This window comes from Microtus oregoni, unplaced genomic scaffold (genome assembly GCF_018167655.1).
Source record: "Microtus oregoni isolate MIOR12 unplaced genomic scaffold, Mior012 000003F_ref0000135, whole genome shotgun sequence".
Lineage (NCBI taxonomy): Eukaryota > Metazoa > Chordata > Mammalia > Rodentia > Cricetidae > Microtus > Microtus oregoni.
This window is the reverse complement of record NW_024543062.1, coordinates 48,635,917-48,780,095: the sequence shown is the minus strand read 5'-3', so window position 1 is coordinate 48,780,095 and position 144,179 is coordinate 48,635,917. Positions and strand designations below refer to the sequence as shown.

Genomic DNA, 144,179 nt, shown 5'->3' with positions numbered 1-144,179 from the left:
TGCCACTTTCTTCCCAGTGATTCCAGGTTGTGCTGAATTGACAAGCTACATCATCATAGAGACCGACCTCTGGGTGTGCCCAAGAGGGTTTCCAGACTAGGTCAGCTGAGGAGGGAGTGCCCACTCCGGGAGTAGATTCTGTTCCATGGATTGATGTGTTTGCTCGAAATAAAAGGAGGAAGTGTGCTGAGAGCTTTCTCCTGCTTCCTGACTGGATTTGGTGTGACATGCCGCTTCCAGCTCTTACCGCCGGGGTTCTTAATCAGGGTTTCTATTGCTGTGAAGGGACACCATGACCACAGCAACTCTTACAAAGGAAAACATTTAGCTGGGGTGGCTCACTTACAGTTCAGAGGTTCAGACCATTCCCATCATGGTGCAACATGGTGGTAAATAGACAGACATGGTGCTGAAAGTAGCCAAGTCTCCTACATCTTGACTTGCAAGCAACAGGAAGTGGTCTGAGACACTGGGAAGCTTAAGCATATTTGAGAGCTTGAAGCTCCCCTCCACAGTGACACACTTCCTCCAACACTTCCACTCTGTTTGGGGGTCATTTTCTTTCATACCACCACACAGGGTTTTCTCTCCATGATGGAATGTATCCTTGTACAGTGACCCAAAATAAACCTTTAATCCTTTAAGTTGCTTCTGCCAGGTATTTTGGTAAGGAAACTAATTCAGCAGTCTTCAGGGTGAATTTCCCATTGCCACCCTGCCACCAGGAACAACATCAGCACTAGGACCCAACACAATGTCTCCCAGACTCCCTAGCTCATAAGCAGCCATGGACACGTCTGAAAATTTGTGATCTTATTCCAGGGGCTGGCTGGGGATCATTCTGGAAAGCCCTAGGAGAATCTTCCAGTTGAGTCAGTGTTTGGGCAGGTGCTATCTGGGGAGAAGACAAAGGGAGAGGTCTTCTCAACCATGGGGAAACTATGTCCACACTATAAAGCAGGGCTAGGGGAGACGTCTCTGAGGGAGCCCAGGGGGGAAAGAGTCACCAGCTGTTTGTTGGCAGCCATTCTCCTGTCTCAGACTTGTGTCCTGTCCAGACCTTCACCTGGACACTTCCGTATTACCTCATCTCCCAGTCTGAGAGAAGACCCAGCTTGCCTACATCCAAGGACTCTTGATTGCCTGGGTCCTCTGTTCCTCTTCTAAAGGATGCTTAGAGTTAGCACCATGGCCATTTCTTCACATCCTAGGACTCCTCAGACCCTTAAACCTGTGACTTTATGATAAAGTAATGCTGGCACATCCAATCTTTTGCCATTGCAAAATGATATTGTCAGCTACAAGTTCATACTCAAGAACCAAGCAATTGCATTAAAGATGAAAAGGAAGGAACAATATAGCTGTGAGCACTGTGAGCTCCCTTTTTGTAGGTGAACACAGCTTTCAGGCCTCATCAACAAAGTGGCTCTGGGCAGTGGATGCTGTCAGCATAGACAGCCACATTAAAGTGCAGAGAATAAGTCACAATGGGTGCTCAGTCACAAATGAGACATCTATAGGACACTCTACCCCCAAGTCTCAGGGCCATTGCTGAAGAAGGTTAACAGCCAGAGTTTGGGGAGGACCAGGGTAAAACAGTTTCTTCTGGATGTAGCAGGGCCATTGCATTCTTGCCACAGCGATGGCTGCCTGTGAAACCCTTAGATGAGCCAAACTAGTTTGTTATAGGAGGCCGCTTGTTTGTTCCCAACTGCTCAACCCCAAAATAATCACACAGAAACTGTATTAATTACATCATTGTTTGGCCAATTAGCTTATGCATATTTCTAGCTCACTCTTATCTCTTAATTATCCCATTTCTATTATTTTATATCTTACCATGGCCTACCAGCAAGTTTCCAGCTGGTGGCTTGCACCTTTCTCCTCTGGCAACTCCATGGCATCTCTCTTGACTCTCTCTACCTTTCTTTTCTGGCCTGTCTACACTCTGTTAAGCCATTGGCCAAAAGCAGTTTCTTTATTCATTAACCAATAAAAGCAACTCATATACAGAAGGATTTCCCACACCACTAGTCAACATTCCAACATGGATGGAGAGGGGCTCAAGAGTCCCAGACTTTAGCTGAGGAGCTATTGGCAGTCAATGGCATCTGGAGGAGAGAGCAGTTTGCATTAAGGGTGTGAGCCCTGGAATGTTGGCCATACTCTAGTGGATGACCCCATACCTGTGACTATACGTGAAGCACAAATTGACCTGGGTGAAAATTCTACCAAGGAACTTCTACAAGTCATAAACACCTTCAGTAATGTGGCAGGCTACAAGATTAACTCAAAAAAATCAGTAGCCCTCCTGTACACAGATGATAAATGGACTGAGAAAGAAATCAGAGAATCAACACCCTTCACAATAGCCACAAATAGCATAAAATATCTTGGAGTAACTCTAACCAAACAAGTGGAAGACTAGTATGACAAGAACTTTAAATCTTTGAAGAAAGAAATTGAAGAGGGCACCAGAAAGTGGAAAGATCTCCCATGCTCTTGGGTAGGCAGAATTAACATAGTAAAAATGGCAATCTTACCAAAATCCATCTATAGATTCAATGCAATGCCCATTGAAATCTCAGCAAAATTCTTTACAGACCTCGAAAGAACAATACTCAACTTCATATGGAAAAACAAAAACAAAAAAATGGGATAGCCAAAACAGAATTTCTGAAGTCACAATCCCTGATTTCAAACTATACTACAGAGCTACAGTATTGAAAACAGCCTGGTATTGGCAAAAAAAGCAGACAGGAGGAACAATGGAATAGAATTGAAGACCCAAACATTAATTCACACACCTATGAACACCTGAATTTTGACAAAGAAACAAAAAATATAAAATAGAAAAAAGAAAGCATATTCAACAAATTGTGCTGGCATAACTGTATATCAACATGTAGAAGAATAAAAATAGATCCATATCTATCCCCATGCACAAAACTCAAGTCCAAATGGATCAAAGACTTCAACATAAAACCAAACACACTGAACCTTATAGAAGAGAAAGTGGGAAGTACACTTGAACGCATTGGCACAGGAGACCACTTCCTAAATACAACTCCAGTAGCACAGACACTGAGAGAAATAATTAATAAATGGAACCTCCTGAAAATGAAAAGCTTCTGTAAAGCAAAGGACATGATCAACAAGACAAAAACGACAGCCTACAGAATGGGAAAAGATATTCACTAACCCATATCAGACAGAGGTCTGATCTCCAAAATATACAAAGAACTCAAGAAATTGGTCATCAAAAGAACAAATAATCCAATAAAAAATGGAGTACAGACCTAAACAGAGAACTCTCAACAGAAGAATCTAAAATGTCTGAAAGACACTTAAGGAAATGCTCAACATCCTTAGCCATCAGAGAAATGCAAATCGAAACAACTCTGAGATTCCATCTTGTCCCAAAAGAAAAAATGTTTGAGCAGGTACTTCAAGCCAGGTGGAGCCACCTGCTCACTGGCAGGCATGAGGCAAGGGACCTGAGCGCTCTGAGGCTTGCTGCTTAGCTTAGCCTAAACGGGTGCACAGCTGTTTCCTGATGGCAACCAGATCTTGAGCTCAGAGATAGTAGGGCTGCTCTCTGGTTCCTGTTGTCCACAAGTAGCAGAGGGGTGGAGCTAGAGCTCGGAGGGGTGGAGCTAGAGCTCAGAGGGGCGGAGCTAGAGCTTGGGAGCTCCCCCTCTGGTGAACCCAGTCGGGCTGCACCTGGCTGTCCTGGTGCCCTCTGCTGGCCTCGTCCTGAAGGGAGGTTCCAGGTGGATGATTCAGGAATGGGGTGGGGGGCAGGGGATTCCCAAGCTCCCTCCTCCCAAGGACAGAAGCCTAAGGGAGTCAACTAGAGTGGAAAATAGGGGTGAGAATCCATAAGCACCCATGGCTTCCATTGCTGTTGAGCAGGGGTTCTGCACTCTCTCTACCAGGCCTGGTTTTTATAAAAGCATTCTGGAGCTAGGGTGGGGGTGGGGAGTATGAGATAGGGTGCCCTTCCCCCACTTTAGTTTCAACCAACCAACTGGGTCCCTGGTGTGAGGAAGCCCTGGCCGGGCTTGCTTTAGGGAAGACTAGGCTCAGAGGGAAGTGATTTGAAAATCAAATGGGCCCGCTGGAACATTCCATTCCTGAGCTGAGCAGTTTCCAGGACTTAAATGGGTTGTGAGAGCGTAATGGCCTTGGGGGACAGGTTATCTCGGGGGCCCTTGGCAGAACATCTACCTAACATTCCCCAGTATCCTAAGAAGAAATGATGGGGCCAGCAAGATGGTTCAGAGGATAAAGGCATTTGTTGCCATGCCTGAGGACCTCAGTTCAATTCCTTCCAAGGACCTACGTGGCAGAAGGAGAGAATTAATTCCTTACCTCCACATACACAACAAGGCAAGATTGATGTCACACCATTCCACACCACACACACACACACGCACACACACACTCATTCATACATATCTACATACACCATTCATCCACAAATACCATCCGTCCACGCACACACCACATTCATACACATAGTCAACCCCCCCCCCACACACACACACACATCATAGGAAGAAAAGCAGCATTTATGGAGGGCTGATAGCTTTTGCAAAGACAAAAAAAGTGTGTGTGTCGGGGTGGGTGTCAGCGCTTAAGGGTCGTAGAGCTCAGAGAACAAGCTTGGGTGTCGGTCCTCACCTCCCATCTTGTTTGAGACAGGATCTCTTGTCGTTCTCTGTACCCTGGCATTAAGCCTCTCTGCCAATGCAGCCAATCAAACCAAGCCAAATAAAGAATTAATAAGTCTATGTTTAATCTGAACAAAGCATTTCTGGAAGGCCCAGGGTAAGAAGAGAAACCCACGAGAGAGAACCAGTATGGGGCGCCAAGTTCAGTGAGTGACCCTGTCTCAAAAAATAAGGTGAGGAGTGATGAAGACGACACTGACACTGACTTTTGTCCTCCACATGTTCATCAGGGGCACATGAACCCCCCCCCACAAACACACAGCCCACACACATACACACAGGCACACATGCATACATTATACAGAGAGAGAGTCTATGTCCCAAGGTCCCAGCTGACTGGAAGAAGTGCAGACAGCTCACTGTGAAGGTTTCCCCCATTTCTCACTCTTCTGCCACCTGCCCACCTGCCCTTCCCCACCCCCCAGCTCAGCCTGCCGTTCTAGCCCTGCTGTCTTCCCCGTTCAGCACACACAGACACCCTTCTCTCTCCGCCTGTCTCTATTGTTCAAAATCCACCATTTTTGCTCCATCCCATGCCCCCACCTCATCCCCAACAGACATGATTGAATAAGGCCTCCTGCTCAAATTCTGAGTTAATACAGACATGATTGAATAAGACCTCCTGCTCGAACTCTGAGTTAATACGAACTCCCCACAAACCCCCTTTGCCACCTTGCAAGCACTGTGTTTTGGGGAAGTGTTCACTGTCCCCAGAAGGGATACCTCATCAGTAGGTACCCAGGAATGCATGCCATGCACGGATCAGGCGCCAGGAATGTGCTTTAGAGGCACACAGCTAGCAGTGGACATCTGTTTCCAAGAGTGTGGCTGGCACACTGAAGCCAGCTTGGTTGGGAACTTCTTAGTCCCACCTAATAACCAGCTGTGATGTCATATGTGTCTTTGTTTTCTCTGGTTAGTTTACTTTTTAAAAAACTACATAGCAGAGGCTGGCATAAACTCGAAAGCTTCCTAGTAACTGGATGACAAGCAGGAGCCACCAGCTCTTGAGTGACCATTTCACACCCTGAAAGTGCCATCTGCTATTCAAGATCACAGCAGCCCAGCAGGATTTAAGAAGAGGCCCTAGTGGAGGGTGTGCTTGCCTTCTATCTCAGGACAACACAGAAGAAGTTTTAAGTTTCTAACAGACATATGGCTCAGGCTTCTTTCTCCATGTGTGTGTATACGTGTACATGCGCACACGTGTCTGCATGTGTGTGGAAAACAGAGGTTGGTGTCAAATATCTTCTCAATACTTTACCTTGCTGTTGCTGGCTTTTCTAACATTAGAATTTTAAAATTTATATCTGTGTGTGTGCATGTGCATGCTGGCACCTGCTTGCACATACACACACGCATGTGTGCGTGCGCATTTGTGCATACATGCATGCCATGCTATTTGTGTACTCAGAAGACAATGTTCAGGAGTTGGTTTTCTCCTTCCAACATGTATTCTGGAGTGGAAGTCAGGTTCTCAGCCTTGCTGATGGCAAGTGCCCTCCTCAGCCGAGTCACCTCACTTCTCAATGGCCACCATCTGTTGTTTGAGACAGGGTCTCTCCCTAAATCTGGAGCTCACTTCTCAGTGGCCCACCATCTGCTGTTTGAGACAGTGTCTCTCCCTGAATCTAGATCTTGCCAATTTGTTTAGACTGGGATCAGAGAGCCCCAACCATCTGTGTCCCCCAGGGCTAAGGATTACATGTCACTCTGCTGCATGTGACTTTTACATGGGTGTTGGGCACCTGAACTCAAGTCCTCATGCTTGCACACCAAACCCTTTTCCTACTGAACCATCCCCCAAACCCCAGGTTTCTTTCTCCTGTGCTCTCACCTGATGGGTCACAGGGTCACAGCGCTGGGCTCTTGAAAACTCATTCCCAGACCCCAGATGACCAGAGGGGAAAAATTAAGGATGATCTCCAAATAGAAGTGCTTCATACAGCTTCATGAGCACTGGACTGTACCACACTAACCACTGAACCATCCCTCCAGCCCTTTGGTGAGTATCCCTTAGGCAATTGTGCTAACATTCGTCTTTGATGCCTCAACTATCCACCCTGTCCCCAAACTTGTGAGGCAAGCACTTTGTCGACTGAGCCGCCTCCTCAGCCTTCTTTTCTTTTCTTTTCTTTTCTTTTCTTTTGTTTTCTTTTCTTTTCTTTTGACAGGTTCTTTTGTAGCCCAGGCTAGCCTCAAACTCACTATTCAGCCAAGATAACCTTGGACCCTGGTCTTCTTGCCTCCATCTCTGGAGAGCTTGAACAACAGTGTGCACAATCTCTTCTTGTTAGGGAAGATTTCTACTTTCTTTGCCTGGTGAAAGACTTAGTAAGTTGTCCATAGTACCTAATGCCGCCTGGAAAAGGTGTCCTGAAAAGACTCTTTCCCCGTGACTAGGGCAACTGGTCAGCCAACACTTGGAGTTCTTCTGTTTTCTTCAATGGAAAGGAACTTTGATCTGGTTTTTCTTTGATTCTGACCTTACTTTCCCTAAAAGTAATGGCAGCGCCAGCTCATAGCATTGATGTCATCCTGCTGTGTCCATCACTCAACGCATTCAGGTGTGGGCTCATGTTCAAACCTGATCCTGACTCGAGTCATGGGCCATTAATAATGTCTTACTGCAAAACTAAGGAACCACTAAATATTATACTATTTATAAGTAATCTGTTGCCCAAGGCATTGAGCGACTTAATGAAACCTTGAATTAATGTGTAACTTAAGAAATGGATCATTCTACAAATATAAGCTACCAGAAGCATAATTTAAGCTGTTCTATTTGCTCCACTACTTGGGTGGGGGTGAGAGCAGTAAATGAATACTGAACACAAATACTAATAAAGTGCAATGGGGCTGTGTGGCGGACTTCTCGACCGGCGAGAAAGAATGACCACCACACCAGGATTCCACTCAGATCACGCTTTTACTGGAGTGCCCTTGATTGATGGGGAGCATGGAACAAGAGGGCGGAAGACGAGGGACAGGGAGCGAAGGGGCAGGGAGCGAAGGGGAGAGGCAGCAGGAAGCGAAGGGACCGGGGTGCACTTAGGCAGCCGCTTAAATAGGGAATTGGCACACGGGTCGCCCTGTGATTGGCTGCCACCAACAGCTGACACCAGACCGCATCGGGATAGGCTCAAGGATCCTCATCCACCGCGCATGCGGGAAGCGGGGACGCGCAGCTCACAAAGCCATAGCCAAATATGGAGTTATTTATTTCCAACAAGACAGGATGTCGGCGTCATCTTGTAATGACGATCCTGTACGGCTCACTACAGGGCTGGGGATGCGGCTCAGCTGGAGGAGTGCTTGCCTTGTATGCATGAGGCCCTGGGTTCCTTCCTCAGTGCTGCTCAAAGTGGGCACGCTGGTGCACACTTACAATGCCAGCACTTGGGAGGTTGAGATAGGAGGATCAGGAGCTCAAGGTCATCAAACATATCAAGTTTGAGGTCAGCCTGGACTACATGAGGCCCAGTCTCAAAAAAGAAAAACAAACATGTAACTGGCCCAACGCCTTGCAATGAAATTTAAATATGGCATATGTAGCTCTTATAACCCCTGGTGTAGCATTTCTAAGGCAGAGTGAGGCAAGAGGAGGTAATGGCACTGGTTGTCATTTATGGTGTCTAAATGCAAGTTCGGAGCCTGCTCACTTGGCCTGCCATAGACTTCTTAAAGAGTTCAATGGCAGCAGGGAAATGGGGGATGATGTTGTGCCATATCCAGGGCATCAGGAGAAAGGGCTGGGCAGTGAATGGGAGAAGTGTTACAGTTTAGGTTCAAGGTCTGTGCACTCCGGGTGGATGTGTTCTGAAGGATGCCAGATCTATCAATACTGCCTTGAAGGCTGAGGAGATGTTTCAGTGTAGAAAGAGCTCACCACACGTGTGAGGACTGACTTCAGTTGCAGGAACCACACAGGGTTGCATGTGGTACCACGCTTCTGTAATTCTGACACTCTTACAGCAAGATGAGAGGCAGCGTCAGAAGAAACCCCAGAACCTCTCAGGCAGGTTGCTTGGTTCAAAGTCAGTGGAAGATTAAGACTGACCCCAACAGACAATGCCCTCTGAACGCCATGTGACCTCTGCGCATGCACACACACACAGGAGAGATAGACAATCAGACATTATCTTTAAAAACTGTCTTGAGGGGATGGAGCTACAGCTCATTGGAAAAACGCTTGCCTTACAAGCATGAGGACTCGAGTCTGATACTCAGAACTGATGGGGGAGGGTCTTCTGTCTATGTGTTACTTTCATTGGTTAATAAAGAAACTGCCTTGGCCCTTTGATAGGACAGCAGATTAGATAGGCGGAGTAGACAGAACAGAATGCTGGGAGAAAAAAGCAGATTCAGGCAGACACCATGGAGCCAGCCACCAGGTCAGACATGCTGAATCTTTCCCAATAAGTCACCACCTCATGGTGCTATACAGATTAATAGAAATGAGTTAATCAAGATATGAGAGTTAGCCAAGAAGAAGCTAGAGCTAATGGGCCAGGCAGTGTTTAAATGAGTACATTTCTGTGTTATTATTTCCGGGGTAAAGCTAGCCATGCAGGAGCTGGGTGGGATGAAAAGCAGGCCTGCCCGCAGCTCCTTCTACAATTGGCGCCCATCACTACACAGAACCCATGACAAACAAAGCTGCCTACTGGCAAGCAGGAGATAAAACAAAGAAAAAGAAGAGGGATAGCTCCTGAGGAAACATGCCTTAGGCTGCCCTCTGGACATGCATGTGTATGTGCCTACACAAACAGGAACACACACACATGGCCTTAGTCTGTGATTCAGGGATACTCTCCAAGACTTACCCACCTCCAGTGATGGAACCATGACCCTGATCTTGCGAATGCCCCGAGAGAAACTCACCCCCTCCCAATCCCTCCCACGTATTCACTCCCACAGCCTGGGAGAAATCTGATGGAAGTTTCTTTCTGGGAACTTCAAACACCTCTTGGTCACTCTTGGCCATCCATGGCCACATACACAACTGCAAGTGAGTTCTGTCTGTCTGTGATATGTGGGTTGAGATATGGAAAGCAGCAGCAGACAGCGGGAGTGTCAGGGGAATGCTTGGTTGACAGGAGGCAGGAGACTGGCCAGGAAAGGGTATGTGAGGGAAGGTGTAGGGCGGTGGTGTGGAGGGGATGTGACAACAGCTTAGAGTTGAGCTGGGAGCCCAGGCTGGCTCCAGACACCGGACTCTGGTCTCAGTGCCACGCTCTTCCACAGACCCGGGGCTTGGCTCCCGACATTCAGCATAGATGTCAAGATCAAGACCCTGGAGGAAACTGGCACCATAGCGATTATGCCGCTGGCTCGGGGCTTTGGCTAAGAGTCTGATGTTCATAATTCCTGCCATGTGGTTACTTCCCTCCTCCTTGGCCAACCACTTTTCCTGCTTCTAGAACCATCGTTGCCTTGCATGAGGCTAACCTGAGCTACCCAGTTCTCCAAAGGGAGGCCTAGTAGGAGGGATGAAAGCAGCAGATGTTTATTTGTTTAACATTTCAACTATTGCCGGTGTGTGCGTTTGAATTTGGGCACACACGTGACAGTCAGAGTAAAGCCTTAGGGAGTCAGGAGTCTATTTTCCACGGGTTCCAGGGATCGAACATGGGTCGTCAGGCTTGGCGACGGGTGCTCTTACCTGCTGAACCATCTTACCAATCCCCACCTGATTAATTTTTATGTGTTCATATATGTGCATATGTGATTGTGTAGATGTACATGTGTGTACAGATATGTACATATACACACGTGTGTGTGTGTGTGCATGTGGTGGTCAGAGGAAAACCGTTGGTGTCTTTCCACAGCTGTCATCCATGTTTTGTTTGAGACAGAGTTTCCCATTAGACTGGAACTCTCAGAAAAGCCTAGGCTAGTTGCTGAGCACACCAGTCTGCTCCCATCACCGAAACAATAAGAGCACAGTACTGCACCTGGCTCTTAGTATTTATTTTACATATATTTACTTAGTGTGGGGAAGACACATGCCCCAGCACATGTCAGAGGAGAGCTCTCTCCTTCCACTAAGTGCATCCTGGGGCCTGAACTCAGGACCTAGGGCTTGTGAAGCACTTTACAGACTAAAGCACCCCAGTCCAAGGTCCCTGATCAACAAAGAGTGCCATTCTGTATGACCTACAGCCTCAGATGACCGAGGCCCTCTAGAATCTCAGATCTGGAGGGAAGGGGCAAACCTAGGTAAAAGTGATGGCACCCGCCAGGGTGGGGGTGCCCACTCTGCCCTCTCCAGGAGAAGGTGTGGCCCACACTTTCCTAGCTCCAGCTGCCTTGCTGGTTCCTCTGAGTTCCTTGGGAACTGTCCAGCTATCTCTCTGCTGAACTTCAGGCTCCAGCCCATCTGAACTGGCATGTTGGCAGAGGTCCTGCAGCCAGATGGTCAGTTGTGCTGGAGGGAGGGCACCAGGCTGCAGCCCTGGAAGAGAGCTTCTGTGTCACTGATGGGTTGAGCTGTAAGCATTTACATACATGAAATTTCTGCTTTGTTAGTTCAAAATGAGCCCCAGGGCTTGAAGCGTGCATGTCAGGGTGGGAATGTCTCTTTCATAAAATGAGATTCCAAATTCTCTGCTAAAGTAAAATAAAAGGGTCTGAGCACTGTTCAAACCCCCTGTTTGGCTAGAAATACCCCCAGGTAGCTTGTTTGCCTAGCTTGCATGAGCCCCTGTGTTTATTCCCCAAGGTCTACAGTCCCAACACTCTGGTGGTAAGGGTCAGGAGGATCAGAAGCTCAAGGTCATCCTTGGCTGGATAGCAAGCTTGAGGGCAGCCTAGCCTAGTGAGTTCAGTCCCCAAAAACAAAGAGAGAGAGCCTTTTGCTTAGGAGAGAACCTGGGGACTCTGCAAGGGACAGGGACCAAGGTCACAGTGCGAGTCAGGAGCACGGCCGAGGGCTGGGTGTCATCTCTAGTGTGACCTGTTCCTATAGTCAGTAATTAGGACCTGTTTAGGATAGTAGACAGCCGTCAGTGGCTTTGTCTTTCTGTGTTCATACAGCATCAGAATAATGTGACCATGTGCCTACTAACATGGCATCCCTGTTCTAAGAGCTCCCCATACAAGTGAATCTGAGTTATTCCCCAGAACCTATGTCAAAGCTGGCTGTGGAAGGTCATGTGTGTAACCTCAGCACTGTGGAGACAGAGACAGTAAGTCCTTGGGGCTCAGTGACCAGCTAGTTTGGCTGAACTGGCAAGTTCCAAGTCAGTGAGAGGATCTGGACACTTGAGGTTGCCTTCTGGCCTCTGTGTGAATATACATGCATGTGCACATACACCCCCACACATATTCACCTGCACACGCAGTTACACACACATCTTAGGGGTTCCCTGAAAAAAATGTGGCCACCGATGTTGTCCTGTTTGCTCACGGAGATGTCACCCTGAGCCCTGGACAGAAAGCTGGGGTCAGAGAAGGATGGGGCCGCAACTTCCTTTTTACTTCATGTCTGTTGTCTTGTTTCAATTTTCTAATCCACATACATGGATTCTCTTTGAAAGTGATATCAATTCTACCAAGAAGTGACGGGAAAAGGCAAGCATATGAGAAGAAGGTTGTGAGGATAAACAGAGTCAACGTGGAGACGGTTGAGTTAGTACAGTGCTTGCTATACAGGCTTAAGGACCTGAGTTAGAGCCCTAGAATCCATGCCAAATAGCCAGGCGTAGCACACACTAGCCCCAGTGGTGGACAAAGAAGACTGATGGATCTCTAGGACTTACTGGTAAACCAGCTCCTGCCTACTTGGTGACTTCTAGGTGGGTGAGAGACCCTATCTCAAAAAAAAAAAAAAAGATGAACTGTACTCTGAGAAATGACAGCCACAGTTAACTGCTGGCCTCAACATGTATGTGTGCATGCATGCACTGACACACACGTGCACACAAACATGCAAAGACACACACATGCACATGCGTGTACACATGCATGCGTGTGCACATGTGCACACACACACACATCATAAAATCCTACCAAAGAATGAATCGACAAAGAAAATTAATTCAGTGAAAGATTTGGTTTAGATAGGGGCAAAGAAACCAGAGTACAGTTGAGTCAGTACACCTGGCCAACACCGCAGACAGATGTTCAGCCACAAAGAACACACAAGGGAAGGAGATCACGCACCAGCGTCTTGAGTAGACCAGAAGGAAATACACCTCGGCTGGGGAGCATCGACCAGGATCGTGATGTGCAGAGAATGGTCACTGGTTGAGTCTTTCAAGATTGCAATATGTTGATGTTTACCCGACACACAATTCAACTGCCCCTTGACCTGATGCTTGCATGCCAAGCTAACTTCTGGGTGGAAATATTTCCTCATGCATGGGCAAAGATGCATGCTCACCTCTGCATTGCAGCGCTGTCCCTTTGAGTGGAAAATTAGAAACAGCTCAGATATCCATCAGTGGGGACTGATAGCTGCTAATAGGAATTCTGCACAAACAAAGTCACTAAAAGACAGACTGGTGTTAGCAATCAGAGTGTTTGTCCCACTGTGATGGAAGAAAACCAGATGCACAAAGAGGCTGTGTGGCATCCACGCAGGGCCCGCTGGCCAGGAGCAGGGCATTATGTGCACCTGCCACAAGCCAGATGTCTTCTCCTTCTTCATCACCCAAATGGAGTTAGTTCATGTAGCTACTGAGGTGCTGCAGCGAGTTATGGGGAGGGGACAGAGAGAGAATGGGAAGATTTGCCTCAGGTTGTGCTCAGTTAGAGTTTTCCATCTGTATGGGGTTGGGCAGGTGCGTACCTGAAGTAGGAGGCTCCACAGACCCAGCTACAAAATGAGGTGGGTGAAGACAGGAACCAGAATGGCGGTCGTCAGACAGTCTGCACATAGAGGGCAGGGCATACAGCATGCTCCCGGCATACACCCTGGCACACAGCATGCTCCCGGCATACACCCTGGCACACAGCATGCTTCTGGCATACACACTGGGCACAGCATGCTTCCAGCATACACCCTGGGCACAGCATGCTTCCGGAATACACCCTATGCACAGCATGCTCCCAGCATACACCCTGGGGCACACAGCATGCTCCCAGCATACACCCTATGCACAGCATGCTTCCAGCATACACCCTGGGCACAGCATGCTCCCAGCATACACCCTGGGGCACAGCATGCTCCCAGCATACACCCTGGGCACAGCATGCTCCCAGCATACACCCTGGACACAGCATGCTCCCAGCATACACCATGGGCACAGCATGCTCCCAGCATACACCCTGGACACAGCATGCTCCCAGCATACACCATGGGCACAGCATGCTCCCAGCATACACCATGGGCACAGCATGCTCCCGGAATACACCCTGGGGCACACAGCATGCTCCCGGCATACACCCTGGGGCACACAGCATACACCTTGGGCACAGCATGCTCCCAGCATACACCATGGGCACAGCATGCTTCCAGCATACACCCTGGACACAGCATGCTCCCGGCATACACCCCGGACACAGCATGCTCCCAGCATACACCCCGGACAGAGCATGCTCCCGGAATACACCCTGGGGCACACAGCATACACCCTGGGCATAAAGCATGCTCCCAGCATACACCCTGGGCACAGCATGCTCCCAGCATACACCCTGGGGCACACAGCATGTTCCCAGAATACACCATGGGCACAGCATGCTCCCAGCATACACCCTGGGGCACACAGCATGCTCCCAGCATACACCCTGGGCGCAGCGTGCTCCCAGCATACACCATGGGCACAGCATGCTCCCGGAATAAACCCTGGGGCACACAGCATGCTCCCGGCATACACCCTGGGGCACACAGCATACACCCTGGGCACAGCATGCTTCCGGCATACACCCCAGACACAGTATGCTCCCAGCATACACCCTGGACACAGCATGCTCCTGGAATACACCCTGGGGCACACAGCATACACCCTGGGCACACAGCATGCTCCCAGCATACACCCTGGGCACACATGCTCCCAGTATACACCCTGGGGCACACAGCATACACCCTGGGCACAGCATGCTCCCAGCATACACCCTGGGGCACACAGCATGCTCCCAGCATACACCCTGGGGCACACAGCATGCTCCCAGCATACACCCTGGGCGCAGCGTGCTCCCAGCATACACCATGGGCACAGCATGCTCCCAGCATACACCCTGGCATGCAGCATGCTCCCAGCATACACCCTGGGGCACACAGCATGCTCCCAGCATACACCCTGGGGCACACAGCATGTTCCCAGCATACACCCTGGGCGCAGCGTGCTCCCAGCATACACCATGGGCACAGCATGCTCCCAGCATACACCCTGGCATACAGCATGCTCCCAGCATACACCCTAGAGCACACAGCATGCTCCCAGCATACATCCTGGCATACAGCATGCTCCCAGTATACACCCTGGGCACAGCATGCTCCCAGCATACACCCTGGGCACAGCATGCTCCCGGAATACACCCTGGGGCACACAGCATGCTCCCGGCATACACCCTGGGGCACACAGCATAACCCTGGGTACAGCATGCTCCCAGCATACACCATGGGCACAGCATGCTTCTGGCATACACCCTGGGCACAGCATGCTCCCGGCATACACCCCGGATACAGTATGCTCCCAGCATACACCCGGACACAGCATGCTCCTGGAATACACCCTGGGGCACACAGCATACACCCTGGGCACACAGCATGCTCCCAGCATACACCCTGGGCACCGCATGCTCCCAGCATACACCCTGGGGCACACAGCATGTTCCCAGCATACACCATGGGCACAGCATGCTCCCAGCATACACCCTGGGCACAGCATGCTCCCAGCATACACCCTGGGGCACACAGCATACACCCTGGGCACAGCATGTTCCCAGCATACACCCTGGGGCACACAGCATACACCCTGGGCACAGCATGTTCCCAGCATACACCCTGGGGCACACAGCATGCACCCTGGGCACAGCATGTTCCCAGCATACACCCTGGGGCACACAGCATGCTCCCAGAATACACCCTGGCATACAGCATGCTCTCAGCATACACCCTGGGGCACACAGCATGCTCCCAGCATACACCCTGGCATACAGTATGCTCCCAGCATACATCCTGGCATGCAGCATGCTCCCAGTATACACCCTGGGGCACACAGCATACACCCTGGGCACAGCATGCTCCCGGCATACACCCTGGGCACAGCATGCTCCCAGCATACACCCTGGGCACAGCATGCTCCCAGCATACACCCGGGGCACACAGCATGCTCCCGGCATACATCCTGGGCACAGCATGCTCCCGGCATACACCCTGGGCACAGCATGCTCCCGGCATACACCCTGGGCACAGCATGCTCCTGGCATACATCCTGGGGCACAGCATGCTATTCTGCAGCATTTTCTTCCTTTAAGCAGTTGGAGCAACGGCGACAAATGCAGGCACAAGCAGGTGTTGGTTAAAAATCCAGGATGTGCTCCAGAGGGCTGTGTGTTGAAGACTTTGTTCTTACCTCTGGAACCAGTTTGATCTCCAGGATCCATGCAGTAGAAGGAGAGAACTGGATCTAAAAGTTGTCCTCTGACCTCCACATCATGCACGCGTGCACACACACACATAGAGAATTCCAGGATGCGTGGATATGGCCGTTAGTTGAGTAGTGCTGATCTCTGGTGATGGGGCTCTTTCTTTCTGTCCTCTCTAGTTACTTGTCTGCATTTCTCCATGTTTCTAAAGTGAGAATTCATCTCTATTTTAACCTGAGGCTCAGGTGACAGAGAAGGGCCTGCATCACTTTGTTCACTTGTGGGACTGTGTAGAGAGCATCCCTAGCCGGGTCTTCTGAACTCTGCCCCTTCTCGCATCCCACAAAGTTCTGCTGAGCTGAACACTTAGGAGAGGAGCTTTTGGGAGTGCTGACTGGATGGAAGGGGTAGGTGACCTAGGACTTTGCAGGGTCTCTCTTTTGGGTTTTTGCATCTGGATGTCTGTGGGTATATGTGTGTTCACATGTATGTTACTGGGTAAGTATTTGCAGATGTGTATGTGCATGTGTGTGTGTTTATATGTGGAAGCTAGCAGTAAATGTTGGGGGGGTCTTCCTTGACCACTCCCGTCTTGTGTACGGAGGCAGACTCTTATCACTGGGAGCCAGAACACGTAGCATCAGCTAGCCTATCTAGCCAGCTTGCTCCAGGGGTTCCTTGCCTCTGCATCGTGAGTTCTGGGATTGCAGGTGGGCCACCATGCCTGCCGGGCGTTGCGTTTATTTGGGTGCTGGGTTCCTCAACGAGGGTCCTCACCCTTGCACAGCAAGCACTTTAACAACTGAGCCAGCCCCCAGACCCCCTGCTGACTGTTAGCAGAGCCCGGCCAGGCCTGCTCAGGATGGGGAGAAGGGCGATATGCCTGTCTCCTTTGCGGTCTCTGGGCACCGGTCCCAGGAAACCTCACCATCCCACATGCTGCCTGGCCCAGCCCAGATACTTTGGCCCTGGCTCAAGGGCTGGTTGCCAGATGAGGTGAGCCAGGTGTCAGGGCTGAGGGCCGCATCTGGAGGATTGTAGCAGAGAGGCACGTTGTCTCACTTCTCCAGATTGAGATCTAATTTCATCATTTGACCCTGACGTGCCAGGCACCAGAGCGGGGAGCAGGCAGGTGGTGCCAACCAGGCCCAGCTGGCCGACTCCTGTCCTTCTTGTGGTTGGGGGCAGGCTCATTCATGGACGGGCCAATGTCAGACGCACACCACTTGGCTGGACAGGCAGGGTGGGCAGGCCCATTCCTAAAGGGAAAGGAGTGGAAGCAAAGATTTCCACGCCCCTAGCAGAAGTTCCCAGGAATCCTTGCTGTCCTCTAAGCCCCTGCCTATCCCTATCAGTCTGCCACTCTGTAGGCTCACTGTGCACCGCTTGCTTCCGCCTCTGTCTGGGTCATCTTGCCATCTTGGCTCTGCCTTCATAGCCTTCTCCTCCATCCTTTCTGGAATGCCTTTGCCTCCCCTAGGCAGGCCCCTGCTGGTGTGGCAACTCGTAGGTAGTCAGTGCTCTTGGCACAGCTACACAGGCCATCACGTCTAAAGGAAACTTTTCTGTCACTTACCCATGCTACCCTTGACCATGGACTCCTGAGGCCTAAGACCGCCATGCAAGCATGTTCCTCCGGGACATTGCAGCCTTGAATCTGGAATGTCTGGGTAGGACGCAACTTGCAACAATAACATAGTACCCTGACGTGGGTCCACCTTACCTCTGGGTCTGATGGGGCCTGTGTAAATGGAATGAGTGAGTGGATGAAGGAGGAAATAGAGGAATGAAGGCAGGAGGAAGGGAAAGAGGGAGGAAAGGAAGGAGATGAGGGGGAAAGGAAGGGAGAGAGTGGGCTATGGTCTTCTGTTTCTATTCCAATCTCTTGTTCTTCAGGTCATGAACCTCCTTTGAGGCTCAGGAGATGGTAAACACAACAGAATGGGCTTAGTAGGGCTGCCAGGGAGGTTCTACCCTTGCTCTGGGAGACACAGGGACACATCCAATCCTCCAGGAACCTTAGAGACTCAGCAAATTTGCAAAAAGATGTCCTGATCAGCATGGGCTCCTCAGGTTTGATGTAAAAGAGGCTTAAAGAATATACACCAAGGGCTGGAATCTGGCATGTGGGAAAGCGCGTGTCAAACAAACGTGAGGACCTGAGTTTGAGTTCCCAGAACCCACAGAAAAGGTGGTGCAAACCTTCTGCTCCCAGCGCTCATTTGCTAACTCACTGTCCTAGTCAGGGTTTCTTATTTCTGCAGAGACACCGTGATCACGGCAGCTCTTATAAAGGAAAACATTTATCTGGATGGCTTACGGTTTCAGAGGTTTAGTCCGTTATCATCACTGTGGGACATGGCAGCATGCAGACAGACATGGTGCTGGAAAAGGAGCTGAGAGTTCTACATCTTGATCCACAGGCAACAGGAAGTGAACTGTGTCACTAGGCGTAGCTTGAGCATAGGAGACCTCAAAGCCTACCTCCACAGTGACACATTTCCTCCAATAAGGCCATAGCTATTTCAACAAAGCCACACCTCCTAGTAGTGCCACTCCCTTTGGGGGCCATTTTCTTTCAAACCACCACACCAGCCTTGCCTACCTCCCCACCACAAACACTGTCTCAAAAAGTGTGACCTAGGCCTGGTGGCTTACACCTTTAATCCCAGCACTCAGAAGCAAAACAAAACAGAACTAGAGAGATGGCTCAGTGGATAAAAGCATATACTTCTCTTATGAGAACCCAAGTTTAGTTCCCAGAACACACACTGAGTGTCTCAAACCACCTGTAACTCCAGTTCCAGGGGATCCAACATCCTCTTTTCACCTCCATGGGTACTTGCACTCAAGTACACACACACACACACACACACACACACACACACACACACACACACATTTAAAAATAAATCTTTTCTCAAGATTAAACACAAAACAAAAAAAGCCAAGGTGGATAGCACCTGAGGAGGAACCCTCTGGCCACGACAGGCATAGACACATATGCACACACATGCATACACATGCAAACCCATAATGCAATCCAAATCTGTGCAAGATGTAAGACCCACTACCGTGGTATGCTGTGTTGGGTGCTGGGGAGGAAACATGAGCTCTGTTCCCACCTTGGCTCCTCATGGTCTAGCTGGGGAACTAGGGCTGTCCATTCAGTCCCTCCCTGGAACCAGGGAGTAGGACTCTGATTCTCCAGAAGAGGGTGTGGAAAGGTGACAGAACGGAAGGTCAAGAAGCCTACAGAAAGCCAAAGGTGACCACACGGAGGTGGATCTCATGCTAAGCTACTCACGGAGGCTGAGGTGGAATGAGAAGATGGCTCTGGGCCAGGCTCCATCTCTCCACTCTGCCTAGGTGACATCTGTGACTGGCTGAGCCCCAAGGGTTTGACATGACAAGGACGACACAGCCTGCTGGAGCCTGCTAAGACACGTGCTCTCAGAGTCGTGGAAGAAACCAAGCGAAGGAGCCTACCTAGGGCCAGAGCATGACATTTGTCTGGGGCACAATAAGCGCTAGGTTAGGCTGGTTAGGTGGCTCAGTGTGTGAGGCGCTTGCTGCCCACTCTTACAACCTGAGTTCTAGCCCCAGGTCTCACAAGGTAGGAGAGAGCAGACTACAGCAGGCTGTCTTCTGACTTTCACATGTGCCTGCTGGCAAGTGCATACCACACATACACATGCATACACACACGCACTGTGCCAGGTGGTTTTATGTCAACTTGGCACGAGCTAAAGTCATCTGAGAGAAGAAAATATCTCTGTAATATGGGACTGTAGACGAGCCTGTAAATCATTTTCCTAATTGGTGGATCAAAGTGGGAGAGCCCAGTCCATTGTGGATGGGACCCTCTTGGGCTGGAGGCCCTGTGCTCTTTAAGAAAGCAGGCTGAACAAGCCAGAGATAACAAGTCAGTAAGCAGCACCCCTCCAAGGCCTCTGTGTCAGTTCCTGCCTCCAGGTTCCTGCCCTGTTTGAGCTCCTGTGCTGACTTCCCTCCCTGATGAACTGTTACCTGAAAGTGGAAACTGAAATTAACCCTTTCCTCCCCAAGTTGCTTTGGTCATGGTGTTTCATCACAGCAATAGTAACCCTGACTGGGACACACACGAATAGATAGGTTATAAGCAGATAAATAGATTATAGATAGATAAATAGATAGCTATATTATAGATGATAGATTATAGATAGATAGATAATAGATAGATGATAGATAGATTATAGATAGATAGACAGATGATAGACAGATGCAATAAGAATTTGAAACTATGTTTAAGAAAACACTAAAGGCCCTCATTTCCATCCCTGCACTGTAAAATGAGGATGAAGGGACTCACTGTGTAATCCTATTGGCACCTAGTTCTAGAAAGTTCAGAGCAATCCAGACTGAGAGAAAGCAGGTTGGTATTGGTATTGCCAGGGGTTGGGTGTAGAGAGACTGTAAGGGTCACAGGAGAGGTTTGGAGGTGAGGGACATGTTGGTTACTGTGACTGGCAAGCAGTAATGATTTCACCAGAGTGTGGGTTCTAAAAACAAAGACATGCATTTAAAAATCTGTGCAGCCCATTGTAAGCCCACTCTACCCCAGTGAAGCAGTTAAAGAAAAGGAATCCCTTGGGACTGGGAAGTGCTCAGTGGGTAGAGCATCTGCCTCAGAGAAGATGAACTGAGTTTGGTCCCCAGAACCCAAGCAAGACAATGGGCACAGTAGCGTGTGCTTCGTAATCTCAGAGCTGGGCAAGCAGAGACAGGCAGATCCCGGGACTTGCTGACTAACTAACTTACCTGAACTAACACGTCTCAGACCAGCAAAAAACCACATCTTCAAAAGCCCAAGCATACAGCTTCGGAGGTTGACCTCTGGCTTCTACAAAAATAAACACCATATGAGCACATGTACTCTCATGTGCAAACACACATTCACCTTCACACATGAAAACACACACACACATAGAAGAATAAATTCCAACTTCAAACAAACTATTCCAACCTCAATCACTTTTTCCGGAGTAGCCACAGGGTGGGGTCGTCACAGCCACACAAGGCCCTAGCCTGTGACTGGACCGAACGTGTCCACCACAGCTGGCTTCCTCATTTCCTCCCAGACCCCTAGGCTCAAGCCCACTGACCCTTGAACACTTCAGCGGAATCCACGACTGAGTCCTACATGGTACCAGGTAGGCGCCAAGTGCTTGGGGCATGCCAAGTCTCCTGTCCAAGGTCATGCAGAAGGTAGGACCTGTTTGTGGCTCCTGGCTTGGCCAGGAGGTCCAAAACCCCAGGTGGAGTGCCAGTTGGGTTTTGCTTGGCATCCTTTAGGAGAGCCCCAGCTTGTGTACTGGATCACACTGGCAAGGAGAAAGAGGCCCAGCCCCAGCTGTGATGCCCGCACCCCGGACTGTGAGCGGGCTGTGATTTTGCTGCCTGTTAAAGCAGATGTCATTGTCAGGGTTAGGTGAGTGTTTTTCTGGGCTTCTGTTTGGTTTTGATCCCTGTTTACCCAACGAGTCCTGTTCTGGGCTGTGTTAGCGGGAAATTACGCACCATAAAACAGTATGGCGTGGGTTTAAACAAGTTAGAATGGCAGCCTTTATTACAGTCAATATGTAATCAGACTCCAGTATTTATCCTGGAAATAATGGGCCAGGGTCTGGTTATGCAAAGTCATAGGTAAAGACTTGAAATGACATTGGAAAGCACTGGAGCTGTGAGCGTGGCTCAGTGGGTAGAGAGCTTTTCTGACACTCAAAAATCCCTGGTTCCATCCCTAGCACTGCGCAATCCCAGCATTTGGGAGGTGGAGGAAGGAGGATCAGAAATGCAAGGTCATCTCCAGCTACACAGCAAGGCTGAGACAAACCTACGCAAGATATCCGCCCCCCACAAAACAGTGGGAAGTGATATATATATATATATATATATATATATATATATATATATATATATATATAATAGGGAAGTGTTTAATCTGGTCAGTTGATCCGACTAACAGTGGCTGCACAGCCAGGGAAACTCTGAAGGTAGGGAATGCTGATATCTCCCACGTTATAGATTTTCCCTTCTTTCTGGACTCTAGAACCTGTTAAGTCCAGGCTGTGGTCCATGCCAGTTATTCCAACTCTGAGTGATGGAGACAGGAGGACTCCTGGGGCAGACTTGCCAACCAGTCTAGACTAACTGGCAAGTTTCAGGCCAATGAGAGACCCTGTCTCCAAAATCAAGGGGTTCCACATAGTGCTGCATGCCCTTACTTCCAGAGGAGGCAGGCTGAGCTCTCTAAGTTCCAGGCCAGCCAGGGCTACACAGTGAGACCCTGCCTTAAGAACAAAACAAAACCAAGGAGGACGGCACCCGAGGAACGTCACTCAGTTGAGGTCGTCCTCTAGCCTCCGAGTGTACCCACATGAGCTTGCACATGCATGGGTATGAATACACAATAAGCACACAGACTAAGAGAAAAGAAAAACAATAAAATACTAAACAGAAGTTAGGCAGCTGAGGAGATGGCTCAGTGGGTAAAGGTACTTGCTCTGCACACTTTGGGGTCTGAGTTCAAATCCTTAGCATACAAAGCTGACCTTGGCTATGCAAGCCTTTAACCCCAGTATTGGGAGGTGGGAACAGGCAGGTCTGAGAGCTTGGCCGCATGCCTAACTGAAGTGGCAGGCTTTCAGTTCAGTGAGAAACCTTGTCTCAAGACATCAAGGCAGAGAGCAATAGAGGACCCTAGATGCTGTGCCCTGGCCTCTGCGTGTGTCATCATAGGCATATACACACTCGTGTGCATGCAACACACACACACTCACACCCACGCACGCGCATGTATTGTTGTGGAGGTTTGAGGGAGGGAAGCACCTAGTTTACTGTGAAGTATAATGATTTCTTTACACAGCAGCTACACTGATTCTCCTTCATACCCTACTCACTAGCTGGTATTTTTCCATGTTTGACAGGTTGGGCGTAGCTCCGTGGTAGAACATTCTGCTAGTATGCACAAGGCCCTGGGTTCAATTCTCAACACAAGCAATAGCAGCAACAAAAAACCTTCTAAACTGTTTATTATTTTAAAAATAATTTTTAATTATGTGTCTATTCACATGTCTGTATGGAGCATGTGCACATGTGCACAGATGCCCTCAGAATCTGGACAAGGGCTTTGGATCCCCTAGAGCTGCAGTTGTACACGGTTGTGAGCAGCTTGATGTGGGATGAACTAAGGTCCTCCGCAAGAACAGCAAGTACTCTTAACACTAAGTCCCTTTTCTGAGATCTATCTGTACAGGAATATTCTGGTACCTCTCCAGTGCTAAGAGACAAACAATGTGGCAAGTCTGAGGAGCCGCTGCTTGTGGACAGCCTGACCCTCCCTCAGGCCCCAGCTGAACCAAGCATTGCATCTTCCCTGGCCTGCTGCAGCTACACGTTCCCCAGTACCCTGGCCAGCTTCTCCTTTCTGTCTGTACCTGGGAGATCTTCCTGAGACACAAACCTGATCACCTAATTGTGTGTGTGTGTGTGTGTGTGTGTGTGTGTGCATGCATGCTGTGTGTGCATGCATGTATATGCAAGTGTGTGTGTCTATGTGTCTGTGCACGTGCATGCTGTCTGTGTGCACATGTGTGCATGTGTGTGTGCATGCATGTGTGTGCACATATGTGTATGTGTGTGCATGCACACATGCATGCACACGTTTGTGCACATGCATACCTGTGATAGAGCAGTATGCATGGAGGTCAGCAGTCAACATTGGGGTCTTCAACTGTTCTTCACTTTATTATTTTCCCTCACATTTATGTTTGTGAAAACCAACAAACAGCCGGGCAGTGGTGGCACACACCTTTAATCCCAGCACTCACTTGGAGGCGGAGGCAGAGGAGGCAGGTGTATCTCTGTGAGTTCAAGGCCAGCCTGATCTACAAAGCGAGTTCCAAGACAGAACTATTATATAGACAAACCTCAAAAAACAAATGACAACAAACCCAAACAAACAAAAACAACAAATAAAACTTGTGCAAAAATATCCCAAATTGCTCATCACTTTGAAGCAGTCATATAGGGAGACAGTGTCACCTAGGACCTCTTCCTCCTCTGCTACAGTCACAGCGTCTTCCTCTCCCTCAACCTCGATGTTTTCCCTTTTGTAAGTTGTCACTTTAGCTCAACATTCACAAGTAGCATATCCGGAGGTCAGCTGTCTGGTAGAATACAGTATCAAATGCTTTTTCCAGCTGTCTGGTAGAATACAGTATCAAATGCTTTTTTACAGCAGTCTGGTAGAATATAGTATCAAATGCTGTTTCCAGCTGTCTAGTAGAATGCAGTATCGCAGAATGCTTTCAGGGAACAGGCTCTGTGTTCTTCAGGATCTTCCTCACAGCCTTAAGGAGTTATACTTTCATTAAGAATCTCATAGCTTCATCCTGGTGGTGTTGTCTCCTTTCTGGTCTGGATTGTACACAGACTGCAGCCACCAAAGACCAACTGCTAGTCTGAATGGTTGCAGAGAATCTGCAGGGGAAATATGAGATGGCAGTCCCCAGAGACTGGAAGAGTGGATGAGCTTTCTCCACATTGCTATTTTAAAAACATATTTATTTACTTATCCATCCATTCATTAGAATAGGCAGACAGACAGTCAGACAGACAGACAGACAGACAGTCAGACAGACAGACAGAGAGATAGATGGTGTGTTTGTATATGTGTGCATATGTGTGTGCATTCACACCATGACACACATATAGAGGTCAGAGGGCAGCCCTTCAGAATCAGGTCTCTTCTGCCACGTGCATCCTGGGAACTGAACTCAGGTCGTCAGGACCGGCAACAGGTACTCTTATCTGCTGTGCTGTCTCAGCAGCTCTTCACCTTACCTTCTGAGACAGGCTCTCTCAGTGAATCTTCAGCTTGATTGGCTGAGCCCCAGACATCCTCCTGTCTCCGCCTCCCTGGCCTTTTCTGTATGTTCTAGGACTCAACCTCAGGCCCTGAGGTTTCCACCACAAGCACTTTACTGACTAAGCTGTCTCCAAGCACCTGTGTGTGTGGGGGGGGTTGTTTGTTTTGTGTTTTGGTTAATGATGAGTAAAGCTAAAAACAAGACAAAATCAATATATAAAACCATGTGCTATAATGCTAGAAATGGGGTAAATATATGAGATTCCTAGTGGCCAGAACCAAGAGGGAGGTTGTTTGGTCTTGTAGACAAGCTGACTGGAACCTGAGGTGTTGTGGAATACTATTTGTGTTACGTTCGTTTTTGCTGTGGAACATTTGTTTAAGGATGCAAAGATGTGTTGCATTTGTTTAACTCTGTGAAGCTGTGATTCTTTGCCTGGCTAAAACACCTGATTGGCCTAATAAAGAGCTGAACAACCAATAACGAGGCAGGAGAAAGGATAGGCAGGGCTGCCAGGCAGAGAGAATAAATAGGCGGAGAAATCTGGGAAGAGAGGACTAAGGAAGGAGGGATGGAGGAGAAAGAAAAGGAGGAGGACTCAGGCTACTCAGCTACACAGCAAACCATGGAGTAAGAAGAAAGGTATATAGAATAGACAAAGAAAAAATCCCAGAGGCAAAAGGTAGATGGGATAATTTAAGAAAAGCTGGCTAGAAATAAGCTCAGCTAATGCCAGGCATTCATAAGTAATGTCTCCATGTGTATTTAGTTGGGATCTGGGTGGCAGCCCTCCACCCCTAAAGAGTCAAAGAGTAAGAAGAGTAGAAAAAACAGCCAACAGCACTGATGTCTCAAAGTGACTTCTCTTTTAGCTCCAGAAAACACTATGGGGGATGAGATCATGTCCTCACAACCTCTCCTTGAGGTGAGTTTCTGTAGATTCTTCTTTCTTTATAAATCTTCCTTCTTTCCATTCATCTTTCCTTCCTTTTTGGTGCTTTGTTTTGTTTTCGGAGACAAGCTGGCCTGAAACTGGTGAGCTCCACTATGCAGCCCAGGCTTGCCTTGAAACTGAAACCATCCTCTTCCCCCAGTCTCTTGAGGGCTGGGATAATAGGCGTGAGCCATAAACCAAGGTTTTGAAGGTCCTTTCTGAATGGCATCGTCAAAGCACTTGGTTGACAACAGGACAAAATGGAATTCCACAGATTCCCGTCTCCAGGGTGGGGTCAGGCAGGCTAGTGCTGGTTTGTCACCAATAAGGTGTGTCAATTCAGAGTGTCAGTCATGCCAGGGATAAAGGCATAGTTCCATGTCATCGCCCTCCACAGCCTGAGTGCTCTTCACCCAGTGGGTCTCCACCTGTGAGTCAGGACCCCTCTGGTGGCCAAACAACCCTTTCACAGGGATCACATATTAGTTATCTTGCATGCCAGATATTTATATTACAATTCATAACAATAACAATATTGCAGTAATGAGTAACAGAAGAAAATAATTTAACGGTTGGGAGTCACCACATGAGAAACAAACTATTAATAAAGGGTGGCAGCATTAGGAAGGTTGAGATCCACTGCCCAGAGACCCAGACTCAAGGAAAACCAGACCCTCGGCTTTGATGCAGAGAAGGATTTCAGAGTGAGTCAGTGTTAGCTACGTTTCTGCTGCTGTGACAAGACACCATGGCCAAAGGCGACTGAAGGAAGAAAGATTTTATTTGGGCTTACAGTTTCACAAGGGGAATCCATAATGGCAAAGAAGGCTTGGCAGCGGGCAGCCAGAGCAATAAGCTGAGAGATCACGTCCTCAACTGCAAACATGAAGCAGAGTGAGCTGCAAGTAGGGAGGGGCTATAAACCCCCAAAGCCTGCCCCTCCACCCCGGTGAAGTGCCTCCTCCAGCAAGGCTTTGCCTCCTATAGCTCCTAGAACTTTCCCAAACAGTGCCACCAGCTGAGGACCAAGTGATCTAGTACGGGAGCCTATGGGGCACATTTCACACTCAAAGCAGCACAGCTGGGTCAATGCCGACTGTCTCTTCCTAGAGCTAATTTGCTGGTCACACATAGGCAAAGGGCCTGGGTACAAAGTCAGCACTGCTCCCCTGACTATACGGAGGAGAATACTAAAGCATGCCTGCCGACCAGGCCTCCAGTCCAGCAAGGACCTGGGTTCTCCCATTTATAGCAGCCACTGTGTGATGGGCTTTCATGGGTATGACCAAGTAAGGTGTGGCTTTCCACCCCACTCTACCCCACCACGAACATTAGGGGTGCCCACCCCACCATACTTCCCTCCCCCACATAGCAGCCACTACCCTTTGCAACTACTTCAAGTGAAATCAAACTCAATCCAATTAAGAAAGCAGTTCCAAGGCTGCAGAGGCAGCTCAGGTGGTGGAGAGCCTGCCTAGCGTATACAAGGCCTTGGATATGACCCTAATCGGTGCATAAACCAGGAGTGGTAGCACACACAGCGCTCAGGAGGAAGAGGAGGGAGGATCAGAAATTCAAGATTATTCTCATGAGACAACACACACACACACACACACACACACAGGCACCTGCAAATGCACACAAACCCCACTCATCAGCTGCCCAGGACTGTACACTCCACCCCTGAAAGCTATCCTGGTCTTCAGGCTGGAGAGTTCTGTCTCCAGACAACAGCCCTCTCTCCATAAAGCCACTGTCTTCCATAGGGTGGTACCTGCCATTCACGGAGAGGTCTGGTGCATTTGATTGGCAGGAAAACATACTCTCAAAGAATGAGACAGGGGCCAGGGAGGCGGCTTGGCAGGCGGCTCAGCAAGGACTGGTGGCTGCCACAGAGCCTGAGAACCTAGGTTCAGTCCTCTGAATCCACATGGTGGAAGGAGAAACCTGACTCCCAAGAGTTGTCTTGACTTCTTGCTCCTCCACACATGGGAACACCAAATAACTAAATGAGCATAATAATACAAATACAGACACGTGGCTGTGTTTGGTTGAGAGGAAGTTGATCGTGAGGGGCCATGCGGAAGGGATTCTGGGGATGAAGCTGTGACACGGACCCAGCGCCAGTCGGACATTGTCTCTAGCCTCTTTCAGGACTCAGAGTGGCAGGACAGGCCGTCAGAGGGCTGGGGAAATGGCAGGGCACACAATGACTGTATTTTTGGATGGTTATTGTTTAAACACGGAAGAAGTGAAAGACACAAAGGGAGTTTGTTTTGACAACTTGACTTTCAGCTCAGGACCTGAGGTTTCCAGCTTGTCCCCTTGGGCCTTGGGTGTAGCAGAGGGAGGAACAGAACGGGAGGGGCCTGGTGGCCTTCATGCAAAGAAAAGGGTGTTGGGCCTTTCCAACGCCTGGGTGGCTAATTTTTTTTTTTTTTCCAGTTGCATAGGCCAAGGGACTGAGCGTCACTGGGCTGTCCGTCTGATTTGGTTTTGCTTTCTTCACTGTGACCAAATGAGGAAACAGCATGACTCTTCATGGCCCCATGGCCTTTGATAACAGACATCTCTACCCTTGCCATGAGCACAGGTTAAGTTAAATCCCTCGGCCACCCCACCTGCTCTGGAGCAGACACCCCCATATCATGGTAAGCCGGTGCCTCCCCAAAAGGCCTCTCATCCGCTCCCTCGCAAGCCCATTAGATAGGTTGTTTCTCACAGTTCAGCTTCCTTCCTCAGAGAGCTGCGTTTCACTCCCAGCACTGCATGAACTCGGCGTGGAAGAGTTATCTGTAGCCCTCGTGTAAGAAGCACACACATGACACTAAAAAAAGAAGTCATTTTATTAAAAAGGAAAGAAAGGGCAAGGAATCTGGGTCCTTCCAGCCACCTTAGTTCTAGTAACAGTTTCTGGGCTCCACTTTTCGTCCAGGCTGACCTTGAATGAATTTCATCCAGCTGAGGATGACTTGGAACTTCTGATCCTCCTGTGTACTGGCCCCAAGTGCTAGGATTCCAGGTGTGTATAACCACGTCCAGTTCATGTGGTACTGAAATGGATCCCACGCTAAGCAAGCACTCTATCACACTGAGCCATGCCCCCAGCCCTGGCCACCACATTTTGCAGATGGCAAAGGATCAGACTGGCGGTGACTGACCCTCCAGTTTCTCTCTTACCCCGTGTGTAAGCATACTCAAGTTTCTGTCATCTCCCAACAGTACCAGCCAGAGTTCAGCTGTGATATACAGACCACTGCCTTCATCCTTGTCTGCTACCGCATCTGTTGTCCTCCAGCTCGCTCTGGCCCAGGGTTCAGACAGGAGCTGCTGGACAGCAACTGGGCTCCACGACCTCCAGAACACCGAGAGTTTGCAGTGTTTTAGGCAGGGCAGGACTCTGAGGCAAGTCAGGGACCTAGACAGTTCATAGAGAGGCAGGCCCAGCTCACTACCTCATCTGAGGTCAGCCTCACCCACGTTCACGTTCAAGACTAGAAGCGGAGAAGAGGGTGGGGTGGAAGGGCAAGTAGGTGAAGCCCTTGTCCTGCAAGTGTAAAAACTGGAGTTCGGATACCCAGCACTGGTGGAAAAGCCGGGCAGGTGCGGGGACTCCCCTGGGGTTCCAGCACTTGGAAAGCAATACAGGCCTTCTGGAGCACACTGAGGAGCTAGAGTAGCTGTACTGTGAGCTCTGGAGTCAACTGAGAGAGCCCATCTCAGTGAAGAAGGTGAAGAAGACTCCTGATTTCAGCCTTGGGCCTCCACACGCAGGTGCGTGTACATACACACACATACACATGCACACACATACACAGGCACACACTCACATGCACCCCCAACACAAATACACATAGGCATGCACACCATATACACAGGCACATGAGAGAAAGGAAAAGGGAAGAAAGAGGGAGACAGGGTACGGTAGAGGGAGGTGTGACCGCCCACCTGGGATGTCCCCTATTGGGCCCTGGAGGATGGAACAGAGCAGAAATACCTTTTCTCCTCGCTGCGCAACTGAAGCATGAGCCCACACAGAACAACCTGTGGTGGCTGGGTGGGTGCTCAGTAGACAGGGTGGATCGTCATCAGTGGCTGTCCTTACAGACACCTGTCCCTCCCCAGTCACCCAACTATGGCACTGCTGTAAGTACCCAGTGCTGAGCACTATGCCCAGCCTCGTGCAGGGAGGGCACATGGAGACACAAAGCCACCTCTGCCCTGTGGGTTCCTAAGCAAAATACATGAATGTGTGTGAGCATGGAAGTGGATGTGGTCTTGTCTGTGTTTGCAAAAGTGTGTGTGTGTGTGTGTGTGTGTGTGTGTGTGTGTGGTATGTGGGTGAGCATGTAGGAGTTAGATCCATAGGATGTAAGGGCGTGTGCTCATTTTAAAGAGTGTCTGAAGGTATATTTGAGGTTAATGTGTGTGAAAGTGTGATGACTATCTGTGGGGTCTCTCTAGTGTGTGTGTGTGTGTGTGTGTGTGTGTGGTTTCTGTGAGTGTGTGGTATGCATATGTATGATGTGCTTGTCCATCTGTGTCTGTGTACTCCAGTCTCTGTGTGTCCCCCATGGAAAGGTGACCCAATAGCCAGAGGTACTGCCATTGTCTGGCCTGCATCCACCAGCAGGCCTGGGACAAGGTCACATACTCTGCCAAGTGAAGTTTCTCCACAGAAGTCTGGGGTGGGTGGTTTGGCTGGTCAGAGCCAGTTCTCTATCTGTCCCTAGCATCTGGGAGGAGAGCTGCTGGGGGCCTGAACTAGTGCCACGTGCTCAGCACGACAGGGCAAGGGTGCTGTGTGTGACCCGTGCGGTGGCTGCAAGGTCGGTGCAGAGACGCCTGAGAGCAAGAGCATGCCCAGCTGCTAGGATGCTTCTCCAGCATATCCAAAACCCTGGGTTCCCTCCCACCCCTGCTTAACCCAGGGGGTGGTCCATTCCCATAATCGGCACTTGGGAGGAGGGTCAGAAGTTCTGAAGGTCATGGTCAGCAGCACGGTGAGTTTCAGAGCAGCCTGGGATATGTAGACTCTATCCCCAAATCTGCACCTAACAATGCAGCACTGCACAGAACAGCATAGCCTGGGCTCCATTGGTGCAGAGCTCAGTGTGTGCCGGAGCTCACCAAAGTTCTGCTCCCATTGTGTCTCTTGATCGAATAGTGAGCCAAGGGCTAGCTCCTTGTAACTTTGCAGAAATAAGGTTGGCACGTTTATTTATTGTGCATGCGTGTGTGTGCATGCACTAGGACTTACATATGAAGTTCAAAGAACATTTGCAGAACTCAGTTCTCTCCCTCCACCATGTGGGTCTTGGGGACTAAACTCGGGTCCTTAGACTCAGTGGCAAATACCATCACCCACTGAGCCATCTTGCCAGTTCCAAAACGTGGCTGCCTCATATGTTTTGCTGGTAAGGACGTAGACTGGGACAGGCAATCAGAATTCAGTCTGAAAGTAGCTTGAAAAGTTAAACATATACAAATGATACAACCTAGCAACCACCTAGAGGAACAAAAGCTACACCCAAAAGCTAGAGAGAAGAGCTCTTGCTGCCCTGCCGGAGAACCCAGATTCCGTTCCCAGCACCCACATAGCAACTCACAACAGTCTGTAACTCCAGCTCCAGGGGATCTTACACCTTCTTCTGGCATCCTTGGGCACCAGACACTCATGTAGTCTGATACACACAGGCAAAAGATCCATACACATAAATAAAATCAATTAATTAAAACTTAAAATTAGAGGCCAGGCTGTGGTGGTGGCGCACGCCTTTAATCCCAGCACTCAGGAGGCAGAGGCAGGCGGATCTCTGTGAGTTAGAGGCCAGTCTGGTTTACAAGAGGTAGTTCCAGGACAGGAATCAAAAGCTACGGAGAAACCCTGTCTCAAAAATCAAAAAAAAAAAAAAAAAAAACTTAAAATCAGGGAATGGAGAGAAGGGTTGGTGGTTAAGAGCATGCCTCCTCTTACAGAAGACCAGAGTTCAGTTCTGTGTTGGACAGTTTATAACCATTTTATAACTCCAGCTCCAGTGGACCTAACACCTTCTTCTGGCTTCTGTGGACACCCACACATGTGTGCATATGCACACTTACACACAGAGAGAAATAAAAATTAAAAATTAGATACTAAGAAACATATCCATACAAATAGCTCTACACAATTGCTCACAATAGCTTTTGGGTGTCTATGTGTGGGCACACATTGGAGGGGCACGTATTTGTGCGTGCATGGATGTTGTCATTCCTCAGGCATCCTTCACCGGGGCTTTGAGGCAGGGCCTCTTGCTTGACTTGGAGCTTGGCTGGCTGGCCATCAAGCCCCAGAGAGCTACCCTTTCCATCTCTCCAGCTCTAGGATTATACATACGCCTGAGCCACCATACCAGGCTTTTTACATGGGCTCTGGGCTCCAAAGTCACATCCTCCTGCTTGCACAGCAAGCATTTTACCAACCAAGCCGATGCCCCAGGCCATGACAGCTTTATTTGTAGTGTCCCAAACTGGAAACAGTCAAACAACTTCCAGTGGTTAAAGAGTCAAATGTATGTCAGCACACACACTTATCACACACAATCCTTCTGACGTGTAATGGTGTGTGTGTGTGTTAATTACTTGAATTGCCCATTTCTCAGGCCATGATACCCTGTGACCCTAGAAAAGGACCCCAGCTTCACACCTGGGGGTGAGAACACAGATTCTGAGGGTAGGCGGGAGAGTGGAGGTGCACACTGGCCACCCTTTGGGACTATAATCCCCTGTTCTTGTGAAAGTTGCCAGCTACCATGTCTCCCAGGAGTGGGGAGACAGAGTGGTGAACAGCAGACAGCCCACCCAAGGACAAGATTCTTCTACCATGACAGACCCCATCCTCCTGGAACTGTAAACTAAAATAAAACCTTTCCCTTTTAAATATTTTTTGGGGTCAGGGTATTTTATCCCAGCAATAGAAAAGCAAGTAATACAGCCACCCACCTTGTTCTTTGTGACAGGGTCTCTCACTGACTAGGAATTTGAGAAGTAGCCTATGCAGGCTGGATAGTCACTGAGTCCCAGGGATCTAAGTGTCTCTGCCTTGCCAGTACTGGGATAGTCCTTCCTTCCTTCCTTCCTTCCTTCCTTCCTTCCTTCCTGTCTATATGTCTGTCTTTCTTCTTTATTTTATTCAAGTTTTTCTCTTGAAAAACTTGAGACAAGATTTCTCTGTGAAGTTCTGGATGATCTGGAACTCACTCTGTAGATCAGGCTGGCCTCAAATTCACAGAGATTCACCTGCCTCTGCCTCCTGGGTACTAGAATTAAAGGTGTGTATACTTCCTGACTGAACCTAGATTTTCTTATGTAGGTTCTATGGATCAAAGTCACGTTTTCATGGGTGCAAGACAAGCACTGTGCCGACTAAGCCATCTGTCTTCCCTCCCACACTGGACTCCCATGGTCTTAAGAGAAGTCGCCTGCCTGGGTTTAATTCCATGAAGGTGTGGTGGTGAACGCCTGCAGTCTCAACACTGGAGCAGCGAAAGCACAGAGATCAGAGGTTTAAGGTCATCACCAGCTACATAACAAGTTCAATGTCAGTCTACATCATATTTTGTCAGAAGTGCGGGGGAGGGGGGATGAAGAGGAAGAGAGGTGGAGAGAGATAAAGAAAAGATTAATTCTTTGTGCAACTACCACTGGAAACTAGAAGGGAGCCTTGCCCACTCAGTCCAGAGGGGACCAGTCTGCGAGACCAGGGTTTGTCTACTGCCCGGGGAGGTATACCAGATGTCCAAGAGCCTGGGGGAGTAGAGAGGCAGAGGCTCACAAACCTGTCTTTGTCCTGAATTCTTTTGTAATGATCATCTTCAAAGGGCTTATGTCAACCCCGAGAAGAGCCCAGAACCCTTACCAGGTGCCACACCCCCAGCACTGGCCCAGCTTCCAAACCACCAGAAGGCCTTGGCTCTCACTGTCTAAATCTTGGTTAAAGACCCATCAGTAGCCAAATACTTGCTGAGCCTCCTGCTTTTCCGTTGTGTCTTTGAAACAGAATTTTCTTCATACATCAGAAAGGTGGACAGAGATGGGGCAGAAATTCCCGTGTGAGCATATGCACTTTTTAGGACGGGACTGCTCAGTGACACAGTGCTTCCCTGGCATGTCTGATGCCCTGGGCTAAGCACTAGCACTGCCAAAATATTTTTAAAAAAGAAAACCAGGCTGTGGTGGTACGGTACACTCCTTTAATCCCGGCATTTGGGAAGCAGAGGCCAGGCTGGTCTACAGAGTGAATTCCAGGACAGTCAGGCTATACAGAGAAACTTTGTCTCAAAAATACAAACAAAAAAAAATCAACAAAAAAAGAAAGGAAGGAAGAAAAGAGAGAGAGAAAGAAATAATGGACAGAAGGAAAGATGAAAATAAAGAAAGAGAATGAAGGAGGAAAAGAAAGGAAGAAAACGGCAGTAGTCTCTGCACTGACTGGTTCCAGGGCCATGTCCCACAATCTGCTGATGCTTGGGCTCCGTATAGAAAGTGAACAATGTTGGTCTGTGGCTCAGTCAGTAAAATGCTTGCTTTGCAAGCCTGGTAACCTGTATTCAATCCACAGAATCCAAGTAAAAAGCTGGACATAGGGGTATGAGTTTAGAATCCCTGTGAGGGTCTCTGGAGCTCACTGACCAGTCAGCCTACCTAGCCTGGTGATTTCCTAGCCTGTGAGAAACCTTGTCTCAAAAATCAAGATGGATGGCTCCCTGTGGAACCTCACCGAGGCTGTCCTTCGGCCTCCACACTCATGCACACACACACACATTTTTTAAGAAAGGCTAATGCTTGCATATAGTCTATGCACGTCCTCTCATAGACTTTAAATTGTGCCCAGATTGCTCATAATCCCGAGTACAATGGAAATGCTATGGAAATAGTTGCATTGTTTAGGAAATAATGACAAGGAAAAAAGTGTGGGTTCAGTGCAAACACAACTTTGTTTTGAATGTCTTCCAGTCACAGTTGGCTGGACCTGCAGAGGCGGAGGCCATGAGTAGCTGGCCCACGTTGTGCTGTGCGGCTGTGGTGAATGGCAGGGTGTGGTGATCAGTCTCAGCACTGATCTCCATCCCACCTAGGAACCCCAGCAGCCTTTGAGGTGGCTGCATTTTTCCGTTTTACAGATGGAGGCCCAAGGCTATGAAGTCACTGCCCAGAGCCTCAGTGCTTGGCTACCCGTGTCTCTCTTCTGTGGCTGTGATAAAAGATCCCAGCAAAGGGGCAGTTTAGGGAGACAAGGTTTATTTCGGCTCATTGTTCCAGGTCACAGGGCATCACTGCGGGAAAGTCAGGGCAGGAACTTGACGTAGCCAGTCACATTCCCATCCACAGCCAAGAGATACAAAGGCACACACGCCTAAGGACCGGGCTTATTTCCTCTGCGCTTTTGCAATCCAGGACTCAAACCCAGAGAATGGCTTCACTCCGTGTGGACTGCTAAGTCTTCCCACATTAATTAATCCAACTAAGAAAGAAAGATCTCCCAGCCAGGCGGTGGTGGTGCACACCTTTAATCCCACTGCTGGGGAGGCAGAGCCAGGTGGATCTCTGTGAGTTCAAGGCCAGCCTGATCTACAAGAGCTAGTACCGGGACAGGCACCAAAGCTACAGAGAAACCCGTCTCGAAAAAAAAAAAAAAGAAAGAAAGAAAGGAAGGAAGAAAGAAAGAAAGATCTCCCAGCCAGGTGGTGGTGGCACACACCTTTAATCCCACCGCTGGGGGATCTCTGTGAGTTCAAGGCCAGCCTGGTCTACAAGAGCTAGTTCCAGGACAGGCTCCAAAGCTACTGAGAAACCCTGTCTCAAAAAAGAAGAAGGAGAAGGAGGAAGAGGAGGAGGAAGGGGAGGGGGGGAGGAGGAGGAGGAGGAGGAGGAAGAGGAAGAAGAAGAAGAAAGAAGAGCATGCTCACAGGTCCACTTGCCCTAGACAGTCCCTCACTCACTGAAATGTGTTTCTCAAGTGATTCTAGATGCTGGCAAGGTGATAACTGAAACTAACCGACTCAGGCTGGAGACTTGGCTCAGCAGGTAAAGGCACCTGCCACTAACCCTGACAACCTGAATTGGATCCTGGAAGCTATAAGATGAAGAGAGAGAACTGATTTCTGCAAGTTGTCCTCTGACCTCCACACACATGCCATGACATGCATTTGAGTGCACACAACACACACACACAGCACACACACACACACACACACACACCACACTAAAATATATCAAAAAATAACCAAAATAAAACAAAAACAAAAACCCCTTAACCAGCGTACTGGTGGGCCATCTGACTGTGGATACCCTCCCCATCTCTGCCCAGAGATCTCACTGTCCCTCTGCCTGCTCATGTCCCTCCTTCCAGGAGCATGTCCATCACTGGGCTAACTGAGTCAGGCATCCTTGCCTTTCTTGCCACTCTAGCTGGGGATCCATGTGATGTCTCTTTTCTTCCGTGGGGTGTTCCTGGTGGATCCCCAGACCAGGGCGTGCATGGAGTGCTAGACTGGTCTCAGGAGGCACCGAGAGACAGGACATAGCAGAGCAGATGGCATTATAGCAGACACTGAGAGATTTCCTCCCATCCAAGTATCCCCTGGGCTGTACCCCGATTAGCTTCTGAGAGCAAACAAGAGGGGTGCATTCAGGGTGGTATGGCATAGACCTTGGGGACTTTCTGGAAGAACCATAGCTGAGAGAATTTCTCTTTTTCTTGTTATGGATTTTGTTTAGGGAAAGGTTTAGAGACCAAGTTTTCTGGAGCCCAGGCTGGCTTCAATCTTCCTATTAGCTGAAGACAACCTTTAATCGGTGCTAGGATTGCAGACAAGAGCTTATCTAGCAAGCTTATACCACGCAGGGGATGGAACCCAGTTTCCTGATTTGCCAGGCAGGTGCTGTACCACTGCGCCACACCCCAGCCCTTGACTTCATTCCTTCAATGTAGTCTTATCTGTCACACAGTCTAGGCTGGGAGCCCCTGCTGGACAGAGATTTCCACCAGCTTCCATCTCAGCTGCATCCTGTCAGAGACTCATGACACCCGCAGGACTCAGCAAACACTTTAGAAAGAACGGAGGTGCTGGGAGGCTCACTACGAGGCTTTGTGCCTGAATGAAGGGCATCTGAGGGTGCAGAACTCGCCTCTTTTTCATGGCTATCACTGTAACTTTGGGGATAGCATCTGCTGTGACCTAGCTTCAGTGTGATTGCATAGAACACTTCATTGTTTTAGATAGGACCTCGTGCAGCCCAGGCTGGCTTCTGACTCACTTTGTAGCTGAACTTGAGCCCTCCTGACTCCACCTTCCCGGTGCTGGGATTACAGGTGAGCGCCACTGTATCCAATTTATGAGGTCTAGAGATAAAACCTGGGCTTTGCACGTGCTAGGTCTCAAATTCCTGCTCTGGGCTCACCATCCCCAAGCTCTCTGACTATTTCCATAAGGTTCTCCTCCCCTGTGTCACCTGGGCCACCAGCTCCCGCTGTGCCTGTTCTGTTTGGTGACTGCCATAGCGCTCATCTCAGGAGCATGCCTGGGACAAGTCCTGTCTCAGTCAGGTCAGACAGAGCATCCTCTGCCCATCCTGAAGACTCCTGGAGGCAATAACCAGCCAGTGTTCAGGAGCAGTCCCACCTCCCACCCTCCTCTCATGACTGCTTCAACCCCATCTGATCCCACACAGCTCAACCCCACTGTTTTCTCTCCAGATTCCTCCATCCTCCTGATTCCTGTCTACCCTCTCTTTCCCACCTGCAGGGAATCCAAGCTTGTCTTGGTGACTGGAGGGGCTGAAGGTTGGGGACCAGTTTCCCTGGATTTTTCTCTGGACCTACGGCAGGTCCGGCTTTGCAGATAGGGCGCCCAGGTCCAGCTCAACACTGGTCCCTTTCGCTACTCCCCATGTCCATCCAGGGCCAGTTCTGATCAGGCTGCTCTGCAGCCTTTTGACCTCACCCTGTCCCAGATGGGGCACTCTGGGGAGGGGAACTCTTGAAGCTAAGTCCGGGTGCCGCCTCCAGACCGCTAGGCAGGGGTTGATACATTCGCCTGTGACAGGTGGTATAGAGATGCTTGCAGGGCTAGGGGTGCAGCTCAGAGGGTAAAGTGTTTGCTTAGCAAGCATAAAGCCCTGGATTTGATACCTAGCACTGCCTAAACCAGGTGTGGGTGCCCCAGCACTGAGGTGTGGAGGCAGGAGGATCAAAGGTCATGTTCAGGGGCTGGAGAGATGGCTCAGTAGTTGAGAGTACTTGCTCTTGCAGAGGACATGGGCTCAGTTCCAAGTGCCTACATGCCCATAGCTCCAGTTCCAGGATGTACGTGGTTCACGTATATTCATGCAAGCAAAATGCTAGTGCAAATATAATAAATAAATCTAAGGAAAAAGTTAATTAAAAAAGGTCAAGATCATCCTCCATCATATATCAAGTTCAAGGCCACCCTCAAAAACATGAAACTCTATCAGGAAAGAGGGAGAGAGAGAAGAAGAGAGACAAAGAGAGAAAGAGAGACGCTTGTAGCAATCTACAGGTAGTATAGCCCCTGCCCTATTTCTGAGACTTTTATTCTTAATACCAGAGCCAGAGTTAAGACTAAAATCTAAGTTATATCCATCCCTTCTATGTGATCCTCCATGGTCTCCAGTACCCTCAGATGTGATCCTCCGTGGTCCCCAGTTCTCTCAGATGTGATCCTCCATGGTCTCCAGTACCCTCAGATGTGATCCTCCGTGGTCCCCAGTTCTCTCAGATGTGATCCTCCGTGGTCCCCAGTTCTCTCAGATGTGATCCTCCGTGGTCCCCAGTTCTCTCAGACGTGATCCTCCGTGGTCCCCAGTTCTCTCAGACGTGATCCTCCGTGGTCCCCAGTTCTCTCGGGTGTGATCCTCCGTGGTCCCCAGTTCTCTCGGGTGTGATCCTCCGTGGTCCCCAGTTCTCTCGGGTGTGATCCTCCGTGGTCCCCAGTTCTCTCGGGTGTGATCCTCCGTGGTCCCCAGTTCTCTCAGATGTGATCCTCCGTGGTCCCCAGTTCTCTCAGATGTGATCCTCCATGGTCCCCAGTTCTCTCGGGTGTGATCCTCCGTGGTCCCCAGTTCTCTCGGGTGTGATCCTCCGTGGTCCCCAGTTCTCTCAGATGTGATCCTCCGTGGTCCCCAGTTCTCTCGGGTGTGATCCTCCATGGTCCCCAGTTCTCTCGGGTGTGATCCTCCGTGGTCCCCAGTTCTCTCGGGTGTGATCCTCCATGGTCCCCCAGCACTCCCAGATTAGGATTTGGATGCTTCCCAAGCCCTATAAGCCCCAGGACTGACCCCTAGCCAACAGTTCTTGGAGGAGACAGTTCCACTCCATGAGTGTGTCCTAGTCTCTGGAAGTAGAGGTTTGGGGTGCTAAAGTTCCCTGAACTAGGGGCACTCCTTCTGGGGGGCTTTTCAGTGACAGAGCTACTGAGAGTCACTCATGTTTCTGTAAATAACCAAAAAACAAAAACCATTGGTTAGTCAAAAACCATTGGACCTCAGAATTGTTTCTTCAACCTGTAATCAGCACCATAAGCAGGGTGAAGAGATACTTTGTGTCTCCCCAGGAAGCTGAAGAAAGCTAACTTTAGGCCCAGACTATCTTAGACACAAGCCCTCATACAAACGCTTCTTAGCTGGGTTCCCTAAACTCTCTGAAGTTGGGACGCTCTTGTTCTCCTTATGGCTTCTGTAAATGGAAATGACCGAAACCAACTCATAGGATTGTTATTTGCAGCAGAGGCAAACCACCACCTGCTGTGTGTCGGCCGTTGTTATTAAGGTAAAAGCGCTCCAGCACAAACAAACAGGGTCCAATGTAAATACCTTAGATGTTATGAGGTGTGTGTGATTGAGTGTGTGCAGACTGTGGTGTTTTTCAGTGGGGCGGGCACTGAAATACATCGTGCAGACCACTGCCAAGTGCAAGTGGGCTGTCCCAGCTCCCTCAGCAAGAGCTCAGCCCCACCCTCTGCCATGGAACTTGGGGCCAGATGGCTCGGCAACAAGGTTCCATTGTTCTTACTCTTCCCACATTACATGTTTAAGACACTTAAAGTCTCCTGAGCCAAAGGAACACTGTCAGCTCTCAGGTCACCTCCAGCCTATGAGCCACGGGGACGTATGGAAAGGACTTCAAGTTAATGGTGCGTGAAGCTCCGTCCTCAGACATTCGTGACCCGGGGAGTGAGGAGAAACTGGTGTGTCCACATTAGCATCAGTTTTCCCACCTATATATTTTTAAAATTACCTTCCTGTGTATGTATACATGTGTATGTGGTGCACAGGTGGAGGTCAGAAGAAGACTCGGAGTAGTTGCTTTCCTTTCCCCCATATGGGGTCCCGGGGACCAAGCCTACGTCATTGGGGTTAGCAGAAACACTTCTAAGCCATCTCACTGGCCCTTCCATCACTTCTCCTAGGAGAGTGGAGAACTTCAGGGTATTGCCATTGGTACTGCATACTTCACCAACTTTTAACTGCTCCTAGATTTTAAATTCTGCCTCACTCAGCCTTGAGAGGACTGGCTACCTAGGGCATGTGGTGGTTAGTTTTAACTGTCAACTTGACAGGAGAGAGAATCACCAAGGAAGGAATTGTCAATGAGGGGAAAACTAGAATTGGTAAACTGATGGGCATGTCTGTGAAGGCTTGTGTAGGTTATGTCAATTGATGTGGGAAGGCCCAGTCTAACAGTGGGTAGCGCATTCCCTGCGCTTGAGTCCTAGACTATGGAAAAGCGGAGAAGGAGCAGAGCAGGAAGCATGCATGCATCCTCTCTCTGCTCTTCACTGCAGACGTGACTTGCTGCTTTAAGTTCTTGCTACCTTGATTTTCCCCAATGATGAACTGTAACCTGGAAGTGTGAGCTAGAATAAATTCTCTATCCCCTAAGAACCTTTTTCTTAGGGTGTCTTTATCACAGCAATCAGAAACAAAACCAGGATCAGTCATATCCACTACCCCAGGGACAGTAAATAGGCTTCATGTCTATGTGCCAGTTCTGGTGGATTTAAATGGTTACCTGAAGGAATTACTGAGACAAATTTTGTGACCTTCTTTAGACCTATGATCAATTAGTCAAGTCTGCAGTGAACTGAGACACGGAGGAGGACCGTGGTGCTGTTTTCTATGTCTGCATACACTGGAGTGTGAGTTGGCACCTTTTTCTATAAAAGGCAAACATAGAGCCAGCAAGATGGCTCAGGGAGTAAAGACGCTGCCCCCAAGGCTAATTACGTGATCTTAATCCCCAGGACCTACATGACGGGAAGAGAAACCCAACTCCTGAAAGTTGTCTTCTGACTTCCATAGACATGATATGGCATGTATGCCCTCCCACACACTAATCAATTGATTTAACTGAAAACTGTAAAATTAAAAAAAGCTGTCAAAAAGCAGTAAATACTTTAGGCTCTGAGTTAAATACTGTATCTATCACATTCTTTCCCATTCTCCTCTTCTTCTTCCTTCCCCCCTCCTCCCCCTCCTTTTCCCCCTTCTCTCCCCCCTCCCTTCTGTGCTTCCCTTCCTCCTCTTCCTTTCCCCTCCTCCTCCTCCTCCTTCACTCCCCCTCCCCTTCTGCCTCCTCCCTCCTCCTCTTCTTCCTTCTTGTCTTCTTGAGACAGACTCTTACCCTGTATCTCTCATGGGTCTGGAACTCACTATGTAGAGCAGGCTGTCCTCAAACTCACAGAGATGTGCCTGCTTCTGCCTGCCCAGCTCTGAACTAAGGCATGTACCACTATGCCTGGCTCATTTATTTATGTGTACATGCTTGCAGGTGATCTCAGCAGCCAGAAGAGGGCATCAGGTCTGGAGCTGGCGTTATAGGCAGTTGTAGGCCACCCAAGACAAGTGCTAGGAACTGAACTCTGTTAAATGAACCTGGATCCTCTGAAAAAGCAGCAGGGGCTCTTAACTGAACCATCTCTCCAACTCCCTTCTCTTTTTTCCTATTATAAATATTAAGGAATTAGTAACATAAAGATAAATATAACAGAACTCAATGAAATAACATACTCAACTAATACTAGTCAATAATGGACAATTTAACCTACTTCTCTAGCTGTGCATGCTGTCTGTATCCCCATCATACTTCAAGTATTCTTTGTATGGAGTGTTTGGCAGTATGTGTTATAACATGAGGGCCTGCTAATTGGGGTTTTTGTCCTTCCCAGTCCTTGTTCTGCCCAGTTCCTGCAGCCATTAGATCCCCCAAAAAATCACACAGAGAGTCTACATTAGATATAAACTAATTGGCCCGTTAGCTCTTATAACTTATATTAACCCATTATTCTTATCTATTTTAGCCACATGGCTCGGTACCTTTTTCAGCAGGGTCAGTCACATCTTCCTTCTTCAGTGTCTGGATAGGACTAGGGAGGAATAGGCTTCCTTCTTCCCAGAATTCTCCTATTCTCACTGACCCGCCTCTACTTCCTGTCTGGTTGTCCCACCTATACTTCCTGCCTGGCTACTGGCCAATCAGCATTTATTTAAAACATAATTGACAGAATATTGAATTGTCCCACACCAATGTGTGATATATGTGCCTCATGTGTGTGTGTGTGTGTGTGTGTTTTTAATGTTGTATGGGGTATGTACCTATGGCTGTGTGTGATGTATGTATGTGGGCCTATGGATGCCTGATTGCCTTGAGACAGGATCTTTCACTGAACCCAAAGCACACATTTTCCAGCTGGGCAGGCAACAGCAAGGCCAGCAATCTTCCTGTTTCTGCCCTCCCTCCATAGCGCTGGACTATCAAACCCTCAGACACTGTACAAGAGCTTCGTGGGCCATTCCAACGTGACTTAGAAAACTAGAAGGTTGACAGAAAAGGCACTGAAGGCCTGGTTCAAGAAGTTTCACAGGGGAATAGGCTGTATTAGGAACTGGGCTAGAGGCCATTCGTGTGATATCCTAGGCTCCACACAAAAACAATAAAACACTGGCTACCCTTGACTGGTGTTCTGAGAGCTTACACAAAATTGAATTTAAAGATAGTGAACTTATCAGTTTGGCAGAGGAAATTTCAAGGTGCTCATTTGGGCTGCAGCATGGCTACTGCTTATTGCTCACAGCCCCCATCCGTGTCTACAGTGAGAAGGGCAAAAGGTAGAAAAAATCTGAATGTCAGTTTGCTGAGGAAGAGAGCAAGTCTAAAGCTGCCCATGAGAGGGATGCTGAGGCAAAGTCTGTGATTAGACAGAGAAACCTCAGACTCTGCACAAGGTGAGAGGAATGTGCCTTCAGGGCCAGTGACCAGGCACAGAGGTTCGAACTTCCAAAAATGCAAAGTGATTTGTGAGGAGAGTGCTTAGGCTGAGAAGGCAGTTGAAGGCTTCCTTTGAGGAAGACAGCTGCCTAGGGAAGTGTTTCCCAGGGTCTGGCTGGAAGGCAGAGAGACCAGCGCCAGTCTGGTCCACGGGACCAAGCCTCACCAAGAGCTGGCAGCATTGCCCACATGGTAGCAATTTTGCAGGTATGAAAGAGCCAGACCGAGGGCATCAAGCTCTGTGGTTCCTGATTGGCTCTGAGGATAACTCAGCAATGTGCAGCAGGGTCAGAGTCCCTGCAAGGAGGCCCAGAGGGGCCATGCATGAAGCTATGAAGGTGAGACTTAGTTATAGAGGAGACCCTAGGGCGATGTCAGGACCATGAGATGTCCTGTGGAAGGATGCAGGTACGGAGTGTCTCTAGTCAAGAGAGAGACTATATGTGCTCTGGTGCCAGAGCTTCAGGGGTGGGACTGCCTAAGCCCTTTGGAGCCAGGTGATTCCTCTCTGAGTCCCAGATGATGGACGTGGAGCTACAGGATGTGATGTTTTCCCTTCTAGTTTAGTGTAGTATGGAGCGCGGGGCCACTTTGTTCCATCCCTCCCGGCGAGCTTAACCCCCGAAATAACCACACAGAAATTGTATTCATAAAATTACTGCTTGACCCATAAGCTCTAGCCTTTTATTGGCTAACTCTCACATCTTGATTTAACCCATTTTTAATAATCTGTACATCACCACGAGGTCGTGGCTTATGGTTATTCTAACCAGTGTCTGTCTCAGGCAGGAGAACCATGGCATCTGCCTGTCTCTGATTAATTCCTTCCAGAATTCTGTCCTGTCTTCCCCGCCTACCTGAGTTCCTCCCTATCAACTAGGCCAAGGTAGTTTCTTTGATAAACAATAAAAGCAACACAAATACAGAAGGACATTATCCTACACCATTTCCCCTTTTGGCCTATTAGCTCAGGATTCTTTTTTTTTTTTTTTTTTTTTTTTTGATTTTTAAAGACAGGGTTTCTCCGTAGCTTTTGGTTCCTGTCCTGGAACTAGCTCTTGTAGACCAGGCTGGCCTTGAACTCACAGAGATCTCCCTGTCTCTGCTTGCTGAGTGCTGGGATTAAAGGCGTGCGCCACCACCGCCCAGCTAGCTCAGGATTCTTATTAACTAACTCTGATATGCACTCCATACTACAGAATGGCACCCATGTGGACAGCTGCATCCACATAAAGCCTGACAGAGCTTGGGAAGTAATTCTGGGCAGAAAAGAATAGAGTAAAGCATGGCTTCTTGGTAGCAGCAATATCTCAGGTCTGCTCTGCTTGCTAGAGGCAAGCAAGCACTCTCATTTAAGAGAGACATCCTCACTCATCTTTAGCTGCAAAACCTTGCAGCTCTTTTAAGAGGTCCTGCCACAAAACACTTCCATAGTATTGATGAAAAGCAGACCACATGCTTTTTGGTTTTCAGCCGTAGCGGGGGGAACAAAAGCTGCGCTGTTTTTAAAATGCCAGCTTTCTGGGCCGTTATGCCAGGGCAAACTCTGACTCTTTCAGACAGGCAGTCTGACTACGGAGCATTTGAGTGTGGTTTGTGGACACACTGCTGCAGCTTGCTTGCTGGTAGGGACCTTGAAACACTGTAGAGTTGTGGCAGTAAACACGGCTCTGGCTGGTACCTCAGCCATGAGGCTGGAATTTCATAAAGCTAAGGAATGGACTGGATCCAGCCGTCAAAGCCACCCATAGGCTTTAATCCTTAGCAAATTAAAGACTCATGTGGTCAGAAAAAGAGAGATATACAGGAAAGAGAGATTCAGAGACAAAGAAAACCTCTAAATGGTTTACAGTGTGTTAAAAATATATGCAGGCTTGAAAAAAATGAAGTCCTTAAAATAAAAAAGAAAGAAAGAGAGTAGTTGGGTGTAGTGGTACACACCTTTAATCCCAACACTTGGGAGACAGAGGTGGACTGACCTCTGTGACTTCAAGGTGTGGTAGCACATACCTTTAATCCCAGCACAGGAGAGGCAGAAACAGGCAGATCTCTGTGAGTTCAAGGATAGCCTGGTCTACAGAGGGAGTTCCAGGACAAAGATACACAGAGAACCTGTCTCAAAAAGTCAAAAGTTAAAAGTAAAAATGAAAGAAATAGAGGTTAAAATAAAGCCACATAAAGATGAAAAATACACAGAGAATCTTGATACTGTATGCTATTATGCTCTCTTGGAATTGTTTGAATGCTGAGGAAGGAGCAACTGCTGCTAAAAGATATTTGCTTATAAAGGCTACAGATAGGTATTTTGAAAATACCTTGGCTTCAAAATTGAAGTAAAAAGGTATTTTACTTTGGAGAAGAGATTTTGCTCTTGTTTCTACAGAAAATGAGAGGCTGTGGATTCATTCTGAGTTAAGAAAAATCAGGTTTGCTCAAGGAAGACCACCTGAGAAATCTACAGCAGGAACAGATGTCTGAGTTCTTCATCCAGAACAGGTTCAAGACTGCTGCCTGAGATGATCAAGACTCACAGGATACTCCAGTCAGGACTTGATCATAATTCTAAATTTTCTTTAGGTCCCCATAAGATTAGCACCCCCAACCAGCCGGAAGTAGCCTGGAATTCCCCACATTCCCTAAAAATGGACTATGGATATTTTCTTTTGTTTTTTCTTGTTTTTGTTTTTGTTTTTTTAAAAAAGAGGGGGAAGTGGTATGGGAGAATTGTCTGTATTCTGTCAATCATGTTTTAAATAAGTGCTGATTGGCCAGGCAGAAAGTATAGGCGGGTCAACCAGACATGAAGTAGAGGTGGGGTGATGAGAACAGGAGAATTCTGGGAAGGAAGAAGCCCATTCCTCCCAGTCTTGCCCAGACCACGGAAGAAGCAGGATGTAACCTGCTCCTCTGAAAAAGGTACCGAGCCTTGTGGGAATAATGGGTTAATATAAGTTATAAGAGCTAATACAAAGTCTGAGCTAATTGGCCAATCAGTTATATCTAATGCAGAATCTCTGTGTGATTCTTTGGGGGCTTACCGGCTGTGGGAACTGAGCAGGACAGAAACCCCAACAAGCAGGCCCTCATGTTACAGTTTATTTCTTGCTTTGATCTGATCTTTTCCTGCTGTAACCTCATTTCTGCCTTTTAGAATGAGAGTCTTGATTTTCAGCTGAAGTTTGGACTTTTAAACAGTGTGGGCACTGTTGAAGATTATGGGGACTTTTGAAGCTAGACTGAATGCATTTTCTATCATAAGGTGGCCATGAATTTATGGGGAAACGGGATGGAAGGTTTAGCTTAAAATGATGTACCTGGGTGTCAAGTTAGGAAAGGGTGGTGTTGAGATGATTTATACTGCCAACTTGACAGAATCTAGAATCACCTAGAAGAAAACCTCTGGGTGTGCCTGTGAAGAATTGTCTAGATTCCATTGCCTGAGGTGAGAAGACCGGCCCTTGCCGTGGGCAGCACCATCCCACGGGCTGGGCTCCTAGACCAAAAAGGAGGAAGCAAGCTGAGTAACATCCCTCACCTTTCTCTGCTTCCTGACCGTGGATGTCACATGACCAGCCTCCTCCACCCCTGTCTCCCTGCCTTTCCCATCAAGTATCCTAAACAGTGATTCAAAATAAATTCTTCCTTCCTTATGGAGCCTTGATCAGGTATTTTGTTCAGCAACGAGACAGACAGCTAAGACACACCCACAGAGCCCACGTGTTAGAGGCTTAGCCCCCAGTGGTTCTTGAGAGATGGGAGCACACCTAAGAGGTAGGGCCTTGATTTACAACCTCACTCAGAGGTGGAACACTGCCCTGGAGGGGAGGTTTTTAAGTCACTGGGCTTGTGCTCTTGAAGGACATAGTAGGACACCAACCACTCCCTCCCTCTTCCTCTCTTTGACTTCTGAGACATAAGATGTATTAATTACATTTTTCATTGCTGGGATCAATTATCTGCTAAGAAGCAACTTAGCAAATAGGATTGGTTTGGGCTCAGTTTGTAGGGAAGAGGCCATCACGGTGTGTGTGTGGGGGGGAGCATGGCAGCAGGAGCGGAAGGTCGCTGGTCATATTGCATCTGCCCCAGGAAGTAGAGAGGGAACAGGAAGTAGGGCCCCACTATAAAGCTTCAAGTCCAGCCCCTAATGACCCATTCTTTCCAATGAGGCTCTATTTCCTAATGGTTTTACTGCCTTCCCAGTGTCACCAGCTGGGGATTAAAGGTTCCAGCCCATGGGCCCATAGGGTACTGTCACATTCAAAGCACCGCCTGAGGTGAGTGGTTCTACTATGCCACAAGCTTCTACAGTGATTGTTGTGCTTTCCTGTCGCTTTAAGGGACAAGCCACGCCCACCCCCATTACCTCTGACCGGCCTGCTGCTATCTAGGGCCCTTCCTTTTCTGCTTCTTTGATGTGCATGCCTGCTTTTTATTATAAGGAAGACCTGGGAATGTTATGGTTTTGGTCCCTTTAAGAGACAAGCCACACCCATTCCCCTCCCCATCCGCTGAGGCAGGCTGATCTTCAGCTTCTGGCCTCAGCTCATTCTCTCTTTTCCATCTTCCTCTCGGAGAGGCAGCTTTGCTTCTGCCTCTCTCCCCACTTCTCTGCTTCCCCCCTTCTCTGTCTCTGTCTCTCTCTCTCTCTTTCCCTCTCTCTCTGTCCCCCCTTCACCCTTCCTCCTCCATAACCCCCTGAATAAACATTCAACCTCACCCTGCATGTCGTGTCTATCCATTTTTCTGTCTTCTGCCCGCCCGCCATGTGTCTCCCTGCCTGGGACCAGCCATTGCTCAGGGACCAGCAGCCATCTCTGCCTGGGGCCCACTGCCTGCTGCCACATGGCCCGCCACCATTGCTCTGGGACCAGCAGCTGTCTCTGCCTGGGACTGGCTGCTCCCAGGGCCCGCTGCCTGCCATCACATGGCCTGCCGCCACCATTTGGGACCTACAGCATTTCTGCTGCCTACTGCCACCGGGGATCTTGGAGCATTTTTAAAAAAAGAACAACAGTGATACCCTGTCTTTTCACAAGCTCAACCGCAATGGGACTAACTAATGAATGGCGCATTATCAATAAACTTTCACAGGTTTTGTAAACCAGTGAGTTCTGAGACATGGCGATAATTGATGAAGGGCTTTGGATATTTAGTGGGTTTTTGAGCAGATGTTTTAATTATGTGCAATAGCTCACATTTATTTATTTATTTATAAGGGTCTCTCTGTGTGTGTATGTGTGTTTATGTGTGCAGGTACATGCATGTGTGGTGTTTTATATGTATTCATACATATGGAGACCAATGTCAATCCCTGGTGTCATTCCTCAAGTTCAAGCCACCTTCTCTTTTTAAATAATTATTCATTTATTTCATTATCATCTTCATCATCATTATAATTTGTATTTAAGCAAGGTTGGGAGTGCATGCATAAGTAAGAGACCCTGCCTCAATCAATGTGGATAAGGGTTGGAGGAATGGCTCAGTGGTTAAGTTCAGATCCCAACTCCCACAAAACAAACCAGCACACCATGGATGCCTGTAACTCCAATTCCAAAGGATCTCATGTTTTCTTCTGGCATCTGTGTGTGTGTGTGCATGCGCGCACACACACACACACAAACAAACAACATTTCTTTTTAAAAAAAAAAAGCAAGGTAAGTAGCGCCAGAGGAATGGCTCTGACCTCACATGCATGCAAACACATACACATCCAATCACTTTCACACATATAAACACATGTATACACAGACAAAAGAAAACAGAGAGTTTTCTATCCCAATCATGACTACCATGTCTTTGTAAATGTTGAAATATGCTCATGTGTGTTTTCTGGCAGGGCAGTGGGTTTGATCCACAGCCTCTCCCATGCCAGGCAAGTGTTTGCTGAGCCACAACCCCCAGCTTCAACTTCATTCTTTTTCTAGGTTAGTTTGGTTGTTCAGGAACCCCAGGATCCACTTAGGAGCAGCTTGACTTAACTACGAAAAGGTGTACAAGAATCTGTGACTGGAATTGTGTTGGGGTCATGGATCAGACGTTGGGGAGTGACCGCATGGGAAACAGTGGCGCTGCTCAGACCGATGTGGGAAGTGCTGTCTCCAGCTTCCCTGTCTGTGAGTCCAGGTAATACTATTGCTTCCTCTTCCTCCCTTTCCTCCTTCTCCCCTCCTTTTATTATTGTTTTGTTTTGCTTTGCTTTACTTTATAATTGTGTATGTGTGCATGCGTGTGTGAGTGTACATGTGTGTGTGTGTGTGTATCTGTGTGTGGGTATGTACATGAGTGCCGGTGCCCTTGGAAGCCAGATCTAGCGTGCGTGCGTGTACATGTGAGTGTGTATCTGTGTGCGGGTGTGTACATGAGTGCTGGTGCCCTTGGAAGCCAGATCCCATGGAGCTGAGTTACAGGCAGTTGTGAGCTGCCCCACATGGAGCTGGGAACTGAACTGAGGTCCTCTGGAGAAGGTATAAACTGTTAACAGTTTAGCCATCTCTCCAGCCCTTCTCCCTGCCCCTTCTTATTGCTATTAATGATACATTTTGCTGAAATCTAACATTATATTATTCGTTTCTATTTGTTCCCATGTGTTTGGCTCCTCTTTACTCTCTTTTATTACCACATTAGTTCAAGGGGCAGGACTGGCACAAGTGCTTGCTATGTAATCCAGCTGGCTTCTTGATCATGGTCCTCCTCCTGCTGTGTAACCCAGCTGGTCTGTAGCTCATGGTCCTCCTCCTGCTGTGTAACCCAGCTGGCCTCTAGATCATGGTCCTCCTCCTGGCTCAACCTCACAACTGCTTGGATCGCAGGGATGTGCCCCCCCAATCCATCACTGGTTTGTTGTTTTGTTTCTCTCTCTCTCTTTGTGTGTGTGTGTATTCATTTGTGCACATACAAACATCTGTATGTGTGCTTGTGTGCATGTATGTATGTGTGCATTCATGTGTGTATGTTCATTTGTGCATATACAAACATGCCCCCGTGTGTGTGTGTTTGTGTGTGTATGTGTGTGTTTAAGCCAGAGGTCAACCTTAGATGCTGTGCTTTTTGTCTTCTTGGCAAAAACTCCCTGGGGGAGGGAGAACTTCAGTTGAGGAATTGCCCCCATCGGATTGGTCCGCGAGCATGTCTGTGGGATGTTTTCTTAGCTAATTATTGAAGTGGGCAGCGCTGTTTCTGGGCAAGTGGTTCTGGGTTCTATAATAAAGCAGGCTGAGAGAGTCATGGACTGCAAGGCAGTAAGCAGCACCCCTGCATGGCCTCTGCATCAGCTCCTGCCTCCAGCTTCCTGCCCTGCATGAGCTCCTGTATGGCTCCCCTCAGGGTGCACCATGGCTTTTGCTCTTGGTGTTCATCACAGCACTGGGAAGCAAACTAAAGTCGAAGTCATCCCTCAGGACACCGTCCCCTAGTTTGGTGAGAAAAGGGGTTCACTGGCCTGGAGCTCACGGATTTGGTTAGGCAGGCAAGCCACTGAGCCCCAAGGGTCTGTCTGCCTGTCTACACCTCCAGTGCTGGGTTTAAAGGTGCATGCCACCATGTCTGCACTCCCCCCAACTCCACATGGTGCTAGAAAGTGAAGTCCCCGTCGGGAGGCGAGTACTTTTCCAGCCGAGCCATCTCCCCAGGCCCCTTTCCTTTCCTTTAGGAGCCTCTGTCCACAGCGTAGATGACTGTGCCCGGGACACTCTAATCGCACTGCTGAGTACTGCATCGAATACGCTGTGAACTGTGTGGTCTCCCAGTCTGTGGGGTGGAAGCAGGCAAGGGTTCACCTGTGTGATTTCCAGGGCCCCTCACCTCTCCCCACTCCCCCAACTTCGGTGTGACAGTTAACCTCGATTGTCACCTTGAAGACGATTCAGGGTCCTTTAGTACAGCAGGACCTTTCTTCGTCTACTTGTGCTTGACCCAGGGTCCTATGGGGACAGACACCCAATGCTCACCAAAGGTCAGCCTCAGACAGTGGATCTGAGGTTCCTGTTCCACCAGTGAAGATTCACACATGGACAGACATGGGCTCTAGCGGGCCTATGCAAAGTAGAAGGAGCTCTGTTAAGAATTACAGAAAGGTAAAAAATTGAGGCAGAGTGGGTTTCCTTTTTGAAAAGGGAACCTGACATCTGTCTGGAGGCCGGTATAAGGCCATGGCAGAAACTTGAGAAAGGCTGAGGTGACGTGTGCTGGGGTTGGTTAGTTCTCTGCGCTGGCCAACAGAGGACCTCATACTTCCTACAGTCCCCCGGCCCAACCACATGGCCCTGTGGACCCTGCCCTGTGAGCCTGGGCTACCTGGGTCTTCCTGGACCAGCAGCTCAATCTCAAGCCAGGGGTCCCAGCCTCCTAACCTTCTTCTCTACTTTGTTGTCCATGAACTCACAAGCTGGGTGTCAGGAAAGCTTGCTTCTGTTTCTGTTTCTCGGAAATACTGCCTCATTGCCATTGTGCTACAAACTGTTGCTTCAAATACCTTAATGGATTTGTTCAGGTGATTGGCTTACTTGTTCCTATTTATTAGTTTGCTCTTCCTTTCTGTTTCCTCCTCTCCCCTTCCCTCTCCTTCCCTTCCCCTTTCTGCTCCTATTCATTCACTTCCCTCTCTCTCCTTTCCTCTCTCCCTCCTTCCCTTCCTCTCTTTCTCTTTCCACTCCACCCACTCTCCCTCCCTTCCTTCCAGACTTCCAGACTCTCGTGTGTGTGTGTGTGTGTGTGTGTGTGTGTGTGTAGCCAAGAATAACCTTGAGCTTCTGATTTTCTTACACCACTTCCTGAGTGCTAGGATTGCATGTGTGCCCCCTGCCTGGAGCTGGGAATCAAAGCTAGAGCTTTAGGCCTGTTAGGTAAGTGCTCTACCAGCTATGGGGCACTCTCAGCCCCATGTTACACCATCCATCCCCAGGCAGAAGCACCAGAAACACACACAGCTCTGCCTGGCTTTTCATGTGAGTTCTGGAGGACTGAACTCAATTTCTCCTGTCTGCACAAGCACACCACTGACTGAGCCAACTCTCAAGTCTCTTAGTGACATTCTTCATGGGGGTTCACGTGCTGAGGTTGGACATTTCTAGGCTCCAGACCTGAGAGACATTGTGCTCTGGATTTCTAGCCCAGTTTTCTCCAGTCTGCAGAAGGAAGTCTGGAGCCCAGAGGTCACTTGGGCATTTCAGATCAGCCTTGTGGGTGGAGGCCGAGTGTCCCCAGGACATAGTCAGATAGGGAGGAGGAGAGCTACCACCCTTTGCCTGAGGTTCAGGTGACACCAAGCCCTGTTCCCTCCCCAGCATCCCAGCCCTGCCTGCTCATGCACCAGGAAAACCACACACTTGAGTTCCTTCCATCTGCAATGGCTCAGGTGCCTTGGTTAAGAGCCAAGTCCCTAGCATGTGCAGTTCCAGCAGGCACCAAACACCTGGGGCTGTCATTCCCTGCTGCCACTCTCCCTGTACTGAGTCCAGGCCATGAGAACCCACGTAGACACTATCTTGGGAGCAGCCCAGAGCCCTGTGACTGCTGGCTTCCAGAGGTGGCCCCTCTGGACATCGGTGTCTGTTAAACCAGCAGGGTATGGCAGTAGGGAAAGGTCTGGAATCTGTCAGAGTTCCTCCTGTGCTGAGAGATGGTCCTCAACTCTCAACCGTGTTTGCCACTCTAAAGAGGGAATAATAACACACCTACTAAAATGAGTCTGGGAAGGACTTAGAAGACGGTGGGCTACAGAGATGGTTCAGCTGGCTAAGTACTTTTGGCATAAGCTTGGGAGCTGAGTTCAAGCCTCAGGACCCATGTAAAAAGCTGAGTGCATTCCCAGTGCCGAGGCCGAGGTGGAGATGGTTAGGTCCCCGTGTCTCTCCAGCCAGTCAGTCTAGACCACTTGGTAAGTGGTAAGTTCCAGGCTAGTAGAGACCCTGTACCAAAAAGGGAGGTGGGTGGTCTCTGAGGAACAGCATCTCAGGCTGAGTTCTGATCTCCACAGGATGTGCATGATGCATGTGCACACACCTGCACAACATGTACACCCATACACAAGCAAGCATATACATACACAAAAAAGGAAGGAAGGAAGGAAGGAAGGAAAAGGGAGGGGGAGAGAGGGAGAAGGGGTAGAAGGGAGAGAGGGAGGGAGGAAGAGGGTAAAGGAGGGAGGGAAGGAGGAAGGAAGGAGGAAAGAAGGAAGGGAGGGAGGAAGGAAGGGAGGGAGGGAGGGAGGGAAAAAGGGAGGGAGCAAGGAGGGAAGGAAGAAGGAAGGAGGGAAGGAGGATGGAAGGAGGGAAGGAGGAAGGAAGGAAAAAGGAATGGAGGGAGGGAGGGAGATGAGTCTGGCGCCTACATTGTCATGTAGCTGGCTCTTAGAGGTCCCTGTGTCATCCTTGTAAGCACACCCTGAGTGTGTCTGGGAGTACTGACTGCTCTCAGCCACATTTGCTTCTAGGAGTGAGGAGACGGAGGAGACTGGTGAGTAGGAGTTAGGGCAGCTGTGCAAGTACACACAAGTGCTGAGGAGACAGACCCACAAGGAGCTGAGTGAAGGGTTTGCTGCTTCCTTCAGGTGGAGGAGATGGCTCAGAGAGCAAAGTTTGTGCAGTGCAAGCGTGGAGATCCCAGAACCCAAGGAATGTCAGGCCGAAGGCTGCACATCTGTGATCACGGGACTCCTACAGAGAGATAATGGGAGGCAGAGGCAGGAGCATCTCCAGGTGCTTTGGGCCCAAGTGGCCCAGGGTAGGCAACACCAAACAACAGAGACCTCATCTCAAACAAGGTGGAAAGAGGAAACCAATGCCTGAAGTTGTCCTCTAGCCTCTGCGTGTGCACTGTGTCATGCCATGCCTGAGCATGCACACACACACACACACACACACACAGAGAGAGAGAGATTGGGCTTTATGAAATGCCCTGGATTTCATGGGGCTAAACAAGCTCCCAGAAACATAATAGCACCCAAGAAGAAAGAAAACCTCACACTTAAATTTTCCCTCCCAGTAAAGTGAAGTCTCAGAACAAATAAAGATGAACTGAAAAAAAAAAAACTGAAGGTAAAATTTTGTAAACCTTGGAATGAAGGTATCAAACCGATCTTCATTCCTTGTACTTCCTCAGCTATGGGAAGATCTTTAAGGTCTTTCGAGGTGGGAAAGTTGGTCCCTCCATCTCCCCTAAATTTTCTAAGACAGCACCACTATTACCCCATAGCATACACTGGGCAAATATTATCAAAGGAAAGAATAGGATGGAGGATGAAGTGCGGCTGGAGGGAGCTTGCCTAGCATGCACCAAGTTCCAAATCTGATCTCCAGCCCTTCATAAGCTTCCCGTGGTGGTACACAGCTTGTAGTCCCAAGACTTGGGAGGTGGAGGCAGGAGGATCAGAAGTTCAAGGTCACCCACACCTGTGTAGTGAGTTCAAGGTAAACCTGGGCTATGTGGGAAATAATAATAACAATAATAAATAATAATAAAAGATAAAAGACAGGTGTGGTCGTGTATTCCTGTAATCCCAGACTCAGACCAGCAGAGCCAGGAGGAGACAAGTTTTAGGCCAGTGCGGGTGTATAGTGAAACTGTTATGGTTTAAGTAAAACAGCGCCATTCCCCAAGTGGCCCATGGGCCACAAGGGGCAGCGGATCCCAGTTAGGGAGTCTCGGCAGGGAGCCGCATGGCAGGTAAGAGAGCAAGACAGAGCAGCCAGTCCCACAAGGAGTCGCAGCTGCAGGTGAGAGACAGATGGATAGGCATGCCATGCAGAACAAGGTTGCATATTTATTTAGTGGGGTATGGAAAGGAAGGGGAAAGAGGAGAAGGGAGAAGAGCAGAGAGAGGCAGAGAGGAAGGAAAAGAGAGGAAAGGAGCCATGGCAGTAGCTACCTCTTTGGGAAAGAGATGGAAAAGAAGGGGCTCAAGACAGGCAGGTGGAGAGGGGAGTGGGTGGGGCTTGTCTCTTAAAGGGATAGGATACAGAAACCCTCTCTCAAAAAACAAAACAATATGTACAAAAAAACCCACAAAACAATTAAAAAGGAAAGAAAAACCAACTCAGAGGAAAAATAAACCAAATCTACCTACAGTTGTACATGCCTATAATCCCAGTTCTTAGAAGGCTGAAGCAGGAGGATCACTAAAAACTTAAGAACAGCACAGTCTACAGAGTGAGACCCCCAAAAACAGAGAAAGAGGAGGGAAAGAGGGAAACAGAGAAAGAAAAAGAAGAAGAGATGAAGGAAGGGAGAAGATAGAGAAGGGGAGAAAAGGGAAACAAGAGAGAAGAAGGAAGGAAAGAGAGAAGAAGAGAAGGGAAAACTAGAAAAAAGAGATGGGAGAAAGAAATGAAAGAAAAATAAAATGAAAGTTTGAATGAATAACAAAATAAACATACTCTTGGTTTGGCTTCCCAGGATGGGTGAACTGAAATGAGCCCCACCTCCACACCAGCACTCCCTGAGAGAGACTCCTTTTCCTGAAGGCAAGCCAGACAGCCCTGCACACCACTCCCTCCCTCTAGGCCTCTTTTCTGGGAAGTTGGCCCTGGGCTCATCCCAGCCCACGTTCCTGAGGTTTCTGAAATGCAGGTGGCTGCTCAGGCAAAGCTGCTTCTTTGTCTGCAGCTTTGAGGCAGGGGATTGATGTTTACCAGTTACCACTACCAGGTTGGGCCTGCCAGAACAGGGGGACAGAGCGAGGCCAGAGAATGTAGCCGGAGAGTCCAAGAGAAGACCAGAACCCTTAGAGCACTGCAGAGCTGTAGGTCGGCAAACGCCAGCTGTGCTGCCCGCCAGTGAGAGCCAAGGGCAGGGGCGTGCCAGGGACTGGGCCATCCCGGTACAGCTCCCAGAGGAGCAGAGGTCACTAAGAAAAGTGAAGTCACCAGTTTCTACAGCTGGGCAGCAGGGCAGGGGTGTCACCAACTTTGACACCTGAGGCACCTTTAGCTCCTCACACTCCATTTCTTATGTGTGCCTGGGGGGAAGGGGGGTGTCTCACTTGGGATTGCTATTGCTGTGATGAAACACCATGACCACAAAGCAAGTTGGGGAGGAAAGGGTTTATTTGTCTTATAGTTCCACATTGTTGTTCACCACTGAAGGAAGAAGTCAGGACAGGAACTCAAACAAGGCAGGAACCTGGAGATAGGAGCTGAGGCAGAGGCCTTGGCGGGGAGCTGCTTACTGGCTTTCTCCTGATGCCTTACTTAGCCTGCTGTTGACTAGAACCAAAAACTACCTGCCCAGCGGTGGCACCACCCATTGGGTTGGGCCCTCCTCATCAATCATTAAGAAAATGTCTTACAGGACTGCCTATAGCTCAGTCTTACTGAGGCATTCTCTCAGCTGAGACTCCCCTCTCTCCAGTGAATCTAGCTTGTTTCAAGTTGACATAAAAGTAGCCAGAACAAGAGGCCAGCCTCTTGGTGTCTGTCTCCAGCTGAACACTTCCGCCCCCCACAGTCTTTGCTCCGTGCCCTGTGTTGTAATTCTAGACTCTTCCCAAGCTCTCCTCCCCACGGGTGGTGGATATTTCCAGGAGTCATCGTCTCTGCTAGAAGTTGGTATTCTCTTTGCCTTTAGTTACTTAACTAACTCTACCTGGTCAACACTATTTAAGCTGCTGGGGCGTGTGTTTGTGTGTGTGTGTACCCCTGTGACTCTTGCACTTGGAGGGTAAAGGCAGAAGGATCAGGAGACTAAGGCCATCTTCAGCTACATGGTGAGTTTGAGACCAGCATGGGCTGTATGAGATCTGTCTCAACAGCAGCAGACAGAGCCCAGGGGATGAGGGGATGACTCAGTCGGTAAAGTGCTTGATTTGCAAGTAGACAGATCTGAGTTTGATCCCAGAACCCATGTAAAGATGCCAGACATAGTGGTGGTTGCTTGAAACCCCAGCACCAGAAAGATGGAAGCAGGTTGTCTCTGGTTCACTGTTGCCCAGTAAGCTACTGGCCTGTGAGAGACCCTGTGTCTAACGTGGACACCATTCCTAAGAAAGACACCTAACAGTTGCCCTCCAGCCTCCATGTTCATGCTTACACATGTGCCTGCTTATACATAGCACGCACACATATACACATACACACAGGCATTAGAAATGAACAAAATCCTGTTTAAATTCTTTGTAAAACTGATATCTGTATGCTGGTGGGGGGCACACACCTTTAGTCCCAGCACTTGGGACTTCGATCTCTGTCAGTTCGAAGCCAGCCTCGTCTACAGAGCTAGTTCTAGGACAACCAGGGCTACACAGAGAAACTGTCTTTTTCCTATAATAATAATAATAATAATAATAATAATAATAATAATAATAATGTTCGTAGTCCACGTCACCTGGCTGGGTCCAACTCCTTGGGCTAATGACACACGTTTTTATTGCTTTCTCAGGGTAAAGTCAGATGACCTTGACATGGCATTTAGCATGTAGGGAGTCTTCAGCCCTTTCTCAGGTCACTGGTAAAGTTATTGGATGCCAAATTTTCAAAACTCTTTTACTTTCCCTGGAGAAACAGTCAGCTGCACATGTTTGTAGACAAATAGAGTTGTGTTTGAGTCCAAGTTCTACTTCCTGCCTATAGACTGCCTCAGGCAGCTTGGCTCTCCTCTCAGGGCCTGTGTGTCCCGTAGAAATACCAACAGACTTGCTGCAAAGCTGAGGCCAGCCTGGGCTACACAGTGAGACCCTGAGCCTTCACAACTCTAAAAGCCACGGGCTAGAGGTGTTGTGCAGTGGTAGAACATGTGTCTAGTATATGCAACGCCCCGAGTTCAATCCCCAGCACCATCCAATCTTACCTGGACTCTAAATGCCAGTGGCAGTGTTTCTTTGCTTTCCAGATCTGCCTAGAATTACATAGGCGCTGCTTCTTCAGAGTGTCTTAACTCCACCATTGCTTCCGTGGGGTTGCAGGACTCATGAAATCATGACTCTTAGCTCTTCCGCTGTTGCTTTAAAAATTATTTGACTATTACACTATATATATATATATATATATATATATATATATATATATATATATATATTACATACTATATTTTAAGCATACTTACTACCTACCCATTGCCCTCTTTATCCCTCCCCATTTTGAGACAGGATCTCATGTCGCCTAGGCTGGCCTCAAATTTGATTGTAGCAGAGGATGACCTTGAACTCCTTACCCTCCTGCTCCCACCCCTCAAGTGTTGGAAAAGCAGCTCGGGCAATGGCTCCCAGTCTGTGGCATGCTGGATACCCAACTCAGGGCTTTATGCATGCGAGACAGACCTTCTTCCTACTTAGATGGAGTTTGCATCCTCTCTCCTCCTTTAGTTCTGGTCTCGCTGTGTACCCCAGGCTAGCCTTGAACTCGTGGTGATCCTCCTGCCTTCACCTCCCAAGTGCTGAGATTAGAGGCATGAACTGTCATATGTGGCTTCTGCTTACCTCCCGTTCCACGGACACCTTGATCAGGACTCATCAACTGAATGACTTACTCAGGGTCAAGTCTTCTCTTAGTTCTTAGAATCCCGCTGACAGCTTAACATTCAGCGATATCTAGTACAATGTATGTCCTTAAAACTGAATAAACATTAAGGATTTTTGGTAAGGAGATATGGCTCAGAAGTTAAGAATGTGTACTGTTCTTGTAGAGAACACAAATTTTGTTCCTAGCACTCAAATTGGCTTACAACTGCCTGTAACTCCAGATCCAGAGGTCTAACACCCTTTCCTGTATTCTTCTGGCATCTACATTCACACACACACACGCATGCATGCATGCACACACGTACACACACATATACACAAACAATTAAACTTAAACATTTTTTAAAATTAGTTTGGACTTTTTGCAGTACTGAAGATTAACCCAGGGCCTTGCATGCATCAGGCCACTGTCCTAGCACAGAGACATACCCCAGTCCATGGCTTTAGAGTGGAAAGGCCCCAGGTTTGTCCTGGAGATGAAGCACTGTCATGGATAATGTGGCCTAAGCCACAGCTGCTGAGCATTCTCAGAATGTGGCCCCTGGACTGTTACATATCCTTGAGAGGGTTAATATTGATTTTCAACTTGATGGGATCTGAAATTGCCTTGGATTCAAGCACCAGGCACATCTGTGAGGGAGTTTCTAGACTGAGATGACTGAGATGGGAAGACCCACCCCAACTGTGGTCAGCACCATCCCACGGGCTGAATAAAAGGAAGAAAGTGAGCTGAGCATCAGCACTCATATTCCCTCTTAACCCCCAGACTGTGGGCGTGATACAACCAGGGAGCGCAATGTAATGCTGTCCCGACCACCTATTACCATGCTGACCCCGACACAGCAGACTGAACCCTCAAACTGTGTCTCCCTTAAGTTGTGTTTGTTGGGAATTTCCTTAAACAGAAGCAAAGCCAAGTTCTGTTCACTTCCCTTGTGCACAGGCATCTGAAGGTGATGGCCCTACGGAGTCTTCTCTTTTCCCAGTAACTCTTCCTGGTGACTTCCTCCTTCAGGAGTATGGTGTCACAACCCTCTCTTTTCTGCATGCACTCCACAGGTGTGTATACGCAACCCCGTTTTCCTCCAGGTGCACTCCACAGGTGTGTATACGCAACCCCGTTTTCCTCCAGGTCTGAGCCATCAAGTAGAGGTAGGGCATCCCATCCTTCGGCCACAGGCTGTGCTCTCTGATAGAGACACAGCCCATGAGCACTGTCCCCTGCTACCATGTCCCACCCTTTCCAACTTACAGACAACTCAAACTCTGTGTGAGTCCAAGTTCTGACTTATGGGTGGCAAAAAAATATCTATTGCTGAATTACAAAAGAGGAATAGATACTGAGGCAGCCTCAGTTATTATTCTTCAGGCACTGGGCCCCTGGTTTTGTGAGGCAGGGTCGCCCATAGGCCGAGGACTCACCAAGAAGTGGCCAGCAAGTCCCTGGATCTGCCGTCTCCACCTCCCCTGAACTGGGATACAAGTGCGGGCTCCCATATCTGCTTTTTTTATTACCCTAGGTTCTAGGGGATGACTGACTATTTCTCCAGTCTCTCTCAGTTTCCCTTTCTGTGAAAAGAACTGAGTGATTTAGTAGATCTCACTCCTAAGAGATGACCTCATATAGTTGCCATGGGACAAAATAAGATTGCAAATGTGTGCTTACCGCGGTCCTACAGTTGCAACACAACTCATATGGAAGATATTCTAGTCTTACTTTATGAGCTGATGTCATAGACATTATTTGAAAAGAACTTACAGCTGAAAAACAGCAATCCTCCTGTGCCTGACAGTTGCCCTCCATCTCCCCCATAAGGGCACAGGGATTGATCTTGTCACACTTCCTAGAGAGATTCCAGAATACTTTGCTCTTTGCTGTTCCTTGCTCATCAGCAGAGCCGACCTGAGGAAGATGGATACAAGATGGAGATTAAGGAAGGATATAAGAAGGGACAGTGGAGATTGCTCAGTGGGTAACATTCGGATCCTCAACATGCATGTCAAAGCTGGACACAGTGGGCAGAGATATGTGGTTCCTCTGAGCTCAGTGGTCATCCAGCCTAGCCAATCCTTGAACTCCAGGTCCATTGAGAGACCCTGACTCAAAGAAATAAAGTAGAGAGTGATCAGGAAGACAACCCCTGGTGATCTCCACACGCAATGTTTGCATATGCCTGGGTACCTCCATACACGCACATACACAAACATGGATACATGCTTATACCAGCACACACGACACTTACACACACAATAAATAAATTAGGTAATTGATTAAATTGCTTTCTTGGTCACCTGTCTCTTCATGTAGGTGATGGGAAAGGATGGGAAAGGCACAAGAATCGCCAGGAAAAGGAAAAGCCATACTGTGGAAGAAGGCAGGACAACAAACATGTCAGTGAATAGAGGAGTGATACCTGGGCCAGACCTACAGGGTTATTTGTAGGCCACATCCACGGTGACCCTGGCTGAGGCAGAATGACAACTTCTGATGCCACAGGCATCTCTGGAAGTCTTTATCCTCTAACCCTCGGGAGGTTTAACTGCTTGCTGTATGACGCCTGGGGTCATTCCATGTGTGTGTGTGTGTGGTGTGTGTCAATGTGCATGTCATAGCACACATGTCAGAGGACATGCTACTGTGATGTACATGGCTAACTGCTCCCAGAGTTTCCAGGGGTGCTCCTGTCTCTGCCTCCCATCTCCCCCAAAGGTCCCTAGGACTACAGAAGGGTACTACTGAGTCTAGCTTTTCATGGGGGTCTGTAAATTCAAACTTGTACCACAAGCACTTTACTCCCTGAGCCACCACCTCTCTAGCCCCATGTAGGGTGGGGACATCTTCAATGTCAAAAACTGTCACCTACTATAAAACATTCCAGCCCAAGCAACAACCGTGTCTGCTCTGTAAACAAATGTGACTTTGACCCCCAGCGAAGAGTCAGCTGTTGCCTGATGTAGCACCTATGAGGTTCTGGATGCTGTCACCCACAAGTCTCTGCGGATTTAGGTTCTCATGCCCATTCTAGGACTATCAGGGCTGAAAGACTGAAGTTCCCATTGTGAACATGTCTGAGCCAGACTCCCAGAAGTTACCCACCTACTGCTGCTGCTGCCCTAAGCTGCAAGCCCTTCATCTGCTACAGCCACAGGGAGATGCTACAGGGGCAGTATCCAAAGACAAGGAGTGGTCATCCTCCATACTGCCGAAGTCAGCTCCAAGGTGTCTCCGCCACTTCTGTGTCTCCCCACCCCATGGTGCTGCTGCTCAGGATTTTTGGGCCCACCTACCAGGGAGATTGGCAATCCCAGGCTCTAGTGTCATCTCCTCTGCCTCATTCCTTCACGATTCTGTTCCTATTGTCATTACTTTTGTGTGTGTTTGGAAATGTCTATTTAAAAGAGACATCTGTGTGCATGCTGGTGATGTGCAGTTGTGTGTGTGTGTGTGTGTGTGTGTGTGTGTGTGTGTGTGTGTGTGAATGTTGGGGTCAGAGGTTAAGGATGGTGTCTTCCTCAGTCTCTCATTGGGTTTTGAGCCAGTATCTCTCACTGAAGCAAGAACTCACCAATTCTGCTTGACAGGCTGGACCAGCATGCTCCATGGGTCCCCTCACCTCCACTTCCCTAGTACTAGGGACACGAGGCCATACTGACGCAGTCATTCTTTTTACATGGGTGCTTAGGATCAAACTCATGTCTTGCTGCTTCCATGGCAAGCACTTTACTGACTGAGCTATCTTCCCAGACCCAAAAGTGATATTTAAAACATTTAGCTTAGGTACCACCTCCTCCAGGAAGCCTTGGCATTTTGGGATAATTCAAGTGTCATCTCTTTCCTCCAGATTTTGACAACATTCAGGGTTTGTCTACCAGAGCAGCACATAGCAGTGGCCTGGGGCCACGGGTTCAGGTCAGACACAGCCACAGTTCAGTCTCAACTCTATCTGCTGTGTGTGTGCTTGAACAAGTCCTTAACCACGCAATTTTATACAGATGGCTTGATAACAGGAAACCCTTAAAGGCTTTCAATGATAGCTTTGCAGCAATGAAATGACACGAGGCATCTAGGAAGCTGTACTGAGTGACACAGAGATGTGCTGGGCAAAGGACAGCAGCCATTTGTAAATGACATTTTAGTGTGGGTGATGTAGGAGGGTGTGGCGGTTCTTCATCTTCTTGTCAACTTGACAGGACTGTACGCCGCCATGGAGAGGCACCTCTGGGTATGCTTACGAGCATGCTTCCAGAAGAAGATTCATCTTAATGTGGGCTGGGGTCCAGTACTGAGAAAGAGGGGAAGAGAGGGGAGAGTGAGCAGTCAGCTCCCCCTTCCTGACTGCAGACGCACTGTGCAGCCTCGTGCCTCTGCGGTCTACTTCCCTGCACAGTGGGCTGCGCCCTCAAACTGTGACCCAAGGCTCCCCTTCTCTTCCTTCAGTAGCTTTGCTCAGGTATCTTGTCACAGCGATAAGAAAAAAAAAACTTCCTGCCTTTTCTCCCAGCCACCATAGGGACAGGGAAGTGGGTGATGTTGAGCGAGTCCTGATTTGGCCCCTGATGCATGACCTTCGATGCCCTCCAGGACCTCAGCGCCTCTCTACCTGTAAGACAGGAAACCCGATATATCAAACCCCAAGTGTGCCGCTGGTAACCTGCTCTCGTTACCTCTCTGTCCTTGAGGGACCAAGCCCTCCCGTTAGGTCACTCACCTCCCGCTGGAAGAACAGCAGGCAAGAGCAGGGGGTGGTTCTAGTCAGACACGAGGCGTGGGCTGTGCCTCTGAGCACCCGCTTATCCTTGTCTTTCTCACAGCACTGACTTCTTCCCCAAGGTCACACTGTCTTACAAGACCCCACCAGGAAGTTATCAGCTCTGGGCTGGAGTTAGAAGGCTTGCCTAGCTTGAGGCTCTGAGCTTGACCCCAGTACCACATAAATGGAGTATAGTGGTACACATCCGTATTCCTAAGACTTGGAAGGTGGGCACATCAGGATTTTAAAGTCATTCTCAGCTACGTAGCAGGTTCAAGGGCAGCCTGAGCTAAAGAAAAGGAATAGCAACAGCAGCAGGAGGAGGAGCAGTTAGCTCTGCTTCTCAGAGAACAGTAGCTTTGGGGATGTCTCAGGCTTCTGTCTGTGACACAGGGAGTGTGCTCTTTAGGAAGCACTGGGCAAGATCATACGATGTGTGCCCTGTCTGCTCTGACCATTGGATATTTGATCCATAATTCCTCCCTCTGTGACATGGAACTGAGCTCCTGGAGTCAATAAAATAGTAACTATGCTATCTTCTGCACCTGGCCTTGCACCCTATAGGAGCACTTTACACCAAAATGACTACCATCTGAAGTCTGCATGGGTTACCAGGACAATGGCAGCTAGTAGAGTCCCTAGAAGGTCCCATCAGGAAGCAACGCAAGGAAACCACACGTACCTAGAATCCCCCACAGCACCAGCCCTCATCTTTCCCCCTTCACAGGCTAAATGATGTATACCCTGGGTCTCAAGCCCAGATCTGGGGCCAAGATTCCGGCAAGCATTCAAGATCAACAAGACTCAGGTTTCCCGCTCGAGGGCACGCTTGAGCAACACGTTCCCTCTTTTCAGAAAGGGGGAGAAGCCACAGAACCCAGCAACACAACCCTGGTACTTCTCCAACACTCTGACCCCTCCCGTCCTCTTCCTCAGTTTCCCCCTCTGTGGCGTCTGCCAGTCCACATGGATGAGCAACAAATCCTCAGCCTGGAGAAACCTGAACCCACACTCTGAAGGGCCAGTTTCTGGCCCTGGCTGACACCAGGCCCCACAGGACCACCAATGGGAACTGCCTTTCACCTCTGGCTGCTCCAAAGGTCAAAATGCAGGCGTGACTGAGGCTTAGTATCTGTGGTCAGGCTGTTATGCCCTCCGGCTGAAGCTGCAGGTCACCCGACACAACCACCTGAGAGCTGTTGACCCGTGTGGATTCCTGACTCAGTTACAATCCCTTGTCAGGTTCCACAAGCATCTCCCCAGGGAGGTCTTTCTCTATCCATCCCCTCCCCGGCCCCCCGCCTCCCAGCACCCGCAAGCCTCAGGTCTCTGTGGGACTTCAGAGTCAGGACCACATTTCTCCTGCCTCCTACCCCTCCTTACTGGAATGCTGAGAGCTGAGCTCGCCAACCGCTGAGAGCCTTGGTATGGTACTTGCAAACTAAAGCCCACCCCAAACCAGCCCTGTGGTCAGAGTCCTTCCAAGGCCATCAGTCGGAAAAAAACGGCGTGATCTCTGGCCCACCCTATGGCCTCTCCTTGCCTGCCACCTTCCTCCTGTTCTGGTTTGAATGTGTAATGTCCCCAATAATCTTGAATGTTAGAACACTTGGTGCCCAGATGGTGGCCCTCAATGGGAAGGTTCTTGAACACTGCTGGTGAAAAGGGAGTGAGCCTTGAGATCTGATAGCCAGGCTCCACTTCCTGTTCCCTCTGGTTCCCGACTGTGAATGCAATGTGACCGGCCAGACTCTTGCTGCCATGCCCTCCCCCTGTCACGGACTGTTTCTCCTCTACTGTGAGCCAAGCACACCCTTCCTGCCTCAAACTGCTGCTTGCCAAGTATTTTGTCACAATATAATGAGAAAATGAATATTTGAGAATACATAATATATAATAATACAATATAATGTAATGGTATAGTATAATTTAATATATAATGAGAAAATGAATATTTGAGAATACATAATATATAATAATACAATATAATGTAATGGTATAGTATAATTTAATATATAATGAGAAAATGAATATTTGAGAATACATAATATATAATAATACAATATAATGTAATGGTATAGTATAATTTAATATATAATGAGAAAATGAATATTTGAGAATACATAATATATAATAATACAATATAATGTAATGGTATAGTATAATTTAATATATAATGAGAAAATGAATATTTGAAAATACATAATATATAATAATACAATATAATGTAATGGTATAGTATAATTTAATGTAATACAAACAAGAATAATGACCAATGCCCAGAGGTTGTGCCACACCATGTCACCATGAGTTCTGGTGCACTGTGCTCCTGTCCACAAAGATGCTCACATCTTCTCTGCCAAATGGTCACCTATTTCTCTTGCAAGCCTCAGACTTCACCTTTAGGGAAATGTGGGTTTTTTTCTCCCCACACAGGGACCAAATACCTGACAATTTAAGGGAATAGAACATGACTATAACCCACAAGGCCTTGCTTCCTCCCACAAGGCTCCACCTCACAAAGGTCCCACATAGCCTGCTGGAACAGCCCTACCAGCCAGGACCCAGTGTCTAAACACAGAAGTCTCTGGAAGGCATTTTGTATTTAAATTATACTAGGAACCTTCCTAGATTAAAAAAAATCCCCAGGCCAAGTGGGGTGTCTCCTGCAGGTCCCTTGGAACTCTAGGGTTTACTGTCTTATTGGGCCCGTCGTCTCCTTGTGTTCTCATCCCACCTACAGACGGGGCTCTCTGAAGATAGGCCACAGGTCTCCCTCAGTCCCTGGGGCTCAGCAAAGTCTCAGAACACTGTAGAGCTAAAACAAATGAGCTGCTTCTGGGTGGGTGGACAGCTGAGAGAATAGACTCATCAACAGAGAATACGCGAAAGTGGAGAAAGCTCCTGAATTTGCATTAGTCATTCATAGTCAATAAAAACTTTAAATAATAAGATGAAATTGAATTGCCAGGCCCCCGAGAGGAAGGGGGTTTGCCCCAGAGACACTAGCCTTTCTCATAGCCAGCATTTATTGCCAGAGCTCTCTCGGAACCCAAGGGAGGAAGAACGCCCAGCAAAGGAGAGACCATGGCATTGACTGCAAGAAGCCAGCACCACCTCCCAGGTAGACCAGCCCGGTGTATATAGTAAATTCTGAGATGCAGCAGGGATCCCCCTGACCAGTTGGCTAGTGCAACAAAAAGGCCCCTGAGCTGCTCTGTGCTGGGCACTCAGGCCCTTTAGGACTTGAAATCCTCCTTAACTCAATGCTCTCGTCCCATAAGATGTATGGACATGACCCAAGCTCCAAGCTGCACCTGCAGCCCTGACCTCTGACCTTGACTAGTTGAACCTTTGGGCATGAGTATGCATGTGTGCAGGTTCCTTGAATGCGCAGTTGCATGTACACATGTGTGTCTCTTGGGTTTGGCTGCCCAGATGCCATCTATCTTTCCCTTGAGAGAGGGTCTCTCTCTAGCCTGAGGTTCACTGAGTAGGCTGGCCAGTCATGGAGATCTGGGGGTTCTCCTGTGTCCAGCTCCCTAGCACTGTGATTACAGTATATCCACCACACCCAGTTATTTTACACGGGTCCCAGAGATAGATCTCAGTTCCCGGACCCTGTAAGGCAAACATTTCACTGATGGAGGAATCTCCCCAGCGCTGAATCCAACTATAACCTTAGTCTGCAGCTACCCCTAAGCTGTTCCAATCTGTATGAAGTCCCAGTCTGGGGTCAAATCTGAACTCAGACCCTACACTTTGCCCTTACAGGGGGTTCAAGAAATGACAGCAAGAAGCCCACATAACTGAAATCATGGATAGCAGACATTAGCAAAGGCAGAAGAATTTTAAAGAGCAGCTCCTAGGGCTGGAAAGATGATAGGTAGATAGATAGATAGATAGATAGATAGATAGATAGATAGATAGATAGATAGAGATTCAGCCTTACACACAGGAGGACCTGTCTAACACCAGAACCCTTGGATGTAGAAACAGACAGATCCCTGGGCTTACTGCCAACTGCTCTAACCTAATGGGTGAGTTTGTCCTCTGGCCTCCACATACATACACGCACAGACTTTTTTTTTTTTTTTAAGACATCTGTTGCCTATCATTAGCTTGGTGCACACTGACTCTACAGTGCCTGTGGTTCCTGCCCAGAACTGCTGAAGTGTGCTTCCCTAACCCAAGCCCCAGACACCCTTCCCCCTTTTTCTGGGTCGGTCTAGTCGCTCATGCCTTGATTCCACCAATGGGAGCCAGGAACTACATGTTAAAGAAAGTACCATCTGACAACAGCATGACAGAGTCTAGGAATGGGACTCTGCTTCAGACATCTGGAACTCTGGGGAGAATGAGCCAGCACCACCCTGATGCCCAAAGGTTTCTGGGTGCACTGCTCCCACCTGGCCCTACTCTCCAAGGCTACAGGAATGTTCTGATGCCATCCAGCAGGACTTAGGTTAGCAGGATCTGTGGGCTTCTGGTGATGTGGGATTCCCCTCTGTATGCTGTGAATACCATTGGTGAATAAAGAAACTGGCTTGGCCTGATAGGGTAGAAGAGAGCTAGGCAGGGAAAACTAAACTGAATGCTGGGAGAAAGAAAGGTGGAGTCATAGAGAAGTCATGTATCCCTGCTGGAGACAGATGCTGGGACTTTACCCGGTAAGACACTGTTATGTGGCAATACACAAATTGGTGCCCATGTGGCCAACTAAAATCCATGTAAAACCTGAGAAAGCTTAAAAAAGAATTCTAGACATAAAAGAACAGAGTTAATTATGGCTTTTGGTAGGCACAATTTTTTTTTTCTAGATGGGCTCGCGGCAAGCAGGGGTGCCACAGCTACTTTAAGAGAGATACAGTAAAAACTGTGGTTTCTTTTTTTTTTTAAGTGGCAGCTTCCTGGTTCGCCAGCACAAACAGCTCTAGGTCTTTTGGGAGGTCCAGCTAAGGAGCATTTAAATGGGATTTTGTGAGCAGAGTGCTACAACTTGCTTAATGGCAACATAGACCCACTGTGTGCCTAAAAATGGGGCAATGTACATGGCTCTTGGAAGCAGCAAACAGCTCCGCTCCTCCATGATGGACTGGGTGGGGCAAAGCAGGCAGTGCTGTATTTCCCCCAGCAATGGCACTGCTTAAGTTCATGAGAAGGGCTTAGCATTATAAGAAGTCCTTCTGGCCATATAATTACAGATATGCAATAAAGACAAAACCCGAATAAAAAGACCTCTAAGTGAGTCACAGTGTTGAATAAATGTAGTAGGCTTGGAAGAGAAAAGAAAAAGAATATAGAGAGTTAGAAAAGAAGTAAATGGTTTAAAAAAATAAAACAAAGTCTTTAAAGAGACAGAGTAGAGTCATATATTAAAGGAGTAAAGATGATAAAATAAATATTAAAAAGTTATAGAGTAAAAACAAGCCACATAAAGATGAAATATGAACAGAGAATCTGGATTATATATATTATTGTGTTTTCTTTGAATTTTTTGACTATGAAGGAGCAAAGTAAGCAACATATATACTTTAAAGGTATCTTGACTTCAGAATTTAAGTCTAAGGATATGTTGCTTTGAAAAAGAGGTTCTTCTTTCGTTTCCACAAAAGATGAGAACCTGTGAATTAATTCCAGACTAATGTGGTTGATGCACCAAGACCCACTAAGAGATCACTGTGAACACCCCAAAAACGACTTCACCAGACAAAAATCAGGAAGCAGTATGGAGAGAACTACACCCATATTCCCAAATATTGTTTTAAAATGTTTGTTTATATTTAAAGGAGGATATGCTATAGAGATTTGCATTGGTATGGATCTTGCTTTATTGCTACAAATTTAAGGTCAATATCTGCTCTTGATTAAGGTATTGTGACTGTATAGCTCATTTAAAAATGTAATGTATATTTTAAAAATATAGGTAAATAGAGACTCATCTATAATACTCAAACTTGTAGTCATGTTAGTTAGGTTTTCTAGATATATAGAAATATATTTCAGTTAGATAGATCATCTTCAAATATTTCGGAGATCTTCAAAATATGGCAATATTTAGGTAATATATCCTTCTGGAGTCTTTGATGGTGTTAAAGAATAGGTAGAAAGTAGATATAGTTTTTGTTAATTTGGTAAAAGATAAAGTAAATATAAATATTATAATTATAATTCTTTCTTGATACCTGTCTTGGTAGATATAATATTACTAAGTTAAAGTTGAAACCTTCTTTTTATTTAAACAGAAAAGTGGAGGTGATGTGGGATTCTCCTCTGTATGTGTGAATACTATAGCAATGATGAAACTGGCTTGTCCTGATAGGGTAGAACAGAGCTAGGTGGGGAAAACTAAACTGAATGCTGGGAGAAAGAAGGGCAGAGTCAGAGAGAAGTCATGTAGCCCTGCTGGAGACAGATGCTGGGACTTAACCTAGTAAGCCACTGCCATGTGGCGATACACATATTAATGGAGATGGGTTAAATTAATATATAAGAGTTAGCCAACGCCGAGCAGTGGTGGCGCATGCCTTTAATCCCAGCACTTGGGAGGCAGAGGCAGGCAGATCTCTGTGAGTTCGAGGCCAGCCTGGTCTAGAAGAGCTAGTTCCAGGATAGGAACCAAAAGCTACAGAGAAACCCTGTCTCAAAAAATCCAAAAAAAAAAAAAGAGTTAGCCAATAAGAAGCTAGAGCTAATGGGCCAAGCAGTGATTTAAGTAATAAAGTTTCTGTGTGATTATTTTGGGAGTCTGGGCAGCCAGGAAATGAACAAGGAGCCTTATTACAACATCCTGATGGCTGAGTAGGAAACTAACTCAGAAGACTTGAAGAACACTCGCTCTAGGGCTGATGTGCAGGGCAGGGGAGAGTAGAGGGAGCAGACGAGTGGCTGCTGAGTGGTATCTCCTAGGGTGGGGCAGAGAGTCCATCCCCATCACACAGGCAGCTGTGGAGTTGGAGATGATGCTGCAGAGCTGTCTCAGGCAGGAGCCAGAAGCCACATCTTTAAACCTCCACTTAGTCATCATTCAAGGTCCAAACATACAGAAGACACAAGCATTCATCTTCTGGCAGGAAGGTGGCCGAGTCTCAGCTAAGGGGATCTTAGACAGTACTTAGTCCCAGCAGCAGGGAACTAAGGTAGACGAGGCCACTCATTTCAGCATCCCCCAAAACTTTAACTACAAAAAGCAGCATGTCTAGAGGAGACAGCACCAACCTTAAAATCCAGTCTCAGCCATCCATGTCTACAGCCAAACTCTGGGCAGTTAAGGAGCCAGCTTCTTCAATCCTTGTGATGGCCAGGGCTGAGCTCATTTAACCTAATACAGCATCACTGCTGGACCAATAACAGCCCCATTTCACAGAGGAGTTAGCCAAGGGCCCCGGAGGCTCAGTCAGTTGGCCTGATGCATCAGGCTGCCTGCAGAACCTAGCCTAGGAGCACCTGCCTCTACTGAGCCCCAGCCTTCTCCTCCCTGTGCTAACCTGTGAAGATGCTGACAACCTCAAGACTCCAAGGCCGTAAAGGCTGTTTATCTTTCAGAGACAATGTAGCTGGCACCAAGGCCTATGGTGGCGGCAGTAGGCCAGGGTCATGGTTTGGTCCCAGAACATCACCTTTGAACTGCAATTGGAGCAGCTAGGGGAGACAGGCAGGGTTCAGGGGCAAGGCTGTGTCGTGCCCCCTCCCCATCTCAACTGCTTGCTCCCATTCCCCGGGCAGTGCCTGGCCTGCACTGTGGCTTCAGCTGTGACCTCCTTCCTCAGCCCACATGCACACTCTGGCTGCTGCTGCTGCTCCACCTCTCTCCTCTGGAACCTCAGGGGTGCAGGCATCTCCCAGCACTGCTGAGCTCACTTTGTCCCTCCCATCAGCTCCAACTTCGGGGCTCATCCTGAGGTTTCTTGCCTCTGTGGGGGCACGTGTCTGGTCTAAAGGCCTTGCAGATGTGGCGCTTCCCAAGGCTGTCATGCGCTAGGCATATGGTTTAGCTCAATGAAACTTTGGGCGACAGTTGTTACACCAGAGGCAGGGGTCCCTTCCATGTGGTTTGAAGCCTGGCGAGAATGTCCCAGCCAAGAAGCTGGCTCAGTCAATAAAGTGCTTATCTGGTGAGCATGTGGCCCTCTCTCTCCTCAATCCCAAGAACCCACATTAAAAAAAGAAAAGGATAAAAAGAAAAAGCTCACACGATGGTGCGCACTTAACTCCCATGCTGGGGAGGCAGAGGCAGTTCATTGAGCAGCCAAGTGAGTATCAAATCAGTAGTCTCAAAAACAAAACAAAAACGTAAAAAAGGTAGAGTGGATGGCACCTGGGGAGCAATAGCAGGGGTATCCTGTGGTCTCCACACACAAATGTAAAGGCATTCACATGCACTTGCAGCACACACACACACACACACACACACACACACACACACACACACAGAGAGAGAGAGAGAGAGAGAGAGAGAGAGAGAGAGAGAATATCCAGGTGAGCCAGCCCCAGGCCACAGCTCAAATGACTCGTTTGCATGTTAGGGGATCTGTGTCAAATAGGAAAGTAGACATCTTGCCCCCTGGGGGCCAGCCTGACAGACACAGGCTTGCCAGAGGCTGCTCCAAACAAGCCCCCTGTCATCCCACCCCGAGTTCCCACCACACTGGGACTCAAAGGGGTCCTCGTCCAAGCTCACACAGCAGCCCGCCCAGGAGGATTTAAATGCAGTCCTGAGTAACCTGGGTCCACCATTATCACTGCGAATAGGAAAGGGAGAGAACGATGTGGTTTGAACAAGACGAGCCATAGGTAGGTGATGTGACAGACGCAGGATGATGGCCCCGAGAGACTGGTGACTCACCTGGTGGTTACAAAACAGACCTGGCACCTGCCAGATGCCATCCCTGACTTGATTTTATGTTCTTTTCTGCCCTCCACTCCCTGTTCTCTGCTTGAGGACATTCTGTTCTCACTGGACCAAGTGACTCAATTCTCCAACTGGGGACCCAGGGTCCTTGTTGACTGCGATTGTCAGCTCAATTTGGAACCTGGCTTTGTGTAGGATCCTGGACACAGGGCCAAAAGATACTTGTGATCCCCACCTGGGAGTCCCTGTGGACACAGGGCCCAAGGACACCCGTGATCACCACCTGGGAGTCCCTGTGGACAAAGGGCCCAAGGACACCCGTGATCCCCACCTGGGAGTCCCTGTGGACACAGGGCCAAAGGACACTCATGATCCCCGCCTGGGAGTCCCTGCTCCCCACTCTACTTCAGTTTGATTCAGCCTCGGGCTTCACCCCAGGCCTTTGTGAGGGGCGTACGGACTCTGCAGTCTGGTCTTTTCCTCCCTCTCCTGTTGGCCACCCTGCAGCCTCATCTGCCCACCCTGCACTTCACCAGTCCAGTCTTCCTGCCAACACCTTCAGAGGCTCAAAACAATGCAAATTAATTCCTTGAACCCCAACAATTGCCCAGTGTGGGTCATGTCGCTGAGGCCATATCTTACAAATCCCTCAGTAGGGGATGTGCCTCAGTCGGCAGAGTGCTCACCTGGCATGTGCCCAGTCCTGGGGTCAATTCCTAGCCCCTCGTAAAACGGCACAGTGCTTACACCTGTAACCACACTAGAGAAAGGTGTGAGGGTCAGAGCTTCAAGGTCTTTTCTTACCCGTGTCGGGAGTTCAAGGGACTCATCTGAAAATAAACAGGACACTGGGGAGATGATTCAGTGGGTAGCATACTTGCTCTACAAGGAGGAGGGGTTCCTATCTCCAGCACCCACATATCTCCAGTGCTAAGGGGAAGAGAGTGTGGATTCAGGTGGACTCAGAGCTCCAGGCCGGCCAAACAGTGAGTTCAGTTCAGTGAGAGACTTTGTCTCAAAGTATGAGGTGAGGACCAATTAAGAAAGAAACTTGATGCTGACCTCTGACCTCCACACATGCAAGCTCGTGAGCGTACCTACGCATGCACACACAGGCGCGTGAGCGTACCTACGCATATACACACAGGTGCACGCACACGGATATAAGAAAATGGGACTTCAGAGACAGCTCAACAGTTAAGGATGTTTGATGGTGCCTGGCACCCAGAGGTAGACAGGGAAAAGAGAAAAATGACATTGAGCCACAGGCTGGGGGAGTCCCTTAGAGCCACACTTAAGGCCCACTCTCTTGAACCTTGAGACCGTGCCTTTTCTCTCGCCTGACTGAAAACAAACAGCCCCTGTGAGTTGGAACCAGACTCTGGGAGAGCCCAGGGTCCCTCTGAGGCTCGAGCCAGGCAGCCAGGGGAGGGACAGAGGTGGGGGAATCAGTGTCAGCCAGAGTCGTGGCAAGTGTACGACAGTGGAGAGGACACAGGTGTGAGACACGAGGGGAGGCCCAGCCTGGACATTCTGGTGTGTGTTGGTGGCAGAGGCCTGCATGAACACAAATGCATGTGGCTCACCCAAGGGTGCACATCCGTGGAGCCCGGAGGAGCAGGACAAGGGTCCTCCTGTATCACTCTCGAGCTTGCTCCTCTGAGACAGTGTCTCTTGCCAAACCTAGAGCCAGGTCAGAAGCTGGAAATGCCCAGCTGTCCCCTTGTCTCTGCCCTCCCGCCACCCCAGCCCTAGAGTTCCAGGCCTGTGTTCACAGTCGCACCTAGGCTTGTACATGGGCCTCTAGGGACCTGAACATGATTTTTACACAATAAACACTCGTACTGAGCCATCTCCCCAGCTTGGTCACTCCTGTCTTTAGTGAGCATCTTCTCATCTGGGCTCTGGTCCAGGTAGCTGCACATAGCAGGGTAAGAAAGAAGGCCCACATCCCATGGGCTGGCATCCTAACACCAATCCATGGGGACAACGACAGACACAGCTCTCTATGGCACTGTGAAACAGATTCAGGGGATTGACAGAGCATGAGAGAGATGGCAGCGGGATTGCTTTGTCAAGGATGGAGAGCCCTTTGTTGGTCTATGAGATTGGAAGCCATTCACACTGTGAACAGAACTTCTCAGAAAGAAAAGCCTCATGGGAAGTAGGGGCTGGAGAGATGGCTCAGAGAGTAAAGTATTTGGTGCACAAGCCTGAGGACCTGGGTTCGGATCCCAAGCACCCAGAGATGCCAGGCAGCACAGGTATATGCCCAGTGCTGGGGAGATGAAGTCGGGAGGCTCTCTGGGGCCCAGTGACTAACAGAACTGAAATAGCTCGAGGTTCAGCGAGAGACCCTTTCTCAAAAAAAAAAAAAAAAAAACTGTGGAAAGCAGAAGAGGAAGATACCATTGTCAGCCTCTGCCTGGCATCCACCTGCACACACATATGTTGACACACATGAACATACACACACGCCTCTGTGTGGCCCAGGTTAGACTGGAAACTCATGGTCCTCCTGCCTCAGAGCTGTGATTACAGTCTTAAGTCAGCACATCTGGGTTCCTGGGATTGTTTTTACTGAAGATGATGGATAGACAGACCTTTTTGGTAGGTACAGGAGCTCCTGGGATCAGATGACCAAGAAAAAGTCTCTAATCCAGGGATTCCTTATGGGGTCACGAAATCTAAGGGTGTGTCTGAACCTACGTTGGCCAGGATGAGGTCAGGAGTGAGGTGTGTAGGGTTCTGCTGAACCTGAACCTGTGAAGCAGAGAGAGGGCTACATCAAACGTGGGTGTGGATAACACGCTCATGCACACACACGCATGCACGCATGCGCGCACACACACACATGTGCGCACACACAGAAAGCAGGTGAATAAAATGTGATAAGACAATAAAAGGCTATCTCTGTGTCCACTCACGTGAGGGCACAGCTTCAGAGATCTCAGTACCCACGGGAAGGGACAATGAAGAAACTCCAACAACCTTGGCCTGGAGTGACTGCAGAGCTTGCGGCAGAGATGGTTGTGGCCCTGTAGGAGGTGCCTGGCAGCCCACTCACACCTCTACCAGGAAAGTGATTAGAGAGGTCAGAATTACCCTAGGCCCCAGGAACTACAGTCCACTGGATACAGCCCGAGGGCTGGTCCTACAGCAGGAAGGCTCGATTCATTCATTTCGTGTCCCCTCCTCTTCTGCCAGACTCCCCATTGTGCGATGGAATTCCCATGCAGAAAAGTACAAAACAGGCACAGCTCAGTGACTTAGCACAAAGCCACCCAGTGTCACCCACCCCAGAAATAGACGCCTTTGTGTTCCTGCCACACTTTGGTCCCTCCAATGACTCCTCCCTCCCATAGAAATCCTCCCTCATGACTTTGGTGTAGTCACCTTGCACATGGCATCACCATGACTCCACAGATACCCACTTTGTGGGCCTTCAGCTATGTACAGAGAGAGACAGGGGACAGGTGGCATTCTCCTCTGGTGTCGGCACACACACAGGGACACGCAATCCCTCATATGCAACAATAATAACAATGATAATTTGGTCACTTCAAATAAGTTGTTTTTTAAAGCAGAATCTCACTATGTGGTCCTGGAAGGCTTGGAATTCTCTATGTAGACCAGGCTGGCCTCCAACTCTGAGATCTGCCTCTGCCTCCTGAGTGCTGGGATTTAAAGGTGTTGCCATGACCAGCAATAAGTACAGTATTGAAAAATTAAACCCATGCTATTTCTGATGTGACAGAAGCATCTTTTGTTACAATAAGATGATTCGTGGAGGCCTCCCAGACAGCCCATATGTTGATCACAAGGATGACCAATCACAATTTGGAACTGGCAATTTTCAGTCCCACCCCGTCCTCTAGGCGAGGAGAGACTGTGACAATGTGGTGGTGCCTCTATGAAGACCCCCGTATAAAGCGGGGTGAGCCTCAATGGTAGAGCTTACCAAACAGTCAAGGTCCAGGATTCTACCCTTAGCACCTCCCCTCAAGTCCCTAAAGAGGGAGGCTCAGAGAATTCCCACGCTGGTGAGCTTGTCCATGTGCCAAGTGGTGACGCACCATCCTCCCAGGGTGGGAAGCTCCTGGACTTTACACTCAGCTGATACATTTCAGGGGCCTTTTCATGTGACAACCTGTGTCCTTTATCACATTAGTCTCATTATTTTAATATAGAATAAACAGAGGCAAGTGATGGCTCAGTGACTAAAGGTGTCAACTGTCAAGTCTGATGGCATGAGTTCAGTCCCTAGGATAGTAAGATGGAGGGCGAGAGCTGATTCCTGCACGTTATCCTCTGACACACACAGACACACACACATACACACACAGACACACATAAATACACACAGACACACAAGACACACATATATACACAAACACACATATACACAGACACACATATACACACACAGACACAGACACATACACACAGACACATACATACATACACACAGACACACATACATACATACATACATACATACACATAGACACACATACATACACACACACTGTAACAAAGCAAAAATTTTTTAAATAAATAGAATGAACAAATCACTGACAGGTGATCTTAGTTTATGAGGCAACAGAGAAGTACTGAACTTGAAGAGGGGGCATGAGGCCCTCTCGTTCGCAGTATTGTGGGTAATCTGGAGCCTCATTTGTGCTTGGCATCTGGAGTCTGGCAGCCCTTACCTTGTCTTCCTCTGTGGCACACTAACTCAGGTCTCACAATGAATGGGAAAAGTTTCCAGGCTCTTGTGTCCCCGGACAAAGAACTCGACCAGAGACACATAGTTAGACATAGAAACAGAATAGAGACAGGCTGTTATGAAAAGGAAGGCGGGCTAGTGAGCTGCGAGAAAGGCAGACACTCCAAAGCGCTGGTCCAGGAGCCAGCAGCATGGCTCAGCAGATAAAGACGCTTGCTGTCAAGTTTGAAGACCTGAGTTTGATTCCCGGAAGGAGACAACTGCCACCGCAAGTTTTCCTCCAACTTTCTCATACATAAGGTAGCATGTGTGTGCGTATACTTACACAGCAAACAAACAAACAGACAAGTGCCCTTAAAGAAAGCGTGCTGGGCCAAGAGACCCAGAACCTTCCTGTGGTCACTTACATAGCACCCACAACTTCCTCCTTTGCTACTGCAGGCCTTTCTCCCATGTGCTTGCTGTATGAAGCCCAGCTGGGGAAGAGCTTACTGTTTTCCTACTAACTGGCGTCATGTTAATCTCGATGACGCTCTTCCAGGTTCTACTCTCTCGCCACACGAACTGAGGATTCGTAGGACACCCAGTTGGTGTCTAGAGGGTTGGAGCAGTGGTCAGTGCCAGGAGGCAAGCATTGTGTATGGTATAGAGAAAAACGGGGTCCAGGCTGAGAATGTAGCTCGGCTGGTATGCCTAGCATGCACATGGCCCTGGGTCCGACCCCAGCATTATATAAACTGGGTTTGGTATGCATTCCTATAATCACAGCCCTCAGGAAGTGCAGGAGGAGGAACAGACGTTCAAGATCACCCTTAACTGCAAATGAAGTTCAAGGCCAGCCCGGGCTACAAGGAGAATGTGGTTCAACCTACAGAGCTTATGGTGTGGGCACCTGAGCTCTTTGCCTCTTTTCAGGGGTGTCAGTTTCCCCAGTAGCAGCAGGAGTCACAGAGATTAGATCAGCAGCTCTGAGCTGTTTTCCTAGTGAGGGGTTGGAAGGGTGCGTCTACCTGCTACCAGCCTCCACAACACGCCTCTGCAGGTGTGCATTCAGTCGGAATTCCCACCACAGGGCCACAGCTGACCACACAGGAGCCTGGCGCCCATCCTCCTCAGCCCTGCCTGACCGTGGGCCTCTGTGTGTCCAGCCCTGGCCACCCTGCACTGCCCTCCTGTTTAGTATACAAACATTGCCCTTCCTTGGGGCTTTGGAAACTGCACGCTCACTTTGTCTTTTCAATAGCAACACACTTTTTTCTTAAAGGTGACACTGGGTGTTTGAGTTTGCCACACAAGTAGGGGCCTTGGAAAATTCTGGAAGTAGGAGACAGTCTCCCTCTCTCAGCTCATGTCTCCAGCAGCTAGCTAGCTACTGTAGTGTCTGGTACTCCACGTTGTGAGCTCAGGAGAACTACCGGTTGAAACAGAGAATGAACAAATTATGAAATAGCCCCTAAAGAGCATCCTGTTCACAGTTCATCTTTTCTTTTCTTTCGTCTCCCCATCCCCTTTCTTCTAAGCTGAGGCTCTTCTGCTCCAATGGCCCCTCCTCCCCACTGCTTTTAATGAAGCAGAATTGTAACTTATTATTTTAACTTTGTTGTTGTTGTTGTTAGAGCCAGGCTTTCATTATATAGCTTTGGCTGACCTGAAATTCGCTATATAGATAAGGATCTATTACAGAGATCTGCCTGCCTCTGTCTCTTAAGAGCTGGGATTAAAAGTGTGCACCCCCACACCTGGCTTACTATAGATTTTTTTTTTGTTTTGTTTTTTTTTTTGGTTTTTCGAGACAGGGTTTCTCTGTGGCTTTGGAGCCTGTCCTGGAACTAGCTCTGTAGACCAGGCTGGTCTCGAACTCACAGAGATCCGCCTGCCTCTGCCTCCCGAGTGCTGGGATGGCTTACTATAGATTTTAAGCAAGAAGGCTGGCAGAGAAGAGGGGTGCTCGAAATAAAGGACACATCTCAGAGCATCGGTCTGGGCTCCCCAAGGAAGAGTTACCTTGGTTCTGTTGTCATTGCTTGAACAGGGTCTCAGGTAACCCAGGTTGGCCTTGAACTCTCTGTGTAGCTGAGAATGAACATGAATGGCTGATCCTCTGGCCTTTATCTCAAGTTCTGGGATTACAGGCATGTATTATCGTGTCCAGTTCATGCAGTGCTGAGGATCAGGGCTTTGAACATGCTAGGCAAGCATTCTGCCAACGGGACCACAAGCCCAGCCTCAGCCTCCTTTTGCACAGAAGGGCTGACTATGGTGTCTAAATAGAGGTGCCATGGACCTCAGTACCAGACTCAGAATGCAGCCATGCAGAACCAGTGTGTGCAGCGTTGGCATTGTTCTTGTTCTTCTTTTCTTCCTTCCCTCCCTCCTTCACCCTCTTATGTGTATATGTGTATATGAACATGCATACATGTTCATGTGTGCATGTGTGTGCGCGTGCACTTGTAAAAGTCAGAAGTCAATCCTGGGGGTCCTAGTCTATCATTATTTGTTGATGTTGTTTTTTTTGAGAAAGGGTATCTATGTAGCCCTTGCTGCCCTGGATTCCCTAGTTATGTAGATCAGCCTGGCTCAAACTCAGAGATCCTCCTGCCTCTGGCTTCCTATCTCAAGTGCTGGGGTGGTTAAAAGCATATGCCACCACATCCAGCTCCCCTAATTTATTGAAAGTCTCTCTCAGTGAACTTGAAGCTCACTGATTGAACTTGCCAGCACCCCAGGGATCTGCTTGTGTCCACTTCCTCAATGCTGGGATTACAAGAGTGAGACACTACCTCTGACTTTGTTTTTAAATGAGGTTCTCATATTAAAATGGCAAACACTTTATTGCTGAGCTATGTCCCCAGCCCTAAAAATTAAGTTTTCTATAGAGTAACTGTAGTCATATTGGGAACTCCAGGTCAAAAGTGTCAGAGTTAAATATAATTTATCTTCATGCATTGGTCTGAAGCAGAAATTTGCAGTCCTCATTTAAAATTCATAATTATAATGAAACAGGAGGCTTAAGATTTTTTTTTTGTTTGTTTGTTTGTTTTTCGAGGCAGGGTTTCTCTGTGGTTTTGGAGCCTGTCCTGGAACTAGCTCTTGTAGACCAGGCTGGTCTCGAACTCACAGAGATCCGCCTGCCTCTGCCTCCCAAGTGCTGGAATTAAAGGCATGTGCCACCACCACTCGGCTTAAGATTTAAGGAGACCATAGGACATATGTCATGGTGTCCCAACCAGGCCTTCCCAAGCTAGCTCTGCAAGCTCCGCATCTCTCTAGGAGGGTAAGAGCCATGTGTGACAGGGACAGAGGGGCAGCAGGAAGTCACAGGTCTTCCCACGACCTGACACATTCAACTCTGGATTTTTCTGGATTTGTACCCAAAAGAATTAAAAGCAAGAACTCCCACCCATATGCAGAATGGGGTCACCAGTTTCCATTTAGAGTGAACAGACACATACATGGTCCAACCACACAATGGAGCATCAGTTTTAAAGATGGAGGCGATCCCAATACATCTATACAAGACATATACTGGACTTCACTGAAATGAAGCCCCTAGATTCAGGCCTGCAGTAGGTGGGAGCTGCTAAGGGGTGGGGAGCTACTGTTTAACAGCTACTGATTTTCAGTTCTACAAGAAGGAAAGAACACTAAAGGTGGAGCGCAGGGGAGACATGACTGTACCCAATGCTACTGAGCTGTGTCTCCAGATACTCCACAACAGTGAATTCATTTGCTGCAATTCAGTAAACAAAGCAACTTGAGACCCCAGCCGCAGGGGTTTAGTACAAATGGTTTTATTTGCATTCTGACCCAGCACAGAAACCACATACAGATTTCTCATTTACAAGTGCAAAATATGCTTTATTTCAGGTACAAAAACAACAATGGCATTATGACAACTTGGGTTTCCATGGCCACCTCCCCATGACCTGTCGCAAACATTTGATGGATCTGGACCACTCCCCAAAATCCCCCACCACCGTTAGAAATTAATCACCCCATCTGGAGGAAGAAGGTATGCCTCAGGAGAGAATCACGGAAAGCATGGGCAGAAAAGAACACAGTAAATAACCAAGACTTCTACCCAGCAGAAGATGGGTCAGTGCATGAGACAGCCCCCTTTGCTTGTTTTTAGTACTCCAGCCCCATAAAAGCTCTCTCCAGCAGCACTACCAGCCCAGGGACAAAGCCCTAACAGACAGGGCCTGGATGGGACCTGGACTGGATGCCAGACACTCGTCCTGGCTCAGCCCACTGCAGGCTGTACATTCCAGATCAAACCCCAAGATCACTGTCCTGTGAGAACAGACCCAGAAGAAATCTGGGTCCAAGGAAGGCAGGAAGCTGCCCAGGCACTCACAACCCTGCAGAGAGGGACCAGCACACATGGGAGGTGTCTGCAGGCTCCAGGGATGCTAAGCTAACAGGGCTTTAGTCAAGGCACCAGTTAAAATCTGCCTACCCGTTCCAGGACAGGCTCTAGTGAGCAGCTCAGACCATCGCCACCCCTTACAGCTTGTGAATACTGCACAAAAAGTCCTTTCTTCTATCCAACCCTGGCCAGGGAACCATGACAAAGGCTAAGCAGGGCTCCAGGTAGCCAGGGGCATTTGAGGAAGAGACCTCTGTACTCCCACGGAGGGATTGGGCAGAGTCCGTGGAAGCTAAGTGAAGTTCAGAACTTTCCAGAATGAGACACACAGACACAAGGAGCATTCTAGACTTCTCTGAATATACCATCTAAGTTTATACAAAATGCATTTGTTATTTAAGACAGTCCCTAACACCTGAGACTGTCTTTAAATAATCCAAAGGGGAGAGGCTAGGTGTGCAGGTCAGTAGCAGGGGGTTTACTTTGCATGCTTGAGACTCTCTGGGTTCTGGGTTCAATCTCAGGAGTTAGGAACTAGCTCAGTGGTAGAACACTTGCCTCAAGTGTGAGACCCTGGGTTCTAGCTTGCTCCCTATCACTCCAAAACAAAACATTAAGAATATAAAGGAGGGTTTAGGGAGTAAATATTTTCAGTATTTAAAGCCCAAGAGGTAAAATTATGTTGGCACAAGAGAAAACAAAATTCTATTTTTTAAAATAGCCCAGACTGGCCTCAAACCAATCACAGTACTGTATTCCAGTCCCAGCATCACCAAGAGATAGGCATTACAGGCTTGCACCACTACACCCAGCTCTCCACAGATGTATGCTGCTGGGGATAGAACCCAGGCCTCAATCACAGTTGGAAAGTACTCTTGCCATGAGCCACACCCCAGTCCTGCATGATTTAACATAAGCAATTCAAACAACAGTAATTTAGTATAATTTTTGATGACAGGGCTATCATTTCCTAAACTAGGTTTGAAGACAATGTTCTCTATTATCCAATCGGTGACAGAAACAGACCGACTTGTGAACATGAAGAAGGCTGGGGGTGCTACCTGGAAGGAAAGGAGCAGAGACCCCATCACTCTAGCCCTTAGGAAAAACAGCCTGATGGTGCAGGCCAGGGTGTGTTAGTGCTTTACCATGGGTTTACAGGAACGCCTGACTGGCGGGGACCACAGCAGAATCTTCCGTTAAGACTGGTAGGATTTGGGGAGCTTGTGAAGGGAACTGGCCTTGACAGGGAACCAGGGTACTTCCCAAGATCTTACTGGTTCTCGGGCCCAGTGGCCCTGTCTTTCAGGGGTAAAGAGAAGGGAAGTGGAGGAGAAAAAGGGTAAGAACTTCCCATACTGGCCAAGTAGACTAGCTTGGATGACAGAGCACCCGTGTTCAGAGGTCCACATGTGAGTGTGCCCGCACATGAGCGCACACTCACGTAACTGCAGTCGGTGGGGAAGGCCTGGGGCTTGGTGAGCAGCCACAGCACTGGTGCTACACTACTGTGCACACCCAGGACAAGCCAAGGTCACCTCACCTGCCTACGGCCTGACTTTGATGAATGGGAAACAAAGCTAAGGCCTTGACCCCACTCAGATTCACCTACTGTTTCCGTGTTCTGAGGTCTCCAAGTCAGTGCTTCTTATTTCATTTGGGGGGCAGAGCTGGGATTCAAGCCCAGGGAAAACACTCTACCAAGGGGATATGCTGTTCACCTTTTATAAAGGGAGACCGTCACTCATAACGCAGCCTGGGACCCTTGACTTTTGGTCTCGTCCCTCCAGTGTACCTAGGACAGTACCCACATTCAATTCCCCATGCCCCCACCAACCTCAACTTTCCACTGACAGCAGCTAAAGAGGCTTTCTATTTCTTCCACTAAAATGTTAATGATTTTCAGAACTTCAGTCACTTGGGCCAGCCCCTGAAGCAACGCTGGACTTAGGAACTGGTGACAAGCGTGTGGGTTCCTGCTTTTCCCCAGTAAGGATCTCTCTAAGTTAATAGCTCTGCTCAAGGGGCTCCAGGCAGACTGGGTAAGAGGTCACTAGGACAACACCTGACTTTTTTCTAGACCCCCACGATGATTCATCTTGTCAACTTGGTGGGATTTAATATCACCATGGAAACAGACCTCTGGGTATGTCTGTGAGGGTTTTCATTTCTATCCTTTTAATTTACTAAGCGAGAGCAAGAAAAAGTATGCAGTCAAGTCCTGTGTTTGGGGAAATCAGAAGCCAGGCATCCAGAGCGCGAAGAGGCAACCTCCCCTGGGAAAACCATCTTCTTGGTCATGGTAAGTGTGTGAGGCGCTTTCTGGATTAGCTAACTGAGGTGGGAAGACTCACCTTGACGTTCCCTGGGCTGGGGCTCCTGCCGCCTGCCTTCCCTGCCAGGATGGGCTGCAGGCTCAGACTGTGAGCCAAAACAAGCCCTTCCTGCTTTATGCCAGACAACAACAGTGAGAAAAATAACTAACACGGAGCCCAAGACAAGACTTGGGACTTCCCACACCATCTGCCATTTCTGCTCTCCATTTAGACCTGATTTGGCGTCAACACCCCCATTTCTCAGAGTTAACATTTAGTCTCTGTTCACGTGGCCCATGTAGAACTATCACCTGGGTACGGTGGCCACAGATAGCTCGATGGCTGAAGTCAGAGGCCCAAAATCCAGTTCTGCTCCTTCCAGTGTTGGACCCTGAGCTAATTGTTCTAAGTGACTTAGTTGCCTCTTGATGAAAACGTGGAAACATGGAAATGACTGGTTGTGACCTTCCTCTAGAAGTAGGGAGGGTAGATCGTGCACCAGGAAAGGTGATAGAACAGAGGAGTGTCACCCAGCCCTGCTGACAAGGACAGAGAGAACACAGGGCAGTGAGGTGACTGTAAGAGCAGGAGCCCCAGGTGCAGACAAGAAGGAGGAAGGAAGAGAGCAGCAGAGACTACACCATCCCAGAGAGACCCAGGAAGAGAGCAGCAGAGACTACACCATCCCAGAGAGACCCAGGAAGAGAGCAGCAGAGACTACACCATCCCAGAGAGACCCAGGAAGCAGAGGCCTCCAGAAGAAGCACCAGGCAATGGGAAAGTCCAGGCCTTTCAGTAATTAGGGATAAAAAAGCAGATGCTCACAAGCAAAAGGATGGAACTGAACCCCTCCCCAACACACACACACACACACACACACACACACACACACACACGCCACATATATAAAACCAATTTAAACTGAAACAGAGAATATAGTAACAACTAAAACTTAAAAAATTCTTAGAAGAACACAGACATTGATTTTCCTGAGTTTGCATTAGGTCATGGTTTCTTAGCATCCACATCAAAAGCACAATAGAAGTAGGTAACTCAGTCATCACAAACTAAACTAATAATAATTGTTTCTGTGTCAGGGTCTCACTATGTAGGCTGAGCTGGCCTTGGGCTTGGGAGCCCTCTGAGTATTGGGAGTGCTGGTGCATACCACCAAGTCCAACCAAGTTATAAGCTTGTAAACCTCAAGGAACATCATGAAGACGGTGAAGACAACCTTCAGAATGGAGTAAAACTGATAAAGGGCCTCACCTAGAATTTTCCAAAAATTTGGACAATTCAATGAAAACACAGCACAATTTAAAAATGGGCAAAGGACCTGAACAGACATTTCCTCAAAGACATAATGACCAATCCACATGTGAAGAGATTGGTTGAACGTCATTAGCCATCCGAGAAATACAAGACACCTGCAAAAAAGATCAACTCAAAGAGAGTGGCTTAGTTGGTAGAGCACCTGCCTAGCAAGCACAAAGCCCTGGATCCCATCCAGTGCTGAATAAATTAGGTGCAGTTAGAAGGGTCACAAGTTCTATTACCCTCTTCTGCCTGGTGACTAGAGGCCAGACTGAACTCTACACGAAAGGGAGGGAGGGAGGGAGAGGGAGAGCGAGCACAGCTACTGTAGGGTGAGGAGGCAGAGAAACTTAAACCACCCATTGCTGGTGGGAAGGTAAACAGGTACAGTTATACGGGAAACACAGGGCAGCTATTTTAGGAACTAAGTACTTTTCCCAACATCTCAATAAAGCTGTTGGCACCACCCACACACTCGCAAAGGCAGAGAGCCCAGCCTCACTGTAAGAATAGTTCCTTTGCCTATAAAACTATGTTTGCCAAAACCTGGTGACCTTTGAGCCTAGAAGTGTATCCCACAAGAGCTCTGGTGGTCAGAGGGCTCACCATGTTTTGGGGAATGTGGATTAGGAAGGAGTCCTCAGTCTACCACAGCTACCAGTCCTCAGACGTCCCATGGTAAAGAAAGGTGACTTACATGAGAGAAATGCAAATCAAAACAACTCTGAGATTCCATCTTACACCTGTAAAAATGGCCAAGATCAAAAACACTTATGCTGGAGAGGCTGTAGGGTGAAGGGAACACTCCTGCATTGCTGGTGGGAGTACAAGCTAGTAAAGCCCCTTGGATGTCAGTTTGGCGATTTCTCAGAAAATTAGGTAACAACCTTCCTCAAGACCCAGTAATACCACTTTTGTGTATAAACCCAAAGGATGCTCAATTGTGCCACAAGGGCATGTGCTCAACCTTGTTTGTCATAGCCAGAACCCAGAAACAACCTAAATGCCTCTTGACCGAAGAATGGATAAGGAAAATGTGGTACATTTATACAATGGAGTACTACACAGAAGAAAAGAATAATGACATTTTGAATTTTGCAGACAAATAGATGGAGCTAGAAAACATCATATTGAATGAGGTAACCAAGACCCAGAAAGACAATTATCACATGTACTTACTCATAGGTGGTTTTTAAACATAAAGCAAAGAAAACCAGCCTACAAACCACAATCCCAGAGAATTTAGACAACAATGAGGACACTAAGAGAGACTAACATAGATCTAATCTACATGGGAAGTAGAAGGACCATGAGAGAGGGTAGAAGGGGGAGAGGAAGGAAGAGAAGCAATTAAAAATGTAGAGCTCAATAAAAATCAATATTCTTTTAAAAAGGTGACTTAAGCATAGCAACAAGACAGTACCCTAAATAGACACCTACAATTGGGAAAATTAAGACACTCTTAAGTTAGAACAATGCAGAGAAGACACCTCCCCTAGGAGATCTGACCGACCAAGGCTGGCTCAAGGGACTTCCACTAGGCAGTGGTGGCACAAGCCTTTAATCCCAACACTGGGAGGCAGAGGCAGGCATTCAAGGCCAGCCTGATCTACAAGAGCTAGTTCCATTAGGACTGTTAAATAGAGAAACCCTGTCTTGAAAATCCAAAAAAAAAAAAAAAAAAAAAAAGGAATTCCACAAATCCCTCCTGCTGCAGTACTGGGATGGTACCCAGTATTGCATACTTGCTAGGAGCCGCGCTCCAAGCCAGAGTTCTAAACTGATGGTCAAGGTCACTGGATCCAATGCAATCCACACCTCTTCGGTATTCTACACTGTAGTAGCCCAAGAGGAATCATTTAGTTCTCATCCCGCTTTGCTGCTGGTGAGCAAGTTCTGTGCTATCTCCTCCTAAGCAGTTGCCGCCCTAATTAGCATCTGGGAGAGGTCACATGGGGCAAAAGGTGTGGTGTGAATGAGAAATGTATCCCATAGGCTGTGTATTTGAACACGTGGTCCCAGCTGGGGGTGTTGTCTGAGGACAATGACACTGGGGGTGGGCACTGACGGCTTGTAACATTGTACTACTTCTTGTTCACATACAATTCTCTCTCCCCTCTGCATCCTTCGTGTATGGAATCTATGACTTTAACACTCTTAAGAGCCCAAACAAGCCCTGGTTGCATTTAGTTGCCTTTGTCAGGGTATCTTATTATAGCACAGAAAATGAACTGAACACAATGCCCACGAGAGGTCACACAGGTGCACTGTGGAATCTACCATGTCAAGGCAGAAACGTGCACAGGCTGCTAGGTTTGACTGGAGCAAATCTTTAGAAACAAGGCAACCGAGAAAGAGTTGGAAGGCACGAAATAAATAGCCCAGTCCTAGTAATTCATCCAAGAACAGGAGAGAGGTCGCCACCAGGGTCATCTGGAAGGGATGTCGGCATTAGGGTAGGGGAGCTGTGCAAGGTGTCCCTGGTTGGCAGAGCTAGCCATGAAGCCAGTGGCCCAAGAAGGAGGTGCGGAACAGGGGAGGCACCAACTGAGGAGCCGCCATCTACAGTGTAAGAGATGTATGTCCCCACTGTCTGCCTGGGAAACAGAACGAGGGACTTTTAGAAAGCTGAAAGCCAAGAGAAGGGAGAAGGCAGCCACTGGCTTTCTGCATGGCAGACTTGGTGTCCACGGCTGTCGTTAGCTTTCTTGGTCTGGGCAGAGCCCCTCCTAGTCTGAGCTCCTTAGGTGAAACAGCAGCTGACATTGATGTGACTTCTACAGCCAGGGGTCCATGGGGTGGGGACAGGTGCAGGTCGAGGCTGCTCAGAGTCCACACTTCAGGATGATGTGGTAGCCGTCATTGCTCTCTGCTGCAAGAAAAACACTGGTGTGGGCATGTGCCACAGAAGACACGGGGTACAGTGGGATCTAGGTGTCCCGAAAGGCATGAAAGCGTGTATTAATACAGAAACAAACCCACTTAAATAGCTACATAAGGAAGATTATGTTTATAGAAGCGGGGATTTCAACCAGGCACTTGTTCTAAATAATTATTGTGTGTACACACCTGTGAAGAAGTCAAAGGACAATATCAGGTGTCACTCCTTAGCTGTATCTATCTTGTGTTTGGAGACAGGATCTCTCAATTGTTTAGAGCTCACTCACCAGGTAAGCTGGGTTGCTTGGCCAGTGAGCCCCAGGGATCCAGGGATTGGTTACAAGCATGCACCTCTAATGTCCAGGGTTTTTTTAAATATTTATTTATTTATTATGTATACAATATTCTGTCTACATGTATTCCTGCAGGCCAGAAGAGGGCACCAGACCTTATTACAGATGGCTGTGAACCACCATGTGGTTGCTGGGAATTGAACTCAGGACCTTTGGAAGAGCAGGAAATGCTCTTAACCGCTGAGCCATCTCTCCAGCCCCTAATGTCCAGTTTTTAAAAAACAAACATGGATCTTGGAGACTGAACTCGGATCTTTGGGCTCACATAGCAAGCACTCTTATCAACCGAGTGATCTTCACAGGCACTCTGATGTTTACAATGAGCCTTCTCACCATTGGCCCAAGGAGGCACAGTCAAACTATGGCTTTCGACAGTGCTATGGCTCCGGCTGAGGCCTGTAAGATCCACTGTCTGTGCTATATTCAGGATAGGACTGATGTCAGGACCTGTTTAGTCTCCAGCCTATAGCACTAGTGAATGATGGTGGGACCTTGAAGGGGTGGAGCCTAATGGGAGAGAGTGACCTCAGAGAAGACATTGGATCTTAGCTCTTCCTCCTTAAGCAGAGCAGTTCACCAACCTCACACCATCACAAGCTGCCTTGCCATCGGCCCAAATGTGACAGGGTCAACTGACCATGAGCTAAAACCTCCGAAACTGAGCCCAGACAAACCCGTCTTCATTGTTTATTATCTCGGGCATTTCCACAGTATCAGACGGCTAACTGACATACCCTAGATTCACAGAATGGGACAGGAAGTGGTAGCAACATAGTCTGGGATCCAGTCTCTTGTTCTTTATTTTCTTCAAGACGTGTTTCAGGCTTAATTATGCATGTGTATGTGTGTATGTGCAGAGGCCAGAGATAGGCTTTGGGTCCCATGAAGCTGGAGTAACAAGTGGGTGTGACCCACCAGACTTGGGTGCAGGCAGCCAGACTTGGATTTCCCGCAACAGCAATGTGTGCTCTGTCCACTGAGCCAGCCCTCGGTCCCCAGGCTACACACTCTCAGCAGAGGATAGGCATCCTGACACTAACACTATCTCAAGATATCTGGCTCCGATGGACTCTCCAAGCCCCTGGTTCACTCTGCTTGCCATTGGTGTCCTTGCTTGGGCTCCCAGAGACCGTCTATGAAAGTTCCAGCACCATGGCCACGGAGAACAAATGCCCAGGCCTCCCTGGAGATTGCCTCTCATCCTGTCATGGCCAGGACTAAGTATGAGGAAGCTTGGGCTTTTCTTGTTCCAAGGGGCTGCTCCAAGTTCAGCATCTTGTGGAGGGACCCTGCCCAGGCAGATGCCACCTGCCAGACTCGGACACCCTATGACAATATAGAAGCGGGGATTTCAACCAGGCACTTGTTCTAAATAGCCCTATGACACCCTATGACAATAGGGAACACAGGCCACACTTCAATCAGGAAAGCAGGGAGGGGCTTACCTTTCAACGTGCTGAGCGTAAAGCAAGACTCATCTTGGAAATTCTGAACCATCTGAAAGGCAAAAGAGACACGCTCTTCTCAACGGTGTCTTCACAGCACTGCAGGCTGGGGGGGGGGGGGGCTGCAGAGGCAGCCCAGTCGGTGCTGTGTGAGCCTGAGGGCGGCACCAGAGCAGCACCAGGCTCCTCTGACCTCCGCATGCCCATGGGCACAAGACAAAAGTTAGTAAAAGACAGAACATTTATTTATTTGCTGGGACATCTACTCTCTGTACTGGACTAGAGGAAGGTTTTATGTTACAACAAAAATCGATTTTTAAAAACTAAGCACAGAAACAGGCATGGAGAACTACACAAACCCCTCCCCATGTGCACCCTCAAGACACGCTGAAGAATATTGAGAGCAACACTATGATGAATAAAGCTCATACCATCCCTGGCATTGCCAGTGGCAGGAGTGTGAGCCAAGGGGGATCTAAGCAATCATAGCACTCAGAGGCAGAGTGAGCCTCAGCTACACACATCAGCATTCATGAATCAAAAGCATACGGTAAGAGTGAAAAAATGGGGAATGCCCTGGAGGAGAGCATGACTACTCCACACCTGGAAGTTTTTAAAGTAGGCGGAAAAAAGCGGCCTACTGGCGTGAGGACATGGACGGTTGGTAGCATGCTTGCTTTGCAGGAGTTTGATCCCCAGAACGCAGGTTAAAAACCCACCAAATAAAACAGGCATGATGCCGTGGGCTTGTAACTCTGGGCTGGGCAGATGGAAACAAGAGGATTGCTCAGCTTCCCTGAGCAGCCATCACAGCCTACTTGCCAACTCTAAGGCATGAAGAGATCCTGTCTTCAAGGCCATGGTGGGTGGTGCCCAAGAAACAACAGCCAAGACCATCCTTCCGGTTAGGGAGAAAAAAAGAAACGTTTGCTATACAACACACATGGACAGACAAAGGTCAAAGATGATCTGAGTCCACAGAGGGGTTTATAACCATCATAGTCTAGTAAACTGGGTACAGGGACTTGGATACTTATAAAAGTGTGTCAGTCAGGGTCAGTGAGGTAGGTCAAGCACCTGCTGTGTGAGCCTGAAGACCTGAGTTTGAGTCACAAAACCCACAGAGGAGGGAGAGAAACCACTCACACATAGTGTCCTATGATCTCCATACACACACCACAGCATACAAATACCTGCATGCACACATGCACACACATGTAAAAACAAGATTAGATTGTATGAAATCTTTGCATGTGTATGCTGCATTTCCCAATATATAGTTCAGAAATAGGTAAAATATAGACATATACATAAACATGCACGCCAAAACCAACAGGTAGCAAAGCCCCTTTCAATTAAAACAAACAAAAAAGCAACCCACTTTTTATTGCCTGCTCTGGACTACTGCCTCAAATCCTACAAATGCACCCACCTGTCGACCCTGCCCCTCCCTGCAGGGCCTAATGGTGCGTGAAGAACATTTATTCTATACCTCAGCCTGCTCCAGGTCGGACTCTTGGCCGCCCAGCCACTTGGGCATGAAAAAACCAGGGCCCACAAGGGTTTAATCAGTAACTCCCTTGTTTAATTGAGTGCCCTTGCACCCCAGGGGCTGGCTCCTTGCTGGCCAGGCTGCCTCCAGCACTCTGGGTAATTCCGAGCTGAAGGTTTCCAAATTGATTCGGGTTGAGTGGGAAGGAGACTTGGGGGAATGAGAATGGCCTACTTAGCCAAGGTGGCGTTTGAGGTCTGTTCTCTGCTTCACTTGCTTAACGGCCTGCTGCTGAGGGCACAGGGCAAGTGGGGGAGGGGCTTCCTCGGGGACTTGGGAAGTTGCAAAGCATTTACACTCAATGTTTTTATCTTCTCAAAATGAAGTCTTCAGGGGCCTGTGGATGCGGCTCCACTGCCAGAGCGCTTGCTCAGCTAGCAAGTACAAAGCCCTGGGTTCCGCCTCCAGGGCTACAGAAACCAGGTGTGATACAGTAAGAGATGTAATCCCAACACTCTACTACCCCAGCACTAGGGAGGTGGAAGTGGGGAAACCAGCAAGTCAAGGTTATTCTCGGCTACACAGCAAGTTCAAGACCAGCCTAGGCTACAGATCCTGTCTCAAACAAAAGATTCTCTTTGAGGCACAAAGTAGCGTGTCTTCTACTCCACTGAGCAGTCTACCACTCCAGGGCTAGTCAGCTCTAGAGGCAGAGACTTCTGGTTCCATTTTCGTTTTCTGTGAAATGGAAGCTGCTTTAAGCTAGACTTGGCGGTGGCACATGGCCGCAGTTCCAGTGCCCACAAGGCAGTGGCAGGAAGACTGCGCATGATCACGGCTAGCCGGGTCTACGGTGAGTGCTGGGCTGGTCAGGGCTCTACACTGAAGTCAGAACAGAACGAAGAAGTGTAACTTCATTAAGCTGGGCCTGTGACACACTTCTGGGACCCTGGCGCTTGGGAAGCAGAGACAAGCAGAGCCCTGCCACAAGTCAAGGCGAATCTGGTCTACATCACGAGTTTCAGGATGACTAGAGTTTCATAAGCAGACTTTGTCACAAAACAAAAGCAAAACCAAACCAAACCACAGCACCCATTCCTGAATCTGTTACTTGCCCAGTCCTCCAAAGGCTTCTTCCTCTGGGTTTCCACCAGATCTCCACCCCATCTCAGCTGTCACATCGGTGGGCAACCTCTCAGTGTCTCTGTGCCTCAGTTTCCTATGTGTGACATGGGATCCTAGTGGGGACTTCAGTGTACGCACGTGTACACATACACACACACACACACACACACACACACACACAGAGAGAGAGAGGGAGGGAGAGAGAGAGAGAGAGAGAGAGAGAGAGAGAGAGAGCGAGCACAGCAAGGCACAGCAGCATTAGCTGGTTTGGATCTGCAGTGTCTCCCCGAGGCCCCAGTGTACTTGGTCTTGGCCTCTGGTGCTTCTGGGGTAAGAGGTGGAGCCCAGTAAATAAGGCTTAGTGTTGAACGTGATATGGGGACCTGTGCCCCGCCCTCGCCCCCTTCCTTCTTGGTCATAGTGAGAACAATATATTCACTCTCCTACCATGACGGGCTAATATCACCACCAGGCCCTAATAACAGGAAACGGCCAGACCGAAATCTCTCAAACTGTGAAACAGAGTCGTGTGTGTGTGTGTGTGTGTGTGTGTGTGTGTGTGTGTGTGTTAGCACCTTCTCTCCAGCACTGAGATTACACCGTGTCCAGCTGTTGATATGGGTTCAGGAGATCGAATCCAGGTGCTCACACTTCAGATGAGCTCTTTACCGAGCCTTCCCCCAGACTGAACCATTCTTCTTAGGTTTGCGATCCCAGGTATTTGCTACAGTGCCAGAAAGCTAACTGTTTCCATTCTGAACAGTCAGTGGAAGGAAGATCCAGGACGCCACTGATCCATCGTGGGCAAGGGATACCCAATTTGGTGGGCAAGTCTGCTCAACACATCTCTCCTCCCTGAAGGGCTGGGGCAAGGTTCCAACAGGACTCTGTGACTTCCTAGACCTTCTGCTAGCAGCTGCTTCCAGCTTCCTTCCATGGGACTGTGTTGAGCAAGAACAAGCCTATTGGGCCCTGGAGAAGGCTGAACTAATAATGGTGTTTGCCCCACCTCCGATCTCTAGGTAGCATGTGGTGGAAGGAGAGCACTGATCCAGCAAGCCGTCTTCTCATCTGTGTGCAGCGGCACTTGGGCACCCACTCACCCACCTGGCACCCCTCACAAAATAAAGAAATACATGTAATAAAATGTGTTTAATTATAGGGCTTGTTGCCAGTCCCTTATAGAGGGAGGGCAGGAGAAGGGTTCTTGGCTCCTCATGTGAAGCTGATTCTTCCTACAGCTCCCTCCCAGGTTTATGTAATTAGTTTGGAAGGGTAACTGAAAGAGAGACTCTGGGGTCACCTGCACTCCTGTTAAGTGAACCTAATAAATTAATCAGTCCTGGAATTGTTACTTTAGTCTGTGGTTGATGCCCTATCTCAGGGGAGAAGACAGTTGTTCATGTTTCCCCGGGAAAAGTCTTGCGACGTCAACGTGGCAGCCCTTTAGACGCAGTCGTGATCAGAACATCCCTTGCACTGCAAGCGGCTGTTACAGATCCAGCTTTGAGCAAGCCACACACGTAGAAAACACTGAGAACCCTGACCAATGGACTTTCCAGCCCTCCCAACCTGCCTATGTTGCCATCCTTATGCTGTGGTGACCCCCAACCACAAAATTATTTCGCTGTCACTTCATAACTTAATTTTGCTGCTATCGTGAATCATAACTCTTGGAGGCAGCGGTTTGATAGAGGAGTTGTGACCCACAGGTTGAGAACTGCTGCTGTAGCGTCTGCTACTATGTGGGGATCTGGGGCTCCTCCCGAGGGCCAGGTTAGCTCACCTCATTGCTCACCACCACATGGATGCCAGTGGGGCCCTGCCGGTAAACCCGGTGGATGTGCTGCGGGGGGATGCTGTACAGGCTGGCGATCTTCTCGATCAGCTCCAGGGTGGTCAGCTCTTCCAGGAAAATGGCATGGTACACTGGAGAGGAGGAGCAAGTGCCTTCTTTAAGGGGCCATTAAATGAACAAGAACCTGTCCCATCATGAGAAGCTTCCGTGTGAGGATGCTCATGCCCAGAGCCATGGATTCTGCTGGAAGCTGAGGAGGCTGGTAGAGCCTACTGACAGGTAAGCATAGCCTGGCTGGTTTTGTCCCTCAAGGGCACAGACCCAACCAGACCCCAATGTACCCAACTAGAGGAGGGGAGGCCTAGAGGAGCAACGGAATTCAGATGCGGTGCACACAGCCTGCACCACGGGAGGAGAGCGCGCCATGTCACCTTCCAGGGGTTACTCGGTGGCAGAAGGATATTTAAAGACAATTATTAGTGCATGCTGGGGAACCAGCCAACTGAGCACCAGAATTCATTGCTCTGTTTCCTTGCTGTGGATGCCACGTGACCTGGTGCATCTGCCACATGGACTGTGCCCCCAGACTGTGAGTCATAACAGACTTCCTTCCTGAAGTTGCTGTTGCTTGGAGAAAAGTAACTAAAACACCGAGAACAAAAACTGAACAGACTCAGGAGACAGCTGCAGGCTCCGCCCCACTCACCAAACAGGCTATTGTCCCCGCTGCCATCCTGCTCCTGTGGCAAGGGTAGTCGATTCTGCTCCATCTCCTGACAGACATAGATGGTCATCTTTGGCCTCACATTCCTGGCAAAAGAAAAGAAAATAATTCACAAATATGATAGGCTGTTGCTCTAGAATGTTCTGGAATGCTCTAGAATGTTCTGGAACCTTGAGTAGAATTTGCAGTGTGGAGGGATTTAGGGAAAGTGGGTGTTAGGGGTGCAGAGTGCTTCTCATGGTCTCCCAGGATAGAATTCAGCGCTGGTGGATGTTTGTGGAAACTATTTTTTTTTTCATTGCACAGCTCCTAGGAGGCAGATCTATGGCTCCTCCTCAACTGTGTTCCCTCACTCCACACTATTTTTTTTTTCATTGCACAGCTCCTAGGAGGCAGATCTATGGCTCCTCCTCAACTGTGTTCCCTCACTCCACAACTGTGCTGTCTCCAGCTGGCTAATTGGTTTGAACTTCAGGGCTCAGGAGCAGCTCAACAACCCAGCACATGTTGGTATACACAAGCTCTGGGTTCCAGTCTCAGCACCAGAAAGAATAAGGAGCACAAAATCTCAGTAAGAACTTAAACTGGGTTTGACTGTGATGTGAACTCTAGTGCCAGGTTTCTGGACTGGCATAGAACATTTCATTTCCATGGTGGTAGAGAGTTCTGTCAGACAGCATCACCTTGAAGATTGCACTGTCTGCTCTCAGCCAAGACTCTGCAACTGTCCAGACTCTGCGCTACTGACTAAAGGCCAAGATCCAAGGGTCCAATGGAGGAAAGGGAGGTTGTGATGGTTAATATTAATTGAGGGTCTAGAATCATGTAGGGGACAAACTTCTGTGAGGGAGGGAGTTTCTAAATTGGTGTCAGTGAGGTGAGAAGCCCCACCATAAATGTAGGCAGCAGCATCTCATGAACCAGGGTCTCCTACCCCACACAAAGAAGAAAGCAATTGAACGTTCTTCTCTTCCTGTTTCCTGACTTTAAAGACACAATGTGACCAGCCACCTCCTGCTACTGCAGCCATGACTTCCTTGATGAACTGTACTGTGAGGAGCAGAGGAAGCCCTGAGTGAATGTGTTTTGTTGCCACTAGTTGGCCGTGCCAAGGACCCAGGCCTCAGACCCATGGGAAAACGGCAAAGCCTTGCCCTGGAGTGGGGCTCAGAGAGTCCATGTGTGAATACTGATAGTGAGTTCAGAAAACATCCACCATGTGATGTGGGATTCCCCTCTGTATGCTGTGAATATCATTTGGTTAATAAAGGAACTTCTTTGAGCCTATAGCAGAGCAGGGTGGGGCGGAGCAGAGCTAGGAGGGGAGGACTGGTCTGAAGGCAGAGAGAAAAGAAGGGGGGGTCAGAGAGTAGTCAATACAGATGCCACAGCATAAACAGCAGCCTCGTAGCGATACACAGATTACTAGAAATGGGTTAAACTAAGATATAAGAGTTAGCCAATAAGAAGCTAGAGCTAATGGACCAAGCGGTGTTTTAAATATAGTTTCTGTGTGGTTATTTCGGTTCTGGGCGGCTGGGACAAACAACCGGTGTCCTCCAACAAACACCGTGGCTCCCCCCCTTGATGTTTCCGGCCTGAAGACTGCTCCCCTACAGAGACTGCTCCCACTGAGGTTAGCTAAACCATCCTTCCTCAGCTGTGCACCGGAAAACCTCCTTCCTGCTTATCTGTAGCACTAACCCTTGTTCAGCTGCATGCAATCACCCACCTCTGTTCAGCTCTAATAAACACACTGAGCCTGCCTCCATCAGGGAGCCCAGTCTTTCCAAGCCTGGCTTTGCTGTATGTGTATCTGTCCTTTCTTCATTCCCTAGCGGCCCCAGTCTGGTCCGTCCTTGGAGCCATGCTGGATGTGGCACTGTACCTTCAAACCATGAGCCAAAACAAACCTGCCTCTTCATAAGCCGCCTTTGCCAGGCATTGTCGAGGCAAAGAGAAAAGGAACTAATACTGAGGTGCTTGTGAGTGAGGACCACGGAGCCCCGTGTCGCGTGAACTCCACATGGCATCTCCTTCACTATCCACCCTCCCAACGTCTCCTCCAGCATTTACCCCCTCCAGTGCTGGGGTATGGAGGGACTCCTTCCATCAGCTGGCCCCACCAGCAGGCACACCCACAGTTCAAAAGGCTTGGGTGGGGTTTCTTGCTATACACAGGCAGCCTAGTAGCCAGTCTTTGGCTGGCTTCTCTACAACCAGCACCTACCTGCCTTTGATGGCATTGAAGAGTCGAATCCCATCTGCAGGGCCACAAACCTGGACCAAATCATCTCTAGACATTTTCAGCAGGTCAGCACCTAAGCGGGAGACATGCAGCACCATTTACATGGCATACACCTCCAGACCCCACAGCAGGGTTGGGGCAAAGTAGGTCCAGCCCCACCCTCAGTGGGCATTAGACATTCCACAGAGAGAAATGGCATAAGGCTAAACAACTGCAGGAGGTCACAGCTGTACAACGTCAGGGCCTGCATGACAGGTATGCGCTGTCCTTATTCGCTAAGAGGGCCTGCCGTTTTTAATACTGCCAACGTGACAGGATCTAACAAGCCTCTGGGCAAGTTTGTGAGGAGTTTCTAGACTTGGTTAACAGAGATGGGAAGATCCACCCTGAACATGGGCAGCACCAACTCATGGTCTGGGCTTCTGGACTGAATAAAGAGAGGAAGGAAGCTGATCTCCAACGTCCATCTTGGTTTCTAGGCTGTGGATGATGACCTATGAGCAGCTGCCTCACACTCTTGCTGCCTCAATTTCCCCGCCTTGAACTCTATCTTCGAACTGTGTAGAGCCAGTTCTTCAAGCTGTGAGAAAGGGAATCCACACTGAGGGCTCCTCTGGACACAGCCACGGGCCCACGGGACGGGACCCTAACTCCACAACGCTCACCTGAGAAGCTGGCGAAGAGCCGGCAGAATTGTGAGAAGCGGTTGCGGTGCAGCCACTGCTGGGCATCCTGGATAGAGGCTGAGGGGAGCAGGTGCTGTGGGTGAGAGAAAGAAGGCTCAACACGGTCACAGAGCCAGAGGGACCACCAGCAAGCCAACACCCATGCATACTTACATCACTGCCCAGGGGCAAGGGCTCCACGGGGTGCGTAGGTGAGCTGTTGCTGTAATGGAAAAGAGATGGTAGATGAACATGCGAACTTCCAGGGACATGAAGATTCCAGAGCCTACCTACAAGGTGCCTACATTCCAGCAGGTGTGTGACTGCCTGAATCAGACAAACTGTCCTAATCTCTCACAATGTCTCTTGAACTCACCTGTTACTGCATGGGAAGTTTAGCATGTTCAAGCAACTACTCTAACTGTGTAGTCTGCAGCAAAAACCAAAAAGGGCTACCCTTGCGACGGTTCAGCTTGGTAGGATTTACAATCACCATGGAAACAAACCTCTGCACATGTCTGGGAGCAAGTTTCTACATCAAGCTAATTGAGGTGGGAAGACCCACTCCACAATCCCATGGGCCGGGGTCCTGAGGTGGGAAAACCCACTCCACATCAGCATCCCATGGGCTGGGATCCTGGGCTGAGAAGACCCACTCTACACATCAGCATCCCATGGGCTGGGGTCCTGGGCTGACTATAAGGGAGAAAGGGAGCTGAGCTGAACATCCATCTCTGCATCCTGCATCCTAACTGGATATAGTGTGACCAAATGCCTCACACTCTGGCTGCTGTGGCTTCTACACAGTGATAGACTGTACCTCCTTAAATTGTGAGCTGAGATAAATCCTTCCTTAAGACACTTCTTGTCAGGAATTTTTATCCCAGTGCAAGGAAATTTCTATAATACCCAAGAGTTCCAGTCTAAGGAAAGGACAAGGTGACCAGGCCACACTCCTTACAGGAATTCTGCACCTAGGAAGCCGCAGCTGGACCAGAATCATCAGCTGAATCCTAGCCAGAAGGGCACATTCAGGGGTACAACCTGAATACACAGGTTGGTACCAACTTAGGAAGAAAATCATGGCCTGGGTTTTCCCAGTAGGAAGGTACAGAAGTGCTTGCCATGCAAGCACACTCAAGTCCCAACACCCACATGAAAACTCGTGTGGTAGGGCATGCCTCTAATCCCAGTGCTGGAGACGAGACAGAAGCTTCACTGGAGAGCACTGGCTGCCAGTTTCACCAAGTCAGTGAGCAGAAGACACCCGGCATCAACTTCTGGTTTCCATGTGCACACACATACATATTTACGTGCACACACACATACAGTCCCCTTGCAGAGATGACCCTCATCCCAGTCATCAGCAGCTTTCCACTGTCTGTATCACAGGTCCATCACTGGTGTTGAACCCTAGCTCCCTTCTGCATCAGGGAAAGCAGGACTTAGGGAAGTTAAGGAAGTTGCTCCCCAGAGTGTACACATTAAAGAGCAGGTTTGTCTGAACTAAATGGCCCTTTTCTTTTTATTCTATACTCATGAGAAGACATTTCACAATGGTAAAACCAGGTTCACAGGCAGCCTTGCTTTTTCTTCTTTTTAAATTTTTTTTGATCATATCTCCTTTAGTTTGGGCTAGCCTTTAACTTGCTACATAATCTAAAACTTCTTGATCCTCTTCCACCTCCAGAATGCTGGAATCACAGGTGCCACCACACCAGGTGCTGAAGATCAAACCCAGCGTTTCCTCTACCAAATGAGCTCCAGCTCCATCCCCAACACTGATTTTTCATTAAGGACTGCTGAGGACTGCTGAGGAGGGGCTCAAGGCGCAAACCACACCGGCTAACAGCATCCAGGCTGGAGTCTCCTCACTACCAGGGCATTACTACAGAGCCATCATAGTGATGTCTGCACTCGCCAGGGCCTCAAGCCTATCTGTGGCCAAGTCAGCCAAGGTTCAGCAAAACTAGCTTTGGTACAACAAACACGGAAACCCAGGGTGGAGGCTCCTACCTCGACAGTCCCTCAGGAAGCATACACTAGAGTTAGAGAGAAAACCAAGGAGAACCTTCTAAATGCCTCAGCCACCCAGCATCCACCTCAGGTGAACACTGGCCTTCAAGGTAAATTCTCACAAACCCAATGCCACTTGTGGAAGTATGCAGAAACACATAAACACACACATACACAATCTCTCTCTCCCCCCCCCCACACACATAACCAGGTGTGATGATACACAAGAGGCTGGCAAAGTAGGACTCCAACCAAGTTCCAGGCCAGCCTGTGCTAACCAATAGCTCAAGACCAGTCTGGATTATACACAACCCTACCTCAGGAACCCAAGGCTAAATAAGGGAGCTGAGGATGTAGCTCAGTGGTAGGGCTCTTGCCCTGGATTCTACCCCCAACATGGGGGTCAGACAAGGAATAGATAAATATAGCTGCAATTGCTATACCAATTAGCCACACTAAAACCCAAATAGATGCCAGGCCATGGGATGAAGGAAATGGACCCAAACAGGAACCTCTACCCCAATGCATGCCAGAACCCCAAGGAAAGGAAGGTTGGACATACCCTTCACCGAGGCCAAAGCTGTTGGGAGAGCCATTATAGCTTGGGGATGGAGCACTGTTCACCTGGTAGGCTACATCAGGCCACGGAGAGCACTGTGGGAAGAGATACAGGACAGTGTGACTCAACAGCTGTCTTAGGACAAGCTCAAGAGAGCGGCCCACGCACCTTAGGCCCTTTGACGTAAGCAATCAGTACTGACATGTCAGCACAGCCCATACTGACAGCACTCACAAAGAGCCATGACCAGCCACACTGCACAGCCACCCAACATGACATGGAGCAGGCAAACCAAGAAGTGCACCCCTTTCAGCTTCCTGGTAGTCAACCCGAAGGAGGAAAGAAGCATCATGTAATGCCTAAACCCACAAAAGCAGACAATCAAACCCCAACTAGTCACATATGTTGAAATACATGTGGAATTCAGAGCTAAAACCCACTCTATAAAGTGAGGAGACAGCATGCAGGGCAGGGCTGCAGCAAGCTGGAGGGGTCCTGGAATTCTTCCAAGAGTTGTTCCTCCCAGCCAACGTGCACAGTTACTCCACTTTAGTACCCATCTGGGCTCCAAAAGATGGAAACATGTATAATGTGAGCCTTCCCCTGGAGGACATTCCAATGCACAGGCCAGTCGCGGGTGCTAGGGAGAGAACACAGACCTCCAGGGAAAGGGAGCGCCCCAAGCCTGAGTTTCTTCCCTTCCCTCTCTCGTAGGCTTGGAGAGGGGCAGCCTGAAGCATTCCTAAAGACTGACTATCCCCCACCAAATGCCAGGTTGGTAAATATTTAACCATTGTGAGTGTGGGCTGGAATTTGTTGATGCTAAATCCTACGGAGGGAGGAAATCTGATGAGCTGATAGAAGGGGCACGCTGGCATCCCAAGGTCACAGCCTGGATCCCTTGTGCCAGCTACGCTGTGCTGTGGTGAGGGCCTGCACAGCCACAGAGCACACTCTCTTCTTTCAGGGAAGTCGGGATTAGAACAGAGAATTGGGGCTCAGCCAGGATGAGAAACATCACTAGATGGGGTATTCCTGGCAACATCATCAGCCAGGCATGGACCAGGCATGGGAAGAAACTGCATGAAACAGTCCTTGAGTCCTGCTGGCAGGGAGCATGCGGAAACTTTCCTGTTCTGGGCTCCCTGCCCACTGTCACCCTCAGAAAAATAAAGTGCCAGTACATACTTGCAAACCTCATTAGCTTTTTATCCAGCTTATGCAAACATGCCTCACATGTGACTTACACATACACACATAGGCATACGCACAGCTAGGACATGGCCTCCCTCCTCTTGGATTTCTACACGCAAGTCTCACCATCACCAGAGCCTTGACCTTGCATGGCCATCCTGGGTCTTATACATGCCTTCAAGGGGAATCCAACTAGTCAAAAATCCCCAACACAGTAAGGAATGGCTATTTAAAAGAAAATAGACCAGCAAAAGTAAAGCCAGTGACAGGAAGCAGGGAGAGCTGGCGATGGCTTCTGAGCAGCTCTCTGAACCCAAGGATGGCTGCAGAGGGCTGCTTCTGTGGTGTCAGGAAGTGCATGTCTGTATCTGTCCGAAGAAGAACTAGCCAGTGCTAGGGACGGGCTGGGGCTCAGTGGCCGAGCATTGTATGCACCTGAGATCTTGGCCAGGGTCCAGCTCTGACACTGAATCTTAGATTTACTTGTGTATTTATTGTATTATGTGAGTATATATGGTGTGTGTGTGAGTGTGTGTGTGTGTGTGTGTGTGTGTGTGTGTGTGTGTGTGTTTGGCATGGCTTGTGGTAGAAGTCAGTTCCTTCCTTCCACCTTGGACCTGGGGATCCAGTTGCTGGACTTATGCAGCAAGCACTTTTACTCTACTGAGCCATAAGTCTGTGCTTGCTTGCTGCACATTGTGGTGCACAGTTTTAATCCCAGGACAAGAAGCAGAGGCAGGCGGATCTCTGTGAGTCAGAGGCCAGCCTGGTCTGGTCTACATTGAGAGTTCCAGGACAGCCAGGGACACATAGAGGACCCAGTCTCAAACAGAAGCCAGCGCCTACACTACCAATCTGCTGTGCACCATGTCCTCGGCTCACTCCAAGCCCACTCCCAGCCGCAACTCACCTCAGTGAGGATGGTGGTTTCATAGGATGGCTGGTACTTCTCCTTCTCCTGAGCTGTTCTTTTTTCCATCTTTTCCCGGTCGGTTTTCTGTTTCCGGTCAGCTCCCTTTGGCTGCAAGTACAAAATACAGGGTCCCTTGGCTGGGAAAGGAAGACCAAGGCCTCGGGCTCCCACATCAACCTGGCGTCTGAAGAGCAGGCAGGACAGCTCTGCACCTCCCCTGAGGTCTTGAGCCAACTGTTTGGCAGCTCAGTAGGTACTTAGGAAAGATGGCTACCAGTGGCCACTTGCTTCTGGGAGGAGCCATGGAGAACCAAGCAAGATGAGAGATATACCACAGTGCTGGGGTGACTGATGGAGGTGAAAGTGCCTACTGGCAGGCAGCCTGTGCCATGCTCACCTCTACTCAGGCCCAGCATACCCAGCCCTCAACTCATCTCAACTTCAATGGTATATCTGTCTCTCTTGTAGCTAAATGACAGTGCAAAATCTCCGTGCTACTCAACAGTGCCCTGGCCTCACAGCCAAACCAGATAGGCTCAGGGCCCGAGCTGATGGCAACAGCCCGAGGCTACAGTCCCTTTCTTGTCCCTCCCCTATGGCTTCCATCCTGCTTGGCATAAGACTCAGAGCCCCTCAGCCTGAGCAGTTTTATTACACACTTGTGCTATGCAGATACCAGCAATTAGTTCAGGTCTAGTGGCCTCCAGAACTCCCAGGCCAGTGTGTGCCTTCCTCAGGCCATGCCTTTTGGTTCCGTGCTCAAGGGCTTCTAGGGAAGCCTCCTCCGGGTTACACCAGCTCCAGATCAAGATAAGCCTGCAGTGAGCTACACAGGGACACTAACAGCAGGCAGAGTATTCACTATGTGAACAGATGAAGCTGTGAGGGACCCAGGGTCATGGCAGCCACATCTAGCTCCCTGCTCTAATACCAACTTTAGCCTCTCCTTCTTGCCTCAGAGGCCACAGGTGAGGTAGGTGCGGCCAGACCGTCAACTAGCATGCATGGGGTAAAGCTCTCCACCGTGTGTCCTTCAAGGAGCTGGCTGGTCAGAACATGTTGGCTTTCTTTTTCAGAAACATGACACATCAAGAACTTGATTTTGGGGGGCTGTAAAGATGGCTCAGCAGTTAAGAGCACTGACTGCTCTTCCAGCAACTACATGGTGGCTCACAGCCATCTCTAGTGTGATTTGATTCCCTCTCCTGGGATAAAGGTGTGCATGCAAATAGAACACTCAGATACAGAAAATAAATACATAAATATTTTTTAAGAAAAAAAAGAACTTGATTTTGATCCCCCTGAAACTACGTAAAAATAAAAAGGCCATGGCATAGTTGGATAAACTATGGGCAAATACTTCAAATTCCAGAGGTGGGGAAGCAGACCAGTAGATCCTTCAGACTAATGGTTGACCCCTGACCTCCACGTGCTACACATGTATACTCAACCCCCACATACACATACAAACACCCCTTAGACATACAGAGAGAAAAGGTATCTTATAGGTAACATGCCTGCCATGGACTCAAAGTACCAGAACTCACAGAGGGTGATGGCATTCTTGCTTTTCTGGGGGCACTAAATCAGTTGGGGGGCAGCCTCAACTGCTCAGCCTCCAGGTCTACGGCTATCCCTGCTCAGGAAGAGCAGCCTGAGCCTGCTGTCTCTCTAGCACATCCCTAGCTGAAATTGACTCTTCCCTGGTCTCCAGTGCCAGCAGGTTCCAAATTCACCTGGATGTAAAGAAGGGGATTCTGGGACAGATATTAAGGCTGGTCACCTAAAGTGACCTCTAATGGGAGGGGGCTCCAATTCTCTACAGGTAAACAGAAGCAGTTTAACCTGCTAGTCACGGGCTAACCTCGTGCTCTAAGAATGGCAGGGGCCTAATGCACCTTCCATTTCCCTGAGGCCACAAGGGACTGTGGATAAGAACACTGGCTCCCACCTTCAGGAAATAATCCAGACTGAGGAGGTAAGAACCAGCAGTGAGAGACTGCAGGGTGAATCAGGACAGCAAGAGGCTGGATGGTCTTCTGAAGATGTTTCTTTCTAAGATGAAACTTAGACAGAACTCAGGACCTCCTTGCATGCTAAAGCCAGCCCTCTACCACTGAGCTCCACACCACCTGAGAGTCTTCTCATTTGTAGAGTTCTTGTGAAATACGCACCATGCAAGTGTGAGAGCCTCAGTGTGGAACCAATACTCATGGAAAAAAGCCAGGTGTGACGACGCACACACCTGGAATAATACTGGTGCTGAGGAGGCAGAGACAGGAGGATCCCGGGAGGTCAGGCAGCCACACTGTATCGGTGAGCTCAGAGTTCAGTGAGAAACACTGTCTCAAAGACTAAGGAGGACAGTGAGCTGGAGAGACTGCTCAGGTGGAGAGATTGCTCAGGTGGAGAGATTGCTCAGCGGATAGAGGCAATGCCTGATGCCATGAGTTCAATCCCCAGGGCCCACATGGTAGAAGGAGAGCTGATTTCCGTCCTCTGACATCTGTAAAGTATTGTGTGTGTGTGTGTGTGTGTGTGTGTCTCCCTCCCTCCCTCCTCCTCCTCCTCCTCTCTCTCTCTCCTTCCTTTCTCTCCCCCTCCCTCCCTCCCTCCCTTCCTCCCTTCCTCTCTCTCTCTCTCTCTCTCTCTCTCTCACTCTCTCTCTCTCTCTCACACACACACACACACACACAAACCAACCAATGAAGAGAAAAACGGCACTGAGCTGGACCTCCAAGAATGGCCCCTTGGGCTCATGTTTACTTCTTTTTTGTTGTTTTTTCTGGGACAGGATCTCACTCACTTTGCTGCTCTGGCAGGCCTGGAGCTCACTTTGTAGACCAGGCTGGTCTGAATTCACAGATTAAAGGCACCGGTACACCGGCGTTTGCCCTCATGTTTAAGGAGATGCTACATGGGAGATCATATGAATTCCTGTGAAATTCTTGGAGTCTGGGAAAATACAACTCTTAAAAAGATGCCAAGTCGGTCATTCTTAACAAAAGCAGAGCCTTGTACTGATGTAGCGAGATACCCCATCCAACACTTTTGAGTAACCAGAGAAGGCTGGTCAGGGACAGGCCTAGATCCACAAGAGAGAAACGCAGGAGGCCACACACCCAGCAGGGTCTATGCTCCGGGCATATAGCAAAGCGTCATTGGCAGGCGGGTTTGATCGGGGTTGGCTTGAACACCTACCTTGAACACCTTGATCTGGCAGCTGGCAGAGTGGAGATGCTCCGTGTATTCCCCATTCTCGTTCTGCTTAAACGTGTCAATCTGCACCCGAAAAGGCACTCCTTTCTCACCCCCATGCTTCCTGGGGGTGAATTCTGTGCTGATACAGTGCACCTGGCGGGTGCGGGGGGGGGCAGAAATCAGGGAGGGGAGGAGTCTGGATGCCCTAAGCCTCCTCTCCCCCAAGGACTGACCATCCATGCTTCAACTCCCGGCTCTGTTTAACTTCTCATTAACCCCCACATCAGGTCAAGCAAGGCCTCCCTGCTCTCTATCCATGAAACACACACAATGTCCACTTCTGTCCCTATCTGATCAGCTAAAGCCTTATCATTGTTTTGGTCCACTAAACAGCATCAGTTTTTACCCAGGAACCTGTCTCTTGGTATATCCTAGACTTGTAGAGCACATTCCTGTTGCTCTCTGAAATCCAGGTATCCTGGTTACTGAGCAAGTCTGCAGCCATAGTCAGAATGCCCAACTCATCTCTGTCCTTCTGAGTGCTTACGACAGAGAAGGTGCTGGATACTGTGCGGTGCTCTGATACTATACTGTTATAAAAGATAGCATTACTGCAATACAAATATAACTAAATTTTGTGGCAAGCATATTACTTGCTCTTAAAGACTCTCAGTGTGTTCCAAAGTGTGTGTGCAAACACATGCCTGTGCACCTGGAACACAGATGTTGGCATTGTGGTTCTTCTTCAGCTGCTCCCCATTCTACTTAGCACTCGGAAGGCAGAGGCAGGTGGGTCTCTGGTGAGTTCAGGGCCAGCGTGGGTTACTTAGAGCAGTGGCTCTCAACCTTCCTAGTGCTGTGACCCTTTAACACAGTTTGTTCCTCAGGCTGTAGTGACCCCAACTATAAACTTATTTTCCCTGCTATTTCATCACTGTAATTTGCCACTGCTAGGAATCTATCTTTGGAGACAGAGGTTTGCTAAAGGATCACAAGACCCACAGGTTCAGAACCACTGACAGAGTATTCCAGGGCAGCCCAGGGCTTCATAGAAACACTGTCTCAAAACAAAAATAGAAAACAAAACGAAAAACCCAACTTGTTACATTTTTATTCACTGTGTGTGTAAATGTGGGTGGGTGGATGCCGAAGGCCAGAAGAGCTTTTGGCAGTCAGCTCAACCCTTTACTATCTAGGTCCATGGAATTAAACTCAGGCTATCTGGCTTAGCACCGGGTGCCTGTACCTCAGGCCATCTCATGATTCCATGATTACTTGTTTTTCTTTAATGGTGTGTGTGTGTGTGTGTGTGCGCGCGCGTGCGTGCGCGCGTGTACACAGAATGTTTGTGTGCATCTACATAGAGATTAGAGATCTACTTCAGTCTACCTTGATGTTCTACGTCAGGGTCTCTCCCAGGCCTGAGACTCACTAACTGAGCTAGGCTGGCTGCACTCACCTACTTTCATCCCCACCCCACCCCCACCACATAGTACATCACCATTCCAGTCTTTCTTATATGGAGGATTGAACCCAGGTCCGTAGGCTTTTGTGATGAGTACTTTACAGACTGAGCCATCTCCCTAGCCTTGAAAATACCAAATCTTTTTCAACCTCACAGCGTTCTGTAAGCAAGAACCCAAACATAATTCCAACATTCCAAGTCCTCGCTTCAACCTCCTGACATGTGACCCTGAGCCCACCCATCCTTTGTCCTCCCTCAGCTATGTCCCTCCAACAGGCCGATGGGTGCTCCCCAAAGCTCCCAGGTTTGCTTACCTGAATGAATGCAGATGCTCTCTTTGCCGGATCCCACAAAAACTCCACAGCATTCAGTTGGGTTGGGCTGGCCCTGGGGTCCAAGATACCAACAGACAGTGGAACATCTGCACACACACACAAAGTGCGAAGTCAGATCCTAGATCCCAGATACCCTGCTGCTGATCTGAAACTAAGTTTCAAATCTCTGCTGGCAGACAGCCTGGCAGGAACTGCTTGATGCCTTCATCCTTTCTTATGGAAAGTTCCTCTTGACTTCCATGTGGAAGGGCTGGCTGTTGCCCTGGTCTGCACACCCTATCATCAACGCAGCTTTTCCCAAAGCACAGCTGAGGGCTGTGGAAGTGGGGCGGTCAGTACCTGAGCCCTCCAGCTCTGCAATATGCCCACCCTTCCCTAGCCACTCATCAAAATCCTTGAGAGAGCCAGGCATGGCGGCACATGATGCACTCAGGAGGCAGAGGCAGGTGAATTTCTGTGAGTTTGAATTCGACATGGCCTACACAGAGTTTCAAGCCAGCCAGGTTGACTGGCCTTAAAGAACACCCTGAGGACAGCACCCAGTGAGTGGCTTGGGTCACCAATGAAAGCTCCTTCCTCCTTCCCTCCCTCTCCCTTCTGCATATGTATATTTGGGTATTTGTGCCAATGTGTGTGTGTGCGTGCGCATGGACACACACACGCACATACATGACGACCACCCTTGGGTGCTTTGCCATAGTTTTCAGAACAGGGACTCTCACTGTGTCTGAAGCTCATCAACTCAGCTCAGTTAGCCAGACAGCAGGCACTAGGGATCTGCCTGTTTCTGCCTCCCCATTGCTGGGATCACAACACATGGCTTCTTTTTACACAGATTCTAGGGATTGAACTGAGGTCCTCATGCGTGCACTTGGCCAGCGAGACATCTCATCAGTCTCTGCCTGAGCCATCTCCAGTGCTGGGACTGCATGCATGTGCTGCCATGCTGGGCTTCCCTGTGAGCATAATTCCAAGTGGCATTCACAAAGAACCCCTACATGGCCCAAGTGTTCATGGTTGGCACTGGCTGGGGAGACTCACCAATGTCCAGGATACGGTCCCCAGGCCTGCTCCACCGCCAGCCCTCCAACTGCTGGTGCTCTGTGTACTGTAGCCGGCGGTCATGAAAAACTACACGGATGATACTCTGTGGAAGGCAGATGTGGGAGGTGACTATATGCAGGGACCGAGGGGCCCCAAGAAAAGCGGGCCTCCTTGTTCCTGACCAGGAAGAACCCGCCACCCCCTCCAGACCCTTTTTTTTGGGAACCCTAAGGACATGGACAAGGGTAAGAAGGGTGCCGATGCCTTCCATGGTTCCTGATATTCTGAGCAGCTTTACATACACGTCTAACTAATATGCTATTCTATTATTCATGCAGTGAAGAAAGGCTCAGTGGGGGGCAAAATGAGGCAACCCAGAGCACACTCCACCAACATAAGCCACGCTACCCTGGTCCACTGCCTACCCATTTCGTGGAGACAGTACACTCCAAAAACTGGGACCATCCCCAGCCCCCAGGCATTCAGACCCTCCTGCAGCAAGTGAGTGTTCACCCACCTTCAAAGTACTCCCCCTCCAGCATGCGAGTGCTCACCACCTTCACAATGCTCTCCCTCCATGTGTGAGTGTTCACCCACCTTCAGTGCTCCCCCTCCACGTGTGAGTGTTCACCCACCTTCAGTGCTCCCCCTCCATGTGTGAGTGCTCACCCACCTTCACAGTGCTCCCCCCTCCACGTATGAGTGCTCACCCACCTTCACAGTGCTCCCCCTCCAGCGTGTGATTGCTCACCGACCTTAACAATGCTCCCCCCTCCAGGTGTGAGTGCTCACCCATCTTCATGGTACTCCCCCTCCAGCATGCGAGTGCTCCCCCTCCAGCATGTGAGTGCTCACCCACCTTCACGTATTTCGTATTCAGATCTTGGAAGTCCCCTAGCTTCCGATTCTCCAGCAGTCGGATTTCATATGACTGACCTGAGGGAGGATGGAAATACATTTTCCATTTCTTTCTGTAATTTTATTTTGAAACAAGATCTCAGTAGCCTTAGCTGGCCTCAGACTGCTGTGTAGGTAAGAAGGAACATGAATTTCCAGTCCTCCTGTTTCTGCCTCCCAGCCACAGCCAGTTTATTCATGGGTTGCAGGGCTCCAAGATCGGGTCTACACACTTGCACAGCGAGTACTTTACATACTCAGTTAAAATTTTAATTTATTTTTAAAAACCAATTTCTCAGAGCCAGAGAGATAGCTCAGCAGTTCAGAGCACTGGCTGCTCCTCCAAAGGACCTCAGTTCAATTCCCAGCTTTACATGGTGGCTCACAACCATATATAACCTACAGTTCCAGGGGATCTGGCCTCTGAAGGCACCAGGCACACATGTGGTGCACAGACATACATGCAGCCAGAACACCCATACACATAAAGTGATTTTAAAAAGTTAAAAATCAAATTCTCAGTCAGGCATGCTGGCACTCAGAGGGGAAAAGGCAGGCAGGTCACTATGGGTTACCAGCCAGCCAGGGCTACACGGTGACACTGACTCAGAATAAATAAACAATCCATTCCTCAAAGTTTCATTTTAACATGAACAGCTGCTATGAGCAGCTTACCAGGGAAAGACTTCCCAACCTGAAGTCAGAGACAAATAGGAGACACAGCTCTAAAGTCCCATATATACAATGTGAATCTAAAACAAGGCAGTGTCAGCAAGCCCGGAGACTACTGGACAACTTCACAGGCATGGATGTCTGTGTACCACATGGCAGCCTAGAATCCCAGTGTAGAGCTGAGGCAGGAGAGAAGGATTGGCGGTTCAAGGCCAGCACAGGCCCTGTGAGATTCTTTGTCAAAGAACAAAACAAGGAGCTGGTGAGGTGGTAGAAGCAAAGAACAAACTTCCACAAGATGTCTTCTAACCTTCACACACACACACACACACACACACACACACACACACACACACGTGCATGCACATAAAACATTTTAAACGAAAGAGGCAACTAGTTAGATCAATACCTACACCCTCCTTCATCCAGTTATGGAAATGGGAATGTGGCCTTAAATTAGGACAGACAGTCTGAGCAGACGATTAAACTAAGGATTCTAAGGTAAGGGGACAGTTGGAGAAAAGCCTGGGCCCCAAATCCAATGGCTCGTACAGTGACACACAGTGACAGAGAGGGAAAGGAGACTATCAGAGTGGAGGAAAGTGACGTGGCCACAAGCCAAGAACTGCCTGGAGACGCCAGAAGGTTAATGGACAACAGTGGCACCTCTGCCCAAGAAACAGCCCAGCTCCCTGAGACACCTCTCTTCTAGGCTCTGAGCTGTGAGAACCAGCTGCCAAGGAAACAAGCCAAGCGAGGATGCCGGAATGGGCACAGAACCGGAAATCAAACCATTTGGTGCAAATATTTGCTGAGTAACAAGTACACAGGGAGCACACTGCAAACCCTGGGGCTTTGAGAGTGAGTGGAAGGGCCCCAGCCACATGTGCACCAGATTCCTGACCACAGTGGCTAGGCCTGGACCCGATGCTGGCCGTGTGGAGGTCAGAGAACAACAGCTGTCCTTCCTCAGCCATCAGTCAGTCTGGTTTTTGAGAGTCTCTCACTGGCTGGTGGCTTGCCAAGTTGACTGGCCAGAGAGCCCCATAGATCTACCTGTCTTTGCCTCCCTCGAGCTTGACCTAAAGAGAGTGCCACCATGGCCACCATGCTCAACTTTCCTATGTGAGTGCTGGGAACCAAACTCAGCACCAGGCATTTTTATCAGTTATGTTCTTAGCAACTCAGACATTTAAGCTCCGCTTCTAGGCCCCTGAACCAAGAGTCCAGCACTCCCTCGGCCTGGACATACTGAGGGCCTTCCACACCCTAACTGGTTTTTCCAGTGTCCTTGCCTTTGCTGAAGAATGTAGGTGGTGTTTGGCAGAGGCCCAAGGCCCAAGTGGTCATTACATGCATTTACAGGAGCCCCAGGGAGTCAATTAGCTCTGGCCCCAGGCTCTGCAGGGCAACCTCTACTCAGGTCAAACAGAGGTAACTCCTGCCAGTAGAGAATTGTTTCCAAGTCTGCACCAAGAGGCAGCACTGGCAGGTCGGACCCATTGCGTAGATTGTGGGCCGGGTTCACATGGTGAGCTTCATCACAATGGGAATCCAGCCTATGGTCTTCCCATGCCATCTTCCTGGTCTTCCCCATCTCAAACATATTGCCAAGGATGCTCTCTATAGAGCCACCCTGCCCCTCCCAAGTCAGCCTGTCCCCTGTGTGCCTCAAGGCTAACACACTAGGACCAGGCTGTCCTCCCCACAAGCTAGCTGGTGAGCATGGTCACACTCACCATGAGTGGCTCGGCCAGTACTATTTCGTATGCTTTTGCACTCGCATGGGCAGAAGGTTCTCTGAAGGCCCGGACCATGTCTGAGGTCTCTGTGTAATTGTTGGGGGGTTGGTTGCTGTTGTTTTAAGGGGAGGGTTGGCTTCCAGGCTTTAAAATTGTTAGACTCTCCTGCCTCTGCCTCCCCGAGTCCTGGGATTAAAGGTGTGCACCACCACCGTCTGGCCTAATTGCTGCTCTGTTTGCTCAGTTACGGTTGGCACACAGTAGGTGCTGTGCAAAAGATTGTGTGATTTCATACTCTGGTGTGTACATGCACATACTATATGTATATTAGTGTTCTTATATGCAAAATATATGCATATTGCTCTTATGTGCAAATGCGTGCACATACATGGAAGCTAGACGGTGTCCTCCCTGTCAACCTCCTTATCTTTTGGACTGGTTTGGTTTATGGCTTGTTTGACTGGCTGGTAGATTGGTATCATTTTGTTTGAGACAGGTCTCTCATATGTAGCTCTGACTGGCTTGGGACTTCTATATAGAGTAGGTTGGGCTTGAACTCATAGAGATCTGCCTGCCTCTACCTCTCAAATTTGGGATTAAATGAGTACACTGGTTCTTCACCACATCTCTTGAGATAAAGTCTCTCACTTAACTTGGAGTTCACTAACTAACCAGATAGGCTCGTTAGTCAGCAATCCTCTGGGACCCAACTGTCTCTACCTTCTCAATACTGGGAATACCAGCACCAGCTCTTTTTTCTTTCATTCTTTTTTAAGATTTAACTTAAATTTTTGTTTATGTGTGCATGCCTATAGCAGCCAAGAGAAGGGGAGTCACTGGAACTGAAGTTATCAGCAGTGGTGAGCCTCCCGGTGTGGGTGCTGGGTCCTCAGAAAAAGTATCAGGTGCTCATAACCCAAGTTGTGTCTCCAGCCTCATCATGCCCAAGTTTTTTTTATTTGTTTATTATTATTTTTTGTTTATTTATTTATTTGGTTTTTCAAGACAGGGTTTCTCTGTGTAACAGTCCTGGCTACTCGCTTGGTAGACCAGGCTGGCCTTGAACTCACTGAGATCTGCTTGCTTCTGCCTCCTTCTCATGCCCAGCTTTTCATGTGGGGTCTAGGGCTCCACCTCAATCATCATGCTTGCACAGCAAACATCTTACCAATTGAGCCATTTCCCCAGCCCCAATTTTAAATTCTTTACAATGTTCTTCTATGTTCCACAGGGTTTAACACACTCTGGTCCTCAAAGGTTTATAATTTTCCAGGTACTCAAACAACACAGGGAAAAGGACGGATGAAGCAGAATTTGGAAGGCCGGGTCCCCTCGTCCTGACTATGACAGGACACGTGAAGCAAGGCTGGAGGATGTGGGGAGCACGGGAAGGGTCAGGGTGTCCATGGTCAAGGAAAGAAACGAATGACAGAAACTCTAAGCAAAAGCCCAGCAAGGCATGGGGATTTCTCTGGAGAATGATAGACAGCTTCACTCATGGGAACTTATGGCTGGCAAAGACTCCTGGGATAGTTTTTGATTGGTTGCCAAGGTCTCTCGACTAGCCAATAGCAACAGAGGTTCACAGGACAAGCTCAAACACCTAGTGAGGGACAGGGCCAGACAGTTGTGTGTGATTTTCTTTCAATTGTTCCTATTGGTTATGTGCTTAAGGCTACCCCAACTACCTTACAACATCTTTCTGCCAAGTTAAGATCTTTTCCAACATCCCAAGATTTAGGATCCATTTGAGATTGGAGAGGAGAAAAGAAGTCTTACAGGAAATGAAAATTTTGATCTCAGAGTTATGAAACAGAGGGGTTCTTGGGATGTTTGTTTCTGACATAGGATTTCCAGAAAACTGTGAATGACCTTGAACTTCTGTTCTCCCCACCTCCAAGGTACCAAGATCACACATCACCCTCAATTTATGGGGTAACGGGACACCGAAGTCAAACCCCCAGCTTTGTTCATGTCAGGTGAACACTCAACCAACCAAGCTGCACCTTCAACCACTGTGGCTTTAAACCTGGATCAATATTTTAAGGCACAATCACACCTAAGGAAGCATAATCGTCAGGCGGTGGAAGCAAACACCTTTAGGCCCAGCACTCTGGGAGGCAGAGGCAGGTCAATCTCTGAATTCTAGCACAGCCAGAGCTACATGAGAAACTCTGTCTCAAAAAGCAAAAAACCAACCTCCCCCCCCCAAAAAAAACAACCAAACAAACAAAATAATTATGCACCATAAGCAAATACCAATGGGGAGCCAGTTCTTGCGGGGTCTCTGAGGAGCCCACCTCCTCATCCTGGTCTCTGCACTCGGAAATGTAGACAATAACTGACATTTGCAACTGCAAACTGTTGAGAGGATGACAGTGCAGCCAGCAGGGAATCTGAGGGTCCCAGTCTCAGAGGAGGAAGATGAAAAAAAAAAAAAACAGGCAGTGACGTCAGAAAACAACTTCAAGGAAATTCCCTGAGAAGACCCAGCCCTCCACTTGCAATTGTTAAAAGCCTGCCAAAGGATCCCAGGGAAAGAGCCCCAGGTGACTTTGTGATTAAACTAGCCCTTGGCAGGCAGCTCCCAGCCCAACCCAGGGAACTAAGGTGACCCGGGAGTGGCAGGAACTCAGGCAGGACTCAACACCACCCTCTCACAGTGGTGGCTGAGCTGAAAGACCCCTTCCTTCTTCAATCTCTGGGCTCTAAGGAGTACCGTTTGTCCCTCCCAAAGAGGGGTGGGGACTCCCTGAAGTAATTTAAGTTCAGTCCAACTTCATCTCTACCTCAGAGGGATGACCTGGAACATGCTCAAAGGGGCTGGGCCTCCAGAATGGGCAAGGAAATCTCCAGGTTCTGTTGGCTTTGCCTGCGAGCCCCCTTACCGTTTCCTTTCCTTACTTGACCTATGAGGACAGATGACAGAAGGGGTAGTGACACACACACACACACACACACACACACACACACAGTAATTCTTAGCTTCTTCTTAAAGCAGCAGTTCTCAACCTGTGGGTCACAACCCCTCTGGGGTCAAGTGAGGCTTTAACAGAGGCTGCCTAAGACCATCAGAAGATACAGATATTTGCATTACAATTCATTACAGTAGCAAAATTACAGTAGCAATAAAAGTAATTTTCTTATGGTTGGGGTCATGACATGAGCATCTGGAAGGCTGAGAACCACTGCCTTAACGTAACTCATAGCATCCCTGGCAGTTATCAAAGTTCCTCAGGCAGTGACTATAATCAGGACCAGGAAGCAGCCAGGCCCAGTGGCTAGGACCCCACCATTAGAATGAGGAAGCAGCTTGGGACCGTGCAGGTGGGGAAAGGGCACAGCTGAGCGTCAACAAAAAAATTTATAGGCATCCTGGTGGCAGTCAGAGGGTAACCTGTGGGAGTAGGTTCTATCCCTCTCCCATGAAGGTTCTGGGATTGAACTCAGGTCATCTGGCGTGACTGACGACAAGAGCCTGGGCCTGTTGAGGCACCCCACTGGCCCGCAATGAGAATTTTCATACAATCCTACATCTTTCCTGTGGACTCTCTTCCTTCTCTCTGCTTCTTCACCTTTCTGCCAGTCCCCTGCTGGTCCTTCCTATGGCATCATGGAAGTCACAGGTCCCAGTGGCAGCTGTCCCAGGCAAAGCCTACCTGTTGTCCTGAACAGCTTTCAAGATTCTTGTTCATAGTCAATCTCACCATAACCCCCTAATATAGTCAATCTCACCATAACCCCTAATATAGTCAATCTCACCATAACCCCTAATATAGTCAACTTCACCATAACCCCCTAATATAGTCAATCTCACCATAACCCCTAATATAGTCAATTTCACCATAGTCCTAATGCAAATAAGAGCTGGAGCTGCTGAGCCAAGAAGACCATGGAGTCTTCCTTACCCCCATGAATGATCAACAAATGATCAGTAAAAATTACAGACTCTGGTTCACATCAGGTTATCAATAAGGAAACAAACACAGACTGCTAGTGTCCTGTGGGATACAGGAGGAACATTATCTTACCATGCTGGAGGAAGACTGGTCACACATTCTAGTTGACATTTTGACAATCCTCGGTGTGATGGTGAATACTGATTGTCAAGTTGACAGGATTTAGAATCGCCCAAGAGACCAATCTCTGGGTGTGCTTGTGAAGAACTTTCTAGGTTAGGCTGAGTTGGTCAGGCCTATTCCAGTGTGGACAGCACCATTTCATGGGCAGGGGTCTAAGAGTGTCCTTGCTTCCTGGCAGCAAGCCCAGCTGCCTCATGTTCCCACCGCTGCCTTCCTGCCATGATGGACTATGAGCCAAACAACCCTTTCTTTCCATAGGTTGCTTTTATTGGGTTTATGTCACAGCAATGAGACAAGTAATTAATGGCCTCAGATGCCCCACCAGACACTAATTTACAAGACACAGGGCACTAATTTACTGGTGCTTAAGAATATTTGCACAGTGCTAGGGAGATGGCTCAGCCAGTAAAGCCCTTGCTCATATAAAAGCCAGGTGAGCATGGAAGCCCATCCATCTTAGCATGTGAGAGGTGGAGACCCTGGAGCAAGCTGCTTAGCCAAAAAAGCCAAGTCTCAAACTCAGGGACCCTACTGCAATATATAAGGTGGAGCATGATGAAGGAACTAGACATCAGTCTGCCTTGGACATCTACAAATACACAAACATACATAATACATACACATGCACACAATACATGCTCAGATAATACAACACATATAATATACACAAGCATATGCCCATACATGCACAAATATACATAATACATACACATGTACATACATACACGCTCAGATAATATATACACATATAATATACACAAACATATGGCCATGCATACAAACATACATAATACACACACATATATACATATGCACATACACACACACAAACACAATACTTGCACAGGGCTGCATCAAGCAGCAGTACTGAGCGCTAACCCTGGAAACAGTAAATGACCCACATTTGGGTTCTCAGGAAACTGTAAAGCAGAAGCAGAGAACAAGGCACACACATTCACTTAGGGTCTAAGCTGGCATCATCTGGGCACAGGAGGCAAACCTAAGTGGAGTAACACTGTACAGTCACCTGGCCTGCCTCCCGGGGGTCCAAACGGGTATAGGCTAGCCAGCTGTTGGAGAGATGCAGACAAGCCAGAAACCTGCTGCCAACAGTGCGATCTAGGGCTGGAGTCTGGCCCAGTGAAAGAGCACTCACTAGCATGCTTGAGACCCTGGGTTTGATTCCCAGCATATTATTAAAAAAAAAAAGGGTGATAGGACAGGGCCACACTGTGCAGCCCCGGCTGACCTCCAGCTCACAAAGACCCACCTGTCTCTGCCTCCTGAGCACTGTGCCAGGGCCTTATCAACACTGTTGAGGCTGAACTTCCTCAGTTTGGGAACATAAAACAATGTCCTTGGGGGCATCAGGATGGCTCAGCTGTTAAAGACGCCAGCCACTAAGCCCAACACCCAAGTTCAAGTTTGGGACCCACAAGGTGGAAGGACAGAACCAACACCCACAGGTTGTTGTCTGACCCGCACATGTATACTCACACACATATAAATCCTAAAAAGTATCAAGAAGTCCTGCCCTCGAGAAACACATGGTGAAGGGAACACAGGGTTGTGGTTGCAATGAACTGTGGAATGACTTTTGACATCAGCCTCGAGCCTCCACACTCAAGCACACACATGCTCACTTGCACTCCCACACATCCAAATATGCATGCATACACATGCAAACACACACACTCATCTACACACTGCTCACTTGCACTCCCACACATCCAAATATGCATGCATACACATGCAAACACACACACTCATCTACACACTGCATCTACAGATGCAGAGACGGATAAATACAGACAGACTCATACCATCTATTCTGACCTTCATCTGTCACCAGTGTACACATATACCCAGACAACTACAAATATACACACACTAAAATACAACTTCAAAATGCCTTAAGAAAACAGTAAGAACATACAAAACTGGAGTATATATTATGAGTAAATTTGAAGAAACACAAACCAAGAAGACTGTCTGAGCCACTCCAGGCCACAGACAATGTGCAGGGTAACAATGGCTGCTGTTTATTCTTTCAGAGCCAAGTTGGTACCCCAAGGCTCATCTGACAAGGGGGCATTTGAGAAGATGGAAGCAAGTAAGAGGCACAGACATGAGTAAGACACATCAAGCAGACAGAAGGAGGCTCCCACCCAAGGAGCTTAGACTCTACAGGGCAGCCACAGGGAATGCAGCTCGGTTGGTCCAGCACTCACCCAGTGTGCAGAGGCCCTGGGTTTGCTTCCCCACACTGCACAAACAGGGAATAAAGATGCACACCTGTAGTCCCAGAAGTCAGGAGAGGCAAAGAGGGTCAGGAGTTCATTTCAGACTACAATGCACTAAGTCAGTCTGGGTTCTATGAGACCCTGTCTCAAAAAACAAAAAGCCCACAATGCAATGTGACAAGGAGTTCAGGGCCGGGGAGGGGGTGCTAACATGCCCAAGGCCATGGTGTATTTTAAGTCAGTGGTGTGCAGCCTGGGTAAAGCAAGGGAAAAGTGGGGCATGATCAGTGCAGATACCCTGGGGTTGAGCCCAGACCCTCCCAGGTTTGTTGTGTGACCAAGCAGTTCTGGTTTTGACTTTTTTATTGTTATAAAACCAAACGGAGCCCTCATGTGTGTTAGGCCAGTCATCTACCACTGAGCTACACCCTAGTCTTACAGGCAAGTTGTGAAGTTGTGTGTGTGTGTGTGTGTGTGTGAGAGAGAGAGAGAGAGAGAGAGAGAGAGAGAGAGAGAGAACGAGAACTAGCTAAGTGTGTATGTATGCAAGATGCATGTGTGTCCAGGTTCCTGGGCACCACACAGAGGCCACAAAGGACACTGGGTGTCCTGCTCTATCACCGTCTCATTTCCTTGAGACAGGGTCTCATCTAGAGCTAGGCTGTCAGCAGAAAACCCAGCCATCCTCCTGTCTCCACCCCTTACTGCACTGGGCTTACTGATGCAGGTGCGGTCACGCCCATCATTTTACGTGTGCGCTATAAATCTATCTGAACTCTGGTCCTCATGTTGGCCCAGTAAGTGTTCTACCCATTGAGCCATTTCCACAGCTTCCAAAGCCAAGTTTTCAACCTCCCTGTGTCTCCTTCTTAATGCCCGCAGAATACTGTCTGCAGCACTTCTTGTTAGCGCTGCATGACCACAGTGAGGTGAGAACAGTGCTTTCCCACCTGCTCCACTCCCGTGCAGCCGCTCTAAACTGCACAAATAAACTCTCCTGCGGCATCGGCCTCATCACCCTGTTCCCCAAGTGACCCGGCACACAAGGTCAATAAGTGTGTGTCGGGGGGAGGCCCTAGCAGAGTCCCATCCCCAGGGTTTAGACCTCACCAGGCAGCCACTGTCTCCCAGAAGCCAGATCCTGTGTGTACACAGTGCTGCCCAGAGCAGCAGCCTATCCCAGCTGCCCTCCAAAGGGCAGAGCCCACCAAGTGCCTTTACAAGAATGGCATACAAACCAGAATAGTTCTTCCCAGTGGGCAGAACCCAGAGCAGGGCCTTCTGCCCAGATCACCATGTTCCCAAGAACATGAGGCAATTGCCCGGGCCAGCCAAGATTTACAGGTTGTTTACTTTCCAACAGTTGCTGGTTTGGGTAATGAATGTCACGTAAAATATATAAGAGGCCATTATCATGCCAGAGAAAGGAGGGCAATGTGCCAAGAGTCCTATACAGTGGAGGAAAAGCACGGTGAGGTGGCCAAGCAGCCCAGCATGGGTAATGCGGCTTGTCACCCCATGCGTACGGCACTATGCAAGCACTTGTGACTGTGACCAAGTGCACTCAAGGAAACAGCGCAAATCAGCGACAAAGGCCTTTCTGTCCAGGACCCAAGTCTTGACCTAGAAGGTCCATGACCTATGTGACCTTGGAAGGCCTTAACCTCCTTCCTTCTATGAGTGTCATGGATGAGGTATCATGCCTGGCACACAGTAGATCCCCAGTCAGAATACGCCAGATAGTTATGTGGGCACATAGCCCCGCCCACAAAGAAAACCATGGCCTGAACACTTAGAAAAGGGGCTGCTGCCAAGGCAGGGTCAGGGCAAACACCAGAAGAACATGAAGCACCTTGTGGTGCAAAGAGGAGGAAATGTTCAAGGAACAGGTGACAGAAGCCAGGCAGAGGGACTCCCTGCAGCATGGGCAGGACAATGTGAGCCCTGAAATGTGTACCTGAATGTGCCAGAGTGCAGAAAAGACAACAGCAAATTCTTTCCAAGGTTCTTATGAAATACATGTATTTAGGGGGCAAAAGAGTACTTAATATATATAAGGAGTTGGGACAAGCAAAGGGAGTCAGCTCTCTCCTCTCAATGTTTGGGTCCCAGGAACTGAACTCAGGTCATCAGGCCCGGAGGAAGCACCTTTACCTTCTGAGCCATCTTGCCAACAAAGGAAATTCCTTTTTAGGTTCTCTTTTTATTTGGTGTAGAGACCAGAAGTCAGTGTCAGGCATTGTCCTCTATCGTTCTCCACGTTAATTTTTGAGATGGGGTCTCTCGCTCACTGATTTGGGGAGGCTGGCTGGCCAGTGAGCTCTAGAGAGTCCCTTGTCTTTAATCTCCCCAACACTGGGATTGGAAGTTTGCCCCATGCCTGGATTTGTTTTTTCCTCCCACGGGTGTTAGGGTTTGAACTTGGGTCCTCATGCCTGCTTGACAAGATTTTTACTGACTGCATTATCTTAATCTCCCCAGCCTTAGAAAACTCCTTACAGAAGTGTTTCTAATCCAAGTGCAGGAAGAAGGACATAAATAGGAAAGCAATGTCAGGCAACTACAGCAGTAATTGTTTACTAGACAGCAGGCAGAAAAGGGTCAACCTAAGTGTCTTCCTCGGCTCAGGTATTTATTAGCTGCACAGGGGGACATGCAATTTTACCACACAGAAACCCAGCACACACTGACAGCCTTAATTCAGTCTTCAAGGTTAGCATCATTAGCACTAAGAAACACAGCATAGTGATTCCAGTAATGTGTCCTGCAAGGCGCCTGTCGCTTCCACAGCACTTAGGGCAGAAATACAGAATCTAAGATCCCTGGAACCAATGTTTTGTTTTGGAAAGGAAGGAAGGAAGAAAGGAAGGAAGGAAAGAAGGAAGGAAGGAAGGAAGGAAGGAAGGAAGGAAGGAAGAAGTCAGGCCATGTAGACCAGACCTGGTGGCGAATGCACACCTTTAAACTCAGCAGTAAGCAACCAGAGGCAGACAGCTCTCTGTGAGTTCCAGGTGCCAGGGCTATACAAACAGACCAAAACCCAACCCAAAACAAAACAGTAGACAAAACAAGACATTGGGGTGGGGGAGTTTACTGGAGAGATGGCTCAGTGGTTAAGAGCACTGGCTGCACTCTTCCAGAGGTCCCGAGTTCAATTCCCAGCAACCACATGGTGGCTCACAACCATCTAAAATGAGATCTGGCACTCTCTTCTGGCTTGAAGGCATACATGCAGGCAGAAGACTGCATACATAATTAAATAAATAAATAAATAAATAAATAAATAAATAAATCTTAAAAAAAAAAAAAAGACACGGAGTCCTTGGTGCTTGCTGACTAGCCAGACTGACTGTGTGGTTCCGGGACAGTGTTAGACCCAAAGTCAAAAAGCAAGTGGAAGCTTGAAGGAAGACCATCCACAGTTATTCTCTGGCCTTGACATGCACATATATGCGCACACACACACAAACATGCATAGGAGACCTCAGAGGAGGCTGGGAGATCAGTGGGGAGAGACAAAGCCAGCAGGCACACGGAGGGAGAGGCAGGTAGGTCTGTGGGAGTTCAAGGCCAGCCTGGTCAACAGAGCAAGTTCCAGGCATTGGTTTGCAGGGACCCCCACCCAGTGTCCGCTGACCTTCACTTGAACAAACACCACAGCACATGCTCATGGAATAAATAAATAAAAGTGATTTAAAAGACATTTTATGATATTTAGCACCTGATGAACAATGATTGTCCTCTGGCCCCTATACACAAGCATACACACACACACACACACACACACACACACACACACACGGGCTGGGGAATTTAGCTCAGAGCCAGAACAGCTGTTTACTATGAACAAGACCCCAGAACCACACCCATACCCACCCACATCCACACAGCCAACTAAAGAACAATTAAATAAGATATGGGGGAGCTGGAGAGATGGCTCAGAGGCTGAGAGAACTGTCTGCTCTTCCAGAGGACCTGGGTTTAGTTCCCAGCACCCACATAGTAGCTCACAATTGTATTAACTCCAGTTCCAGGGCTTTGACACCCTCACACAGACATACATGCAGGCAAGCATCAATGAACATAATATAAAAATAAATTATTTTAAAAAATAAATAAATAAGATATGGATACATTGCCGGCACACTAGAAGATGGTTCTGCGATTTCCAGGAGAGAAGGTTCTGACATGTGGTCATAATGGCTGAGCTTTAAACACTAAGCTGACTTTAAACACTAAGAGTCTGTCAAGTGGTCAACATTTCTAGGACAGCACTGATGCGCAAACTGAATGTGTCCACGCCCATGTGTGTCCATGGGGAGGCCAGCACTCAGGGTCAGGGGTCCTCCTTGGCCACTCTTCCTCTTTACTCTTTTCTTTCTTCTTGGTCGTTCACTGACTCAGTGCTGGAGTTACTGGGGTACCACCACATCCGGTCTATCAGTGCTGGAGTTACTGGGGTACCACCACATCCAGTCTGTCAGTACTGGAGTTACTGGGGTACCACCACATCTAGTCTGTCAGTGCTGGAGTTACTGGGGTACCACCACATCCAGTCTGTCAGTGCTGAAGTTACTGGGGCACCACCACATCCAGTTATCAGTGCTGGAGTTACTGGGGTACCACCACATCCAGTTATCAGTGCTGGAGTTACTGGGGTGCCACCACATCCAGTTATCAGTGCTGGAGTTACTGGGGCACCACCACATCCAGTCTGTCAGTGCTGGAGTTACTGGGGCACCACCACATCCAGTCTGTCAGTGCTGGAGTTACTAGGGTACCACCACATCCAGTCTGTCAGTGCTGGAGTTACTGGGGTACCACCACATCCAGTCTGTCAGTGCTGGAGTTACTGGGGTACCACCACATCCAGTTATCAGTGCTGGAGTTACTGGGGTACCACCACATCCAGTTATCAGTGCTGGAGTTACTGGGGTACCACCACATCCAGTTATCAGTGCTGGAGTTACTGGGGTACCACCACATCTATTCTGTCAGTGCTGGAGTTACTGGGGCACCACCACATCCAGTTATCAGTGCTGGAGTTACTGGGGTACCACCACATCTATTCTGTCAGTGCTGGAGTTACTGGGGTACCACCACATCCAGTTATCAGTGCTGGAGTTACTGGGGTACCACCACATCTATTCTGTCAGTGCTGGAGTTACTGGGGTACCACCACATCTAGTCTGTCAGTGCTGGAGTTACTGGGGTACCACCACATCTAGTCTGTCAGTGCTGGAGTTACTGAGGTACCACCACATCCAGTCTGTCAGTGCTGGAGTTACTGGGGCACCACCACATCCAGTTATCAGTGCTGGAGTTACTGGGGTACCACCACATGTAGTCTGCTTTTCCCACATGGGCTCTGAGGGACTGAACTCAGGTCCTCAGGCTTCCGTGGCAATTTTTACCATCTGAGCCATCTTTCCAGCGCCAGAAAAGGAAAATTTCATAGACAGGATATGGATTATTGTTCTGCGCAGTAGGTGGAACTCGACTTGATGCCCGTTTATTGGTGCAGTGTATTCAGTGAGCTTTTGTCCTTCAAAAGGGATAAGAATAGTAAAGACCGACTGCTCATGGATGCCAAGGACAAAAATATTCTAAAATTAATCAAAATGATGTTGGCGTATTTAGTCGAACATACTAAAACACATTAAATTATCACTTTTAGATAGTCTTGCTATGTAGTCCAGGCTGACCTCGGACTGAAAATCTTGCTGCCTCTGCTTCGCCTGTCCAGGAAAAGTGACATGCTGAGATTTGCCACCACACCCAACTGAATTGTACACTTTAAAAGGATGGATTGCATGCTATAGACATTACATCCCAATAAAGCTGTTTTCTAAGGCTGTCTTTAAAAACAGACCAAGGGCTAGAAAGATGGCTCAATGGTTGAGAGCATTTGCTGTTCTTACAGAGAACTGAACTTGGTTTCATCAGCGAGGCAGCCCACAGCCATTTCCAACTCGGGTTGCAATGGATTTGAGGCCCTTTCTGCCCTCCACCACCACCAGGCACACGTGGTACACATCCAAACGTTCAGGGTGTGGTGGTTTGAATGATAATGCCCCCCCTCCCCCGGGCTCATTTTGAATGCTTGGTCCCCAGTCAGGGGAACTTTTGAGGAAGGGCAAGGTCTTGTTGGAGAAGGTATGTCACTTAAGGTTTCAAAAGCCCTCTCCAGCACCCCCTCCTCTCTGTACCTGTGGATCAAGGTTGTAAAAAGCTACAGCTACAGCATCATGCCTCTCTGCTTCTTGCCAGGATGATAATGGACCAACCCTCTAAAACGGTACATTTTAGCCTCCAATTCAATCCTTTCTTTTGTAAGAGTTGCCTTGGTCATAGCAATAGCTTCACAGCAATAGAGCAGTGACTAAGACACAGGGAGAACACTCATATGTGTAAAATAAATCTGAAAAAAAAAAGGCAAGCAAAGCTAGGTGTGGTGGCAGGCACATGCCTATAATCTCCAGAAGCTCATAAAAGTGAGTGTGGCCTGTATACCTGCAATTCCAGCACTTGGGGCGATCTGTAGTTCAAGGCTATTCCTTAGCCTGGGCTATGAGACCCTAGAGAAAGGTAAAAGTGAGACCTGGAGGGAGGGGCAAGCCATACCACCTCTCTAAACCTCAGTTTACCCACCTATGAAACAGATGGCTGAGGCACAGGGCTAGTCATGTTTCTATAATCTGAATACATTTAAAAGCACCAGCAATTTGCAGGTTCTGATCGATTGTCCTGGTGGCAGACACCAGGGGACTCTGCATTTCCGTAGGGACAGTGCAGGAACATTGAGAGCAAGGCGGTGTAAATGTCCTGTGCTTGGGGGTGGGAGGTCTCATTTTTGTACTCTGAAATCCTAGAACACCTGACCTCTCCCTTCCATTCTGCACCCACAGAAGCCTTAGTAGCAAGCTGGAGAATGCTAAGGTCAAGAATATGCCAGGTTCTCTCAGGCACAGAGTGGTCTTGAGCCAAGGGAGAGAACAGACTGTGTGCTCAGCCCCACCTTCTCCACCCCATTCTAGTGCACAGAGAGGACAGTCCCTAGCATTCTTTCCCGAGGCTCAAGCACAGAGAAAAAAAGCTCACCCTCTAGGAGCCATCTGAATGCCACCCTTGAACCCCAGCGAGGAGCCAGGACTGTACTCAGAGATGGTCAGGACCCTACTGTGTAAGCTTCAGGACCCCACTGTGTAAGCTGAAAGTGTTATTCCCCTTCCAGGCCTCAGTTTTTTCATCAGTTGTATGGGGTTAAAAGAAGAAGAGACTCTCAGGTTACTCAAAGGACTTTCCTATGATAAGATAGGTAAAGGGGCCGGGCTGGAGAGATAACCAGTGGTTAAGATTACTTGCTGTTGTTCCAGGCGATCAGGTGGTTCACAACTCCGCCTCCAGGGCACCCACTCACCTACACCTAAACATAAATCTTTTTTTTTTTTTTAATTAAAGCCATGTGAAGAGACTGGGGATGAAGCCCAGTTGTAAGGCACCTGCTTAGCACACGTATTGCACTGGGTGTGATCCCTAGCACCATGTAAACTGAGCCTGCTGTAAGCCCAGCACTTAGGAGGCAGAGGCAGAAAGGAGTTCAAAGTCATCCTTGGCTACAGTGAGTTCGAAGATATAGCTGGACAGATAAAAGTTAACGAACAGAGCTCGGCATGGTGGGACGCTCCTGTACGCCCAGCTCTTGGAGGCAGAGAGACCAGAAGTTAACGACAATGACAGACCCAGCTACTAGGAGGTTCAACAGCGTGGACTACATGAGACCTTGTCTCAAAAAAAGCAGAGGCTGGTGAGAGAGAGGCAGGCTGGTGAGAGAAGCCTCCCAACAAGCACTGGTGACCAGATTCCCATCCTGGAGACCCACATCGTGGAAGGAGAGACTCGGTTTCTTTAAGCTGTTCTCAGATCTCCATAGTGGGATCACACCCCCTAAACACACATAAATAAATGTAATTTTCAAAAATTAAAAAAGCACAGGGTTGGAGAGATGGCTCCGTGGTTAAGAGCACTGGCTACCCTTCCAGAGGACCCAGATTCAACTTCCAGCATCCACATGGCAGCACACAACTACCTGTAACTCCAGTTCTAGGGGACGTGAAACCCATGGCAAAACACTAATGCACATAAAAATAAAAATAAATTTAAAAAGTAGCCATGTGGTGGTGGTGCAAGCCTTTCATCCCAGCACTCGGGAGGCAGAGCAGGTGAATCTTTGAGTTTGAAGCCAGTCTAGTCTACGGAACAAGTTCCAGAACAGCCAGAGCTATTTACACAAAGAAATCCTGTCTTGAAAAACTAGAAACTAACAAATAAGAAATAAATTAGTTAAACAGAGATTTAAACCCTATGCATATAAAATAAGTAAGAAGATTAGCCACGTGGTGGTGGCACACACCTTTAATGCCAGCACTGAAGAGGCAGAGGCAGGTGGAGCTCATGAGTTCAAAGCCAGCCTGGTCTACAAAGTGAGTTCCAGGACAGCCAGGATAGTTATGTGGAGAAAAAACAAACAAGCAAATTCTTCCAGTTGAGCACAGAAGGCAAATGCCCACTGAGCCACACTTCCAACACAACAATGTACCCTTAGGGCAGGAATAGGAATGTTCAGTGGCCTGCAATTTTCAGGTGGTATTTATAAAATAACCTTGTTTATCTTCAAAAGGGGAAAAAATCAAGCCAGGTGATGCTGGTGCACACCCCTTTAACCTGAGTCCTTAGGAGGCCGAGGCAGGCAGATCTCTGAGGCCAGTCTGGTCTACAGAGTGAGTTACAGGACAGCCAGGACTATTCAGAGAAACCCTGTCTTAGAGGGGAAAAAAAAAGGAAAAAGTTCACATCATAAAAATTTATACATGATTCATACATCCAGACGTGGTGACCTGGGATTTTAATCTCAGTACTCTTGAGGCTGAAGCAGGCAGATGTCCAAGAGTTTGAGACCAGCCTGGACTACATAGTGAGTTCCAGGCTAGCCAGGGCTACATACTAAGACACTGTCTCAAAAACACAAACACACAGATATACACATGCCCATGCCATGCTAGTGTGACCAAGAAACAAATCTAAAAGATGGACAACTGAGATGGTTTCTGGAGTGGGCGTGTCTCTCCGCTCAGTCACTGCTGCGAGCAGCGTTTACCCCTTTAGGAATAAAAAGGAAGATGGAAAGTATTTTTTGTTTTTAAGTACTGTGCTTCAGGGTCATTTGTCTTCTGTTCTTATATTCCCAAACTTCAGGCTAAAAATTAATCTGAAAAAGGAAATTCAGCTGTGGAGGAAAGTCAGCAACCAGGGGTTAATCCCACCTCATTCTCTAAATTCAGTCACTAAGAGACCTGGGAAGAAGGAAAAATGCAACCAGACATTTGTGGAACACTCAGTTCTCCGAGCAACAGCCGCAGGAAGGTTGTCCTAAAGAGAACAGCCAGGAGCCCAGAGATGAAAGGACTTCCCAGGAGCTGCGGGAAAGCTGAACTCCATTTTCAGGAGCTGTGCAGCCCGGGCTGTAATCTCCCTCCCTGAAGGGAGGCTATGTCTTTCTTCCTTCCAGGGAGATATTTTCCCCACAGGTCCTCAGAGGCTAGAGAAAATGCAGGGCCTAGACCTACCCAAACAAAACCTAGTTTGCCCATGACTCCTCCCCTTCCAGAAATTTCTTCATGACCCACTACAGTGAGTGCCATCACTTCCCAGACCCTGCCTGACATCAGACTGTTACTGAAAAAGCTGGGAACACTGTATTTTAAAATATACCTAGAAGAGAATATCAGGGTAAGGTCAAGACTCAGGCTCTGAGCCTGCGCCTCAGCCAGCGGGACACACACACACATACACACAGCTTAGAAAGTGCTTTTCTGGCAAGCAGGCTTCCTGTGCCCTAGAGGGCATGTGTTCTGCCAGTCAATGGCAGTGTTTAGAAATGGTTTTAGGGACTGGGGATATGGCTTGGTCCACAGAGTGCTTGTTTGCTATGCCCAAAGCTGTGGGTAAGATTCCCAGCACTAACTACATAAACCCCTTCAGGTAATCCCAGGTTTTAGGAGGTGGAGGCAGGAGGATCAGAAGTGTGTGATCATCCTCAGGTTGAGGACAAGACTTCTCAAAAAAAAAAAAAAAAAAAAAAAAGTCCTCTATGCCAGACACAGAAGCACAAGCAAGTACAACTGCTAATTTTACACACACACACACACACACACACACACACCACCCCACAGCGCTGTATGATGCAGGAGTCTCTTCCTCCGCCACTGTTTCTGCTCACATGAGTCCTGGGATCAAAGCCAGGCTGTTATGCTTAGCAGCAAACACACTTACCAGCTAAGCCAACTCACCAGCCCATGTTTTCTCTCTATAAACAGTAATGGCAGAAATGGGCTTGTTGGAGCCAGGCGGCTAGCCACAGGCTCGGCAATCTCCAGCTGGCTGTATCGCCCGAGGAGCACCTTAAAAGGGTGTTCTTTGCCCAATTTACAGTAAGTCATGGAAGAGGAGAGGTCCCCTGGCTACAAGACAGATGTGTCAGCCACGCTGGCCTTTCCTTCGGTTTCCCCTCCTTTCAGAACCTTCACCCTCCACGACTGTAGTTCCTGGGTGGATGAAATCAAGGTCCAGTGACGTTGGGTCACTAGGTTTAAGGCTCAAAGTCGTTTTGAGGCTGTTGAGATGGCTCATCACATAAAGGCGCTTGCCACCACGCCTGATGATCTGAATTCTACCTGGGACCCCTCATGGTAGGAGAGAACCAACCCCGGCAGGTTGTCCTCTGACCTCCACACATGCTCCCTGAAGCACAAAAGCCCCCCCCCACTCCACACACACACACAAACTAATGCACCTATCTTGTCTGATCTCAGAAGCACAAGAACAAATAAATAAATTCAATAAAAAAAATATTAAGAGTCGTTTGGGTGGAAAATACCAATGCTTTCTCCTCAGCAAGCACTCTGAAAAGAGCTTCTTATCACCAAGCCAGAAGCGCCTGGGATTCTCCTCCCTCCCCCTCAGGCTCCTGGGTCAGGAAAGCTGTGTCCACAAGGAACTTTGACCCCAACAGGGGACTTGCAAGCCTTCACAGTCTATTCTGCATTCTGCAGTTGTTCATTCCTTTACATCTCCTCTGAAAATACTTGTTTTCAAACAGTTTTCCCCACATCTAAAAGCAGCCACCAGGTTTGGAGACCAGCACACCCCTGTGTGGTATGACTACTACCAAGGCACTCCTCAGGCACGGCAGGAGTGGTGGCACTCCTCAGGCACGGCGGGAGTGGTGGCACTCCTCAGGCACGGCGGGAGTGGTGGTCCATTGGTATATACATACACTTCTCTTTCTGCTCTCAGAGAACTTTAAACACAGCCCTCCACGAGAAGGACTTGGATGGGCTTCACACAGATAAAACAGCAAGCAACTGAGGGCACAGTTCAAAGACAGAACACTCACCTAGCACACACAAGGCCCTGGCTTCTGTTCTCCGCACAACCGAGGGGAAAAAACAGCAATAAATATCATAGGGCCAATACAATAAACATAAATAACTAAAGAGAAAACCTTTCAATGGGATAAAAGGGTCTTGAATGACATGCTATTTATAATATGATAATAATGACATGTTTATTTAGCCATGACCTTACTATATAGCCCAGGCTGGCCACCAACTCAAGATTAACCCAGATTAACCAGAAGTCACCCAATCTTATCTGATCTAAAGCTTATCAAGGCAGGCCCTGGTTAAGTACTTGGATGGGAGGTGTGCTGAAAAGACAGAGTATGCTGTCGATAAGAGCAAAAGGAAGAAAGATGCATACATTTTCTGGGTAATTATTGCTCATGTACCATAAGGCATCCAACATAATGCTTAAAATGCAGGTCAAACAATAAATACATAAGCCATGGGCAGGCAGGATCATTAAGCAGGTAAGGCCAAATGTCTCTGCCACCAAGCTGGACAACCTAAGCCAATCCCCAGGACCTATACAGTTCCTATATAGTTGAAGGACAGAATACCCACAAGTTCTCCTCTGATCTCCACATGTGTGTATGGTTTGTAGGCACTCACACAAATGAATAAATACATGCATACATATGAACATATATTCATACATACAAAATTTAGTCATTGGTCTGAGAGTGCGAGCTTAGCATGCTCAGGACCCTCAGGTCGTACGTGCTACACACCAGTGTAATTATCGCAAAATACAGCTAGATGACTGACAGAGGAAAAATAAACATTGCAACACATGCCCGCTAAATGGTTCATAAATGATGTCTTCGATGGAAGGGACAAATAGCAAAGAGAAATTTACAAAGGACATAGTAAAATTATGCATACATCCTAAAAGACTACGGTATCTTAGATATTTTATCATGTTAGTTACTATAGGGCACAGAGAACTTAACCAAGCTGGTGCTCACCACCTATAATCCCAGCACTCGAGGCTGAGACAGGAGGACCACAAGTTTGAGGCTAGACTAAGTTCCATAAAGACTGGGACCTCACTTAAACAGTGACTAAGATACTACACAAAAGATTTTTAATAAAAAAATAAAATAAATTCTCCTGTGAAAACTGGCAACACCTGACTTTGAGACAGTGAGACACACCAGGCTGGGAGGTGTGAAACCCTCTGCTAAGACAGTGTGTAACATTTTAATGCTCTAATTCTATTTGTTAGGTTTACAACTAAAAAATGATCAAGCTGTATCCACAGGATGTTTATCAATGTCTAATTTCTAGACAAGTGCTCTACCACTAAGTTATAACACCACTCTTCAGTTTAACTTTAAAAAATCATTACATTTATTTGTATATGTACATGGCACATATGTTGAAGTCAGAGGACAACTATTTGAAGTAATCAGTTCTCTCCTTCCACCGTGTGGGTCCTGGGAATTGAACTCGGGTTATCAGTCTTGGTGGCAAAGCCGTCTTTATGTGTTGAGTCATCTTATTGTCTTTAAATGTTTAATTTCTAACCATAGAAAAATGACTGCTCACAATATAAAGCTGGCCAGAGAAAGAGTTTATGATATAGCACTATAGTATTCCAATTTTAAAATATGTATAAATAGAAGGTTAGTTGCCAGGCTGGCAAGATGACTCAGACAGTAAAGGCACTTGCTTCCAGGCCTGACTCTCCCACCACCAGGACCCCTGTGGGAGAAAGCTGACCTTTCCACGTGTGCAGTGGCAAGAAAGTACCCCCACACACTAAATAAATGGATTAAATACACACACACACACACACACAATATTATAGGCAACTTAAATTTGATTTTTCCTTGAATTTTTCTGCCTTTTGCTTTTGTTTTTCAGTTACTCTGAGTTTCAGCTGGATACTTTTTTTAATTTGGCAGAAACATGCAAATTAGCAACAATGAATATATTTTGCATATTGCATGGATATTGTCACATAGAAGCTACTACAGAGAGCCCTGGCTGTTGAATAGTAACTTTTTTAAAGACAGGGTTTCTGTGTGACTCTGGCTGGCCTGGAACCTACACTACAATATAAAATAGGCTAGTCTCAGACTCACAGAAATCCCCTTGTCTCTGCTGAGAGCTGGGATTAGAGGCTGCACCACCACACCAAACCCAAATAACTCATTTTTAAAACTGTAATTCTAAGAGCTTCCTTTCTCCCTCCTTTCTAGACAGGGTCTCAAGCACCCCAGCTATCCTCACTCTCTGTGGCTGAGGATGACCTTGAACTTCTGACCCACTTGCCTCTCAGAGAGCTGGGATTACATTACAAGTATGCACCACCACACTTGGTTATAAAGTACTGGGGATAAAACCCATGACTTCCTGTATACTAGGCAAGCGCTCTGGCAACTGGGCGAGGTCCCAGTCCTTCCTGAACAATTTGATCCAAGTCCTTTTAACAGTTTGATCTACACTTTCTGTAATGAACATCTACTATCTTACTCCTCAGGCAAGACCCCGCATTTGCAAAACTGAGACAAGACAGAGTTAGACAGAGGTCAATTCGGGGTGCACAGGAGGTTCCAGAAGAACCTTGGAAACAGACTTTAATCCTCCCAGCACTCGGGAGGCAGAGGCAGGTGGATCTCTGTGAGTTTGAGGCCAGCCTGGTCTACAGAGTGAGTTCCAGAACAAGCTCCAAAGCCACACAGAGAAACCCTGTCTCGAAAAACCAAAAAAGAAAACAGAAAGTATGTAGGGATGGAGGGATGTGGTTCTGTGCTGGAGCACTGGCCTGCTGTGCGAGGCCCTAGGCTCCGTTTCCTTTGTTGTAAAATAGTAAATAAATCTGTATATATCCAAAGGAAAAATACCAAGTTAACACAGGCAGACGGATGGAACCACAGGGTGAGCCCTTCACCATCTGTGATGGGGAAGAGGACATTCTCTTTTAAACTTGTTAATAAAACCTAGTATGCTATCAAACACTTCCTACCGTTGGCTAAATAACAGGGAGGGGAATGATGAACACAGCCAAAGAAAAGCCTTAAAATGGGGGCAGGAGACAAAAACACAAAGTCCCTGTTCAGCAACAAGACCTCACACTGCTCACACGGGACATGGCCCCAGACAAGACCCACATCAGCTCAGTGGCCTCATTACTTCACTCTCAAGTTTAAGCAAGAGGAGGGTGGTAGGGAGGGCATGGGGGGGGGTGATGAGGAAAGAAACTGCTCAAAGAGAAAGTTGGCAGCATTTAACCTTCAACAAGTAAGAAAGGACAATGAGAGAAGCCCCTGTGCAAACACACAAGGGACTGCTTCCAACTGGCTTGTCACCTGCCATCAATGGCCATCAGCACCACAGCCAGAGTAGTGAGTATTCAGCCCACAAGGGTGAACCCTGCCCTCCTCAGGGAGAGACTAGCAAGATGGGCAGATTTCGTGCAGGAGTAACCCAGACACTTCCATTCATTGTGAGCTAGAGACCAGGGCAAGGTCAAATTCAAGAGGCAATTCTGGAGAACGGAGGCAGCTTTTTTTTTTTTTTAAATCAGGGCTCAGCTGCCTCTCCCAGATTGCAATTCACAGCAGAGGAGGAACCAGTGCATGCGTAGAACCAGTGCATGCATGGAACCAGTGCATGCGTGGAACCAGTGCATGCATGGGTGACAGCAACCAGATTCATTCCGAGGCATCCAGAAGACAGTGCTAAATACAGTCCCATCATCAGGACAGAGACTGGGGACACTCTATCCACCACGAAACATTCGAAAATGGGAATATGGGGTTGTGAGATGGCTGATTGAGTAAAATCAATGACCTGGCTGAAGAGAATAAGCTCCTCAGAACTCGAGGTGCACACACCCACGCACACACACAAATATACATAAATGTAATCACACACATACACTTATACATATACATAATGAAATCACACATAAATGTAATGGAAACTTTTAAAGAATTATTGAAAACTAAACACAGAGTACACGCCTATCCTTAGTCTCAGCACTTAGGAGGTTGAGGCAGGAGGGCCTTGAGTTTCAGACTAGCCTGGGCTACCTAGCAAGATTCCAACTCAAGAAACAACAAACAAACAAACACAAATTGGAAGGGCTAGTGGCTGCACAACTGCCATCATGCTAGGCTACTTACCTTCACCCTTTTAAACGCCCCCCAAAATTAGACTCTTATTTTACGTAAGAAATCACTGAGGGCTGGGTAGTGGCGGTGTAGGCCTTTAATCCCAGCAGTCAGGCAGAGTAAGGTAGAACTCTGAGTTCGAGGCCAGCGTGACGTATATACAGAGCTACAGAGAAACCCTGTCTCGAAAAACCTGAGTGGCAGGGAGAGGAGAGAGAGGGAGGAAGGGAGAGAGAGAGAGGGAGGGAGGGAGGGAGGGAGAGAGAGATCACTGAGGCTCTGAGAATAAGAAATAGCAGGTCTCTGTGCTGAAGGCACAATGATCTGGGCAGCCAAGGGCAGCTGCTCTCCAGTGGGTGGAAGCCAGACCCTGAGCTGAGAAGGATATAGGCCAGCTCTTAGTCCATGAAGGGTAGCAGACCAGTAATAGCAACCACCAATCACCGACTTTTGGAGGCTGCATGAGGAAGAAACATTATAAGATGACCCACACTTGGCCTTCCCTTCCTTCCCTCGTTTTCAGGACTCTCGTTCTGTCGTTCAGGCTGCCGCTGCCTACGGAGTAGGACGATGGGCCCACGTCACTACTCCCAGCTCAGTTTTCAATATTTCCATTTACCCAGTGAAGTCATGGCAGTCCTGGGAAGCCACACAGCTAAGCCACAGAACTGGAGCCTATGCCTGACCCCTAAGCCTGAACTCTTTCCAGAGTCTCGAGTCACAGCTAATGAGGCCAGCCCGGGTTCCACCCCTAGGAGGTCTCTACCTTGATTGAGGTATGTCAAGGTCTCTTCATGAAGCTTCACAGCTGGGGAGGTGGCAGCACACAGCACGTACTGCAGGGGTGGCAGGCGGGCCCCATTCTCAGGAGATAGCTGTGGCTCCTCCTGCTTGAAGATGGGCAGAGCCAGCACATCACTGTAAAACACAGGAAGCGGTGGTAAGGAGTCGAGTCCAGGAATACAGAGCTATGTCGGGCGAGAGATGCAGGCCATGGTACCAGACACGTCCAAATCTCAGGTGCAACCACTACGGCATGGTCCCAGCCCCGTTCAACGGCCCTCGTGAGATCCAGTCACCCAAAGCCTGGAGACGGGAAAGTGTAAAATTGTCTACCTCCTGAGGCCTAAGCGACAGAAACCAGCAACTATTTCTTTCTTTTTCTCTTGGAGAGCTGCTTTTTTTCCCCTCCTTTTTCTCAGTGGGGGAGGTATATAGTGCTCAGGAACTGTGTGCATGCTAAGCAAATGCTATACCACACTGAGCTACAGCCCAACACGGGCACCTGCTTCCCATCTGTAAGCAAAACACTCAAAATAGCTTTGAAAATAATCATCTGGACAATTTTTGCTTTTTTGCATTATTTATTAATTTAGGGGCGGTGTGAGCAATACACCTGTCACGACATATGTGGAAGTCACAGGACAACATGCAAAAATGAGTTCCTTCCTATCACATGGGTCCCAGGGACTGAACTCAGGTAGTAAAACTTGGCACCCCTATCCACTGAGCCATCTCACCAGCCCCAATTTTTATTCTGTAATCAACTCTATATACCGACACTCGGCAGTACTCCCTAACTATAAACTGCATAGCTGAGGAGCAAGTGCCTCCTCATCCACATGGACATGCACCTCATCTCTCCCAAAAGGGGGACAACTGGCTTGGCTTGTTTGTTTTGGGTTTGAGGGGCGGAGTTGAAACAGGGTTTCTCTGTGTAGCCCTGGCTATCCTGGAACTTACTCTCTAGACCAGGCTGGCCTCGAACTCAGAGATCTGTCCGCCTCTGCCTTCAGAGTGCTGGTATTAAAAGCATGCACCACCATCACTCAGCCTGGAGTTTTTTGTTGTTTGGTTTTTGAATTTGACATGTTTATTTAGTTAGTTATTTGCATATGTGTGTGCGCACAGGCACATGTGAACACGTGCACACACAGAGTGTGCTAACACCAAGATCAGGGGAGGACTTTGGAAGCTGGTTCTCCCCTAACCATGTGAACGCCTGGGATTGAACTCAGGTCATGAGGCTCGGTAGCAAGCATCTTTACCTGCTGAGCCATGTTGCCAGTCCGAAAGTCCTGCTTTAAAGCTCCTAATGATTTACCCAAAATACTATGAAGATAGAAAACCTTGATTTCAGTCTTCTTACCCAAGCAGCAAATCTTAAAAGGCTTAAGAGTTGTTTCCTTCACTACTAAATAATTCCCTACAGCAAAAAGTCAGCCCTGGGCTGGGGGGCCAGCTCAGTCAGCAAAGTATGTGGAAGCATGAGGACCTAAAGTCACCTTCCAGAGCCCAGTCTACAAACCTGAATGAAGTAGCGTTCACTAGTGACCCCAGTATGGGAGAGACGGGGTGGCAGGATGACCCCCAAGGCTCACTGGCCAGTCAGCTTAGCCTGCCTGCCAAATTTCAGGCCAGCAGGGGACCCAGCGAGAGGAACATCACTAAAGACTAGCTGGCCACTGTGGCCGCTCCTTTAATCATTTGGGAGGGAGAGACAGGTGAGTCCAAGGCCAGCCTGATCGACATAGGGTTATAGGATAGCAGAACTACATAGTGAGACCCCGTCTCAAAAAAACACAAAACAAACAAGAAACCAATACGGAAGGTAGTCCTCTGGCTCCTACACACATGCACAGATCATCACATCCATGTACACATCAGCCTCCAATCATCCTGTAGCGGAGGAACTTGTTTCTAGACCTTTCCAGAAAGGTCTAGTCAGTATGTTGCCCAGGCTAGCCTTGAACTCCCAGACTCAATGAACTGTCCACTGAGTTGAAGGACTATAGATGAATGCCATTGCAAAGACCAATGAAATCCCTGAGGATCAGGATGACCTGCAGGCAGGAAAGACTTGCTTAAAGGTTCTAAACGATGTTGCTGCAGAAACAGCTACCCAGAGGGTGTCCGCCCTATCTTGATGACCCTCCTCCCTCTACGGGTCTTGGCCCATGAATCAGATCAGCTGACCCAACTTCTTTGCGTAGTCACCAGGACTATGTGTTCCCTGTACAGCATCATAAATGAGTGTCCATGAAACACAACCCAGCACACACCCCAACAGTGTTTAACTCCCAGAAAGCCTGCCTGTGGGCACACCTGGGAAACCTTCCCTACGTTGGGTCTTCTGTTATTCCTGTCTGCTGCTGAGACAGAGAGAGAGACAGAGCCAGAGAAACAGAGCAGGGCTGACCAGCTAGCTGCACCTGCACCAGAAGCAAACCTCCCTTTTCCCCTTCTCCAGCCTGGGCAGTTTATGAAGGAGCGCAAGCCGTCCTGCTCACCTAGGAATTGCATAATTTCATGTTTGCCCAGACCATGTTAAGTTAATAATCCATGCGCTGTTACTTTTAAATTAAAAAAAGAGGGGGGTTGTTAAGAACCGTCACTCAACACTAACTTGTTTCTGGCCTGGTGTCCTTATTTGCCAAGGAATAAAAGTCACCAGAACATCAAACAGAAAGGAGCGGGAGGGACCTGAAGGCCACTCACTATTCGGTGAAGTCAGATGGCTTGTAGAACTTCCAGCAGAATAATAATAAAAAGGAGGGCCGGAAGTTATCAAAATGGAAAGTCCCGGGGTTCATCCCAGCACTGTAAAAAATTAAATTAGCCAAGCAGCGGTGGTGCACACTTTTAATCCCAGCACTTTGGAGGCAGACGCAGGGGGATCTCTGTGAATAAGGCCAGCCTGGTCTACAGAGCAAGTTCCAGGACAGGCTCCAAAGGTACACAGAGAAAAAGCAAAGCAACAACAATAAATTAAATAAATTAAAAAATTTAAAGAGGAAAAAAGCAAAACAAAAATATCCTTGCTCTAGCACAGACCACAGGCCTTCAAGGAGGTCAAAAATTATTTGAAAGTAAAAATAAAAAATAAAAAAGGCAGCTTCCAAGAAGGGAGCATGGACTGTCTTCACCCAGTGCTCCCTCAAAGGAACCAGTGCAGCTTGGTAGCACTCAGCCCCAATGATTGACTTCCTCCTTCCATGCAAAGTCCAAATCCTAAAAGTATCTGGGTTAGCTCACTAACTTCTATCTCAGGCGAAGATGCAAGACCACACCTTTCCTCTCACAAAACTGTCCCCTAACAGGTGCCTCCAACTTTAACTCAAGGTCACCTTCAAATTCATTAAGACAGGACGAGCTACCTAGTGGCCACTCAGCTAGTAGTAGATCAAAAGAAACTACCAGCAACCTCATAGGTGTTACAGCTAACACGTACTCACTCTGTAGCATTTTTAACTGTGGGCTTTGCATTACCTTCAGCACACCAGGATCTGCAGTCAGACCGATTGCCACTTTCTATGATTTGGAGTTAAAACAAACAAACAAAAACTGAAGCTACACCAGCGAAACCTGCTCAGGCTTAGGCTTTCTAAGAAGGGGGTGTCTTCCCAGAGGGCTTCTGGACATAGAAACTTAAAAGTACACATAACAGAAAATTCAAGCTGGGAGATTTGGGGGTCCAAGGAAGCACGTAAGGTTCTGCATTTGGGATCGACTTCTGCTTGCAAGCTCGCTTTTTCCTGAACCCACGTCCAACACCTTTTGGGTTAAGTAAGGCACATATAATAAACTGGGAGTAGGATGGAAATAAAGACAGGTTGAAGCTGGTTCTGGCGAGTTCAGAAAATGAAATGCCTGCCTATTGGCCCTCCAGTCAGCAGTACCACGGTGGAAAAAAAGAATCCCATAGTCACCGAAGCAAAGGGAGTGGGAGGGGGGGCTATTTCCTAAAATAGGGAGTTCAGAGAACTTTGCCATACCCGCGGGACCCTCTTCCCTTGATGCACGCTAGAGAAATCCCCCCAGCAGAGATTTAGAGGCTGGGGCCTGGGGGCCACACCAAGCTCACCCGGTCAGGGACAGAGACAGCCAGCCCACCGGAGCCCGGGCCCTCAAGGCTGCAGCGCAAACCGGCTCCCACCACCCACCTGTGGGCCCACCAGCCGAGACGAGCAAAGAGCGGGGCCTGGCTTCCTGGGACACACGAGCTCCTGATGGATGTGGCAAGTTTATTTCTCCAACTGGAGAAGGGAGAGGGGAGGCTGCGGGACCGGGCCCGGGACGCTGCAAGCGACCAGGAGACCTCGCAGAGTCGCCCCGCTAGCATCAGCGCGCGGCCTCCCCAATCAGCCCTCCGGGGGTCTCCCGGAGAGTTCCCTCCCTGGAGGCCGCACTGGTCCGTCGGCGCCCTGACCCCGATCGCAGGCAGGTGCTGTCCGGTCTTACCGCAGGTAGCTGCCAGAGTTGTGCTGGTTGTAGTGTTCGGGCTGCGTATGCCAGAACAGCATGGCTGGGGCTCCCGCAGCACCGGCCGGGGCGTGGCACCGAGCTGGACGCGGCGACACCGGCCACCAGCAGTCCACCCCAAAGCAGCACTCGAACCCGAGCACCCAGCGGGCGGCGCCTTTTATGGGCTTCGGGTGGGCGTGGCATCCTGGGGCGTGGTTACTGCCGGTCCACCCCTACCGCTAGCGCGGCGGGAGGGCGGCGCTGGGCCGCACCTGGCTGAACCTTACCGTTCCTTACCGGGAGCTCGCTCCTGGCCACTGCCCCTGGGGACACGGCCCCCCTCATTGCGGCCTACTGGCCTCTCAGCCCCGACGCTGAGCCCAGGGCAGATCCCCAGAGACACGGAGGGCTTGTCAGTGGCAGGAGTACCTAGGCACTCCTGGATCGCGTTAATGTTGCTTTTGTTTTTCCTTGCACTGAACACTGATGGTCTGGCCCTTTTTTTTTTTCCTCCTCCTTTGCTTTTTCTTGTCTTTAATCCCATTGCTAGTCATCTATGTGGTTCACTGCTCGCCTAACATACACAAAGCCCTAGGTTCTAAGCCCAGGTGGGGTAAAAACAGACCTGAAATCCCTGCCTTGGTGGAAGCAGAAAGACTACAAGTTCAAGGTCATTTTCTGCTACACAGTAAGTTACGGAAATGTAGGAGAGCTTTCTGTAAAATAAAAAAAATTAAAAAAAGAAAAGAAAATAGACACCTGGGACTGCTATTCAGAGGCCAGTTACTCCTCAGTCGGAGTTCAGATGTGCCGGGGAAGAATCTGAAAACATAGTAGTTACAGAGCCCACAGGGCTTGTGACAACCCTGCTTTGACAACCTGGGCTTGTGTGACCCACAGAAAAGCTTAGGAAATAGGGTGAAGAAGCGGCCACAGGAGGCAGGAGTCTTTCAACTGTCTCCCTCCACTTCCTTCTTTCAGGATTGCCTTTTAGCTTACAATTCTCTCTCCGTTCCCACCCCATCCGTGTCTCTCTCTCTCTCTCTCTCTCTCTCTCTCTCTCTCTCTCTCTCTGTGTGTGTGTGTGTGTGTGTGTGTGTGTATACGCACGCACGGGGGGCGGTAGCAGCATTGTATTTGGTGTGTGTGGAGTTCAGAAGGTAGTAGTAACTTCTCCCTCTACCACATAGGCCTGGGGATAGGCAGCAAGCACCTTTACTGAAGTGCCATCTTAAAGGAGGTTTTGATGTTTATATTCTGGCTGAGTGTAAACCAAGGCCGGGGCAGGTGGGCAGGTAGGAAGGTGTTCAGTCCCTGGAGCTAGACCCACAGGTCTCTGGACCCTAGGACTTCAGCAAGGCTTATGAGGCTTTGGAGACCTGAGCCCTTCACTACCTGGGACTGCACAGATACACAAGTCCTCCTTTCCGTGCTGGCCTGCTGTCTCTCCTGCTGCTCTGTGAGGAACCTGTCACTCCCTGCCCGCCTTTCCAGGGACCACCTCTGCTGCGCTGTCCGCTCCTGGAAGTCACGTGTCTCCAGGGGGTGGTCAACATTCCTGTGGCTATCACACCCATCTCTTTGGATGTACGACAAAGTAGAGGCCATTTTGGCCCCAGAGGTCCCGTGGAGAAACTGTAAGAAGCGTAGAAGCCATCACCTCTGTCTGCTGTTCTCACTCTCCCACATACTGACACTAAAGAATTGTATAATGAAAATCCTGACCACTAAGTGCCCCTTTAGGGGCCATGACAAGGAAAATGCCAATGAGCCAGGCCTTCCAGAGGCTCCTGTCACCCTAGCAAGGCCAGTGGGTGAGCAGAAAGTACAAAATAGCCATGCATGGTGGCGTATGCCTTTAATCCCAGCACTCAGGGTGCGGAGGCAGGCAGAGCTCTGTGAGTTTGAGACCAGCCTAGTCTATAGAGCGAGTTCCAGGACAGTTAGAAATATACAGAGAAATCCTGTCTCGAAAAAAACAACAACAGAACAACGAAACAAACAAAAAAATTCCAAGAAGCAAAAACTATTATGGGAACAGTGGGGGGTGGGGAGACAGTCTGACTTTGGAGCTTCCAGGGTGTGGGAGGTGTCAGCAGCTAATGGCTGTAGTATCAAGCGCAGAGGAAGGCCTCCAGGTGAGCACACATCACGTGCTAAGGCTCGCAGAAAGGGAATTCACAAAGCACGTGGCCAGGGCTCAGACTTCTCTGCTGAGTTGTGAGGTGTGGCCCGTGGGGGGTTAATGCACCCCAGATTGTTTGTACCATACTTCTTTGTTGGTTCTCTCTCTTTCCCTTTCCCTTTCAACTGGGCCCCTATGCCTTAGGGAAGTACTGTTAGACTAGGTCCGACCACATCCCTAGGGTACCAGGAAGCGTCTTCCTCTGCCCCAGCTCTGAAACAACAGCAAGTTCGTGGGAGAGGGGCGTTCACCTGCCTTCAGGCATCCCGGCCCCTCAGTACTCAAGCAAACACAAAGGTCAGTTAACACTCCCCAAACTGCAGGCTAGGGTGGCTTGCAGAATACTGGCCCTGAGAACCTAAAATTGGCTTTCTTTCTGGGCGGAACTAACGGGAAAAGAAATGTAGATACTATTGTCCTAGTGTGTGGCAGGTGACCACAAAACCTCTCCGGAGGGCAGAGGCAGCCTTTTGATTCCTGCTGGGAGGATAATGATGAATTTCTGAGCTTTTAACTTTTCAGTCTTTTGGGACACAATTAGTCTGCTATAGAGAGGACCGATATGCAGATGAACCATCTTTTCTTGTCTTTACTTTGTAAATGTATGCGATTTGGAATATTGACTTTTGATTGCTTTTGTAAAATTAATTTATTTGCGGAGGGGGCGTGACACAGCCCTCAGGTGAGGTCAGAGGGCAGCTTACTTAGAGTCTATTCTCTCCTTCCAGCACGTGGGTCCCAGGGCTCTAGCCCAGGTTGTCAGGCTTGGAGGCGGGCACCCTACCCACTGAGCCATCTCACCAGCCCAATGGCTGGGATCTTCTTGACACATTCTCTCATCTTAACAAAGAGTCTGAGTGAGGTTCAGGAGGTGGATACCACAGTGGTTCACCCAAGTCCCTGCTAGCACTTGGGACTGGTCCATGCACCCGTGGTCCTGCAGTCCCTGTCCTCACGCCCTGAGTTCCTCTCTTCACCTGGTACTGGGAAAAACTTGTTATGATCAACATGTCAGTCTGCTCCGAGAATCAACCCCAGAGTCCTTTAAAAACAAAAATAAGCCCTCCATTTCCTGCAGAGTCCCTATGGTCACCCATTTAACATTTCCCAAGGGTCTCCCAGCTTTTCTTAGACACCACCATGACTCTGAAGCTTATACCCTAAGAATATGATTTGAATGGGTGCTGGGAGTTCATGGCGGCCTGGGAAGGGGCTGGGACTGGACTGGAGGAAGAATGTGTAAGCATTTTTATGGAGGTATCAGGTGCTCATGGGCCTGCAGCTGTGAAGGAATCAGGGAAGCAGTGGGCAGGGGGTCCAGACAAGCCATAAAGGCCTCCTAGTGGATGCCTTGGGGACCCCAGAGACCAAATGGCAGCAGGGCGCCAAGTGCCCTGTCCTGGATGAGACACGTCAGATGGGCATGTTGGCACACAATAAATCATAAAATGTAATAAGAAAGAAACCATCAATAAGTATAAGGGACTTATTTGTGTACAAAAAAAGGGACTTTCTGTGTTCCACTTGCTTTTAAGTGTAATGTAGCACAGTTGGTAGGATACTTGCCCTGCGTGCACAAAGCCCTGGATCCAATCCTCAGAACCAGCCAGTGATGCATGGCTATAGTCCCAGAACTCTGGGTATCAGAAGTTCAAGGTCACCCTCAGAGAGTTCGAGGCCATCCTGGGATACAGGAGACACTACTTCAAAATAGACAATAGTTTAAATGGCAGAGGAAGGTATCCCTTCACCAAGTTTTAGAAGTCAATAGTCAGAACCACTCACCATGGTACCCACTGGCCACAAAGGGCCACCGACCCATACTGGGAATGTGAAGTCCACACAAACTGCAAAGACGTGAATGAAGAAACAGGCTAAGATATAGCCCACTTGGATAGTGTGAGCCTAGAATGCACAGGGCCCTGAGTCCACCCCCAGCCTGACAAAAGCAAAACAAACCCCACAAAACTATACCACAATCGATGAATAACTCATATGCCACTCATAGAAGAGATGATTATTTTTGGAAAAGGGTCACATGTAGCCAAGGCTTGCCTTGAGTTCTTATAGAGCTGATGATCATCCTGACCTTCTGCCTCCACCTCCTCCTGCCTCACCTCCCACTGCCACAGACAACTGCCACCACCACATTTACAGAGTGGAAATGAAGCCCAGGCCTCAAGCATACATGACTGGCACTCTACCGGCTGAGTTGCACCCTAGCCCCAGAACTGCTCATGCTCATAGGCTGCTATGCCCTCTTGAGCAGACCCAGCAAACAGTCCTGGGTGAGTTGGCCACTTGCACTTTGGCACAGTGCCTCCCCTCTGGGGCCGAACAAGAAGCCTGTTATCAACTTCACATCTCCTGCAAATGTCCCTAGCTGCAAGTGCCAGCCTCTGAGAGAGACCACGAGCAGCATCTCTTCCTCAGGGACAGGGCAGTGGGAAGGAAGTCTGAGGAAACAGTAGGAACCCCTCCCCAGGTCACAGGAGGAGGGATGGAAGGCACGAACTTCCCTGGCACCTCCTCACGTACCCGAGGCTATCACTGTTCCATGTCACTGATGAGAAATCCCAAACTCTGAAGAAGCTCGGCTTGTCCAGACCTGCAAGGCTTGAGGGGCATAAAGACACTCTCTTATTAAATGTGCCTCTTCTCTGCCCACCCCACCTCCCCACTGTGAATTCTCACTGAGCTCAAGTTGAACCCACACTGTCCTTGAACTCTATTGTATAGCCAAGGATGACTTTGAACTTCTGGTCCTTGGGCCTCCAAATCCTGAGTGCTGGGGTTAAGGGTGCTCGCTACTGAATCCAGTTTGTGCAGTGCTGGAGATGGAACTCAGGGC

At 48.6% G+C, this 144,179-nt stretch overlaps 1 protein-coding gene across 3 annotated transcripts; it reads right to left on the bottom strand.

Annotated features, from left to right (window-relative positions):
- Positions 1-86,493: 86,493 nt before the first annotated feature.
- On the bottom strand, positions 86,494-139,290 carry Tfcp2l1 (transcription factor CP2 like 1). Of its 3 annotated transcripts, none has more exons than XM_041649125.1 (15): positions 139,141-139,290; positions 134,666-134,817; positions 109,540-109,616; positions 108,678-108,783; positions 107,616-107,722; positions 105,837-105,989; positions 102,633-102,743; positions 100,532-100,623; positions 98,128-98,176; positions 97,954-98,047; positions 97,271-97,361; positions 95,023-95,126; positions 94,305-94,447; positions 89,902-89,953; positions 86,494-88,095 (listed from the first exon to the last, which is right to left on the bottom strand). In XM_041649125.1, exons 1-15 carry the CDS (start codon positions 139,200-139,202, stop codon positions 88,049-88,051), a joined length of 1,440 nt encoding a protein of 479 aa, XP_041505059.1. In that variant the 5' UTR covers positions 139,203-139,290; the 3' UTR covers positions 86,494-88,048. The 3 variants fall into 3 exon arrangements, with proteins under 3 accessions (XP_041505059.1, XP_041505061.1, XP_041505058.1); XM_041649127.1 differs by having other exon boundaries at positions 86,494-88,092; XM_041649124.1 differs by lacking the exon at positions 86,494-88,095 and adding an exon at positions 88,436-89,782.
- Between the last annotated feature and the right edge of the window lie 4,889 nt (positions 139,291-144,179).

Excerpts from the sequence above, each read along its gene's own strand:
- Tfcp2l1 (XM_041649124.1), bottom strand. The coding sequence starts at position 139,202 with ATGCTGTTCTGGCATACGCAGCCCGAACACTACAACCAGCACAACTCT. Across the intron at positions 100,624-102,632 it reads AAACCACCATCCTCACTGAG|TGCTCTCCGTGGCCTGATGT; the intron begins GTGAGTTGCGGC and ends CTCTTCCCACAG. Across the intron at positions 98,048-98,127 it reads CCTTGCCCCTGGGCAGTGAT|CACCTGCTCCCCTCAGCCTC; the intron begins GTAAGTATGCAT and ends TCTCACCCACAG.